This window comes from Carcharhinus amblyrhynchos, chromosome 13 (assembly GCF_965287045.1).
Source record: "Carcharhinus amblyrhynchos chromosome 13, sCarAmb.v2.hapA, whole genome shotgun sequence".
Taxonomy (NCBI): Eukaryota; Metazoa; Chordata; class Chondrichthyes; order Carcharhiniformes; family Carcharhinidae; genus Carcharhinus; species Carcharhinus amblyrhynchos.
Genome location: NC_137336.1, coordinates 11342172 through 11486350, shown reverse-complemented (window position 1 = coordinate 11486350; position 144179 = coordinate 11342172). Strand labels below are relative to the sequence as shown.

Genomic DNA, 144179 nt, shown 5'->3' with positions numbered 1-144179 from the left:
AAATTTATATTTCATTCAAATTTCACCATTTGTCATGGTGGGATTCAAACCTGAGTGCCCAAACCATTACTCTGGGTCTCTGAAATACTAATCCAATGACAATACCACTATGCCACTGCCTCCCCAGTGGGCCATTCAAGAAGGTGGCTTACCACCATCTCCTCAGGGCAACTGCGGATTTACAATAAATGTTAGCTTGCCAGTGACACCCACGTCCTGAGAGCCATATTTTAAAAAAAATAGATTCTATCCCTTTGGGAAAAAGTCCATAACTGATATTTCAATTTGCATAGAACAGCAGCTGTGCCAGCTCTGACACCATTGCTCTACTCTTACCTCTGGTTCACAAGTGGGCTCAAACTCAACTCCAGACAATGCATAACTTTAGCTGATACCTGTGGTACTTGAGGGGGCACTGCACTGTGGACATGCTGCTTTTTCTGGATGAGTCATTAAGCTGAGACCCAGATTATACTCCCAGATAGATGTAACAAAAATCCTGCTGCTACAATTCTGAAGAAATGCAGGGGCATTCTCCCCAGCCCACCAGACTAGTATTTATCCTTCAACCATGCAACTATGAAAAATCGATTAGCTGGGTATTATTACATTGCTGTTTGTGGGAGCTTGCTGTGCCTAAATTTGATTGCTGTGTTTCCTATGTTTCAGCAATTGATATGTTTCAAAAATATTTCTTTGGCTGCAAAATGCCGTGGGACAGTTGAGGTGGTGAAAGATATTACAGAAGTCCGTGTAGAGAGGCTTTTCTCCCTGTTTGTCCCCTCTTGCATACTATCCTACCCACTAGAGGTTCCTAATTGTCCTGGATTGACCTGATTAATCTCCAGGAGAACAATCGGAAGGACTTCTTTCATTTTCTTTCCAAAGAGAATCAGAGAATCCGGTGTGGTGAAGCACTGCAGTTCTGGTTAACTCCACCAGAGCATGCAAGAGGTCTGTGCATGTCAGGTCTGCGTAAGCTCCTCGTCACGTGACCATGTTTGGAGGTGCTTCGAATTGAAACATTCCATCAGGGTGGGTGGACAATTTGACAAACAGTTTCCCTAGATTGTGGCTAAATTTCCTCCCCCCTCCCCTCTCTCATTACATCCAGGCTCAGAAAGGTCAGAGTCTGAGGCCAGGCAGAGTGTGATTTGCTAGCTGACCCTCTTTGTGCCTCTTTGACAGTTTGTCTGGTGGGGAATCCCCATCTGTAGTCAGAGGATCAGTGATTCCAGCACCAAGTGCAATGTGCAGAGGGAGCAAAGCGAGAGGCAGCCTCAGTCATAAGCTCTCCCTGCCTGGGTTTTGGGTTGGCGACGAATGCTGAGATTGTGTTGGAGATCAGTCCAGGCCTTTGTGATTATTTCTGATCATCTTCCCGTCATTGTCTGTCCGGAACGGGAGATTCAGACCTGAAAATCCACAGGGAGCAGAATTCATTCAATGTAATATCACAGCCATAGTCACACATTCACATGTTACACAGTCATGGTCACACATTCACATGTTACACAGTCATGAGAACATAAGAACATAAGAAATAGGAGCAGGAGTCGGCCAACTAGCCCTTCGAGCCTGCCCCGCCATTCAATAAGATCATGGCTGATCTGTCGTGGCTCAGTTCCACATTCCCGCCCTCTCCCCATAACCCTTAATCCCCTCGCTTATCAAAAACCCATCAACCTGCGTCTTAAAAATATTTAGTGAGGTAGCCTCCACCACTTCAACGGGCAGAGAATTCCAGAGATTCACCACCCTTTGAGTGAAGAAGTTCCTCCTCAACTCTGTTCTAAACCGCCCCCCCTTTATCTTGAGGCTGTGCCCTCTAGTCCTACTATCCTTTCTGAGCGGGAAGAGTCTCTCCACCTCTATCCTATCCATCCCATTCATCATCTTATACGTCTCAATGAGATCTCCCCTCATTCTTCTAAACTCTAACGAGTACAAGCCTAATCTATTCAGCCTCTCCTCATAGCTCAACCCCCTCAACTCCGGCATCAGCCTAGTAAACCTCCTCTGCACTCCCTCCAAGGCCAAAATATCCTTGCGTAAGTACGGCGCCCAAAACTGCACACAGTACTCCAGCTGCGGCCTCACCAATGCCCTATACAGCCGCAGCAAGACCTCCCTACTTTTATATTCAATCCCCCTCGCGATGAAGGCCAGCATCCCATTCGCCTTCCTGACCACCTGCTGCATCTGCAAGCTGGGTTTTTGCGACTCATGCACAAGGACCCCGAGGTCCCTCTGCACCGTCACATGCTGCAGTTTTTCTCCACGTAAGTAATAATCCTTCCTACCATTATTCCTACCAAAGTGGACCACCTCGCACTTGCCAACATTAAATTCCATTTGCCATTTCCTGGCCCATTTGCCCAGCCTATCTAGATCCTTCTGTAGACTCTCCCCACCCTCCGCACAATTTGCCTTTCCACCAATTTTGGTGTCATCAGCAAATTTCGACACCCTACACTCGGTTCCCTCCTCCAGATCATCTATATAAATGGTAAATAGCTGAGGCCCCAGCACCGACCCCTGGGGCACTCCACTAGTCACCATCCGCCAATCCGAATAGCACCCATTGACCTCCACTCTCTGCCTCCTACTTGACAACCAGTCCTCTATCCACGCTAACACCCTACCCCCAACTCCATGCCCCCTGACCTTCTGCAATAACCTCTTGTGAGGTACCTTGTCAAACGCCTTCTGAAAATCAAGAAAGACCACATCCACCGGCTCTCCTCTATCCACCGCCCTAGACACATCCTCATAGAACTCCAGTAAATTTGTCAGATACGACTTCCCTTTAACGAAACCGTGCTGCGTCTGCTCTATCAAGCAGTTCCCCTCAAGATGACTCGCCATTTCCTCCTTGATGACGGATTCTAACATTTTACCTACAACAGATGTTAAACTAACCGGCCTATAATTCCCCGCCTTTTGCCTGGCACCCTTCTTAAACAACGGCATAACATTAGCCGTTTTCCAATCTTCCGGCACTTCCCCGGAATCCAGCGGTCACACATTCACATGTTACACAGCCACAGTCACACTTTCACACACTTGTTGCATAGCCAAGGTCTCAGACACAATGGTGTGATATTTGTGTACATTCTAGTTCCTGAATGGAACATCATTACAGAGTGAACAATGGACTATTGTAAAGTTGTTACCACATCGCGCCCGTCTACATGTCGCACATTTACTCAACTGTACAATGGCAGCATACATGGTCATAACAGCTCAACTTAGAACAGGAGGAGGGGAGACTGCAGAAATAGACAGGGTTTGAGGGAGAAAGAGACAAAGCAAGAAAGTGAGAGTGAAAGACAGAGAGAAGAGGGGCACGGAGAGATAAAGAACATGAGAGAAGCAAAGTGAGAATGAGAGAGGTTAACAGCTAGATTCAGCAAGGGTCACAGAGTGAGCAACAAGCAGTGTGAATGTGATTATTGGATTCCAATAATTCAAATTGATTATGAATTATCTTGATATTTTTGTAAACCGACCTGTGAAATGCAGACTCCAGAATCATTGCTGAGTGAGATCAGATTCCTAGAATATACAAAATAAAAAAAATGAATCTGCTCTCTCCTGGTGCCCACAAAGCCTGTGTCAGACATGAAGCCTTTCTCTGATTTTATTCAGCAGGGCGACCGTGAAGTGATGTCCCCAGTAGGACAGAACAGCTTGTAAGCATGGAGAGGGAAGTGGGGGCAAGGAGGGAGTAGGGTTGGAGAGGGTGGGTGTGGGAAAGTGAAGAGTGAGGATTGAGGAAGGGGGAGTAAGGGAGGAGACTGAGGATTGGAAGATTTCGGGTGGGGAAATGAGGAAGTGGCGAGAGATATGAGGGTTGACAGAGGGGAGTAAGACTGGGTTAGACCTCAGTTCATGACACACGGAATCACACACCTGTTTCGTTCCCTCACTCGCTGTGGTTTCACTGAGAGCCGTGGGTTTCTCATGCTCTACCTCTGTCTGTGTCGTGGCTGCCTGAGATTGGGGAGACATTTCAATCATGGGGATGCTGCTCACTTCCTGTGCCCATCGACCTTTCTCAACATGAGTAACCCGAAACCTACAACCACAAATAATACATTGGACTTAAATGTATGGAGTTGATCAGGGTACAAAGCAGCTCGAATCCCAGCTCAGTGAGAGACCAGCCCCCAATCCCAGCTCAGTGAGAGACCAGCCCCCAATCACAGCTCAGTGAGAGACCAGCCCCGAATCCCAGCTCAGTGAGAGACCAGCCCCCAATCCCAGCTCAGTGAGAGACCAGCCCCGAATCCCAGCTCAGTGAGAGACCAGCCCCCAATCCCAGCTCAGTGAGAGACCAGCCCCGAATCCCAGCTCAGTGAGAGACCAGCCCTGAATCCCAGCTCAATGAGAGCCCAAACCCGAATCCCAGCTCAGTGAGAGACCAGCCCCGAATCCCAGCTCAGTGAGAGACCAGCCCCGAATCCCAGCTCAGTGAGTGACCAGCCCCGAATCCCAGCTCAGTGAGAGACCAGCCCCAAATCCCAGCTCAGTGAGAGACCAGCCCCCAATCCCAGCTCAGTGAGAGACCAGCCCCGAATCCCAGTTCAGTGAGAGACCAGCCCCGAATCCCAGCTCAGTGAGAGACCAGCCCCGAATCCCAGCTCAGTGAGAGACCAGCCCCGAATCCCAGCTCAGTGAGAGACCAGCCCCAAATCCCAGCTCAGTGAGAGACCAGCCCCCAATCCCAGCTCAGTGAGAGACCAGCCCCGAATCCCAGTTCAGTGAGAGACCAGCCCCGAATCCCAGCTCAGTGAGAGACCAGCCCCGAATCCCAGCTCAGTGAGAGACCAGCCCCCAATCCCAGCTCAGTGAGAGACCAGCCCCGAATCCCAGCACAGTGAGAGACCAGCCCCGAATCCCAGCTCAGTGAGAGACCAGCCCCCAATCCCAGCTCAGTGAGAGACCAGCCCCGAATCCCAGCTCAGTGAGAGACCAGCCCCCAATCCCAGCTCAATGAGAGCCCAAACCCGAATCCCAGCTCAGTGAGAGACCAGCCCCGAATCCCAGCTCAGTGAGAGACCAGCCCCGAATCCCAGCTCAGTGAGAGACCAGCCCCCAATCCCAGCTCAGTGAGAGACCAGCCCCGAATCCAAGCTCAGTGAGAGACCAGCCCTGAAACCCAGCTCAATGAGAGCCCAAACCCGAATCCCAGCTCAGTGAGAGACCAGCCCCGAATCCCAGCTCAGTGAGAGACCAGCCCCGAATCCCAGCTCAGTGAGTGACCAGCCCCGAATCCCAGTTCAGTGAGAGACCAGCCCCGAATCCCAGCTCAGTGAGAGACCAGTCCCCAATCCCAGCTCAGTGAGAGACCAGTCCCCAATCCCAGCTCAGTGAGAGACCAGCCCCAAATCCCAGCTCAGTGAGAGACCAGCCCCGAATCCCAGCTCAGTGAGAGACCAGCCCTGAATCCCAGCTCAGTGAGAGACCAGCCCTGAATCCCAGCTCAATGAGAGCCTAAACCCGAATCCCAGCTCAGTGAGAGACCAGCCCCGAATCCCAGCTCAGTGAGAGACCAGCCCCGAATCCCAGCTCAGTGAGTGACCAGCCCCGAATCCCAGCTCAGTGAGAGACCAGCCCCGAATCCCAGCTCAGTGAGAGACCAGCCCCGAATCCCAGCTCAGTGAGAGACCAGCCCCGAATCCCAGCTCAGTGAGAGACCAGCCCCAAATCCCAGCTCAGTGAGAGACCAGCCCCGAATCCCAGCTCAGTGAGAGACCAGCCCCGAATCCCAGCTCAGTGAGAGACCAGCCCCCAATCCCAGCTCAATGAGAGCCCAAACCCGAATCCCAGCTAAGTGAGAGACCAGCCCTGAATCCCAGCTCAATGAGAGCCCAAACCCGAATCCCAGCTCAGTGAGAGACCAGCCCCGAATCCCAGCTCAGTGAGAGACCAGCCCCGAATCCCAGCTCAGTGAGTGACCAGCCCCGAATCCCAGCTCAGAGAGAGACCAGCCCCGAATCCCAGCTCAGTGAGAGACCAGCCCCCAATCCCAGCTCAGTGAGAGACCAGCCCCGAATCCCAGCTCAGTGAGAGACCAGCCCCCAATCCCAGCTCAGTGAGAGACCAGCCCCGAATCCCAGCTCAGTGAGTGACCAGCCCCGAATCCCAGTTCAGTGAGAGACCAGCCCCGAATCCCAGCTCAGTGAGTGACCAGCCCCGAATCCCAGCTCAGTGAGAGACCAGCCCCAAATCCCAGCTCAGTGAGAGACCAGTCCCCAATCCCAGCTCAGTGAGAGACCAGCCCCGAATCCCAGCTCAGTGAGAGACCAGCCCCGAATCCCAGCTCAGTGAGAGACCAGCCCCCAATCCCAGCTCAGTGAGAGACCAGCCCTGAATCCCAGCTCAATGAGAGCCTAAACCCGAATCCCAGCTCAGTGAGAGACCAGCCCCCAATCCCAGCTCAGTGAGAGACCAGCCCCGAATCCCAGCTCAGTGAGTGACCAGCCCCGAATCCCAGCTCAGTGAGAGACCAGCCCCGAATCCCAGCTCAGTGAGAGACCAGCCCCGAATCCCAGCTCAGTGAGTGACCAGCCCCGAATCCCAGCTCAGTGAGAGACCAGCCCCGAATCCCAGTTCAGTGAGAGACCAGCCCCCAATCCCAGCTCAGTGAGAGACCAGCCCCGAATCCCAGCTCAGTGAGAGACCAGCCCCCAATCCCAGCTCAGTGAGAGACCAGCCCCCAATCCCAGCTCAATGAGAGCCCAAACCCGAATCCCAGCTCAGTGAGAGACCAGCCCTGAATCCCAGCTCAATGAGAGCCCAAACCCGAATCCCAGCTCAGTGAGAGACCAGCCCCGAATCCCAGCTCAGTGAGAGACCAGCCCCGAATCCCAGCTCAGTGAGTGACCAGCCCCGAATCCCAGCTCAGAGAGAGACCAGCCCCCAATCCCAGCTCAGTGAGAGACCAGCCCCCAATCCCAGCTCAGTGAGAGCCCAGCCCCGAATCCCAGCTCAGTGAGAGACCAGCCCCGAATCCCAGCTCAATGAGAGCCCAGCCCCGAATCCCAGCTCAGTGAGAGACCAGCCCCCAATCCCAGCTCAGTGAGAGACCAGCCCCGAATCCCAGCTCAGTGAGAGACCAGCCCCCAATCCCAGCTCAGTGAGAGACCAGCCCCGAATCCCAGCTCAGTGAGAGACCAGCCCCCAATCCCAGCTCAGTGAGTGACCAGCCCCGAATCCCAGCTCAGAGAGAGACCAACCCGAATCCCAGCTCAGCGAGAGACTAGCCCCGAATCCCAGCTCAGTGAGAGACCAGCCCTGAATCCCAGCTCAGCGAGAGACCAGCCCTGAATCCCAGCTCAGTGAGAGACCAGCCCTGAATCCCAGCTCAGTGAGAGACCAGCCCCGACTCCCAGCACACTGAGAGCCGAAACCCGAATCCCAGCTCAGTGAGAGACCAGCCCTGAATCCCAGCTCAGTGAGAGACCAGCCCTGAATCCCAGCTCAGTGAGAGACCAGCCCCGACTCCCAGCACACTGAGAGCCGAAACCCGAATCCCAGCTCAGTGAGAGCCCAGCCCCAAATCCCAGCTCAGTGAGAGACCAGCCCCCAATCCCAGCTCAATGAGAGCCCAAACCCGAATCCCAGCTCAGTGAGAGACCAGCCCCGAATCCCAGCTCAATGAGAGCCCAAACCCGAATCCCAGCTCAGTGAGAGACCAGCCCCGAATCCCAGCTCAGTGAGAGACCAGCCCCGAATCCCAGCTCAGTGAGTGACCAGCCCCGAATCCCAGCTCAGAGAGAGACCAGCCCCCAATCCCAGCTCAGTGAGAGCCCAGCCCCGAATCCCAGCTCAGTGAGAGACCAGCCCCGAATCCCAGCTCAGTGAGAGCCCAGCCCCGAATCCCAGCTCAGTGAGAGACCAGCCCCCAATCCCAGCTCAGTGAGAGACCAGCCCCGAATCCCAGCTCAGTGAGAGACCAGCCCCCAATCCCAGCTCAGTGAGAGACCAGCCCCGAATCCCAGCTCAGTGAGAGACCAGCCCCCAATCCCAGCTCAGTGAGTGACCAGCCCCGAATCCCAGCTCAGAGAGAGACCAACCCGAATCCCAGCTCAGCGAGAGACTAGCCCCGAATCCCAGCTCAGTGAGAGACCAGCCCTGAATCCCAGCTCAGCGAGAGACCAGCCCTGAATCCCAGCTCAGCGAGAGACCAGCCCTGAATCCCAGCTCAGTGAGAGACCAGCCCTGAATCCCAGCTCAGTGAGAGACCAGCCCCGACTCCCAGCACACTGAGAGCCGAAACCCGAATCCCAGCTCAGTGAGAGACCAGCCCTGAATCCCAGCTCAGTGAGAGACCAGCCCTGAATCCCAGCTCAGTGAGAGACCAGCCCCGACTCCCAGCACACTGAGAGCCGAAACCCGAATCCCAGCTCAGTGAGAGCCCAGCCCCAAATCCCAGCTCAGTGGGAGACCAGCCCCCAATCCCAGCTCAGTGAGAGACCAGCCCTGAATCCCAGCTCAGTGAGAGACCAGCCCTGAATCCTTCCTGCAGTATAAAATCTGTTGTTGGGGGGCTGGACCAAGAGTCTCTCTAGTGCTTTGAGAAGCTGTCTTGACTTCAGACTGTTCTGTGTCTCAAAAGCATTGGACTGCAGAATTCAACTAATGGCCTCGATCCCAGTATCAAGCAGGCATTAATCTGCACTGTGTTAAACCTATGAAAAAGGTTTTTTTTAGTTGTCTATGGGTTTGGTTTTAAATGGAACACATTAGAGGTATTCATTCAGGGCTATACATTAAAGTGGTTGTTTTGTTTCTTGTTTGTAATTGATAAACGTATTTCCTTATTTTGTTACTATACATGTTAACTATATTCTTAAATAAACTTTGCTTGATAAAAGCTCCCTACTGGGTCATTTGAATCACACCTGAAGAGATGCATCTCATACTTATCGTAGCCAAATTCAAGATGCAAAACTTACAATTCAGGCGGCCTTCATAAAACAGTTTGAAGTTTCTAACCTGACTCAGTAGTTAGGGGATTTTTTTATGCAGCAAGTTATTATCATCTGGAGTGCACCACCTCAAATATTGGTGTGAACAGATTCAATGATAACTCTGAATAGGGATTTGGATAAATACTTGATGTTTCGGAGAAATGTGTAGGGCTGTGGGAAGAGTATGGGAAGAATGCGACTAATTGGATAGCTCTTCTCAACGATTAGCACAGACATGATGGTCTGAATGGCTACCTTCTGCACTGCATCATTCTATGGAGTCAGTGAATCAAAATCAATTGATATTCAGGCTCCCACGAAATTAATCTGAACATCAACATTAGTTGTCTAACTGAAACAGGGTACAGTTTGAAAATGCTGTAGTCTCTTGTACCTGCCCACAGAGAAAACGGTGACCTCCACCCCTTGATCCCTGACCTTGGACTCTTTGTCTTGTCTGCACATCTGCAATGCAGCTCTCTTCCTTCCATGGTTGCAGTTCAGGCAGGCTGACCTGGCACTTCCTGCAACCATAGAGTGCACAGTGTGGTGGTGAGGATTCTGGGGAGGAGATTTTTGCACAGACTGTACTGGGAATAATGGACTGGAATTAAAAAAAAGGAACATACAGTTAGATACAGAGTAAAACTCCCTCTATACTGTCCCCCATCAAACACTCCCAGGATAGGTATAACACAGGGTTAGATATAGAGTAAAGCTCCCTCTACACTGTCCCCATCAAACACTCTCATGACAGGTGCAGCACGGAGTTAGATACAGAATAAAGCTCCTCTTACACTGTCCCCATCAAACACTCCTTGGAAAGGTAAGCACGGGGTTAGATACAGAGTAAAGCTCCCTCTACACTGTCCCCCATCAAACACTCTCATGACAGGTGCAGCAAAGAGTTAGATACAGAATAAAGCTCCTCTTACACTGTCCCCATCAAACACTCCTTGGAAAGGTAAGCTCGGGGTTAGATACAGAGTAAAACTCCCTCTACACTGTCCCCATCAAACACTCTCATGACAGGTGCAGCACAGAGTTAGATACAGAATAAAGCTCCTCTTACACTGTCCCCATCAAGCACTCCTTGGAAAGGTAAGCACGGGGTTAGATACAGAGTAAAGCTCCCTCTACACTGTCCCCCATCAAACACTCCCAGGACAGGTACAACACAGAGTTAGATACAGAGTAAAGCTCCTTCCACAGATTCCATGCAATCTAACAGCATGTATAGCATGGGTTAGAAACATAAGAAACATAAGAAATAGGAGCAGGAGTAGGCCATCTAGCCTTTCGAGCCTGCCCCGCCATTCAATAAGATCATGGCTGATCTGAAGTGGCTCAGTTCCACTTTCCCGCCTTCTCCCCATAACCCTTAATCCCCTTGCCTATCAAAAACCTATCTACCCACATCTTAAATATATTCAGCGAGGCAGCCTCCACCCCTTCAACGGGCAGAGAATTCCAGAGATTCACCACCCTTTGAGTGAAGAAGTTCCTCCTCAACTCCGTTCTAAACTGTCCCCCCCCCTTATCTAAAGGCTGTGCCCTCTAGTCCTACTGTCCTTTCTGAGCGGGAAGAGCCTCTCCACCTCTATCCTATCCATCCCATTCATCATCTTGTATGTCTCAATGAGATCTCCCCTCATCCTTCTAAACTCTAACGGGTACAAGCCTAGTTTATTCACTAGTTAGATACATGGTAAAGTTTCTTCTGTGCTGTTCTATCAAACAGTCCCAAGGCAAGTACAACATGGATTGGGTACAGAGTAATCTGGAAAATAGTTGCAATTCTTTCATTTTCCAATGCATGCTACTGACAATGAAGTACATTGAAAGCATAGTCACTGTTGTGATGCAGAACACACTGCAGGCAATTTGCACACAGCAAATTCCAACAAACAACTAAACGATTATGACCTGATAGACCGGTCAAGATTTTTTGGGTGGCGAGGTTTCCTTTTCTAAGGGACAAATATCAGGACATTGGAGATAAAGCCACAGTTGTTCTTTGCAACAGTGGTATATCATCATTTACATCCATCTGAGAGAGAAGAAGGGCCAGATTATAACAGCTCATCCAAAAGTCAGGTTGCTCATCTCTGTTTCATTGCTGACCCACCTGCAGTGCAATACTTCACCTACACTGTCCTAGCTCTGACAATACAGCATTCCCTCGATACCACCTCCCCAAGAGTGCAACACTCTGTCATTTCATTAATTCTGCTCCTGTTTTGTTGGACTGTACAGCAGAGGCATCTAAATTGTCTTCAGCATTCAAACATCTCCAGTGACCTAATCTTCATGGCGATTCTCCAGCATGAAGGCATATAGCATGAAATATCTAAGTGTAATAATTATTCATTCTGAATGCCCTAACTCACATGCACACACACGCACCAAAAATGACTAAAATAAAACAGGAGAATTCTGGCAAAAGTCAATGGTTCAAGGAAAAAGAATAGATTGTGAATTTCTTGAAATAGCATCCTGCTTTTATCCTGGTTATTGGTTTCTCAGCATTGGTCAGGGAAACAATCAATGGCTCATGCATTACTTTTCAGGTGGACTTTGAGGTAAACTTGCAGTCAGTTGATTTCAGAATGATGTTGAAGCAACCTTTGTACACTCCCTGATCTGGGCCAGGGTCTGGCGCTTCAGGAGCTGGGGTCTTCTTTGCCCCAGCAGTTGATTTTCCTCGGTCCCCACTGCCTCCCCAAGCTACAAACCACCATGTGACTCTTGGGTGAACAATCCACCAGGGTCAAGATGTTTCCATCACCTTTAAAACTACTTCATTACCTTTTCTTGTAGCATGCTGTCTTTTCCAGGAACAGCAGCAACCTGAATCCTTGAATTAATCTTTTAAGGGGCAGTGACTGTTAAAATACACAAACTCATCCAGAATGTTCCTAGTCCTTGAAGAGGAACCTTCTTATGCCCTCTGACCTACTTTGATTCCCAGTTCAGCAGAACCTCAGTTTAAAGTTCTTTTCCTGGTTTACAAATCTCTCCCTGGCCTCACCCTTCCCCATCTCTTTAACTTCCTCCAACCTTATGATCCTCAAGATATCTGTGCTCATTGAATCCTAGTCTGCTGAGCATCCTCAATTGTCACTGTGCCAACATTGGGTGCTTGTGTCTTCAGCTGCCTGGGCCCCAAGTTCAAGAATTCTTTCCCTTTCCCTCTCTACCTCTCTTTCCTTTGCTTTAAGATGTTCATAAAACTCACCTCCCTGGCCAGGTTTCAATTACCTATGCTAATTTATCTCCCTATTTCATTAATATTTTATTAATGTCTCCATTCAAGATGGCACTGGAGTGTGGCGACTTCTTGTGAACCATCCCTTGAATACCCCCTAATTCTACCTTTTACTCTCATTCATTTTACTCTCATACTCTGCTCTAAAATGACTGTTTCACTACATTCTGACCCTCTCTTTTCCTTCTCAATGAACGGTATGCTTTGTCACTGTATACTAATACATGTAACAAAAATAAATCAAATTCAAAGTTATTTTTATTTAATAATTGTTCCTCGAGATGGAACATTCCTCGAGATGTAAGTTTTTATACTGAGCACACTGAACATTTTCAGTGGCAGAGATAGTAATTATCAACAAAATTCTTGTGGAGGTAACTCACGTTAGGATCCTTCTTCCTTCTCACCTGTGTACTGGAGGTTTCACCTGTTCACGTTCCCTCAGCAGTTCTTTCAGTGCCTCCACGTTAGCTGGGCAACAGCACAAAGACAGAAGGTTTCATCGAGACAAATTACAAACATACAAACAATAATGGTCAGCGAGAGACCCTCTGGGTTAGGGATCTTGTCCCGCACAACTGCAACACCTTGTGTATCACACTAGACACTGCCCACCCTACCCAAAACCACATTCTCTCACAGATAGAATCACAGAAACCCGACTGTGCAGAAGGAGGCCATTCCGCCGATCAAGTCTGCACTGACAACAATCTCATCCAGGCCCTATCCCCATAAACCCACATATTGACCCCTCTAATCCCTCCAGCCTATGCATTCCAGGACACTAAAGGGCAATTTAGCATGGCCAATCAACCTAACCTGCACATCTTTGGAGTGAGGAAGGAAACTGGAGCATCTGGAGAAAACCCATGCAGACTCCACACAGACAGTGACCCAAGCTGGGAATTGAACCCGGATCCCTGGCACCAAGAGGAAGCAGTGCTAACCACTGTGCTACTGTGCCTCTTCCCCCGGTAGAGACTGAAAAAAGGAGGTAAAAGCCAAACCGATATTGGGGACTAAAATCTGGGAAATCTTTCTCTGACCCATTTGGACAAATGAAACTGGTCCAGAAGCTCACACCTGCTCTGAATTTCCAAAATAACATACCCTCTTGCAAGGGTTGATGCCAAAAACGGGTTGAGCTCCTGCATGAAGGAATTCAGCTAATAATCTGTGGAAGTTCAAACAGCATTGATCTGCAACTTGGGAGGATTCCAATTAACTTAACCCTGTTTTACAATCTCCACTGTAAACCCAATCACCTTGGCAGATCCCTGGTCTATGCTGATCTTAGCTGCAGGTATTGTCGGATGCAAGAGTTGTCGGTGTCTATGGATTGAGGAAGAAAGAATTTCAAAATCTATGCCTCCAACACCCAGAGGGGCAAAGGCAACAGGCACGTGGGAATGCTATCACCCCCACTGCCTCCCATTCAGGTCACACACACAGAATTGGCCAAATATCAGTTATTCCTTCACCTTCACTGAGTCACAGTTCTGGAACTCCCACCCTAACATCATTGAGAGGCATCATTAGCTGCCGCAGCTCAAGAAGGCGGTTCACCAACACCTTCTCAAAGGGCACTGGGAATGGGCAATAGATGCCGAACTTGTTAGCGACACCTACATTCCATGAAGTAATTTTAGAAACAATTCAATCATACTCTTGTTTGCAATCACTTTCACAAGTTAGATATCAATCAGGAACATCACTTGTTTCAGCCAACACAGGTCCATTCATCTCCTTCACAAAATCCAACTGTTCAGAAAGCTGGGTTTTTGCCTTAGATTTGTAAAATACCGATACCGAATTTATTGACCATCCGTGAGTTTGATACAATGGAAGGGCCTGCTCAGCATTTCAGAGGATAGGTAAGAATCAATCACACTGGTGTAGGACTGGAATCACTAAAAACCCAGAACTGACCATGATGGGAGATTTCCTTTGTTAAAGGACATTAAAACGAGATGTGTTTTTGTGACAATCTGACAGCTCATAGTCACTCTTACAGTGATAAGCTTTTGATCTTCCAACTGTTAAAAACCAAATTCAAATTCTCAAATTGCCTTGGTGGGAATTTAATTTCACATTCTCTGGGTTATTAGCCTAGAAACATAACTAATTTGTAGAAGCGAAAATGTCCCATTGACATGTTAAATTGTGTTCCTCTTTAGGCAGCAAGACAGAAGATTCCCCTAGTATCTAATCCATGCTATGTATGCATTGGGAGTGTTTGATGGGGGCAGTGTAGAGGGAGCTTTACTCTGTATCTAACCCTGTGCTGTACCTACACTGGGAGAGTTTGATGGAGACAGCGTAGAGGGAACTTTACTCTGTATCTAATCTTGTGCTGTAACTGTCCTGGGAGTGTTTGATGGGGACAGTGTAGAGGGAGCTTTACTCTGAATCTAACCCTGTGCTGTAACTATCCTGGGAGTGTTTGATAGGGACAGTGTAGAGGGAGCTTTACTTTGTATCTAACCCCATGCTGTACCTGTCCTAACAGTGCATGATAGAGACAATGTAGAGGGAGCTTTGCTCTGTATCTAACCCCGTGCTGTACCTGTCCCAGGGAATATTTGATGGGGACAGTGTAGAGGGAGCTTTACTCTGAATCTAACCCTGTGCTGTACCTGTCCTAGGAGTGCGTGATGGAGACAACGTAGAGGAAGCTTTACTCTATATCTAACCCCGTGCTATACCTGCATTGAGAGTGTTTGATGGGGATAGTGTAGAGGGAGCTTTATTTCTCCAAAACAGTCCTGCAGATGATTTCCCTGATGGAGTAATGTTTCGATGAGTGCAGGGAGATTTGTGTTCTATTGTTAATGTGAGGATGGGAATTAGGTCAGGGCATGGATTCCTCTCCCTCAAGGAGCTCACCTTCATTCTCAATAATGCACTGCACAATCTGTCCAACGGTGTCCTGGTTCGACTTGTTAGCTTCCTGAACATCTGAGAACAAAAGTGACCGTAGAATTAAGAATCTGACAGAAGAATCATTTTCATTTCTTGATCACAGTTCACCACCTCAGCATCTCCCAAATGCTTTATAGCCAATGAAGGGCTTTAAAGTGCAGTCAATGTTGTAATGCAACAAGCAATTTGCACATAAGGTTCCATAACGGATGTTGACTATGGGATTAATATTGACCAGGACATCAGTGATCTCTCCTGATCTTCTTCAAATAATGGCTAAGGGATTTTTAAATCTCTATCTCAGAAGACTGACTGGGCCTCAAGTTAACATCTCATTATAAAGACTGCACCTCTGACACTGCAGCACTCCTGCAGTCCTGCCCTTTCAATATCACAAGACTTCCTCAATACTATCTCTCCAACAGATCCATAGTCCTATCACTTCAACTGTGTAGCACTCCCTCAGTAGTAGCACTCTGACATTACAGTGCGCCTTTAACAGTGTCCTTTCTACAGTGCAGCATTCCCGTAATACTGGCCCTCCGACAGTACAATATTTCCTTAGTCCTGATCCTTCAACAGTACAGCATTCCTTTAACACCGTCCCTTCAACAGTCCAGTGCTCTGTCAGTGCTGGCCCTTCAACAGTACAGCGCTCCTTCAGTAATGCCTCTCTGTCAATGCAGCACTCCTTCAGTACAGACCCTCTGACAGTGCAGCACTCCCTCAGTACTGCCTCACTGACAGTGCAAAACTCCTGTAGTATTACCCTCTTAACAGTATAGCATTCCGTCAGTACTGCCCCTCTGGCAGTGTAAACTACCTCAGTATTACCCCATAGACAGTGCAGCACTGAGGGAGTGCTCCCTCAGTGCTATCCGTCTGACAGAGCAGCACTCCCTCAGTACTGCCCCTCTGACAGTGCAATACTCCCTCAGCACTGACCCTCTGACAGTGCAGCACTCCCTCAGCACTGACCCTCTGACAGTGCAGCACTCCCTCAGTACTGACCCTCTGACAGTGCAGCACTCTCTCAGTACTGACCCTCTGACAATGCAGCACTCGCTCAGACCTAGAACCAGGAGTTCCAACCTAAATTATGAGCTTGTATCTGCAGATTGAACCTTGGAACAATGCCCTTCTAACCCAGAAACTAGTGGGCTACCCACTGAACTATGATCAATGGGTAAAAATGACACTGTGGTTTGTGCACCAATTGGTAGTGACATGTATCCAAGACAGTAGTGCACCATTCTTTGTCAGGACGTTAATGTCAGCCCATATCCATGCACCAAAAGTTACGGGAGGACAGATTCTAAGCTTGCAAGTGCTGAAGATAAGTTTGCAAATTTCACCCCTGCACCCACAGAAACCCTATCCGATCAACAACATAACACTAACCCCAGAACCCATGGCACTCTTATTGCAACATGTCTAGCAAGCGATAATTAATGTGCTAACCAAATCCCACAGAGAAACTTGTGACATGCTAACACAACAATTTTCAATTTGTATTTTAGTATGAGAAAATAACTGTGCTGAAGTCAGGAATCACAGGTTCCAATAACACTTTTGCTGATATTAATTAGTAAATTATACCATCGGTTCGCCACTCATGAATCAAAATTTTCAGGAAAGGGAAGGTGAAAACTAAATTGACTGCCCTACTAAATTGTACTGACCGTCTGGTGCACTAGAGGCCTCTTGTTCTGCGTCCATCTCCCGTGATGTCCTGCAATGATAGCCCTTCTCCTTCAAGATGTGGCAGAGCAAAACTCCCATTAATCCCATCAGAATGAACACCAGAACCAGCAGAAAGATGGTATAGAGGTTCTGAGGGCGAGGTGTTGCCCCTTCAACTACTCCGTGATTCTCCATCTTCTACGCTTGCCTAGCAAAACAACAGTACATCTTTTAACAGCAGTTTCTTGGTTTACTTTCAAGTGCATTGAGTAAATTCCGAGTCTCTTTTTGAATTGTGGCTCATTGCATCTTTATATCACAATGGATACCAGCTGATCCTGACAAGATAGTGTTGCACATTGGTCATGGTGCCAATGATGTGGAGATACTTTGTAGAAACTTGATGTCTGTGTCAATATGCCACTGTTAGTGGCTTGTGCTATCAAATAAACCTGCTGGACTTCTTACCATGGTGCCAAGCACATTGACTGACATTCTCCTATAAAGGCTTACACACATACACACACATATTCTTTCTCAAACTTTCTCAAATACACACACCTAATCACACACACACTCTCAAATACACACACACTCTCTCAAGTACACACTCACCTAAACACTCACACATGCTCCCTCTCAAATACATACATCTAAACATACACTCTTTCAAATACAGACACTCTCTCTGACAAATACACACATACGCTCACCGAAACATACACACACACATTCTCTTAAATATGCATACACTTAAACACACACACATATACACTCCCTCTGTCACATACACATTCACTTAGACACACAAATGCTCTTTCTCAAGCACACAAGCATCCACCTGCACACACTCACAACATCATCCAAGGAAGTTATGTCACAGATGTCACTGTTCAATAAATTAGTTTGGCAGATAAATTAACCAAATGAAATATTGATCCCAAACTTGAGGCAATTGCATGAAACCAGGTCATGGAAGCAGGAATTGAAATTACAGGAATGGGAGTATTTCTGAAGAGGACGGGCCATTCTGCCTATCAAGCCTGCTCTGCCATTCAATATTATTGTGGCTTATCTGTACCTCAACTTCATTTGGAGCAGCCAGTTAGACCAGGTAACTAAGAGCGAGGTGCAGGTGATTGCTAATAACATGTGTTCACTTCCTGTGCTGGCTGAAGTAGTTCTTGGGGCCCTGTTTCCTAGCCTTGCCTCAGTGTTACCATGTATAAGCCATGTTTAGCAACTCTCAGTGGACTGCAACAAAGGACAACAAAGTAACCTGAGAAATTACTTCCAGCTTGGAACAACGAGGAGTCTACACCACTGCTTCATTTATCTGCTTTCGTTCTATGTGTTTCCGTACTCTTATCCATAAAAAAATCAACCTGAGTATTGAAAGTTTCGACTGATTCCCAGCCTGAATAGAGTTTCTGGGGAGTTCCAGAGCTTCTTGACATCATCCCTCCACAGCCTAGCTCTAGTTTTGAGTTTAAACCCTTTTGCTTTGGACTCCAACATCAGAGGAAATCGCTTCTCTTTACTTTACAGTACTCCAGCTGTGGCCTCACCAAAGTTCTATACAACCCCAACATGACTTCCTTGCATTTATAATCTGTGCCTCAATTTATGAAGGTAAGTGTCCCATATGCCTTTTTCACCACCTTACTAACAAGTCCTTCTGCTTTCAGAGATCTGTGGACAAATACGCCAAGGTCCCTTTGTCACACAGAACTTCCTAGTGTCCTACCATTCATTGAGTATTTTCTTGTCAAATTACTCCTTCCAAAGTGTATCACCTCACATTTTTCAGTGTTAAATTCCATCTGCCAATTATCTGCCCATTTGACCATTCCGACTGTATCTTCTTGTAGCTCAAGACACTCTGCCTCACTGTTCACAGATCAATCTTTGTATCATCTGCAAACTTATTAATCCTACCCCCCACATAGTCATCTATCATTTATATAAATGACGAATAATAGGGGGGTCCAATTTAGATCCCTGTGGTTTGCCATTAGTCACTGGCTTCCAGCCACCAAAGCAGCCTTCTGTCATCACCCTGTCTCTTACAATTGAGACAATTTTGAATCCACTTTATCAAATTACCCTGTATCGTATGACTTTAAAAGTTAACCTGTTTAAGCCCCATTATCAATCTGTCTACTGCATCCTCTCCAAGGCCAATATATCCTCATTGAGGTGTGGTACCCAGAACTGAATGCAGATGAAAAGATGCATGTTAGTTTACCATTTCCTTAAATTTTGCTGTCTTAGTTTTCATTCACTGTAGCTCATTAGAATACTCCAGTACGGTGCTGAGGGAGTGCTGCACTTTTCTGGAATTCCAGCTGCAGACTACTCAGGGCGCCATTGCACAGCACCCCAATCTCAGATTGCACTCAGAGATCACCAGCCACCACCATCCCCCACCCACCCCATCATTGGCGGCAGTGTAACCCTCCCCCCCCTTCGCTATGGCAACACAGGTCGCCAACATTGGGACCCTCACGATAACTCCGCCCATCACAACCCCCTTTGTGGTCCACCCATTCCACAACCTCCCACTTTGCTGATCGCCCCCCCCCCCCCCAACTGCATGCACCCCCCCTTTGACAATCACCCCGCCCCTTACCTCCTTTCATACCCCATCCCCGCTCAGGCCCCACCCACCCCTTAGCATTGCCTCCTGTATAGTTTGCCAGGTTGTCCCGTGGGCAGCGTCAGCTGGTGGTGCCTGATGTACACTACTTGGCCATGCCCTCCCCCCTCCCCAGGTTGGTGGGGGGCGGGACCTTCAATGGCCTCCAATCTCCCTAGTGTGCCCATCACATCTGGTCCCTGTTAGATGGGGACCAGCACTGATTCCTGCAGCAAGAGCTCTCTCCAACGAGCGAGGAAGATTCCAGGAGGCTGGAAATGGCTGTGCCTATCCCGCTAATACCATTGAAATGAAGACATGCATATTTAAATTGGCTTTGTCCTCTTTTTGGGCGCAAAGTCAATTGTGCCAACAGAACAGGGCTGGGAACATGGCTTTCTGTGCGAGACTGCTTTGCACCCGCCGCAAAGGCCTTGCACGCTATCTTCCCAGCCTGCTGCACTGATCGATTGCCGTATCGCATCGGAAAGATTACACCCATTATCTTTTGGGTGAAATGTTTCAAAACCTGAGGCCAGTCCCCCTCAAATGGATGCAAAAGATCCCACAAACCTAACTAGAAAGCATGGCAAGGAAGTTGAGTCCAGTATGCAGAGTCATATTTATCCTAAACTTAACAGACTTTTGGGTCATTGTCTCATCGCTGTGTGTGCAAATTGGCTACTGTATTTCCTACATTATAACAACAACTACAAACACTAGTGCCCTTTAGGGAAGGAAATCTGCCATTCATAACTGGTCTGGCCTACATGTGACCCCAATTCCAGGCAATTCATAAATATTCTCCAGCAAGCCACTCAGTTCAAGGGTCAGTTAGGGATGTGCAATAAATACAGGCCCAGCCAGTGATGCCCACATCTCAAAGAATCTCCACAGTAGAGAAAGAGGCCATTCAGCCCATTGAGTCTGTGAAAGAGCATCCCACCAAGCCCTCCCATCCACCAATCCCTGTAACCCTATGCACTTACCATGGCAAATCCAATTAACCTACCATCTTTGGACACTAAGGGGCAACTTAGCATGGTCAATCCACGAGAGAATTAAAAAATATCAACTGCATTTCAAAAGTATTTCATCAGCGGCAAAGCACTTTGAGATGTCACATTGCAGTGAAAGATGCTATAGAAATTTAGACACTGTTTTTCTGTGTGAGTGAGTAGAGGTCACCGTTCAAGATCATGAAGGCATTTCACGAAACTGATCCAGACAGTCTTCCCTTTGTGGGGATAAGTTCCACTCGTTGCTGTGTCTGACCTGGGAGCACTCATCACTGACATTCAAGGATCGGGATTGTGAAACCGATTCCCCTCCGACACTCGCATCTCTCACCTCACCGAGAAGATTTCAAAATTACAGCCAATTTAAATGTACATCAGTAAGGACAGTGACTCCACCTCGTGCCAATACAACAAAAAAATCCCGCAGGAGATCTCTGTGACTCATTTAAAGAAAGAGAACAGCAGTACAAAGGTACCTTTTAAATAACACCTATACACAAACTGCTCACTGCAACATCAGTGACAATGGAATTCAGCATCTGTTCCAGCAACCAGATCATAAAATACCTCCTTACGTAACACCAACCTTGACTGGATCTGGACGGCTGAATCCTTTTGTGTTTAACCTGCTTCCTCACGTTGACGTCAAGTGTCATTCATCCTGGAATCCTAAGAATGTAAATCTGCTTACCCTGTCAATTCCTCCTACAAACCCCACATATTAAAATCCCAAACTTGGTGTCACTTACTCACTGCATCTTAATTAATTACTCACTGCATCTTATCTGTCACTGGAATGAGTTAACTTGCAGTGAGTAGCCTTGTCCACTGCGTCTGCATCATCCCAGCTATTATGAGCCTGAGCAGCACTTATTGAAGGACGCTGGCTGTCCTCTGCAACAATCAGGCGACAGAAAGATACATAAAGAGACTATAAGACATTGCAAATACCTGCGTACCTCTCTAGCCTCCTCACCCCTCCCTCTCTGTCTCCTCCTCCTCCTTTCCATCAGCATTCTGTTTCACCACGATTCCAGCTCTTTGCTTTTAGCTTTCAACATTTGTTTACTGGGTCTGCTCTATCGGGGACTTGCCATTCACTTGCCTGCTGCAGTATAGCTGTGACCTTCAACTTGCTAACTCTCCTGCTGCAGGGGAGGCAATGGTTTAGTGTTATTGTCACTGAACTAGTAATCCAGAGATCCAGGGTAAAGCTCTGAGGGGCCTCGGGTTTGTAATCCTTCCAAAGCAGCTGCTGAACTTTGAATTCAATAAAAATCTGGAATTAATAACCATGTTAATTGTCATGAGAAAAATATATCAGGTTCATTGAGGCCCTTTAGGGAAGAAAATCTGCCATCCTTACCCATTCTAGCCTAAGTGTGACTCCAGATCCCCAGCATTGGAGTTGACTCTTAAATGCCCTCTGAAATATCCTAGCAAGCTACTCAGATCAAGGGTAATTGGCGGCACAGTGGTTAGCACCACTGTCTCACAGCACCAGGGACCTGGGTTAGATTCCCAGCTTGGGTCACTGTCCGTGTAGAGTTTGTACGTTCTCCCTGTGTCTGCATGGGTTTCCTCCAGGTGCTCCGGTTTCCTCCCACAGTTTGAAAGGCGTGCTCGTTAGGCGCATTGACTCGAACAGGTGCTGAAGCGTGGCAACTAGGGGAGTTCCACAATAACTTCGTTGCAGTATTAATGTAAGCCTTACTTGTGACTAATAAATAAACTTTACTAACTTTAGTTAGAGTTGGGCAGGAAATGACAGTCCCAGCGATGCCTACATCCCATGCATGATTTTTAAAAAATGTATATACGTATATGCATATATAGCTGGGACCTGTCACTCACTCTCGCCTGTTGCAGGAGGGCTGCAACTTATTACTCACTCACACGCTGTCCCATCTATTCCTGGATGCTGAGTTCTATTGCACATGAGCATGCAGAGGTGCTCAGGGATACGTGGCACATGTTTTAGGCCAGCAATGTTCATGTCAGTCCACTGTACCCTGAAAGGTAAGGATTGCAAATTATGTGATGCCCGAAACACAGAGGCCTTGATGTTGGACTCAAGACCTCCTCATAAGTGAAAGCCAACCCACCATCAAAAAATGCCCAAAGCTCTACAACAGGCCAATGACTAGCCTCCTGAGATCCTACATAATGCTCCAAAATCTCTGCATTCCTTCCCTTCTGGCCTCTTGCACATTCCAGATTTTAATTGCCCTGCCTTCAGCTTGAGATCCTAAGCTCTGGAATTCCCTCTATAATCCTATCTGCCTCCCTATCACTTTGTCCTCCACTATGATGTCTGTCCCTCACACCTGATGCAATCTTTAATTAGATCATGGTTGATCTACATCTTAATTCTATCAGTTGTGATTCCATAACGTTTTATGCCTTTCCTTATCTATCAATCTCAGTTTTCAAATCTTCAATTTTCTTAGCCTCAATAGTTATTAGGGAGGACAGTTCCTTCAGCTACCCTTTGTGTTAAGAAGCACTTCATCCCTGAGTGGCCGAGCTCTAACTTTAGGGTCATATACCCTTATTCAGGACTTAACCCTCACAAGAGGAAGTAATTGCTCTCTATCTATCCTGTGGCCTGATTGTTCTATCTGATCTCACTTTGGGCACTCCAATCGGATTTGGTGCCATTGGCATCCTTGGGGCGGGGTTTGGGGGGGGTGGTGGGCAATGTGTTTCTGAGTTCTTACCTAAACGTTTTACTGAGCATCTCATGGAAGAATAAAATCACAAATGCTGCAGGCCTCTAAAGGCAACGCTCACCTAAGTATATTGGCACTCAACAAGCAGAGGTGACTTTACTGGCGTGGACACATTGACAGATGGAAGGTGGTCGCATACCTAAAGACAAAGTAGCTGTAGAAAGTCTCACAACACCTGGTTAAAGTCCAACAGGTTTATCTGGTAGCAAAAGCCACTAGCTTTTGGAGCGCTGCTTCTTCATCAGGTAAGTGGGAGTTTTGTTCACAAACAGAGCATATGAAGACACAATCTCAATTTACAAAATAATGGTTGGAATGCGAGTCTTTCCAGGAAATCAAGTCTTAAAGGTACAGACAATGTGAGTGGAAAGGGCATTCAGCACAGGTTAAACCGATGTGTATTTCTCCAGACAGGACAGTTAGTGAGATCTTGCAAGCTCAGGCAAGTCATGGGGGTTACAGATAGTGTGACATGTACCCAAGATCCCGGTTGAGGCCATCCTCATGTGTGCGGAACTTGGTTATCAGTCTCTGCTCAGCGACTCTGTGTTGTTGTGTGTCGTGAAGGCCGTCTTGGAGAACATTTACCTGAAGATCAGAGGCCGAATGCCCGTGACCGCTGAAGTGTTCCCCAACAGAAAGAGAACAATCTTGCCTGGTGGTTGTCATCAATGACATGTTGAAGGTTCCAGAGAAGATGTTGTAGCTTCTCTGGTCCGGGGAAGTACTGGATGACGAAGGGTACTCTGTCCATCGTGTCCCGTGTTTGTTTCTGAGGAGGTCGGTGCGGTTCTTCGGTGTGGCGCATCGGAACTGTCAATCGATGAGTCGAGCGCCATATCCTGTTCTTCTGAGGGCACCTTTCAGTGTCTGGAGGTGTCTGTTGCGATCCTCCTCATCTGAGCAGATCCTGTGTACACAGAGGGCTTGTCTGTGGGGGGTGGCTTCTTTAACGTGTTTAGGGTGGAAGCTGGAGAAGTGGAGCATTAACGTATTTAGGGTGGAAGCTGGAGAAGTGGAGCATTAACGTTTAGGGTGGAAGCTGGAGAAGTGGAGCATTAACGTGTTAGGGTGGAAGCTGGAGAAGTGGAGTCCAACGCCAGCGTCTCCACATCAAGGCAGCCAGGTGACCAGCAGGATGCCCAGAGCTCTGTTTCAAGGCTGCCTGCAAATGTGACAAATGTGAAATGTTAATCAACTAAATGTCAATTCTCATACCTTGGAGACACTGGCTGATGAGAGAGGAGATTTGTCAAGTCACTTAGGGGCCAGCACACATCACTGTGACAATCAATGGCCACAGGGCCTTGGCCTTAAACCGAATATGATAAACCAGGACAACACTTGATAACAATTCCATACGCGGCACTTTTGGCAGGACCTGCCTTTACAGATTGGTCTCTTCTACCATCAGCTTCAGTCAGTGTACCCCATGAAACTAATCAATCCCTAGTGGGTTTGGTTGGTGGACGCTACCTCGCTAAATATTTTTAAGACGCGGGTTGATGGGTTTTTGATAAGCGAGGGGATTAAGGGTTATGGGGAGAGGGCGGGAAAGTGGAACTGAGCCACGACAGATCAGCCATGATCTTATTGAATGGCGGGGCAGGCTTGAAGGGCCACATGGCCTACTCCTGCTCCTATTTCTTATGTTCTTAGGAATGTCCATACTCAGGTGGAAGAATGTTAGTGACATCCCTTGAGCTTGGTCACAGTGGGCAGGATTCTCATTATCCAGGGCAACAACTGATCCCTCACTTCAACAGTGACCCTCACGTTGGTCTGGGGACCCTCATTTTGACCCCTGACCGCCATGCTGCCCTTTGACATGACGCCCTGTCCCTAGTTTCGGCCCTGCGCCTCATCCTGACCCTTGAGGCCCTTCCCCTTGGTCTTCGCTCCTGGTTGAGTGACAGGCCCCTCCGTTGCCATGGGAGATGCCGCGCGGTCACTAGGGAAACCGAACGTCACGGGCGGGGCGGGGCCGGGCAGAGACGGACGCGACGTCATTGCGCGGGCGGTGACGCGATGATGTTGTGCCTGGTGACGCATCGCGCGGGCGATGGCGTGACGACGCAACGGCGCAGTGCGCGAGTGGTGACGCGATGACGTTATGCGCGGTGACGTAGTGCGCGGGCGGGAGTAGCTGCTGGGCCGGCGCGCCATGTCCCGGAAGGTCTCTTACTTTTATGACCCAGATGTGGGCAACTTTCACTATGGTGAGTGAGTGTGGATGGGACACTGAGGGCGAGAGGCTGGGGCAGGTAGAGACTAGGTCAGGGAGCTGGGTAAATGAGGGCGGTTTGGCTGTGGAGGGACGTTGGGGTGACCCAGAGGGGAGATAGCTGGGAGGCTGGTTATTACAGAGCAGGGGCAGCATGGGGTCAGGTTGGGGAGAGGTGGAACAGCGGAGGGGACATTAGGGGCACACAGGCTGGGGGGGAGAGAAGGAGGGGGCCATGAGTGTACATAGTGCACATCAATGCTGGGGGAGAGGTGGTGTTGAGGAGGGGCCATTGGAACTTAGGAGTTTATTTATTAGTCACATATTGGCTTACGTTAACACCGCAATGAAGTTACTGTGAAAATCCCCTCGTCACCACACTCCGGCCTGTTCGGGTACACTGAGGGAGAATTTAGGATGGCCGGCCCACCTAACCAGCGTGCCTTTCGGACTGTGGGAGGAAATCGGAGCACCCGGAGGAAACCCACGCAGACACGGGGAGAATGTGCAGACTCCACACAGTGACCGAGCTGGGAATCAAAGCCAAGTCCTTGGGGCTGCGAGGCAGCAATGCTAACCACTGTGCCACCCAGAGTCCAGGGTGAGTGGGGTGGAGTATATAAATATATATGTAAATGAGAAAGCATCTTTGGGGGGCATGGTGCAGAATTGGAGATACATGAGATAGTGGTTATTGGACATACAGGAACTGGGAGATAGTGGGAATTGGTTACCTAGCAGTTGTATTACCGATAATTAAGAGACCTATGCTCGTCATCCAGAGGCGAGAGTTCAGATCCCAGCACCGCAGCTCGTGGAATTTAAATTTACTTATAAAATGATAGAGTAAAATTAAATTATATAAATAAGTCTGGAATAAGACATGAATGGTGACTGAACATTGGTGGAAAGTTGCAGAAACCCATTTGTGGTTCAGTTATGTTATTTTGTGAAGGAAATCTGCCATCCTTACTCAGCCTGGTTATATGTGACTCCAGACCTGTAACACTATGGTCACTTCAGCAAGGGTCTAGTGTTGCGTTCTATTGTTAGTGGTATGTGACTATACGCTCCAACATAAGCCAGACATCCACACTGTCAGTGCAAATACTTTAAATTGCCTTCCTTTGCCATAAAGTATTCCACCACCGCCAGTGCCCCAAAAATTGTACTCGCTCTTAACTTTCAAGACACGTTACCTGTATTGACATGACAAATCAAGATACGGAACCATTGTCAAATGGATGGTCCTTCATGACCAGCACCCTGACAGTTCTAAACAATTTCAGTCTTTCCAAATCAGAAAGGATGAACTGAGTGCTGTTGTGGGAAGCCAGGATGGTTGTTCTTGCTCGGTCAACGCTATTACGAGAATTGTACTGTGTGCATCCTAGTATGACGAAAATGGTAGCTTGGTGTTAAATGTGGCATGGGTTTGATAAAGCCATTGAAAACCTCATTACATACTGCAACCAGTATCAAGTACAGCCAAGTACGTCACCCTTAGCTGTTCTGCACGGTGGGAATAGCCAGGTCAGCATGTGTGTGACTCCTGTGGTTTTTGCGGGTCCCTTCATGAGAAGCGTGTTTCTTCCCATTATTGATACTCACTCTAAATGGATGGACATATATGAGATGAAGACTGTGGCTTCCCTAGCCGCAACTGATAAACTTAAGCAGACTTTTGCCACACAGTGCTGCTGGTCTTTGACAATGGGACATGAGCGAGGAATTTCAAAGCTTCATGCAAACCATTGAGTTTCAGCATTTAGCAGGTGCTTCATCAGTCAAGGTAGTTCCATCCTGAACAACAGCGGGAAGGTTTTCAGTTTGCAAAGGTGCGTTCGTGCGGATAACCTCTACCAGCTGACCTCAAGTGAGTTCACTTGCAAGATCATCCAGGTGTTTAAAGTGGTTATAAAAAAAGACCTCTGCGTCTTTGCAACTTCAACTGACCCATTCTTCACTAACATACAGAGCAACTCTTCATGTCACTTCAGGAGTTACCCCCTGCTGTATTGCTCATTGCAAGATGTCTTTGGACCAAACTTGATTTAATATTTCCAAACTCGGCAGGGAGGGTGGAGGCAAATCAAAATGCGCAGAAAAGGTTTCATTGTTCCACCCAGAGAATTTTTCAGGTAAACAGCTTAGTTTAAGAAATTTCAACGCTGATCTGAATTGGGTCCCTGGGATAGCTGCGGCCAAGACAGATCCAGTATCATACGTAGTTGATGTTCCAGGGAAGAGAATGAAGAAGCTTGTAGGACCCCCCGAGGTGAAGAGAACCAAGCTCAGTAGCAAGTGAGCGGCCTGTCCCTGCTATTACTGTTGGTATGGCTCCAGGGATTGCAAGTGGAACCAAATGCAACAACTCTGAGGAGGGATCGAGGAACATTCTAGCGGGAACTAGCGGTTATCTGTACCACAGCACCTTTGCAAACTGAAAACCTTCCCGCTGTTGTTCAAGACAAAACTACCTTGACTGATGAAGCATCTGCTGAAGTGCTCCCAAAGAATTAGAAAGCCTCCAGACCTTATTACATTTTCCCCTCTTGCTGTATATTCTAACCAGTTTTGTTGTAAAATATTAAGGACTTAAAGGGGGAGGGCCGAGTTATGGGGGCCACATGACTCGGGGCAATCACGGTGAGGCTTACAGGCTTTCTGGTGGTTGGAGTTTGGGAGTCGAGTTTGACGGATTCTTATCTCTGTCTTATATATCGTTATTTCCCCCCAAATAAATCTGTTTACCTGTCTGGTTGGCCATCAATTCTTCAAAGCTATTACCACAAGTTATCAAGTGTGGCAGCCAATTTGCAAACAGCAAGATCCCACAAACAACGATGAGTTAATGGATAAATAATCTGTTTTAATAATGTTGGCCAAGCCTTAAACTTCACTGCAGGATACCAAGGAGAGCACCCTGATTATCTCCGAGACAGTGACCGTCAGAACCTTTAAATCCACCTGAGAACGGGGTGTTTAACATCTCATCTGAAGGAGGTACCTCCAACAGTGCAGCAGCCCCTCAGTACTGCAGTGGAATGAGTGTCAGTCTGGATATTTCAGTCTCTGAAGTGGAAATGAAGCATACAGCCCTCTGACTTTCCATAGTGGGTGAAGGGAGATTGAGGAACTGCAAGTACATTCAGGAGGATGAGTGAGTTAAAGGGCTGAGGAGACAGGGACTGGTATTACATGGGAATTAGCTTGTACTCTCTCCCTGTCGTGTGTTAATGTCGGCGCTGCCGGTTTCACAGATACACCGACTTGAAACCCTAAATCTCTCTGCTGTTCTGTGGTAGCCTTTTGAGTTCAGAAATTGTGGGTTCAAGTCCCACTCCAGACACTTGAAGATAAAGTTGAAGTCAACATTTCAGTGCAATACTGAGTGAGTACCTCACTATCGGGTGAGGGGTTAAACCAGTGTCTCATCTGACCCCTCAGGTGGATGCGATTGGGGTGGCACAGTGGTTAGCATTGCTGCCTCACAGTGCCAGGGACCCGGATTCGATTCCCAGCTTGGTCACTGTCTGCGTGGATTTTGCACATCCTCCCCGTGCCTGAGTGGATTTCCTCCGGGCGCTCCATTTTCTTCCTACAGTCCAAAGACTTGTTGATTCAGCGTTTTGGCCGTGCTAAATTCTCCCTCAAAGAGGCGCTGGAGTGTGGCAGCTAGGGGATTTTCACAGTAACTTCATTGCAGTGTTAATGTAAGCCTACTTGTGACTAATAAATAAACTAAAATATTTCTGTTGCACTAGTTGAAGAAGGACAAGGAAGTTCTCCCGGTTAATGATTTTCCTTCAACTGAGGCAGATCACTTTTGCTGTTTGTGGGCGCTTGCTATACACAAATTGGCAGCCACAAGTTGTGTACGTTACAACAGTGGCTACATTTCAAAGATGACCGTAAAGCTCTTTGGGATGTGCTGAGTTGTACATTTTTGCCATGCTTTTCCAACTGTTCTGTTTTTAGCCTATCTGCTATTGATTTTTGCCAAGTGATTTTTTTTAAGGGACCGTGATGATAAATCAGAATGTGAGATGATGTCAAATGAATTGGCGGAGTGGGGTAAGATTGTTCTCACTCACTGTTCCCTAAACCCCTGCTCCACCTGAGTATTCCCAGATGCTCTGCGGCGTCACTATGGCTATGTGTGGAAGCTGTCTCTATAACCCACACATTTACACTCCTTTTTTAATGGTGTCTGTGGTGCATTTGACAACATACCATCCAGTCTCACTCGCTGTTGTTTACCTTCATCTTCATGTAGGTGCTGGACATCCCATGAAACCACATCGCCTGTCTCTCACTCACAGTTTGGTTCTACATTATGGACTATACAAGAAAATGATGGTATGTGTAGCAATTTCATTGAATTGCATCAAATCTACAGCTATGAGCAGGCCATTCTTTATGTTCTCCACAATCCCCTCTCATGTGTTCTGCAATACCCAGGCTTAGGCAGCACTTCCCAAACTGTGGGTCATGCCCCCTTTTGCTTTTACAGAAACAGTGGGAGGGGTCGCAAGCTTCCCCCCCCCACCACTCCCCCTTACCCTTATTGGCACCATGGCACAGGCATTCAGCCCTGAATGGCCCTGCCCACCCCATAATCTCTAAGCTCTGGATTCCCTCTGTAAACCGCCATGTGAATAGATGCTCCTTAAAACCTACCTCTTTGAAAAAACGTTTGGTATCTGTTCTAATCCATCCTTGTAAGAAGTCTGACAACACCAGGTTTAAGTCCAACTGATTTATTTGATAGTAAACTCACAAGCTTTTGAGGTTTACCTCTTCGTCAGGTGAATGGAGAGTTCTGGCCTCAGACGGAGCATACAACAGCACAGACAGTTTACAGATTACTGATTAGAATGCGAATCTTTCCACCTAACCTGCTATTCAAGTCTTAAAGTGGTTAACAATGTGAGTGGAAAGAGCACTGAGCACAGATGTGTATTGTCTCCAGACAGTACAGTAAGTGAGGTTTTGCAAACCCAGGCAAGTCATGGGGGTTACAGATAGTGTGACATGAGCCCAAGAGCCCTGTTGAGACCGTCCTCATGTGTGCGGAACTTGGCTGTCAGTCTCTGCTCAGCGACTCTGCGCTGTCGTGTGTTGTGAAGGCCGCCTTGGAGAATGCTTACCCAAAGGTCAGAGGCCGCATCCCCATGACCACTGAAGTGTTCGCCAACAGGAAGGGAACAATCTTGCCTGGTGATTGTCGAGCGATGTTCATTCATCTGTTGTCGTAGCGTCTGCATGGTCTCCCAATGTACCATGCTTCGGGACATCCTTTCTTGCAATGTATTAGGTAGACAACGTTGACTGAGTTGCAAGAGTATGTACCGTGTACCTGGTGGATGGTATTCTCACGTGTGACGATGTCATCCATGTCGATGATCCGGCATGTCTTGCAGAGGTTGCTGTGGCAGGGTTGTGTGGTATTGTGGTCACTGTTCTCCTGAAGGCTGGGTAGTTTGCTGCGAATGATGGTCTGTTTGAGGTTGTGCGGTTGTCTGATTGTCTGAAGGCAAGAAGTGGGGGTGTGGGGATGGTCACACCCCCACTTCTTGCCTACACGACAGCGCAGAGTTGCTGAGCAGAGACTGATAACCAAGTTCCACACACATGAGGACGGTCTCAACAGGGATCTTGGGTTCATGTCACACTATCTGTAACTGTAAAAGAATTTGTAGCCAAAACTTGTATTAGAATGTGTGTAAAAGAACTGTACGAAACTTGTATTAGAATGTGTGTAAAAGAACTGTAGCCGAAACTTGTATTAGAATGTTTCTCTTATTGTAAAAGAATTGTAGCTGAAACTTGTATTAGAATGTTTTTCTTGAAGTAGATTTAGGATGGGTGATGGGATAAGACTAGTATAGTTAATCAGCTCAATGTGTGTGACTTAATGTAATTAAGTATAACTGATATAATCAATGCATGCGATCCAATGAAGATAGTATAGTAATCACTCATTTGTGAATGTAAATAGTAGCCACTTGGGAGAACAATGGACACTGCCCAGTTGTCCAACTTGATCTGTGACAGTAGCAAAAGAGAGAATAAAGTCAGCATGTTTTTCTTTACTATTCGGCTTGAGCTAGTTAAACTATGATTGGTAGGTAAGCAGAATGGTCTAGACAAGGGAAAAGGTTTAACCACCATGGTTTCAAAAAGCAAAGAGAGGTAACAATGAATGACCAATCTCAAGCAAGATAGATAAAGGGTCGACCCAGAAACAATGGTGGCTAAACAAGATTGAATTTTGAAAGAAAGATAAGAGTCTTGAGATATGGGACTGTAAGGTGTATAAAAAGACTGTAAGCAGAATAGTTCAGTGGAATGTTCCGGACATTCCGGCTTTATTCTCTTGTGCTGGAAAATAAAGTCTACTGCTTGGAGGATTACAACTCAGACTCTCTGTTTCAATCGGGTTAAATAAGTTGTCGCCTTGGGGAACCACGACATAACCCCCATGACTTGCCCAGACACTGAGGCTCATCAGGGGGAGAGAGGGTGCCACTGTCAATGGGGTGCAAGTGACATCCACCCCCCCTAGACTGGCTAACTCTAAGGGTCAGGGACAAGAGGGGGCTGCTGGGAAGAGGAAGGGGGGTGAGGAGCGGAGGCCTCAGCCTCTTAATCTGCAAAACAGGTTTGAGGTTCTTGCTGCCAGACTGGAAGAGGACGAGGCAGGTGAGGTTGGTGAGCAAATTGCACACGGTACAGTAATGCAGCAGGACATAGGCAAAAAGAAGGGAAAAAGGAACGCAGTAGTAATTGGGGACAGTGGGGTGAAGGGTATTGACACTGTCCTTTGTCACAATGACAAAGTGCACAGAAGGGTGTGTTGTCTGCCTGGTGCTCGGGTCCGGGATGTCGCAGCTGGGCTGCAGAGGAACCTGGAGTGGGAGGGTGAGAATCCGGTCGTTGTGGTACATGTGGGTGCCAACGACGTAGGCAAAGTGCGGACTGAGGATCTGGGGAGGGAGTATGAGAAGCTGGGAATGGAACTAAAAAGTAGAACTGACAAGGTGGTCATCTCTGGGCTACTGCCTGAACAGTGTGCAGACGGGCGTAGGGTTGACAGGATTAAGGAAGTGAATGGGTGGCTCAGAGATTGGTGTGGGAGGAATGGGTTTGAATTTATGGGGCATTGGCACCAGTATTGGGGTAGGTGGGACCTGTTCGGGCGGGATGGGGTTGGTCTGAACCGTGCTGGGACCAGAGTGCTGGCGAATTGAGTAAAGAGGACTGTAGACAGGGCTTTAAACTAATTGGGGGGGGGAGGGTGCGAGGGTAGGTGACCTTACGAGGTCTAAAGTTAAGGAGAGGGTACAGGTAAGGGAAGAGGCCGAGGATGTCCCAATAATAGAGGGAGTAGGGGGCGTGAGTACGGTTGGTGGAGTTACGGCAAATAGGGTCCAGGTGAAGGCAGGGATGAAAGCGCCGTATCTGAATGCACGAAGCATTCGGAATAAAGTGGATGAGCTGGTGGCGCAGATCAACACAAATGGATATGATCTGGTGGCCATTACAGAGACGTGGCTGCAAGGTGACAGGGACTGGGAGCTGAATGTCCAAGGGTATCAAGTATTTAGGAAGGATAGGCAGGAGGAAAGAGTGGGGGGCGTAGCTCTGCTGATTAAGGATAGCATCAAAGTGGTAGCAAAGGATGATATTGGAGCCGAGGAGCAGAACGTGGAATCGTTGTGGGTGGAGATTAGGAACAGCAAAGGGAGGAAGACGCTGGTGGGTGTCGTCTATAGGCCCCCAAATAATGATCTGGAGGTGGGGTGGGCTGTTAACGCGCAAATAAGTGCGGCGTGCAGGAATGGGACGGCCGTAGTTATGGGGGATTTCAATCTGCGTATTGATTGGTCGACCCATGTTGGACACGGTGGGCTCGAGGAGGAGTTCTTGGAATGCTGCCGGGATAATTTCCTTGAACAGTGTGTGTTGGAGCCGACGAGGGAGCGAGCTATCTTGGATCTGGTGCTATGTAATGAGGCGGGTAGAATTAGGGACCTTGCGGTGAAAGATCCTCTTGGAGAGAGTGATCATTGTATGGTGGAGTTTCTGGTGCAGGTGGAGGAGGAGAAAGTGGGTTCCCGGACACGCGTCCTTTGTTTGAATAGAGGGGAGTACGGTAGGATGAGAGAAGAATTGGCGAATGTGGACTGGGGGAGTGCATTGGAGGGAGGGTCTGCTGAGGAGCAGTGGAGGATCTTTAAGGAGATCTTTCTTGGTGCTCAGCAGAAATTTATTCCGATGGTCAAAAAGGACTGTCGGAGGAGAGGTAATAAGCCGTGGATAACGAAGGAGGTGAAGGAAAGTGTTAAATTAAAAGCGGAGGAATTTAGAGTAGCTAAGAGTAGTGGGCGAGAAGAGGATTGGGAGAGGTTTAAATGTCAACAAAGATTGACAAAGAAGTTGATAAAGGAGGGTAGGAGAAACTATGAAGCTGGGCTAGCGCTTAATATAAAAAAGGATAGCAAGAGTTTTTATAAATATATAAAAAGGAAGAGGCTGGCTAGGGTGAACGTTGGTCCTTTAGAGGATGAGAAAGGGGACCTAGTGGTAGGGGATGGGGATATGGCTAAGGTATTGAATAACTTTTTTGTTTCTGTCTTCACGGAGGAGGACGTGAATAATTTGCCGGGTGTTAGCGATGGAAAGGTGGTAGGACTGGAGGGTCTTAATGACATTACTGTTACTGGAGAGGCGGTGCTCGACAGACTGGAGGGGCTGATTGTGGACAAGTCCCCAGGACCGGATGGAATGCATCCGAGGGTTCTGAAAGAAATGGCGGAGGTTATAGTGGATGCATTGGTGGTTATTTTCCAGACGTCGCTGGATTCCGGGGAAGTGCCGGAAGATTGGAAAACGGCTAATGTTACGCCGTTGTTTAAGAAGGGTGCCAGGCAAAAGGCAGGGAATTATAGGCCGGTTAGTTTAACGTCTGTGGTAGGTAAAATGTTAGAATCCGTCATTAAGGAGGAAATTGCGAGGCATCTTGAAGGCAATTGCTTGATAGAGCAGACGCAGCACGGTTTCATTAAAGGGAAGTCATGTCTGACAAATTTACTGGAGTTCTATGAGGATGTGTCTAGGGCGGTGGATAGAGGAGAGCCGGTGGATGTGGTCTTTCTGGATTTTCAGAAGGCGTTTGACAAAGTACCTCATAAGAGGTTATTGCAGAAGGTCAGGGGACTTGGAGTTGGGGGTAGGGTGTTAGCGTGGATAGAGGATTGGTTGTCAAATAGGAGGCAGAGAGTGGGGGTCAACGGGTGTTATTCGGATTGGCGGATGGTGACTAGTGGAGTGCCCCAGGGGTCGGTGCTGGGGCCTCAGCTTTTCACCATTTATATAGATGATCTGGAGGAGGGAACCGAGTGTAGGGTGTCGAAATTTGCGGATGACACCAAGATTGGGGGAACGGCAAATTGTGCGGAGGGTGTGGAGAGTCTGCAGAAGGTTCTAGATAGGCTGGGCGAATGGGCCAGGAAATGGCAAATGGAATTTAATGTTGGCAAGTGTGAGGTGGTCCACTTTGGTAGGAAGAATGGTAGGAAGGACTATTACTTATGGGGCGAAAAACTGCAGCAGGCGACGGTGCAGAGGGACCTCGGGGTCCTTGTGGATGAGTCGCAAAAACCCAGCTTGCAGGTGCAGCAGGTGGTCAGGAAGGCGAATGGGATGCTGGCCTTCATAGCGAAGGGGATTGAATATAAAAGTAGGGAGGTCTTGCTGCAGCTGTATAGGGCATTGGTGAGGCCACAGCTGGAGTACTGTGTGCAGTTTTGGGCGCCGCACCTGCGCAAAGATATTTTGGCCTTGGAGGGAGTGCAGAGGAGGTTTACTAGGCTGATACCGGAGTTGAGGGGGTTGAACTATGAGGAGAGGCTGAATAAACTAGGCTTGTACTCATTGGAGTTTAGAAGAATGAGGGGAGATCTCATTGAGACGTATAAGATGATGAATGGGATGGATAGGATAGAGGTGGAGAGACTCTTCCCACTGAAAAAAGACAGTAGGACTAGGGGGCACAGCCTCAAGATAAAGGGGGGGCGTTTTAAAACGGAGTTGAGGAGGAACTTCTTCACTCAAAGGGTGGTGAATCTCTGGAATTCTCTACCCATTGAAGTGGTGGAGGCTGCCTCGCTAAATATTTTCAAGAAGCGGGTTGATGGGTTTTTGATAAGAGAGGGGATTAAGGGTTATGGGGAGAGGGCGGGAAAGTGGAACTGAGCCACGACAGATCAGCCATGATCTTATTGAATGGCGGGGCAGGCTCGAAGGGCCAGATGGCCTACTCCTGCTCCTATTTCTTATGTTCTTATGTTTGCAAAACCTCACTTACTGTACTGTCTGGAGACAATACACATATCTTTAACCTGTGCTCAGTGCTCCTTCCACTCACATTGTCGGCCACTTTAAGACTTGAATAGCAGGTTAGGTGTAAAGATTTGCATTCTAATCAGTAATCTGTAAACTGTCTGTGCTTTATATGCTCTGTCTGAGGCCAGAACTCTCCATCCACCTGACGGAGGGCAACCTGGAAAGCTTGTGAGTTTACTATCAAATAAATCAGTTGGACTTAAACCTGGTGTTGTCAGACTTCTTACTGTGTTTACCCCAGTCCGACGCTGGCATCTCCACATCATCTCTAATCCATCCTTCTCAGACTCTGTATCCAATAGTGTCTGATTACACTCCTGTGGAATGCTTTAGATAATTTACTATGTTGAAGGTGCAGTGTAGAAATACAAGTTGTTGTAATTGGTTGATTATGTAGGACTGATGAGAAGCTTTTTGTATACCAAATTATTATGGGTACAATTTTGTCCTTTAAAAAGCATTTGAGTAACATGAGTAAAGACAGTAACATGAGTAAGATGTGTATAGAGGGATATGGACAATTGGGACAAGCTCAGTGGTTAAAAAATAAAGGGCAGCATGGACAAGTCAGGTCAGAGGGCCTGTTTCCAAGCTGTGAACCTCTTATGATTCTATTTAACCCTTTCCTCCCCTCATGGGGATGAGTGACGACAAAGCTGAGTGTGATGATTGTTTTGTTTCCTAAAGGTATTCAAACCATACCAGGCCTCTCAGCACGACATGTGCCGGTTCCACTCTGAGGATTACATTGATTTCCTGCAGAGGGTGAGCCCAAACAACATGCAGGGTTTCACCAAGAGCCTGAACACCTTCAACGTGGGCGATGATTGGTAAGTGAAAACCAATTTGGAATAGTTAGACGTGGCAAATAATAACTCTGTCAGGCCGCAAGTCTTGTTGTTTGCTTCAGGTTGTCATTTTAATGTTGAGTGCAGTTCCCACTGCTTACACCATCCCTGTTCATCTTAGCGCTATATCATAAGAACATAAGAAATAGGAGCAGGAGTAGGCCATCTAGCCCTTCGAGCCTGCCCCGCCATTCAATAAGATCATGGCTGATCTGTTGTGGCTCAGTTCCACTTTCCCGCCCTCTCCCCATAACCCTTAATTCCCCCTCTTATCAAGAACCCATCAACCCGCTTCTTAAAAATATTTAGCGAGGCAGCCTCCACCACTTCAACGGGCAGAGAATTCCAGAGATTCACCACCCTTTGAGTGAAGAAGTTCCTCCTCAACTCCGTTCTAAACCGCCTCCCCTTTATCTTGAGGCTGTGCCCCCTAGTCCTACTGTCTTTTTTGAGCGGGAAGAGTCTCTCCACCTCTATCCTATCCATCCCATTCATCATCTTATACGCCTCAATGAGATCTCCCCTCATTCTTCTAAACTCTAACGAGTACAAGCCTAGTTTATTCAGCCTCTCCTCATAGCTCAATCCCCTCAACTCCGGTATCAGCCTAGTAAACCTCCTCTGCACTCCCTCCAGGGCCAAAATATCCTTGCGCAGGTGCGGCGCCCAAAACTGCACACAGTACTCCAGCTGCGGCCTCACCAATGCCCTATACAGCTGCAGCAAGACCTCCCTACTTTTATATTCAACCCCCCTCGCTATGAAGCAGGAAAATGGTGCTGACTGCTGGACAGTGCCATAGGTGTCAATTACAGAGGTCCACTTAAACCTCAATAAGGGCAGTCCAAGGAGCTGCTCAAGTTGCTGTTCCTCACTCTTGTCGCTCTGTGGCACTGGTTCAACGTCCTCCAATCATCCGTTTATTAAATATTCATTTCTACAAAACATTGTAGCAGCACAGTGGTTAGCACTGCTGCCTCTCAGTTCCAGGAACCCGGGTTCGATTCCTGGCTTGGGTCACTGTCTGTGCGGAGCCTACACATTCTCCCCATGTCTGTGTGGGTTTCCTCCGAGTGCTCCAGTTTCCTCCCACAGTCCAAACAACATGCTGATTAGGTACATTGGCCGTGCTAAATTGCCCATTAGTGTCCCAGGAGGTTAAGGGGATTAGGAGGGTAAATACGTGGGGTTACAGGGATGGGGCCTGGGTGTGATGATCCGTCAGAGATTCGGTGAGGACTCAGTGGGCTGTTTTCTGTGCTGTAGGGGTTCTATGATCCCCAAACGTGGCAGTGCAGAAACTGTATAAATTATTAGGAAGGCAACGGGAATGTTGGCGTTTATTGAAATCGGAGTGGAATATAAACGTAGGGCAGTCTTGCTACAACTGTACTGAGCATTGGTGAGACCACACCTAAAGTATGGGGCACTGTTATGGTCTCCTTACTGAAGGAGGGAAATACTTGCATTGGAAGGCGTTCAGCCAAGGCTCACTAGGCAGATTATTGGGATTAAGGGGTTATTTTGTGAGAAAAGGTAGAGCAGGTAAAGTGTATACTTATTTGAGTTTAGAAGAATGCTAGATGATCTTTAGAAACACTAAAGATTCTGAGGAGGCCTGAGAAGATGTTCATAGAATCCCTACAAGTGCTGTAGGAGGCCATTTGGCCCAACAAGTCTGTACTGACCACAATTCCTCCCAGGCCCTATTCCTGCAACCCCACGCATTTACCCTAGCTATTTCCTCAGACACTAAGGGGCAATTTAGCATGGCCAATCAGTCTAACCTGCACATCATTGGAGTGTGGGAGGAAACCAGATGTCCCGAGGCATGGTACATTGAAGAGACTATGCAAACGCTATGACAATGGATGAATGAACACCGCTTGACAATCACCAGGCAGGAGTGTTCTCTTCCTGTTGGAGAACACTTCAGTAGTCACGGGCATTCAGTCTCTGATCTTTGGGTAAGCGTTCTCCAAGGCAGCCTTCACGACAGTGCAGAATCGCTGAGAGAAACTGATAGCCAAATTCCGCACACATGAGGATGGCCTCAACCGGGATCTTGTGTTCATGTCACATTATCTGTAACCCCCACGACTTGCTTGGGGTTGCAAAATCTCACTAACTGTCCTGATCGGAGACAATACACATCTCTTTAACCTGTGTTTAACCCACTCTCCACTCACATTGTCTGCACCTATAAAGACTTGATTATTTGTAAAGACTTGCATTCCAACAATTATCTTGTAAATTGAGTTTGTGTTTATATATGCCCTGTTTGTGAACACAACTCCCACTCACCTGATGAAGAGGCAGTGCTACAAAAGCTTGTGCTACCAAATAAACCTGTTGGATTTAACCTGGTGCTGTGAGACTTCTTACTGTAGAAGCTGAAACTCAAGACAGGCAGCTCAATTTCTATAACTGCCATCTTTACTGTAAAATAATGAGAGGCTTAGATCAGCTAGATAGTCAACATTTCCTAAAGGTAGGGGAGAACATAGGTTTAAGGTGAGAAGGGAGAGATACAATAAGGTCCAGATGTTCAAATTTTTCATACAGAGTGGTGAGTGTCTGAAACAAGCTGCCAGAGGTAGGAGTAAAGGCAGGTACAATTTTGTCTTCTAAAAAACGTTTAGACAGTTACATGGGTAAGATAGGTACAGAGGGATATGGGCCAAACGTGAGCAATTGGGACTAGCTTAGTGGATTAAAAAAAAGGGACGGCATGGACAAGTTGGGCCGAAGGGCCCGTTTCTATGCTGTAAACCTCTATGACTCAAGTTTTCATTGAAGATAGAACTTGGCTGCTCAGATCTGAATGAAAGTTGTTTTGTATTTGCAGCCCTGTGTTTCCAGGATTGTTCGAGTTCTGCTCACGGTACACAGGCGCCTCTCTGCAAGGAGCAACGCAATTAAACAACAAGGTAATCACAAGTTATGCATCAGTCTGAAAACACATTTGTGTATATTCAACTGTGTAACTTGAGAGTCATCTGTGAGTCACTGTTGTGGATGTTCCTGTAGCTCGTTCTGGGCACTGCAGTTATCGGCTTTTGGTTTGGTTACTTATCCCTACTGATTTTGGATTGTCCATCATCGCTCCTTTTGTAGCCTCTCTGTGTCTCAACCATCTCCCTCGTTCTCATTCCAGCCTGACGTCCTTTTTGCCCGCTTGCACTCTCTTGCGCTCTCTTTCTCCTGCCTGGCTGCTCTCTTGTTGTTGCCAAAGTGGTATTAATTGCAGCCTGCTGACGAATGGCACTCTCTTTTAAGGTTTGTGATATTGCTATTAATTGGGCCGGAGGACTTCATCACGCCAAGAAATTTGAGGTAAGATATTATACAATGAAACATCTGGTTAAGCCCCAGCATTCCTGAACTTGATCTAAATTCTTCCCTCTTGGTCATTTTTCTTCCCGCAGGCATCGGGATTCTGTTATGTGAATGATATTGTCATTGGAATCCTGGAGCTTCTGAAGTAAGATATTTTCAGTGTTGTGTTTCCAGCAATGCAGGGGATAGAGTGTCACAGTTTCTCACTCTACCTAAATTTTACAAGAAGAGAACAATTCTAATTACCAGTGCTCTGATTCGCTGCATTTCCTACGTTGCAATACATTTGCAAAGTGCTTCATTGGTGAAATGCTGTGGGACGTTCTAGAACATAGAACATAGAACACTACAGCACAAACAGGCCCTTCGGCCCACGAGTTGCGCCGATCACATCAACTCCTATCTATAACCCCCAATCCCATAAAACCCCATATATTCATCCAGAAGTCTTTTAAAAGACCCCAGTTCTGAATCAACGAAAGGAAGTGTACGTGTGCAAGTTTTCCTTTATGATGCTTTGCAGAATTGGGAGAACTTGTGCAAATCGGAGTTACAGAAACTACTTATATTTTATGTTTCACTTGCCCTCATTCAGTTCCACTTGGGTATCCTTGTGCCATTTTTCTCAGATTGAGTTTGCAGTGACATTTTTGGTCTCAGTGACGTAGGGCAGGCCCAAAGGTGGGTGACATGAGGGATCACCCAGGATATTGTGGTCAGGAGTGAGTGAGTGGCAGCTGGAAGCATGATCTGCTCCCCAAAGATCGGCTGTTCAGGGGTGATATCAGTCAGCACAGAGAGTAGTGGAAACCTGGATCTCTCTTTCCCCCAAAAAGCTGTTGAGGATAAATAGAAAACTTAAAAATTGTGAAATTGAGTATTTTTGAGAGACAGGGTGTTAAGAGTTAAGGAATCCAGCTGAGTAGTTGAAAGTAAGACACATTAGCAACTATCTACTTGAATGGTGGAATAGTCATGAGGGGCTGAATGGCCTCCTGTTCCTACTAACCCAAATCTACCTAGATTGAAGCTTCCCATTCAGCACGTGCTTGTGTGGCAAATGAGTTCCACTGGAGCCTGTTAAAGATCTCTGGTGCCATTTGGAGAAGAGCAGGGAGTTCTCCCCAGATGCCCGGTGCCCAGTGTTCCTGCTTCAGCTAATGATGAGTGTACTTAACTCATCATTCGCCTCACCACCATGTTCCTTTTAAGCTGTGATTCAAAGTCATCCACTTCTGACTGAATATAATTATTAGTCTCCTACCAGCTGCAGTAAAGGATTCTTTTTGTGGCTTGAAATCTGTGTTTTGTGGTTTCTTTTGGATCTTGAACTTTATAGACAAGCGACGATTTCTGAACTCGAGTAACCGTTTGTTGCCTGTAGGTATCATCCGCGTGTGCTGTACATTGATATTGATATTCATCATGGTGATGGGGTGCAGGAAGCCTTTTACCTCACGGACCGAGTCATGACTGTGTCCTTCCATAAATATGGGAACTACTTTTTCCCAGGAACAGGTGAGACTTTGGGGCCGATGATCAGGGCAAAAATTGAATTCAGTAAAATGACTTTTTCTTTTCCACTGAAGTACAAGTTCTTCACACCAGCAATTCCCTCGGGAAAGTGGATTGAAGCCATCCGTACAAACCAGTGGCCGTAGCAGAAATTGAATGTAGGTAGCCAGGAGAACCTCACTATGGCCAGATTCGATAAATCTCTGGTAAATTGTGGCAGTCTCTCTGTTGTCAGCTTGGTTCAGTAGAACTCTGCCCTCCACACTCGGAGTGGGTTCATGACCTGGTCAATATTGTGAGTGCATAGATTGACCTTCCCAGTGCAGGGGCTGAGGGAGTGCTGCACTATCAGAGGGTCAGTACTGAGGGAGTGCTGCACTGTCAGAGGGTCAGTACTGAGGGAGTGCTGCACAGTCAGACGGTCAGTACTGAGGGAGTGCTGCACAGTCAGACGGTCAGTACTGAGGGAGTGCTGCACAGTCAGACGGTCAGTACTGAGGGAGTGCTGCACAGTCAGACGGTCAGTACTGAGGGAGTGCTGCACAGTCAGACGGTCAGTACTGAGGGAGTGCTGCACAGTCAGACGGTCAGTACTGAGGGAGTGCTGCACAGTCAGACGGTCAGTACTGAGGGAGTGCTGCACAGTCAGACGGTCAGTACTGAGGGAGTGCTGCACAGTCAGACGGTCAGTACTGAGGGAGTGCTGCACAGTCAGACGGTCAGTACTGAGGGAGTGCTGCACAGTCAGACGGTCAGTACTGAGGGAGTGCTGCACAGTCAGACGGTCAGTACTGAGGGAGTGCTGCACAGTCAGACGGTCAGTACTGAGGGAGTGCTGCACAGTCAGACGGTCAGTACTGAGGGAGTGCTGCACAGTCAGACGGTCAGTACTGAGGGAGTGCTGCACAGTCAGACGGTCAGTACTGAGGGAGTGCTGCACAGTCAGACGGTCAGTACTGAGGGAGTGCTGCACAGTCAGACGGTCAGTACTGAGGGAGTGCTGCACAGTCAGACGGTCAGTACTGAGGGAGTGCTGCACAGTCAGACGGTCAGTACTGAGGGAGTGCTGCACAGTCAGACGGTCAGTACTGAGGGAGTGCTGCACAGTCAGACGGTCAGTACTGAGGGAGTGCTGCACAGTCAGACGGTCAGTACTGAGGGAGTGCTGCACTGAGAAGAACAATACTGAGGAACTGCTGCACTGTCAGAATGGCAGTGTTGAGGGAATGCTGCACTGTCAGAATGGCAGTGTTGAGGAAATGCTGCACTGTCAGAGGGGCAGTGCTGAGGGACTGCTGCACTGTCAGAGGGGCAGTGCTGAGGGAATGCTGCACTGTCAGAATGGCAGTGCTGAGGGAATGCTGCACTGTCAGAATGGCAGTGCTGAGGGACTGCTGCACTGTCAGAATGGCAGTGCTGAGGGACTGCTGCACTGTCAGAGGGGCAGTGCTGAGGGACTGCTGCACTGTCAGAATGGCAGTGCTGAGGGAGTGCTGCACTGTTGGCGATGCAGTACTGCCAGGATACTACCCTTTGTATGAGATGTCCAAGGTCCTATTAGCCTGCCCAGGTGGCTGTTAGCCAGTATCCTAGTCACTCAGAGCATGCAGGAAGCTCTCCTGGTGTCCAGGCCAATATTCCTCAATTGCCCAACCAGACAACTCCACTGAAAACAGCCACTCACTCACCTCAGTGCTGGAAACTTAGCGTAAAAACCAAAATGTTAAAAATACGCAGCAGATCAGTCAGTACTTGTGGAGAGAGAGCCTAGTTGTGGCATTTCTTATGAAGATGGCCCGTGATTCCTTGAGTTATGGACCAAGATGTGATCTCATTGTGGTGTTAAAAATAATTAAAGGAGTTGATGAGGTCAATGAACAGAAACATTCCCTTTGATGGGGAGAGACCAGAACAGGCTCGAGGGGCTGAATGACTGCCTCCTGATCCAGTGTCTCCCTGCTTCCGTAGGTGATTTCCTTTCAGGTGATTATTGTTTAAAAATGTGGCAGTTTTTTTATATAAAGGATGGCTGTTCTGTGTAGCTTTGGTGGATTGTGAAGGGTGATGTGTTTGAAATTTGTTTTGTAGGTGATATGTATGAAGTTGGAGCGGAGAGTGGGCGGTACTATTGTCTGAATGTTCCACTCCGGGATGGAATCGATGACCAAAGTAAGGGAAGAGCTTTCAATCTCTCCAATAAATCATTCCCACAATTATCCATTAATCTTTTCACTCTGTGAATCACCCTGAGACCCTGTGTCCAATACATCCTTTTAAATCATTCTCAGCATGTGGCCAGGGTTTATCACCCATTCGTATTTTTCCTGAGATGGCAGTGGGACTTATGGAACCATTGGTACAGTTGAGGGGATTTCTACTTCAGAGGGCAGTTAATAGTCAAAGACTTCATTGTGGGACTTAATAGACCCACACATAGCGTAATGACATTGGGGCGATTATTTGACAATCTGACAGCTTCACGATCCCTCAGCGTCACCAGCATTTTAGTTCAATTTGAAACCAAAAGAGAAAACGCTGGAAAATCTCAGCAGGCCTGGCAGCATCTGTAAGGAGAGAAAAGAGCTGACATTTCGAGTCCAGATGACCCATTGTAACACACGATCTTGCTCCCATGCCCGCGTTTTAGTTCAATTTGTTTTTCAAGCTAAATTCATACACTCAGGCGGTCGCAGTGAACATGTGCTGTCTGGATTTTTAGCTCAGGTCCCTGGATTACAGTCCCAATATCATCCACTATGCTGCCTTCATTGATTCAGTCGTGCTGTTGAAGGTGGAATAGGATGCCAACAATAAAATGATGACAAGAGGTGTGGGTGTGCAGTATGATGTGGTCAGCCCTTGCACCAGTTTGGTCCAGGCAATGGCTTCAATTTTTGACTGACTAAAGAGGGAAGGTAAACCTGGACAAAGCTTTCGGATAGAATTGGGCCACAGAGCAGGAGGACGCTGACTCAAGAGTGTAAGGGGCAAGTCGGGTGCTTGTTCAATCCTTCCACCACCACTGACGCTCAGTAGCAGCAGTATGTACTATCTACAAGATGCATTGCAGCAATTCATCAAAGATCCTTAGGCAGCACCTTCCAAACCCGTGACCACTTCAATCTAGAAGGACAAGGGCAGCAGATACATGGGAACACCACTACCTGCAAGCTCCGCTCCAAGCCACTTACCATCCTGATTTGGAGATATATCGCCGTTCCTTCGCAGTCGCTGGGGCAAAATTCTGGAACTCCCTCCCTAATGGCATTGTGGCTCAGCCCACAGCACGCAGACTGCAGTGATTCAAGAAGGCAGCTCACCACCACCTTCTCAAGGGCAACTAGGGATGGGCAATAAATGCTGGCCAGCCAGCGATGCCCATGTCCCACAAACTAATAAAAAAATTTGGGTGAAAATACGGGACATGTTGATAGTATATGGGACTTACTTTAAAATCAGGAAAAATGAACACGGAATTTAGCATAAAAGCAGAAAATGGTGGAAACAGTCAGCAGGTTGGGAAGCATATCCCGGCATTGCAGCTGGATTCAATTTAAATCCAATTAATCTGGAACATAAAACCTATTCTCAGTAATGCTGACCATGAAAAACTATAATCAGTTGATACAAAAATCTATCTGATTCACTAATATCCTCTCAGGAAGAAAATCTGCCGTCCTTGCACGGAGGCACAGTGGTCAGCTCTACTGCCTCTCAGCGCCAGGGACCCGGGTTGGATTCCCGGCTTGGGTCACCATCTGTGCGGGTCTGCATGTTCTCCACGTGTCTGCATGGGTTTCCTCTGGGTGCTCCGGTTTGCTCCCACAGTCTGAAAGACGTGCTGAACAGACGCTAGAGTATGGCAACTAGGGTACTTTCACAGTAATTTCATTGCAATGTTGATATGAATTTGCTTGTGACACTAATGAACAAACTTTAAAACTTTAGACTTACCCTGTGTGGCCTGTATGCAACTCAGACCCACAGGAATGTGATTGACTTAACCGTCCTCTGAAATGGCCCATTGAAACTCAGTTTTGTAGGCAAATAGGGATGGGCAACAAATGCTGGCCTTGTCAACAATTGCCCACAACCTGTGAATGATAAAGGAAAAAAGTGAAACTGCTGATTAAGTTTATACCACTCTTCTAAATGTGGATTGTTCCCTCTGCAGAATTTATCAACTAATTAAATGACTGTCAGTATATGTATCAGTTACATATTAGAATATCTTTTGCTTGGGTGCCAAATTCACCATTCTAAGTCTTCGTCCAATGGTCATTGTCTAAATTGGCTCACTTCCTCACCTAACAGACAAACGCTCAAGGTTACGATCACTGCATTGGAATAAAAAAAAACAATGCTGGTCTCGCATGATCAGACTTCAGGATACTCTGATTAACCCTATCTTTACAGCATGTGTTCGAATGTGCTTGTTTTAATGGCAGGACAATGGAGAATGATCTAATATTGCAACTTCAGGGATGTGTTTTTCTTTTGGGTTTCAGGTTACAGACTCCTGTTCCAGCCAGTTATCAAACAGGTAGTGGATTTCTACCAGCCAACGTGTATAGTGTTGCAAGTAAGCTTACTTTTTAATTATTTTCAATAGGTCCGTCATATGAGGGGAGACTAAATCGGTTAGGGTTATATTCACTGGAGTTTAGAAGAGTGAGAGGGGATCGCATGGTAACTTATTAAATTCTAACAGGGTTAGACAGGGTAGATTGAGAAAGAATGTTCCCAATGGTGGGGGAGTCCAGAACTAGGGGCCATAGTTTGAGGATAAGGGGTAAACCTTTTAGAACTGAGGTGAGGAGAAATTTATTCTCGCAGAGGGTGGTGAATGTGTGGAATTCACTATCACAGAATGTAGTTACGGCCAAAATGTTGTCTGACTTCAAGAAGTTAACTATAGCTCTTGCGGCTCAAGGGATATGGGAGAAGGGAGAATTAGGAGATTGAACTTGATCATTCATGATCAAAATGAATAGCGGAGCAGGCTCGAAGGGCCGAACGGCCTACCCCTTCTAGTTTCTATGTTTCCGACTGTTTTGCTGCTCCTCCATCCTCTCCCACCAGCTTTCTCGGAGGTGCATTTGTCAGTTGGACAGAAAAGATAGGGGTAGTCTTGCGGCACTGTTAGTCAAGCTGCTGTTCCACTCATTCGTAGAGGCTAATGCGATAATGGTGGAGATATTGTTAAGATTGTAAGAACAGAACAACCTAGATAGACAAATTCTTGAAGATGGCAACCAATACCCTGTGCTTTATTAAATAGAGGCAGTGTTGAAAAGCCAAGACCATTATTCTAAATCTTTGTACAGCACTGGCTGGGCCTAAGGCCAGTGTATTGTGTCCAGTGTTCCTATTCTGTAAACCACACCATAGCAGGGCATGAAGGCCTTGGGAAGGTTGTAGAGGAGATTTGCTGCAGACAGCGTCAGCAATGAGGGACCTGCATTATGTTTGACCTGATTTATTATTGTCACGTATTGGTATACAGTGAAAAGCATTGTTTCTTGAGGTTAATTGTGGAGGAGGTGTTGTTGCCTGTCATTACTGATTTCAGTCTGTGGGTTAGGAAGTGTAGGATCCAGTCGCAGAGGGAGGAGCCGAGCCCCAGGCCACAGAGTTTGGGGATGAGTTTTGTGGGAATAATGATGTTGAAGGCTGAGCTGTAGTCAATAAATGGGAGTTTGACATAGTTGTCCTTGTTGTCAGGTGTTCCAGGGTTGAGTGCAGGGCCAGGGAGATGGCATCTGCTGTGGACCTATTGCGATGGCAGGTGAACTATAGTGGATCCAGGCAATCTGGGAGGCCAAAATTGATTCGTTCCATGACTAATCTTTCAAAGCACTTCATAATGATTGGATGTCAGAGCCACCAGGTGATAGTCAATAAGGCACACTGCCTGGCTTTTCTTTGGGCGATGGTCGTCTTCTTGAAGCAGATAGGGGCGTCAGACTGGTGTAAAGAGAAGTTAAAGATTTCTGTGAATACCGCTGCCAGCTGGTGTCTTGTTTGACAATGCCTCTGTGAAGTGCCTACTATTGACACGTTAAAACTTGTAAATAAATTTGTCCTTGCTATGTACGTGACTTGTTTCTAACATTGCTTGTTTATCTTTCCAGTGTGGTGCGGACTCTCTCGGCTGCGATCGCCTCGGTTGCTTCAACCTCAGCATAAAAGGACATGGGTAATGTAAAACTTTCCTGCATAGTGCCTGGCCTGAGATGGCAGCTTTTATACCGATAATTAATGAGTTTGGATCTGCCTCTATTGGTAGAGGTGTTCCTCGGCTTATATCTGAATCTGTTGTAGACGAATTGTTGGAAATTGATTATTATCTTTAGACAACAGCTTCCTTAAGCATGAACTAGGCTGGTAAAAGGCAAACTCGGTGAACCACTAGTTAGCAGTGGTTAGATAAAGGTGCATTTTACTAAATGGTGCTTTCCTGGATGTTGCAGTATTTTGACTGCAATGCATTCTGCCTGAGCTGCAGAATCCTAGCTCACTAAACCTGTAAAACAATCTGAAGGGCAAAGGATGCACATTGAAGGAAGATTTACATCTCTGTTGTGTATTTCCATGACATCCAGGCATCCCAAAGCAGTTTCCAGCTTTCTAAAGTGTCCTCACTACTGAAATGTAGGAAAGGTGGCAGCCAGTGTGTGCACAGCAAGATCCCACAAGCAGCAGTCTGATAAAATAACCAGACGATCTGTTCTAGTGATGCTGGTTGAAGATTAAATTTTTCTCTCAGTGTGGCACGGCTACTTTTGTTTGGAATAACGTGGGATCTCTTACATCTCCAAGAGAGGGCAGAGGGAACCTTAGTTTGACGTTTTACAATGGAGATGAGAAATTCTTCCTCTGATGGTCATGGCTTTCTGGAACTTTCTTCCGCAAAAGGCCGTGGAAGCAGAATCTTTGAATATTTTCAAGGCAGAGCCATGTGGATTCCTGATTAACAAGGGGGTGGATGGCAGAGCAGGGCCAGGGAGCAAAGTGGGCCGTTCCTGCTCCGAAATCAGATGTTTGTAGTTTTATCTGAAAGGTGATACCTCTGACATTGCAGCCTTTCCACTGGGCTCATCAGCCTCGGTGTTGTACTCGAGAATCCCTATTTTGATTGAGGAACGAGTGCCAACCGCTGTGCCAAGGAGGACCTTAGGTTTGATGCAAATTGCCCCCCATCCCCCCCCCGGCATATCTTTCAACAGTTTCAGAGCTGAACCGTCACACACTCAGCCATCTGCTGAGTGCCAGGCTTACAGTTTCCCATATCCAAAAGCCAGCCCGGCTCTTTAGATGTAAATTCTTCTGCTTAAGAGCTGATGTTTTACAAATAAGATTGCCAATGTGGGAAACAGGTTGCAATTAGTGTATTAACTGACTTTCATCTAATTTCAGATTCATAACCTGTTGTGGAGTTGTCCTGTGAATTAATCTTTTTTCCAGCAACCTTTACCTCAAAATATTTGAAAATAACATTTAGATACTGGGCTGGGAATAGCCTGAAAATTTTAACGAGGAGTTGGTTAGATGTTTGTTGGGTAAGGCTAGTGGGCTAGTGAGGGGGCAGATGGTGTTTCTGAAATTTTTACTCCGTTCTTAAAGTTACAAAGTCAATGCACAGAGTGGACCGGGCAAACCCGATTCCATCTCCCTACTTGCACCAAAAACCAATTTCAAATTTCCAATGAATCCAATTTGTGGTCCCCACGAGAGACCAGATCCAAGCTGACAAGATAAGGCATCGCACCCCATCTTGGACTTGATCAGATCGATGCTTGATCTTAGCCAAAAGGCTGAGAAGCAATGGGCGGATGGTGTTAAGATGCAGATTAGCCAAAATCTAAATGGATGGCAGAACACACTTAAGGGGATTTAATTTTTTTTGTGTGTTATGTGCATTGTTGGCTAGACCAGTATTTCTATCATTCATTCCTAATTGCTCTTGAGAAGATGCTGGTGAGTCGCCCTCTTGAACCACTGTAGTCCATGTGATGTAGGTGCACCCACAGTGCAGTTAGGGAGGGAGTTCTAGGATTTTGACCCAGCAACAGTGATATATTCTCAAATCAGGATAGTGTGTGGCTTGGAGGGTGTTGTGTATTTGGAGATATGACACTAGGAAGGACTGGATTAAAAATGAATGGATCTTTATTTGTCATGTAAGACCACTTCCATGATTGCTGCTTCTCTCCCTGTTTCCTGCTGTACATCTTGCGGTATCACTTCTGTTAGCACACATTACTACAGCAGGGCTGCACGATGACCTAACAGGGACAAATACGTAACAGAGCGGAACTTGCTGGTGATGCTGTTCCATGCTTCTGCTGCCCTTCCGCTTCTAGGTGGTAGAGGTCATAAGTTGGAAAGAGACTGTTGAAGGACTCATGTTGAGTTGCTACAGTGCGTCTTGTATATGGTGCATGCGGCAGCCACTATGCATGGTGGTGGCGGGAGTGGATGTTGAAGGTGGTGCTTGGTGTGCCATTCAGATGGACTGTTTTGTCCTGGCTGGTACTGAGCTTCTTGAATGTTGTTGGATTTGGCATTCATACAGGCAAGTTCACGGCATTCTATCACTTCTTGACTTGTGCCTTGTAGATGGTGGATAGGCTTTGGAGACTCAGGAAGTGGTACTCTCCGCAGAATTCCCAGACTCTGACCTCTTGTAGGAACAGTATTCACTTGGCTGGTCCAGTTCAATTTCTGGTCAATGGTAACTCCCAGGGTGTTGATAATAGGGAATTCAACGATGGTAATGCCATTGAATGTCATGGGGAAATAGATACTCTGCCATTGAAGCTGGTCATTGCCTGGCTCTTGTGTGACCTGTATGTCACTTGCCACTTATCCCAAGCCTGAATATTGTCAAGGTCTTGTTGCATATGGGTGTGGACTGCGTCAATGCACAGTGCATCTTCCAAACAATATTCAATATGGAGCAATATTGATTCATCAACGACAGGCATGTGGTCGGTGATAACCAGCAGGAGGTTACCTTGCGATTGGTTTTTCTGATACAGTGGCACTTGCCCAGAGTCGATGTTGAGAACCTCCAGCACAGCCCCGTCCCAGCTGTATCGCACTGTGCTGCCCCTGTGGTGGGGCAGGGCATAGCCAGCGATGGCGATGTCTGGGACGTGATCTGTAGATTTGATTCCGTGAGTATGTCTGTGTCAGGATGTTGCTCAACTAGTCTGAGAGACAGCTCTCCCAATTTTGGATACAAGCCCCCTGATGTCAGTAAGGGGGATTTTGCAGGGCTGGGTTTGCCGTTGTAATTTCCAGTGCTGAGGTTGGTGCTGCTTGATCCATTTAGTTTTGATCCTTTTTATGGATGTTAGATACAACTAAGAGGCTTGCTAAACCATTTCAGGCAGGAATCAAGAGTCAACCACATTGTGTGGGTCTGGAGTCATATGTAGGCCAGACCAGGTAAGGGTGGCAGATTTCCATCTCTGGAGGATCTAGTGAACCAGACGGCTTTCTACAACAACAACAATGATCTGCTAAATGGCTTCTCCCTGTTTGTGTGAACTTAAGGGTGAATGGCAGGTGACTGATCTTAAGTTTGTGCAATCTGAATGTGATTTTGTTTTTTGCAGGGACTGTGTCGAGTTTGTGAAAAGCTTCAACATTCCTCTGCTGGTGATGGGAGGAGGGGGATACACTGTCCGAAATGTTGCTCGTTGCTGGTGAGTGTGTGGCATTGGGGGATCTCATAGAAACATAGAAAATGGAGGTAGGTCATTTGGCCCTTTTCAGTCTGCTCCATCAGAAGCAGCAGGTGACCATTGGTGGGATGTGGTGTTCTCCCAGTGATCTGCAATGGCATGGGGGGAGCCTTAGTTTTTTCCACTTGGCTGATGGAATAGAGAGGTTTATGCCTTAAGTTTGTGGATGGCACTTAACAGTTAGGGGAGCAGAATTTTGCGAAGGCACCTTAATGAATTAATGGGCAAAACTGTATCAGATGAAATTCAAATGGGGAAGAGTAAGGGCATAAAAAAAAAGATCAGAGTGTTTTCTAAATTGTGAGTCGCTGCGAACCGGAGGAGCAGAAAGATTTAGAGGTCCCAGTAGAGACATTTACTGAAAGTTAGTGCACAGGTACAAAAATAAGTTTATAAAACCACTAGAGTAAAAATTTAAAGTAGAAGTAAAGTTTATTTATTAGTTACAAGCTGACTTACAGTAAAACTGCAATAAAGTTACTGTGAAAATCCCCTAGTCGCCACACTTCAGTGCCTGTTCGGGTCAGTGCACCTAACCAGCACGTCATTCTGGGAGGAAATCGGAGCACCTGGAGGAAACCTGCGCGGAAATGGGGAGAATGTGCAAACTTCACACAGTGACCCAAGCCGGGAATCAAACCCAGGTCCCTAGCGCTGTGGGGCAGCAGTGCTAACCACTATGCCACCGTGCAACCCCGAGACTCGGCTATTCCCTCAAGAGTGATGGAGTATAAAGGATCAAAACTTCTGTTCCAGTTGTATAAAGCTCTGATAAGATTCTGTCTAGAAGAACGACATTCAGTTCTGGGCACCAGACCTCAGGAAGCATGCGTTACCCTTAAAGAGGGCTCAAAGGGTTAAGTTGCAAAGACAGGTTGGATATTCAGGGCTGATGTCAGGAAGCAGTTCTTCACACAGCTAATGTCACTCTGGTGCTCTCTCCCCTCACGTGCTGTAGAGGGTTTGGGATCAGTTGAAAATTTCAAAACTCAGGTTAGGAGAATTTAACAAAAGCAAAATGCTGCAGATGCTGGAAATCTGAAATCAGAATGGAAAATGCTGAAAGTAACTTAACAGTCTGGTGGCATTTGTGGGGGGAGGGAAAACAAGAGTTAGTATTTCAGATCTGGTGGCACAGTGGTTAGCATTGCTGCCTCACAGTGCCAGGGACCGGGGTTCAATTCTGGCCTCGGGTCACTGTCTGTGTGGAGTTTGCACATTCTCCCTGTGTCTGCATGGGTTTCCTCTGGGTGCTCCGGTTTCCTCCCACAGTCCAAAGATGTGCATGTTAGATACACTGGTCATGCTAAATTCCCCCTCAGTGTGAGAGGGATTAGCAGGGTAAATACGTGGGGTTACAGGGATAGGGCCTGGGTGGGATTGTTGTTGGTGCAGACTCGATGGGCCGAATAGCTGCCTCCTGCACTGTAGGGATTCTATGGTTCTAAACCTTTCATACCAGGTTTCTACTTTTGACTTGACACATTTGGTTACGGTGCTAGAAGACAATCCAGTCTTTTGTCTGAAGTCTAAGCCACAGTCTGGAGTTGATGCGTTCAGGGAAGGGTGCAAGAAATAGAATTTGTGCATTTGGACGGGCACAGGGGTGAGCTGATTAGAATCTAATTTTACTGTTTCAACATCTCTCTCAGGACTTTTGAGACCTCGTTACTTGTTGATGAAGAGATAAGTGATGAGCTCCCTTATAATGGTGAGTGAATTTCAAACAGTATCTGTGGCTCTTAGTGCATTTAGAGGGGCTGTATTGTTTCTTGTGTGCAATTAGAATTAGCGGGTTATTGGATTAGACTTTGCGTCCCATAAGTTGTGAACAGAATCCCACCGTGGCAAATTATGAATTTGTAACCTGCAACAAAATCTGAGCACAAATGCTACTGGATTGTCGTAAACAAAAGCTAACAGAGTCAGCCGTGACCGCCCCCCCCCCCCCCCCCCCCCCCCACCCCCTAGGGCAATGAGTGACTACCTGTCACCTGAACTGAGTCCACTGGGGAGTGTCCCTTCTACCTGGACTGACGGTATTCTCTGGAGTTTGAAAGAATGAGAGGTAATCTTATTGAAACTTCCAAGATCCTGAAAGGGCTTGACAGGATAGACACTGAGAGGTTGCTCCCCCAGGCTGGGGAATCTAGAATACTGGAAGTAGTCTCAAGATAAAGTTTAAAGTTTTTTTTACTGTCTCAAGTAGGTTTCCATTAACACTGCAATGAAGTTACTGTGAAAACCCCCGAATCATCATACTCCAGTGCCTATTCGGGTACACTGAGGGAGAATTTAGCATGACCAATGCATCTAACCTGCATGTTTTTGGGGAAAAAACTGGAACATTCAGAGGAAACCCGCGCAGACACGTGGAGAACGTGCAGACTGCACACAGACAGTGTCCCAAGCAGGAATTGAACCTGGCGCCGTGAGGCAGCAGTGCTTGCCACTGTGGCACCATACCACCAATTATGTAGGACTGCGATGAAGAGAGGTTTCTTCTCCCAAAGGGTTATGAACCTTTAGATTTCTGTACCCGCTGAGGGTTTTGGACACAGCATCATTGCATATTTTTGAGGCTTGAGAGCGACAGATTTTTTTTGGTCTCAGGATCGAGGTATGTGGGGAGTGAGCGGGAAAGTGAAATTTGAAGCCAGACATCAAACATTGAATAGCTGATGGCACATTGGCAAAGGGCCCTGTGGGTCACTCCTCCTGTTTCTTGTGTTCTCATGACTGGAGTCATATCTTACCTGGTTGTCTCTTCAGTCTCCTCTGAAGCCATCTGCCGCTGCAGCAATCCACAGGCAGAATCATCATTTTCTTAGAGCAGCGAGGGATGGAGAGTAGCTACAGCTTCACTGCTGAGGCCCACTTCCCCAGAACTGAATTAATAAACTAGATGTAGTCATGCCCAACCTTCTATAAAATGTGTTGGAGCCGACGAGGGAACGAGCTATCTTGGATCTGGTGCTATGTAATGAGGCAGGTAGAATTAGGGACCTTGCGGTGAAGGATCCTCTTGGAGAGAGTGATCATTGTATGGTGGAGTTTCTGGTGCAAATGGAGGAGGAGAAAGTGGGTTCCCGGACGCGCGTCCTTTGTTTGAATAGAGGGGAGTACGGTGGGATGAGAGAAGAATTGGCGAATGTTGACTGGGGGAGCGCGTTGGAGGGAGGGTCTGCTGAGGAGCAGTGGAGGATCTTTAAGGAGATCTTTCTTGGTGCTCAGCAGAAATTTATTCCGATGGTCAAAAAGGACCGTAGGAGGAGAGGTAATAAGCCGTGGATAACGAAGGAGGTGAAGGAAAGTGTTAAATTAAAAGCGGAGGAATTTAGAGTAGCTAAGAGTAGTGGGCGAGAAGAGGATTGGGAGAGGTTTAAATGTCAACAAAGATTGACAAAGAAGTTGATAAAGGAGGGTAGGAGAAACTATGAAGCTGAGCTAGCGCTTAATATAAAAAAGGATAGCAAGAGTTTTTATAAATATATAAAAAGGAAGAGGCTGGCTAGGGTGAATGTTGGTCCTTTAGAGGATGAGAAAGAGGACCTAGTGGTAGGGGATGGGGATATGGCTAAGGTATTGAATAACTTTTTTGTTTCTGTCTTCACGGAGGAGTACGTGAATAATTTGCCGGGTGTTAGCGATGGAAAGGTGGTAGGACTGGAGGGTCTTAATGACATTACTGTTACTAGAGAGGCGGTGCTCGACAGACTGGAGGGGCTGATTGTGGACAAGTCCCCAGGACCGGATGGAATGCATCCGAGGGTTCTGAAAGAAATGGCGGAGGTGATAGTGGATGCATTGGTGGTTATTTTCCAGACGTCGCTGGATTCCAGGGAAGTGCCGGAAGATTGGAAAATGGCTAATGTTACGCCGTTGTTTAAGAAGGGTGCCAGGCAAAAGGCGGGGAATTATAGGCCAGTTAGTTTAACGTCTGTGGTAGGTAAAATGTTAGAATCCGTCATTAAGGAGGAAATTGCGAGGCATCTTGAAGGCAATTGCTTGATAGAGCAGACGCAGCACGGTTTCGTTAAAGGGAAGTCGCGTCTGACAAATTTACTGGAGTTCTATGAGGATGTGGGCGGTGGATAGAGGAGAGCCGGTGGATGTGGTCTTTCTGGATTTTCAGAAGGCGTTTGACAAAGTACCTCACAAGAGGTTATTGCAGAAAGTCGGGGGACATGGAGTTGGGGGTAGGGTGTTAGCGTGGATAGAGGATTGGTTGTCAAATAGGAGGCAGAGAGTGGGGGTCAACGGGTGCTATTCGGATTGGCGGATGGTGACTAGTGGAGTGCCCCAGGGGTCGGTGCTGGGGCCTCAGCTTTTTACCATTTATATAGATGATCTGGAGGAGGGAACCGAGTGTAGGGTGTCGAAATTTGCTGATGACGCCAAGATTGGGGGAACGGCAAATTGTGCGGAGGGTGTGGAGAGTCTGCAGAAGGATCTAGATAGGCTGGGCGAATGGGCCAGGAAATGGCAAATGGAATTTAATGTTAGCAAGTGTGAGGTGGTCCACTTTGGTAGGAATAATGGTAGGAAGGACTATTACTTACATGGCGAAAAACTGCAGCAGGCGACAGTGCAGAGGGACCTCGGGGTCCTTGTGCATGAGTCGCAAAAACCCAGCTTGCAGGTGCAGCAAGTGGTCAGGAAGGCGAATGGGATGCTGGCCTTCATAGCGAGGGGGATTGAATATAAAAGCAGGGAGGTCTTGCTGCAGCTGTATAGGGCATTGGTGAGGCCACAGCTGGAGTACTGTGTGCAGTTTTGGGCGCCGCACCTGCGCAAAGATATTTTGGCCTTGGAGGGAGTGCAGAGGAGGTTTACTAGGCTGATACTGGAGTTGAGGGGGTTGAGCTATGAGGAGAGACTGAATAAACTGGGCTTGTACTCGTTAGAGTTTAGAAGAATGAGGGGAGATCTCATTGAGACGTATAAGATGATGAATGGGATGGATAGGATAGAGGTGGAGAGACTCTTCCCGCTCAAAAAAGACAGTAGGACTAGGGGGCACAGCCTCAAGATAAAGGGGGGGTTTAGAACGGAGTTGAGGAGGAACTTCTTCACTCAAAGGGTGGTGAATCTCTGGAATTCTCTGCCCGTTGAAGTGGTGGAGGCTGCCTCGCTAAATATTTTTAAGACGCGGGTTGATGGGTTTTTGATAAGAGAGGGGATTAAGGGTTATGGGGAGAGGGCGGGAAAGTGGAACTGAGCCACGACAGATCAGCCATGATCTTATTGAATGGCGGGGCAGGCTCGAAGGGCTAGATGGCCGACTCCTGCTCCTATTTCTTATGTTCTTATGTTATGTATGTTTAGTGAATCCTGTCAGAGAGAGACTGGTTCTATTCATTTTTAACCTGTTGCTGTTTTATTTCCCCAGTTTGACCAAGTGGTTTTTGTCATTTAGAGAATGGTGAAATTCTCTGTTTTACCCCTGAATTCTCAGCTATAACTCACTTTGATGTCCCTGTTGAACCAGGAAAGTGGTTCAGCAGTGCGAGCGCCCATTTGACACTTAGTACAGTGGCTGAAAGCTTTGAGTTGGTGCCAACCCAGTCCTTTGTAGAGGAGCCATGAATCTGTTCACTGCTCCCATTATTGGAACTCTGTGCAAAGCTGACGTGATTTTAGCTTACAACATGAAGCCAGATGAGCGATTATAACTGCACTGTGCTCCCTCCATGCTGACCAGCATTAACCCAAAAATACCCTTGTTTCTCTCAGAATACTTTGAATACTTTGCCCCAGACTTCACGCTTCACCCGGATGTCAGCACCAGGATCGAAAACCAAAACACCAGGCAGGTGAGTCGTGGACTCTTGTGAACATAAACACCACCTTCTGTTTCTATTCTTTTCATCCCTAACAATTGGGACTCGGGGCTTTTAACTGATGAATATTGTGATGGCTGAGCTGTGAGGGTGACACATTGCAGCACCCATTGTTAGCTTCCAATGTTTGTATAGCATGGGGTTGGATCAGAGTAAAGCTCCCTCTACACTGTCCCCATCAAACACTCCCAGGACAGGCACAGCATGGAGTTAGATACAGAGTAAAGCTCCCTGTACACTGTCCCTATCAAACACCTCAGGCAAGTGGCCGAGAAAGCTCCTCAGTTTATATCAAACCAGCTGCCAGCAGATCAGAGCAGCAACCTGCCATCACTTCTCGGAATGAAACGGGATGGGCACTAAGTGCTGGTTCTGTCAGTAACACCAACATCCTGAGAATGAAACAAAATAGTTCAGCGCCACCGTTATTAACCGTGTACCACAGATTTGCAGAACGACATTGCGGAACAATTGTTGGAAGCAGAATCCAAAGTCAAATTTTAGATAGAACAATCGTTCAGCAAAAATGTAAAAAGGGGCCTGGAGAAGAGTTAGAGAAACAGGACTGAAGGGAACACTTTTCCCAAGAGAGGTTGGGGAGATAGTGTTGAGGTGTCTCAGTGAACAGACACAGATACTGCACCAGGTCAGAATGAAGGGATGGACACCATACCACAATGGAGTGGGTGGAGTGTGGGCGCAGTGCCGCTGGGGGTGAGGGTGTTCGCACGACAATGAGAATCAGTAATCTAATGAGGTTTCCCCAATTCTTGTTTTAGTACTTAGATCAGATCAGGCAAACGATTTTTGAGAACCTGAAAATGTTGAACCATGCTCCCAGTGTCCAGATCCACGATGTCCCTTCAGATTTGCTGAGCTATGAGCGGACAGACGAACCTGACCCTGAGGAGCGTGGGTCAGAGGACAACTACAGCAGGTACGTGGCGCAGCGACACGAGTTCAGCACATTAGCAAACCCGAGGTGTAATGTGTATTGTTCAATGTGGAGAAGGGTTCATGAACCAGGATCCTCAGTTAAAAAGGTCAGGAACTGGCGACAATGAAGAGTATTAGGGGAGAACTGTTTTCTCCCAAATAATCAGTTAATGGGCAAGCAAGCTTAACACACAATAGAATTCTAAGAGAGTAGGAGGAGGTGATTGGTCCTATTGTGCTTGTAGCAGCTGTTTGGTAGAACTGTCCAATTAGACTTGCTGTCCTTTGTCAGATAAGTTTTCTCCTTCCAGTATTTATCCAATTGTCTTTTGGAAATTGTTATTAAATCTGCTTCCACTTCCTTTTTGGGGAGCACTTTCTAAACAATATAAACTATTATGTTCCGTTCATGTTGTAATTTGTGTTTGTGTAAATGGTATTTCGATGATACAGTAATTGTAAGAACGTTCGATGTTGGAGTGAAGGAGATGATAATGATTTCTGTCCCTCAATCAATCCTCCAGGCCAGAAGCCGGGAATGAATTTTACGACGGTGACCATGACAATGACAAGGAGAGTGATGTGGAAATCTGAGGAAGTGACTGGCCATCGTACGTCACAGCCAACAGTCAGAACTGATGAATATAGCACCGCACTGGTGATCAGAGCTACCGTAAGCCACACAGACTGGTGTCAGGTCTCCAGAGCTGCGCAGGGGGCCAGAGGACAAAGAGCTGCCTCTTTCCCACCCCACCACCAGGCGAAGCAGAGTGTGGCTCTGTGGGCCAGGATCAGAATCTGTCCACAAAACCCAAGAAGCAAACCCTCAGCTCCTGTATCGATTCCTCGTTGTTTTATTTGGGTTGGAGTCAAAATTAAGACTTGATTATCTGAACGAGTTTCCGTTGCTGTACCCAGGGTTGAGAGCTGTGTTGTTGGACAGTTAGCGGCCATGGGTGGCATGCGGGCAGCAAGTTGTTCCCTGTGGCACCCAGCTGCATCTTTATAGTGCCTCTTAAAGGTAATGAAACAGCAATTCAGAGGCTGTACTAGACCCCAAAACCTCGGAGAGATGAGCACAATGAGTATAGAAGTTCAGAGGATGATTAGCCACTGATGGATATACTGACCTGACTACCAATAACTTGAGGAATTCCAGTAGCATGTGAGTGGGTGGGTCTGTACAGTGTGGCTCCTCCAAGCTATAATGTCAGTATGATTGGACCTTACAGTACAATACAGAAATCAATAGTTTTTATTCATCACTCCCTGCTGGTTCCATCACTCCCAAGTCCCTCGTGTGGGCTAGGGGTAAGTTCTGGGATGTTATGTTCTTGCAGAACGTCAAACTATTAATGCTGTTACTTGCGTAGTTTGCCAAACCTCGTATCTTTTTTTATTTCCATCGTATGGAGTCTGTTCTTGTATGACAGGATAGCGAGAATATCGTTAATCGTACAACCGCGTGAATCCTTTCTGCTCCCTTCTGTCTCCTGATGTTTTTTGTTGTTGTTACAGTTCCGCACACACTTGCTGCCCCCTTATACCTCACCCAAATTGCCACATCGAAGTTTGTGTTTCTTTATACTTTACAGTTTGCAATGTCTGTGTAACAATTTACTCACCTGAGCAAGATGTGGGGAGGGCTGGCAGGTGTGGGAGATGCTTAGAAGATCATTGGGTTTAACAGTAAACAGAAACATAGGTTTAAAAGGTCTGCAAATGTTCAATTTTGAGAAAAAAGAGTTTGTGTTTTCTGGAAATGCTATAAGTGGAGATAAAATGAAAAAAAAATGTTCATAGTAAAACATACTTCACAGGAGCATTACCAAACAGAATATGGCACCGATAAACCTCGTGATAAAATTTGACGAGGGTAAACCTGAAAGGAAACAGCTGGTCGTGGCTTTCAATCACCCCGACACTATTTATATGCATTGATTGTGTTTAAGGCCGTCAGTTGACATGATCGGAATTGTTGATTGCTCCTCGCAAGAAAGACACCAGCTGTTTGTATCTGAAAGGGAAATTCAGCGTGAGTGGTGGATCTGGTACTCTACAAACTCTGATCAACCTAATATCTTTCCACAGTGAGAACATTGGCAGCCCACGCCAGCGCATTGATGTCAATGTTTAACCCTTGTACATAAAGTTGCTTTTGTCTTTTCAGAAAACAAATGTACCTTTTTCATATTAAAATGGTTTGTATACATTTGTGTTGTGTGTAATGGTTTGAGCTCTGTTTACCTGAAATGTTTTTAAAATTTGGGTATGAAAATTAACAGGGAAGGAGAGATCTGTTGATACATCTGTAATCAATTTAACGTCCCTTTGGACTGTTTGTCCAATCATTTGAAGATGATTGCGTATTTGTAGCAGTTAGGATTTCTGTTAAAATGTAAGTGAGAATTAATACATGCAATATTTGAGTAGTAGTTGATAGGGAACAATTGAACAGTGCGTTGACTTCACTGATCCATGAATGGAGGATATGACCCCACTGTCACTGAAACTTCAGCTCAATTCTCTACAGTAAGAAAAGTCCCAAGTACCTACAGTAAAGTTATTTATTAGTCACAAGTAGGCTTGCATTAACACTGCAATGAAGTTACTGTGAAAATCCCCTAGTTGCCTCAGTCCGGCGCCTGTTTGTGTACACTGAGGGAGAATTTAGCATAGCCAATACACCTAACCAGTACGTGTCTCGGACTGTGGGATGAAACCAGAGCACGTGGAGGAAACTCAAGCAGATGTGGAGACAATGTGCAAACTCTACGCAAACAGTGACACTGTGTCACCTCAAAACAAAGCTGCAGCAACATTCATCCAACCGTGTACCTTCCATACGCCCCACAGCCGTGCTACCCAATCAAGGGGTAATAAATCCTGGTGTCATCAGCAACATCCATATTCCCCTTGTGAAGAAAAGCGGGCCAAATGTGCTTCTTACAACCCAACCTTTGTTTTTAACCTTTCCACAAAAAATTAATTGCTTACCAATGACCATTCCAGCTGTAAAATCCAATTTAAAAAAATGTTTTGTGGGATGTGGGTGTCACTGGCTAGATTAACGTTTATAGTCTATCTCTGATTGCCCTTGAGAATTTAAAGAGAATTATTAACTTCCCTGTCCCTCTTCATGTAATGTCCTTGGTATCCAAGGGTTGTGAACCATGGCTCTCCACAGATATCTGTGCCAAGATGATTCTCTGGGACATGGGGGGAGAGGCAGGGCCTCAGGAACTCCCTAAACCAGTTTAAGGACTGACCCCGTGCTGTCTGTATTATGTAGCACCATGCTCTGAACAATTGAGCTAACGGCAGCTGGCGTTCAATTCTAATTCAATTCTAGCAAACGTTATATTAAACAGCAATCCAGTGAGGCTTTAAACCGGAAGAGAATATAAGGGGATTGAGCAAATCACAAAAAGTTCTGTGTATTTACATGGTAAGAGATTTGAGAAAGAAATCTGCTTCAAGTTTCAATCTTTTTTTTCCCTCCTAGTAATAACAATTAGCTTTTGCAATCACAAGGATACTTGTGATTTACATTATCCTGCACCTGCCAAAATTCAGTTCCTTTTTCACTTGAGGCAAAAATCTTAAGAGTCATTTAACTCTTCCAATCTATAGAGCCAGTAAATATCTTCTTCAGTCTACATTCTCTCACATTCTTGCGTGGATCGGAATTTGCTGTGGCCATAAATCAAAAGGAGAGTGGAAATAAAAACTGAAAAGAAATGCTGGATATGTGAGCATAGCCTGGAGCAATGTTTACTTTAACTTAGTTTGTCTTTCCACCCTCTCTGCTCAAACATAGTTGAATTAATTTCTATGCTCTTCTAGGAAAGGCTCGAGCTGCTGGTTCTTCACCAGAACTGGAGACCGGAAGGTCGGTGGCGACAAAAAGGATTTCAACAGTGCCTTTCACAGTCTCAAGAGACCCCAAAGTGGTCTACAGGTAACTTGGCAATTTGTACGTAGTAAGTTCCCTCAGCCAGCAGTGAAATAAATGGCCATCTGTTTTAGTGATGTGGATTGAGATTTTTATTGACCAGGACACTAGAGAGGGCTTCTCTGCTCCTTTTCAAAGAAAAGCCATGAAATTTATTTCTAACATCCAGCAGAGAAGGTTACGTCTCATCCAAAAGATGGCACCTTGGGCAGTGCAGCACTCCCCGAGTACAAACTGGTGCTGAATGTGCAGCATTTCCTTGTGACTGCATTTGGAATGTCACTCTGGATTATGGGGCTGAAGTGTCTGGAGTGGGAATGGGACCTTCAGATTCAGAGGCATGATTATTACTAACTGAACCGTTTATTGTGACTCGAGTGTACACCCTAAACACAGATTTTGTTTCTTACTGAGATACAGGCTCATCATGCCTATGTTAGCTGTTCGGAGGAACTGTTCAATTCATCACACTTTTTCCATAGTCCACAAATCTCTCACCTTCAACTGTTAATCCAATTCCCTCTGGAAAGTTACTATGGAATCTGCTTTCCAGCACTCTTTCAGACAGCACATTCCAGATCCCTGCAACTTGCTGAGTTGAAAAAAAATGCTCATCTGCCTTCTAAGTCTTTTTGTCACGTATTCCTGTTACTGAGCCTCTTGCCACTGAAAATGTCAGCATACTTTAATCTCCCATCTTGGTTTGGTACCTTACTGTGGTCAAAGCAAGTCACACTGCTCCTGTTTAACTATTGTGCAGTATTTGGAATATTCTAATGAAAATGGATACTTCGATGAGACTATTACTGAAATGTGCGCATCAATGATACTGCCCCTCACATTATCCTCTAGTAGCAACCTACTTCAACAGCAGGTAGATTGTCAGCCATGTTGGTAGAGACACATACCGACCCAGACAGAATAAGGACAGAAAGTTTCCTTCCCTAAAGGATATTAGTGAACTAGTTGTGTTTTTAATGACAATTCATGGTCAACATCATTGACAGCAGGATTTTCAAAACTGAATTCAAATTTTCAAGCTGCCTGTGATGGGATTTGAACAGAAAAATGCTGGAAAATCTCAGCAGATCTGATAGCATCTGTGAAGAGAGAATAGAGCCAACGTTTTGAGTTTGGATGATCCTTCATCATAGATACTCTGACTTGAAATGTCGGCTTCATTCTCTCACCACAGATGCTGTCAAACCTGCTAAGATTTTCCAGCATTTTTCTGTTTTTGTTTCAGATTCCAACATCTGCAGTATTTTGCTTTTATGGGTTTTTGAACCCTTGTACTCTGGATTATTAGTCCAGAGACACTGACTCAAAATGTTGGCTCCATTCTCTCTCCGCAGATGCTGTCAGACCTGCTGAGATATTCCAACATTTTTCTGTTTTTGTCTGATTCCAGCATCTACATATTTTGTGTTTATGGGCTTTTGAACCCCTGTTCTCTGGATTACTTGTCTAGAACCCCAAGTGCTCCAGTTTCTTCCCACAGCCCAAAAGATGTGCAGCTTGGATGGAATGGCCATGCTGAACTGCCACTTAATGTCCAAATATGTGCAGGTCAGGGGAATTAGCCAGAGTAAATGTGTGGAATTGCAGGGATGGGTTCTGGATAAGATGCTCTATCGGGGAGTCGGTGCAGACTCGATGGGCTGAATGGCCTCCTGCACAGTAGGGATTCTATTATTTGGAAATTTTCCCTCTGTGAAGCCTCCCTGCTGTAAGGATTCCAAATAAACCTGTTGGCCTTTAAGCTGATGTTATGAGACTCCTTACAGTTATGTGAGGAGAGCAGTTCCAGTTCGTGTGTGTGTCTTTGGTGACTCTAACTTTAACCCAGCCCCAGCCTCACAACCCAAGGCCCCGCCCCGGATTACGGCAGTGTCGTGAATGTGAAAGCCCCCTATGCCGGGGCTGTCGCGATTAGGAGCGGGCCTGTTTTACGGCAGCTCGGGGGGAACCCGGTTGAGATGTCGCTGCCTCCGCCGGCCGCGGAACGCGAGGCCGAGGCTTGCGGCCTGTGCCCGGGGAGCGGGCCCGGGGCCGCCGCCCGCTACACCTGCCCCCGCTGCAATGTGCCCTTCTGCTCGCTGCCCTGCTACCGCAGCGGCCGGCACCGGGGCTGCGCCGAGGCCTTCTACCGGGACGCGGTGCTGGGCGAGCTGCGGGCCGAGGCCCGGGCCCCCTCGGGGCGGCGGCAGCTGTGGGAGAGCCTGGGGCGGCTGCGGGTCTCCGAGCCCCCGGAGCCGGGCCTGGATCCCCCGGAGCTGGAGGAGCCGGGCTGCCCGCTCTGGGAGGCTCTGACCCAGCAGCAGCGCCGCGACTTCCAGCGGCTCCTGGAGAGCGGCGAGGCCGCGGGCTGGATTGAGGAGTGGCGGCCGTGGTGGGAGCGCGGGCCCACCGGCCCGGTCCAGGAGCTGGAGCCCGGGGTGAGAACGAGTGCCGCCTGCGGCTGGCAGAGTAAACTGCAGCTGCCTATTGAACTGGGAGGGGGTGGGATGTGGGCGCTGGGGAGTGAGGGGTTTGGGGCGAGGTTTCAGTGATGGGGTGGATGGGGGTGGGGTTTGGGTGCTGGACTGGATGGAGTGTGGAGCTGGGTTGATATCTAGAGGAGGTGGGATGTTGGAATAGGTTCAGGAAAAATATAACCCTCTGACAGTGAGGCACTCCCTCAGTACTGACCCTCTGACAGTGCGGCACTCCCTCAGTACTGACCCTCTGACAGTGCGGCACTCCCTCAGTACTGACCCTCTGACAGTGCGGCACTCCCTCAGTACTGACCCTCTGACAGTGCGGCACTCCCTCAGTACTGACCCTCTGACAGTGCGGCACTCCCTCAGTACTGACCCTCTGACAGTGCGGCACTCCCTCAGTACTGACCCTCTGACAGTGCGGCACTCCCTCAGTACTGACCCTCTGACAGTGCGGCACTCCCTCAGTACTGACCCTCTGACAGTGCGGCACTCCCTCAGTACTGACTCTCTGACAGTGCGGCACTCCCTCAGTACTGACACTCTGACAGTGCGGCACTCCCTCAGTACTGACCCTCTGACAGTGAGGCACTCCCTCAGTACTGACCCTCTGACAGTGCGGCACTCCCTCAGTACTGACCCTCTGACAGTGCGGCACTCCCTCAGTACTGACCCTCTGACAGTGCGGCACTTCCTCAGTACTGACCCTCTGACAGTGCGGCACTCCCTCAGGACTGACCCTCTGACAGTGCGGCACTCCCTCAGTACTGACCCTCTGGCAGTGCGGCACTCCCTCAGCACTGACCTTCTGACAGTGCGGCACTCCCTCAGCACTGACCTTCTGACAGTGCGGCACTCTCTCAGTACTGATCCTCCGACAGTGCGGCACTCCCTCAGTACTGACCCTCTGACAGTGAGAGCTGAGATTTTGTCTTTGCGACAAATTCGCTCTCTTACCTGCACAACAAACCAGAAGTTCCCAGACAGTTGCCCAGTGTTTACTGGACCCATGCATTGAAATGAATAGGCTGCAGACAGTAAAGAGGGAATATTGTGAGACTTTAGGCATGGCTTTATTACTCGGGGGTAAGAGTGCTTATACCAAGCCACACTGCTAGGAATCAATGATAGTTCTTTATGTAAAGTAACTGGATTTATTTTCTGCAAAGGGGCTGAAGGGAGATGAACCGAGTGAGAGGACAACTGAAGCGCAGCCTGTGGTGGACGTTGAGGGAACTGAGAGGCCGAATGGATCAGAAGCGGACAGATTGAATGGAGAGGCAGAAAGAGTGAGAGTCTGGGACCACAATGACTCTATTCCTGTGATCTGCAGGAACATTGCCCCATTGCTAAGTTTGTGCTCAAAGCCCTCTCCCTTGATCCAGTACAGTGTGGTGAACGTTCTCTACGCCTATGCATTCTCCATGAAGCTCATAAATGGTGACTTATCAGGGGAAATGAGGGAAGAGTTTATTGAAGCTACACTGACAATCTCCGAAGTGCTGAGAAGCAGCCGTGTTTTCACGTCCACTGCTGAAGCTTTGCAGGCTGGGGTTGGTGCTGTGCGGGACAGCCCCTACTCCTCCAACCCCTTTGAGGCAGTGAATACAATCAAGGATGTACGTGTCCTCCTATCTGGGGGGAATGGGCCACCAAGTGGTCATTACACCCTAGCTGCAATCTCCCAGCTCAGTCGCACCCTGGGAAAAGCCAAGCGTTCCAGACACAAGGAGGATCCCGATCGTTACCGGGCTCGGAAGAAATGCGCTTTCCTCCTGTCCTGGGTGAAGGATCATGAGGAATCGTTGATGTTTTTGTCCCTGGAAGTGCAGCGGGAATACGAGGACACCTTCAATAACTTAGTACAAGTGGAAGAAGCCAAATCAAACCTGGAAAAGGCCTGGGGAGGAAATCGACCCCCCGGGAAGAAGGTGTTAATTGAAGAGCTAACTCCCTGACTTTATTAATCACCACTGTTCCCCATTTAATAAACATTCATAATCAAACTGCTCACTGGGATTATTCTAAGAGAATTGGAGCCAAGTATGAGCAAACTGTCAGGTGGTGCAGGCAGTCACTTAAAGCAATTGAATTTCTGTAGCACCTTTCACAACTTTAGGATGTCCCAAAGTGCTTCACAGTCCATTAAGTACTTTTTGAAGTGTAGTCAAATGTTTCATGGACTGTGGCAGCCAAGTTGTGCAGAGCAAGCTCCCACAAATAGTAGTGTGATAATGGTTCAGGGATAACTATTTTCTGTTCCAAGTAACTGTTGTGCAATCCTTTACCTCCAAAGGAGAGAGCAGATGGTCTTTGGGCCTCATCTGAGAGACAGCATTTTTGACAGTGCAGCACTCCTTCACCCGTGTGCTCACAGTGCCAGCCTAGATTGCTGAAGTCGGAGTGGAACATGAACCTGTGACTTTCTAGGTCAGAGGTGACAGTCTACTTAGTGAGTCACGGCTGACAGCAAAGCATGTTTTCAGTTTACTCACTATCTGTGTAATGACCATGTGTTTTCCAAAGATCTCCCCTCGTGAATTGTTACAGCAATTTATTATTGCTGAAGCATTTTGGAACATTTTTAAGAGATGTAGGAGTTAATGACCTTGGTTGCTCTTTCTCTGATCTCTTTCATTTGTTTTAATAGTGAAGTAGTTTGTAATTATAATTCTAACTGTTCTTAGGATTAAATAAATTAATCAAGTCAATGGTGATCTCTAATTAGAGTCGTAGAGGTTTACAGCATGAAACAGGCCCTTCAGCCCAACTTGTCCCTGCTGCCCTTTTTTTTAAACCCCTAAACTAATCCCAATTGCCCGCATTTGGCCTATATTCCTCTATACCCAACTTATCTATGTAACTATCTAAATGCTTTTTAAAAGACAACATTGTACCTGCCTCTACTACTACCTCTGGTAGCTTGTTCCAGACACTCACCACCCTCTGTGTGAAAAAATTGCCCCCCTGGACACTTTTGTATGTTTCCCCTCTCACTTTAAACCTATGCCCTCTAGTTTGAGACTCCCCTACCTTTGGGAAAAGATATTGACTATCTAGCTGACCTATGCTCCTCATGATTTTATAGTCCTTTATAAGGTCACCCCTCAGCCTTCTACACTCAAGAGAAAGAAGTCCCAGTCTTTCCAGCCTCTCCCTATAACGCAAAGCATCACATCCCGGTAACATACTCATAAATTTTTACTGCACTCTTTCTAGTTTAATAATATCCTTTCTATAATAGGGTGACCAGAACTGGACACAGTATTCCAAGTGTGGCCTTACTAATGTCTTGTACAACTTCAACAAGACATCCCAACTCCTGTATTCAATGTTCTGTAACTGACGCTAGATTTATCACTGGATTATTTTGGTGCACTGGGCAGATTTGATGGCCCGTTATCTTTACCTGTCTGTCAATGTTCTCTGTTCATAAATAGTGAAGAGATTTATTTTTACACACACAGCAGTTGTTTTTCTATCTGCACACAGGTTGACTCTTAACTGCCCTGTGAAATGGCGTTGCTATGCTATAAATTTTCTTACGTTCCTATCAATAGAAAGACAGACAGTATATGCTGGCCTTGCCAGCGATACCTGCATCTCATGAATGAATTTTTAAAAAAAATGTTCCCAAATGCAATGGCCCTTTGTGTGAAGAAGTGGATCCGTACAGTATTTGTGAATGAATGTTTTGGGGAAAGGGTGAGAGTTGATGCAATAATAATAGCTCAGGCTGTGAATGGCAGAGCCCAGGAATCCTCGTGTGGAAATTAAGTTGTAATTCCAGCTATGGCCAAGTACTTAATTCACTTTGTTCTGCAACGTTAAAGAAATCCACTTCAAATAAAACACCACGGAGTTGCTGGAACTTGTGAAACTATAGTTAAAAGCAGTTTAAAAATTGCAGATGCTGGTAGGGAAAATTAATTTACAACAATTGTGGAAATTAAGTTATGACAAACAACTCTGTCAAGCAATGGAAAATATTTTTAGCAAAGAAGGTGTTCAGTGAGGCCTGCGCTTGCGTACTCAGGATAAGAGACTAATCTAACCTTGCATTTCACGCTAGGACACATAATGAAAACAAAGACAAGTTACCATGACAAATACCAAAAAACAAGACATTGACATATAAAGATGGTTTTCTGTTGGATAAAAAAGGGCAAAAAGCTGTGCTACAATTGGTGGACTATGTATGCAAATACAGGAGTAGAAAGTTGCTTGTTTCTAATTTGCTGTAATTAACTATAACTGCTAAATATCTGAATTGACACAACACCAAAGTGAAATTCACTCCACTGTATCTGTTTTGGCAGGTTAATAAAAAAACTTAAAAGATTTGAGTACTCAGTGTGCATTATTTGAGTTAATCCTCAACACTTGAGCGATGCTTAGCAAGTTTTTTCTGGGTGGCTGCAGGTATTAACGGCTTAGTTTAGTGTTTGGATTGTGATATCACTACTACTTTTATGAGAAGCGTTCTATTAAATGTGATGGTGGTGCCATGACGGTCCAAACTCTTCCGATATGTGCTGTGAGTCTGATTCCACATCGCGGGCACTGCCAAACAATTGAGAGATGGGCTGCTTCTCTGGAGTTTCTGGGAGGTTGTGGTGGTTGCATTTCTGATTGTAGTTACTGACCATGGTTTCTGCCTGGTTAGCAATCGGACAACTGTCTTGCTGGATGGTTTTTGGAAGCAGGAAATGCAGCATTCGATTTTTCTGTGTTTGGTTATGTGAGTCTGTTCATCAGGCCCTCCCAACTTGTCAATGCCGCCCAGTTTTTACCACTCAGCTAATCCCAATTGCTTGCATATCCCTCTATACCAATCTTACCCTTGTAACGGTTTAAGCTTTTTAAAAGACAAAATTGTACCCGCCTCTACTATGGCTTCTGGCAGCTCATTCCAGACACTCACCACCCTCTGTGAAAACAATTGTCCCTCTGGACCCTTTTGTATTTCTCTATTCTCACCTTAAACCTTTGCCCTCTAGTTTTAGACTCCCCTATCTTTGAGAAAAGGTGTTGACTATCTGGATGATCTGTGCCCCTCATTATTTTATAGACCGTTATAAGATCACCCCTCAGCCTTCTACGCTCCAGAGGAAGAAGTCTCAGTCTATCCAGCCTCTCCTTATAACTCAAACAACATCAAAGACATACCAAAGCTTGAAAGGTGTCTTGTTCTGCTTTCCCATTTAAAGTGCAGTATTGAGTTTGAAATTAAAATCTTTATCAGGCCAAGCTATCTAAATATAATTAATTGGACAACATTACCACTTTTATTTCAACTGAAGGAAACTGGATGAAAACCCAAGCTTATCCAGCAGAACATGGGCTCAGTTGACAATGTTAGAAGTGAAACCTCTTCGAATCAAGATGGATTGGTGGAGAGGGATGATAGTTTTAACATCCCTTGCTCAGCAGGAAAAACCACGTGAGTGGCTGAAATGAAGCTGTCCCATTTGCCAGTCCAAAATTTCCAATTTTAACACCCTGTGTGAAAAAACTGTCCCTCTGGACCTTTTTGAATCTTTTGTAACATACCATGAAAGAGCAGGGCAATGTGATCAAAATTCCTACAGAAGCAACACTATCAAGAACAGGTTAGTAGGTTATTTATCTCATTTCCATTTGCAGGATCCTATTGTGCATAAAAAAACTGATTTATGTTTGTCTATATAGCATTAGTGACTATACATCAAAGTAATTCATTATATGTAAAATAATTTAGGGCATTGTCTGACATGACAAGGTCTATAAAATGCAAGTCATTACTCTAGTGATTATTTAATTACATTCCATTTGTGCAGATTGTGCGGAAAGGCCTCATTTTGTGCTATAAAACTATGATTATTATTTTTGGGTATTTTCTTCAGAAAACTGTTGCAGGATGAATTTGAGTTTATTTGTTGTGAGCTCATAAGCTCCTTCAAGACACAACTTCATGCTGCTTAAATGAAGTGTCGGACTCATCAAGTTCTTGGAATTCCCGGCGTTGTTTTAAATTTAGCATCCTAATTTTGTGGCAATTTTATCTTTGGCCAGTGCTAAGTAGACTCATGCTCGCTTCTTGTGTATGAGAGTTCCTCTTCATTCCAGCAGTGGGCAGTGTAGAACCCCAAAGGCAAGTCGTTAAGCTAAACAACTGGTTCTCTCCAAGACTGCGACAAAGAAGCTTGATGGGGAAAGGTAGAGGCTGCTGCACTTGGATTTCAGAAAGGGCTTTGATGCAATTCTTCTGCTGAGGCAGGGACTGAAAGAAAAATGAAACAGTGGAAACATATTACAACTAACAGAGCAATTGCATTTATATAGTGCACATAAGATAGCAAAACCACAAGATGTAATGAGTGGTGCGCCACAGGGCTCAGTGCAAGACCTCAATTGTTTACAATTTATATAAATAACTTGGATGAAGGAATAGTTGCCAAATTTTTAGGATTAAAGTTTTAAAGTTTATTAGTCATAAGTAGGCTTACATTAACGCTGTAATGAAGTTGCTGTCAAAATCCCCTAGTCACCACACTCCGGCACCTGTTAGGGTGCATTGAGGGAGAATTTTAGCATAGCCAACTCACCTAACCAGCATGTCTTTCATACTATGGGAAGAAACCGGAGCACCCGGACGGAAATCCACGCAGACACGGTGAGAACTTGCAGACTCCGCACAGACAGTGACTCAAGCCAGGAATCGAACCCAGGCCCCTGGCACTGTGAGGCAGCAGTGCTAATCATTGTGCAACCCATGCTGCCCTCAAAGCTAGGATACAAAACCAAGCAGAAAAGTAAATTGTGAAATGGACATAAGGAGGCTGCAAAAATATATATAAATAAATTGAGTGGTCAAAGATCTGGCAAATGCAATATAACGTGGGCAAATGTGAAATTGTCCATTTTGGCAGGAAGTATAAAAGACAAGCCCATTATCTAAATAGTGAGAGATTACAGAGCTCAGGTGTTCAGAGGGATCTGGATGTCCTGGTGTATGAATCACAAAAGGCTAGTGTACAGGTACAGAAAGTAATTAGGAAAGTTAATAGAATGTAATCATTTATTGTGAGGGGATTACAAAAGTAGGGAGTTTATGCTTTAGCTACACAGAGCATTTGTGAGACCACAGCTGGACTATTGTGTACAGAAATGATGTAAATGCATTGGAAGCAATTTAGAGAAAGTTTACTTGACTAATAGCTGGAATGGATGGGTTGTCTTATGAGGAAAGGTTGGACAGACTATGCTTGTATCCAAGAAAAGAGAAGTTTTTTTATTAGCCACAAGTAGGCTTACATTAACACTGCAATGAAGTTACTGTGAAAATCCCTTAGTCGCTACATTCTGGCACCTGTTCAGGTACACCAAGGGAGAATATTAGCATTGCCAATGCACCTAACTAGCACATCGTTCAGACCGTGGGAGAAAATTGAGGCAGCTGGAGGAAACCCATAGAGACATGGTGAGAACGTGCATTCTCCATGCAGACAGTGACCCAAGCCAGGAATTGAACCTATGTCTCTGGTGCAATGAGGCAGCAATGCTAACCACTGTGCCACCCCATGCCAGTGCCATTTTGTGACATTGGTTTTGTGGCTACTATTACCAACTCTAGTTTGTAATTCCAGATTTAGTAATTGAATTTTTGAATTCCACCAGCTGGCTTGTGCCTCTTCCTAATAGCTAATTTATATATAGATATAGCTAATCCACAGACCACAATCGGCAAGGGTAGGCATCAACATCTCCTCCATGATCATCCTCAACATCAGTGCCCCTCAAGGCTGTGTTCTCAGCCCCCCACTATACTCCTTATGCACCTATGACTGTGTGGTCAAATTCCCCTCCAACTCGATTTTCAAGTTTGCTGATGACACACCTTAGTGGGTTGGATCTCAAACAATGACAAGACAGAGTACAAGAATGAGATAGAGAATCTGATGAAATAGTACAGCAATAATAATCTCTTCTTCAATGTCAACAAAACGCAAGAGATAGTCATCTGCTTCAGGAAGCATAGTGGGGAACATACCCCAGTCTACATCAATAGGGACGAAGAAGAAATGGCCGAGAACGTCAAGCTTTTAGGTGATCAAGTTTTTAGATCACCAACAACCTGTCCTGGTCCAACACTATAGTTAAGAAAGCCCATTAACACTTCTACTTTCTCAGAAGACAAAGGAAATTTGGCATATCCGCTTTGACTCTCACCAATTTTCACAGATGCACCGTGGAAAGCATTCTTTCTGGATGTATCATAGTTTGGTATGGCTCCTGCTCTGCCCAAGACCACAAGAAACTATAAAAGGTAATGAATGAAGCCCAGTAGTTGGAACAATGCTTGAATCCGTCATCAAAGAAGAAATAGGGAGGCACCTAGAAAAGAACGGTTTGATAGAGCAGACGCAGCACAGATTCGTTAAGGGGAAGTCGTGTTTGACGAATTTATTGGATTTCTATGAGGATGTGACTAGTGTGGTAGACAGAGGGGAACCGGTGGATGTGGTGTTTCTCGATTTTCAAAAGGCGTTTGATAAGGTGCCGCACAAAAGATTACTTCAGAAGGTTAGGGGGCATGGAGTTGGGGGTAAGGTGTTAGCATGGATAGAGGATTGGTTGTCTAATAGGAGGCAGGGAGTTGGTATCAATGGGTGCTATTCTGATTGGCGGTTGGTAACTAGTGGAGCGCCGCAGGGATCGGTGCTGGGGCCTCAGCTATTTACCATTTATATAGATGATCTGGAGGAGGGGGCTGAGTGTAGGGTGACGAAATTTGCTGATGACACAAAGATGAGTGGAAAAGCAAATTGTGCGGAGGGTGTGAAAAGTCTGCAGAGGGATCTGGATAGGCTGAGCGAGTGGGCGAGGACCTGGCAGATGGAGTACAATGTTAGCAAGTGTGAGGTTATCCACTTTGGCAGAAATAATAGTAGGAGAGATTACTATTTAAAGGGCAAAAAGCTGCAGCATGCTATGGTGCAGAGGGACCTGGGGGTCCTTGTGCATGAGTCGCAAAAACCCAGTCTGCAGGTGCAGCAGGTGATCAAGAAGGCGAATGGGATGCAGGCCTTTATAGTGAGGGGGATTGAATATAAAAGTAGGGAGGTCTTGCTGCAACTGTACAGGGCACTGGTGAGGCCGCAGCTGGAGTACTGTGTGCAGCTTTGGTCGCCGCACTTGCGCAAGGATACTTTGGCCTTGGAGGGAGTGCAGAGGAGGTCCACTAGGCTGATACCGGAGATGAGGGGGTTAGACTATGACGAGAGACTAAATAGACTGGGTCTGTACTCGTTGGAGTTTAGAAGGATGAGGGGGGATCTTATAGAGACATATGAGATAATGAAAGGGATGGATAGGGTAGAGGTAGAGAGATTCTTCCCGCTCAGAAAGGACAGCAGGACTAGAGGGCACAGCCTCAAGATAAGGGGGGGGGCAGTTAGAACGGAGTTGAAGAGGAACTTCTTCATTCAAAGGGTGGTGAATCTCTGGAATTCTCTGCCCGTTGATGTGGTGGAGGCTACCTCGCTAAATATATTTAAGACACGGGTAGATAGGTTTTTGACAGACAAGGGAATTAAGGGTTATGGGGAGAAAGCGGGAAAGTGGAACTGAGCCAGTTCAGATCAGCCATGATCTTATTGAATGGCGGGGCAGGCTCGAAGGGCTAGATGGCCTACTCCTGCTCCTATTTCTTATGTTCTTATGTTCAGTCCATCACCCAAACCAGCCTCCCATCCATTAACTCTGTCCACTGTTCCTGATGCCTCGGAAAAGCAGCCAACATAATCAAGGATCCCATGCACCCCGGACATTCTCTCTTCCACCTTCTTCCATTGGGAAAAAGTCTGAGAACAAAAAACCTACTGATTCAAGAGTAGCTTCTTCCCTGCTGCCATCAGACTTTTGAATGGACTTACCTTGCATTAAATTGATCTTTCTCTAAACACTAGCTATGACTGTAACACTACATTCTGCACACTCACCTTTCCTTCTTTATGAAAGGTATGCCTTATCTATAAAGTGTGCAAGAAACCATATTTTTCACTGTGTACTACTAATACACGTGACAATACTAAATCAAATCAAAACCGAAATAAAACTTGCTTACGTTTGATTTCTGTGTTTGCCTACCGACAGTGCTGTTACAGAGGGAATTCCATGATGTTGACCCAGCGGCAGTGAAGGAACAGCATTATATTTCCAAGTCAGAGTGGCTTGGAGGGGAACCTCTAAGTGGTGGTGTTCCCAGGTATCTGCTGCTCTTATCCTTGTAGATGGCTAATGGTGGCAGGTTTGGAGAAAACTGTCTAAGGAACTTTGGCGAATTGCAGAGCATCTTGTAGATGGTCCACACTACTGCCACTGTGTGTCGGTGGTGGAGGGAGCGAGTGTTTGTGAATGGGGTGCTTCATCCTGGATGATCTGGTGTCAAGTTTCTTGAAAGGTGGTGGAGCTGAACTCATCCAGGCAATCGATAATTTCAAAAGGAAATTGGATAGGCCCTTATAGGAAATAAATAAGCAGAGCTGTAGGGATAGAGTGGGTAAATATCAAACTGACTAGATTACTCCACAGAGTCAGCATGGAGTCCCTAGTCCAGATGGACTGTTTCTGTGCTATAATGCTCTATAACTCTAATCCAAATTAACCATTCCAGTTTTACAGGATAGGAAAATTGGAGTATCATCCTTTATTGATTGATGACACTCCCACTCCCCATTTCCAGTAATCATTCACAGTGCGACTGACTCCTATCGCATCAGATGCCCTGTTATTCTGATCAATGGGCCAAATGGCCTCCTTCTACACTGTAGGGTTTCTATGATTCAAAAGTACATGCTAAACTCTGCTGCCTATGTCCCTACTTGAACCAAATCTGGTTCATCCATCACTCCTCATACCCACTGACCTACAGGGGTTCCTGGTACAGCGTCCTCCAGATACCATGCCCCCAGCAAACATTGATGACCATGGACTTCCATTGGGTTGGTCTGTGATTAATCTTGGCAAAGTACTGCAGTGGTTTGTCATTGCCTTCTTCCATACGTCTGACCAGGAAACCCGAACACTCCTACTGCCTGAAATAAGGCATATTGAAAGGATTTGCCGACTGATAATGAATACAGTATTCTGTAAACTGAGTGTGTGTCTTTATATACCCTGTTTGTGATCAGAACTCCCCACTCACCTGACGAAGGGGCAGTGCTCCGAAAGCTAGTGGTGTTTGTTAGCAAATAAACCTGTTGGACTTTAACCTGGTGTTGTGATATTTCTTACTGTGGGATTTGAACCCAGAGCTTCTGGCTTAGACGTAACTACACTAACCCCCTGCACCACAAAACCTCTTTTCAGGTTAAGCAACACCTTAAATTTAAAGTTCTCCTCCTTATTTTCAAATTTCCCCATTTTGTCATCACTCCCTCCTTCTCCAACTCCACAACCCTTATCCAATTGTGGCCTCTTGAGCATCCCTGATGATCCCTAAAGACCACTGAACCCTCAGTTCCCTCCCTCCTCTCCATATCTGTTACTTCCTTTAGGACTTTCCTTCAAAACTATCTCTTTGTTGCTTAAATATTCTCAAACATGCCCAGATATTCCCTTCTGTGGCTGGGTGTCAGATTGTGTTGGATAATGGCTCTGTGAAAGACAAGTTGCTGTCATATCCTTCTTTAGAACATAGAACATTACAGCACAGTTCAGACCCTTCGGCCCTCAATGTTGTGCCGAGCTACGTCCGAACCCAAGATCAAGCTATCCCACTCCCTATCATTCTGGTGTGTTCCATGTGCCTATCCAATATCCGCATAAAAGTTCCTAAAGTGTCCGACTCCACTATCACAGCAGGCAGTGCATTCCATAGAAGCATAGAACCCTACAGTGCAGAAAGAGGCCCTTCGGCCCATCGAGTCTGCAGCGAACACAATCCCACCCAGTCCCTACCCCCATATCCCTACATATTATACCCACTAATCCCTCTAACCTACGCATCCCTCGACACTAAGGGACAATTCCTTAGCACGGCCAATCAACCTAACCCGCACATCTTTGGACTTCCACACCCCAACCACTCTCTGAGTAAAGAGTCTACCTCGGGCATCCCTCCTATATCTCCCACCATGAACCTCATAATCATGCCCCCTGAGTAACAGCTACATCTACCCGAGGAAACAGCCTCTAAACCTCCACCCTACCTATCCCCTTCATCATCTTATAAAGTCCTATTAATTCTTTAAATGGTTTTCAGGTCTGTCATCATCCCTTTAGCTGTCGTCAGTAGTCAAGTTATTTTCGTTTATCTGAAAGATAGAGGATGTTCTCAAACGTCAAAAAGCAGAAGTCAGACTGCAGTTTGTGCTGAGTTTTAAAGAATCAGTTGTGATTTTCATATGGGAGCCGACTCCTGATCAGATTGGACCCAGTGACTGGGCGGACAATGTATCTGTACCTGATCCTCCTCACGCTGCCTGTTTCCTGTGTGGCAGGTAATGTAATGTTAGAGTGATGTGTTTCCATGACTCCGTGTGTCTGTCTGTGTGTGTGTGTCTGTGTGTGTGTGTCTGCCTACGCGTGTGTGTGAGGGAGACAGCTCACTCTCTGCACTGACTTGGAGAAGCTGGGGTTGTTCCTTGGCGCAGGGAAAGTTAAGGGGAGATTTTTAACCGAGGTTTTCCCAAAGCAGGAGGGAGCTTTGGAGGAGTGAAAAAGGACTGAGACAGGATTTTCCAGCCTCCTCTCCCGCACCCCCTTCCACCTGCACCGCATCTTCCGGCGGTTCATCAGTGATCGCCAACAAGGTCGTCCCCAGTCCCCTTGAAGCTTACAGGGTGGGGGACGTGAGGTGGGGGGAATCACCATCAACAGGACTGGAAGATTCCACCAGCGGGAAGGGCTGGAAAATCCTGCCCTAAGTGTGTACACGAATGTAAGATCAATGAGGATTTAAAGGGGATTGAGATCATTTGTAAGGCGACACGAGGAAATGATGTTTTTATGGCTGGCATGGTGGCACAGCGGTTAGCACTGCTGCCTCGCAGAACCTGGGAGCCAGGTTCGATTCCGGTCTTGGGTCACTGTCTGTGTGGAGTCTGCACATTCTCCCCGTGTCTGCGTGGGTTTCCCCTGGGTGCTTCGGTTTCCTCCCACACTCCAAAGATGTGGAGGCTAGGAGGGATTAGCCATGGTAAATTGCCCCAAAATGTGTATGTTAGGGGCATTTTGGTGTAAATACATGGGGTTACTGGGTAAGATGCTCTATCAGAAAGTGTGGGTGCAGACTCAATGAGCCGATAACCTGCTTCTGCATTGTAGGACTTGTATGATTCTATACGCAGGGGAAGTGTTGTGAACTGGAAGCAGATTCAATCATTACTTTCCAAAGGGAATTGGACAAATACTTGAAAATGGAATATTTATAAGGAAGTGAGGATGGAGGAGGGGACAGGTTCATACTACTAAAGGCACAATTGACCAATAACCTCCAATTGTGATTTTGATTTGATTTATTATTGACACATGTATTGGTATACAGTGAAAAGTATTGTTTCTTGCACTATACAGATAAAGCATACTGTACATAGAGAAGGAAAGGGGAGAGTGCAGAATGTAGTGTTACGGTCAAAGCTAAGGTGTAGAGAAAGATCAACTTAGTGCAAGTTGGATCCATTCGAAAGTCTGATGGCAGCAGGGAAGAAGCTGGTTGATACGTGACCTCAGACTATTGTATCTTTTTCCCGACAGAAGAAGGTGGAAGAGAGTTATCATCCTATGATGCTAGTATGGCGCTAGTATCATCCTATCATTCTCTCTCTGCAATTCTGCTGGTATAAACAGCTCATTATGGCTTAGAACCTAATCATTTCCCCATCTCCCAGATCTAATAATCACTTCAGGGTTTAACCTGTGCTACGCTTGGATCAGACATTCAGAATCAGCCTCTTGACTCTTTACTCCCATTCCTCCCCCCACCTCCATACCTCCATCATAGAATGCATCGCACAGCAAGGTAACTCCATGGAATCTTACTGCCCTTAGCCCAGACTGTCTCTCTCTTTATCCTACACTTTGCCCTTTCCATTCAGCCCTTCATCCTCTTTCTGAAACAGTTACCCTCCGTGTAAGGAAGTTTCCCCTCAATCCCCAGCATTTTTCAGTGACTATCTTGTGTTTATGCCTCCTCGACAACGTTCCCTCCACAAGTGGAAACATATTTCCCATGCCCCCCCACCATCAAAGCCTTTTGTAATTTTAAAGGCCACTGTCAGGTCCCCCTCAGCATTCTCTCTCCTAGAGAACTGTGCCCAGTCTTTCCTGATAATTATACCCCTTATTCTGGCATCGTCCAATACCACAATATCCTTGGTTTAATGTTGTGTCATATTGCTATTTATTGCATTGAGCTAGTGATGGAAGTCCCAATTTTCAAGGCTTTCTTTGTATTTCTATTCTCAGTATACATACAGAACAGGAGGAGACCATTCAGCCCCTCCAGCTTCTTCTACCATTGAGTGAAATCATGGCTGATCCACCTCGGTCCTGTTTCTCATTAAACCATTGGTTGGCTTGGTTTTAATTACTCGGGAGAGTCCCAGTGATTGTGTACTGTACCCGCTCTGAAATCTCAACATCTTTCCTATAGTATGGAGCCCAATTTCTGCCCCTCCCCACCCCACCACCAACCCTCTCTCCCACAACAAGACTTATTCATCCCACACTCTCACCAACAGATCCACACATACACTCTCCCAACAAACATCACAGGGGAGAGATTAGAAGCAGAGACACTGGCTAATTTTCCCCTTTCACTTGTTTGGAGACACTCAGAGTAGAGCCATCACTGAGGGATGGAATATCAATAATAGCAACATTATAAGAGGTTTTGATTGAGTCAAGACAGGAAAAATCAAGGATTACAGAAGGAAAATGTGTAGATGAAGTTAAGGCACAGATCAGCTGTGATCTAATGGAACCATAGAACTGGCTTGAGGGGCTGAATGGCCTCCTGCTCTGGCATTCCCAGTTGAGATGTTCTAAATTATGAGAGCTTTTATAGAACTGACGAGGCGACGCTGTTTCCACTGGCGGAAGAGATGGTAACCGTGACTGATGGACATTTAGAAAATAGACAGAGGAAAATGAGAAGAGTCTTTTTAAATCAGTGCATTATGAATGAAATGTTCAGCCTGTAAATGTCATGGAAGAAGATTCAGCAGTAACTTTGCAAAACGAATCAAATTTTAAAAATATTTACTTGTATAAATATGTGGAAAATATACATGGAGACTAGAAGCAGGAGTTGGCCATTTGGCCCTTTGAGCTTGTTCTGCCATTCATTTTGATCATAGCTGATCATCGAATTCAATATCCCGATTTCCCCCATGCCGCCACATTCCTTCATCCCTTTAGCCCCAAGACTTATATCTAATTTCTTCTTGAAACCAGACAACGTTTTGACCTCAACTACTTTCTGTGGGAGTGAATTCCACACATTCACCACCCTCTGGGTGAAGAAATTTCTCCTCACCTCAGTTCTAAAAGGTTTACCCCTTATCCTCAAACTAGTTCTCACCATTAGGAACATTCTTTCTAAATCTACTCTGTCTAACCCTGTTAGAATTTTATAAGTTTCAATGAGATCTTCTAAACTCCAGTGAATATAATCCTAACCGACTTCGTCTCTCCTCATATGACAGACCAGCCATCCCAGGAATCAGCCTGGTAAACCTTTGCTGTACTCCCTGTATAGCAAGGACATCCTTTCTCAGACAAGGACTACAAAATTTCACACAATATTCCAGATGTGACCTCACTATCACCCTATACAATTGCAGCAAAACATCTCTATCTCTATACTCAAATCCTCTCACTATGAAGGCCAACATACCATTTGCCTTCTTTACTGCCTGCTGTACCCAAGGCGCTTACTTTCAGTTACTGATGCACGAGGATTCCAAGGTCTTGCTGTGTACCCACCTCTCTCAATTTACACCCATTCAAATAATAATCTGAATTCCTATTATTGCTGCCAAAATGGATAACCTCACATTTATCCACATTATACTGCATCTGCTATGCATATGCCCACACTCAGCCTGTCCAACTCACGCTGAAGCATCTCTGCATCCGTCTCACAGCTCACCCCCAACCCCCCATACAACTTTGTATCATCTGCAAATTTGGAGATAATACATTTAGTTCCCTTTTCCAAAACTTATGTATATATATAACGTCAACAGGGTGTCCTAGCACAGATCCCTACAGAACCTCACTAGTCACTGCCTGCCAATCAGAAAAAGACCCACTTATGCCAACTCTTTGCTTCCTGTCCGCTAACCAGCTCTCTATCCATCTCAATACACTACCCGCAATCCCATGAGTTTTAAATTGGGACAGAATTTGCTATGTGAGACCTTGTTGAATGCCTTCTGAGAGTCTAAATAAACCACATCTACCAGTTCTCCTTGGCCAATGCCAGCAGTTACAGACTCAAAGAACCCCAGTAGATTTGCTAAACATGATTTCCCTTTTGCAAATCCATGCTGACTTTGTCTGATTATACCACTACTTTCCAAATGCTATGCTATGAAATCCTTGATAATGGACCCTAGCAACTTCCCTATTATTGACATTAGACTCATTGGTCTATAGTTCTCTGTTTTCTATCTCCTACTGAATAGCAGGCTTACACCCTGCAACCTGCAAGAACCATTCCAGAGTCCAAAAAATTTTAGAAAATGACCACTATTACCAGGGCCACTTCCTAAGTACTCTGAGATGAAGACCCTGGAGATTTATCCAGCTACAATCCCATCAACTTCTCCAAAACCATTTCTCTACTAATGCTGATTTCCTTCAGCTGCTCACTAAAATTTGCGTTTCTTAGAACTTCAGGTAGATTATTTATGTCTTTCTTTCTGAAAACAGATACACAAAGTTAGTTCCTCAGCTGTTGCTTGGTTCCCCATTAGGAATTCCTCTGTTTCTGACTGCAAGGAGCCTACATTCATTTTTGTCAATCTTTTTTGCTTTACATACCTACAGAAATTTTTACAGTCAGTTTTTATGCTTCCTGCTAGCTTACTTTCATTATTTTCCCCTTCTTAATCAATCCCTTTGTTTGTCTTTGCTAAATTTTAAACCATTCCCATTCCTCATGCCTATTGCTTTCTCATGCCAATTTGTATGTTTCTTCTTTGAATCTGATGCTATCTCTAATTTCCACTGTAGGCCATGGAAGGCCACAGTTCTCTTACCACTCCTGCGCCAAATAGGAATAAACAGCTTGGAGTTCACCTGTTCATTCGTTGAATGCCTGCCAATGCCTGTCCATTGTCCTTCCTTTCATTAATGTTTCCCAGTCTATCATCGCTATCTCATGCGTCATAACATCATCGTTGCTTTTATTGAGAATTAAGACCCTGGTCTCAGAATCAGCTACCTCACTACCCACTTTGATTAAGAATTCTATCAAATAACATGGGTGTTGATTCAAGTCCAATGTTTGTGTCTATCTCAAATTCTGTTTGAGAAGTTGGTGGTGAACAACTTTCTTGAATCATGTGGTGTAGGGACACCCAGAGTGCGATTAGGAAGAGAGTTCCAGGATTTTGACCCAGCAACAGTGAAGGAACAGCGATATAGTTCCAGTTAGAAGTCTCACAACACCAGGTTAAAGTCCAACAGGTTTTTTTTTGGAACCACGAGCTTTTGAACGCTGGTCCGCCATCACTTGATGAAGGAGCAGCACTCCGAAAGCTTGTGATTCTAAATAAACCTGTTGGACTTTAACGTGGTGTTGTGAGACTTCTTATTGTGCCCACCCCAGTCCAACACCAGGATCTCCACTTCTCGATATAGTTCCAAGCTAGGACAATGTGTGGCTTGGAGGAATCATGCAGGTGGTGGTGTTCCCATGTGTCTGTTGCCCTTGCCCTTCTAGATGGTGAAGGTTGTAGGTTTGGAAGGTGTTATTGAAGCGCTTTCGGTGCATCTTGTAGATGGTACACACGGCTGACATTGTACGTCAGTGGTGAAGGTGATGAATAGTGTGCCAATAAGTTGTTTTCTCCTGAATTTGTCTCAAATTTCTTAGCATTCATCCAGGCAAATTGCAATTATTCTAACTTGTGTCTCAAAGGTGATGGAAGGATGTTGGGGAGTCACAAAGTGAACTACTTACCAAGGAATTCCCAGTCTCTGATCCACTCTTACATTTATATAACTGAACATGATTAGTTTCTGCTAAACTGTAATTCCCAGGATGTTGAAAACATGAAATTCAGCGATGTTGATGCAATTGAATATCATGAGAAGATTGCTCAATTCTCTCTTTTTGCCCACGAACCTTCCTTGGCACGAGTGCAGTGTGGTGGCACAGTGGCGCAATGGTTGGCACTGCTGCCTCACAATGATAGAGACCCGGGTTTGATTCCCGCCTTGTATGGAGTTTGCGTGTTCTCCCCATGTCTGCGTGGGTTTCCTCCGGGGGTTCCAGTTTACTCTCACACCCCAAAATGTGCAGGCTAAGTAATTAGTAAATTGCCCCTTTGTGTCCCATGATATCTGGGTAATGGGAATTAGTGGGGTGAATGTGTGAGGATAGAGCCTGGCTTGGATGCTCTATCCGAGAGTTGGTGCAGACTTGACAGCCTGCATGGCCTCCTTCTGCACTATAGGGTTACTATGTCACTTAATCAGTTCACACCTGAATGTTGTCCAGGACTTGCTGCATTAGTACATGGCCTGCTATAGTATCTGAGAATTTAATAAAAATTGCAGCTCTTATCGGGAATAAAAACAGAAAGTGCTAGAAAAGCATTTGGAGTTCAATATGACTCTTCCTTGGAAATAAGCTGATGCTAACTTTTTTATTACACAGAACTAACATCTCAGTTGAAGGATGGTACCTCCAACAGTGTAGCACTCCCTCACTACTGCATTGCAATGTGCCTCCTCCCACAGTGCAGTTCTCCCTCAGTGTGTCACTTCAACAATGCAACACTCCCCTCCTCTGTATTGCCCCCTGTGCAACAGTGCAGCACTCCCTCAGTACTGACCCTCTGATAGTTCAGCACTCCCTCAGTACTGACTCTCTGACAGTGCAGCACTCCCTCAGTACTGACCCTCTGACAGTGCAGCACTCCCTCAGTACTGACCCTCTGACAGTGCAGCACTCCCTCAGTACTGACCCTCTGACAGTGCAGCACTCCCACAGTACTGCCTCTCTGACAGTGCAGCACTCCCTCCAAACTGACCCTCTGACAGTGCAGCACTCCCTCAGTACTGACCCTCTGACAGTGCAGCACTCCCTCAGTACTGACCCTCTGACAGTGCAGCACTCCCTCAGTACTGACCCTCTGACAGTGCAGCACTCCCTCAGTACTGACCCTCTGACAGTGCAGCACTCTCTCAGTACTGACCCTCTGACAGTGCAGCACTCCCTCAGTACTGACCCTCTGACAGTGCAGCACTCCCTCAGTACTGACCCTCTGACAGTGCAGCACTCCCTCAGTACTGACCCTCTGACAGTGCAGCACTCCCACAGTACTGCCTCTCTGACAGTGCAGCACTCCCTCCAAACTGACCCTCTGACAGTGCAGCACTCCCTCAGTACTGACCCTCTGACAGTGCAGCACTCCCTCCAAACTGACCCTCTGACAGTGCAGCACTCCCTCAGTACTGACCCTCTGACAGTGCAGCACTCCCTCAGTACTGACCCTCTGACAGTGCAGCACTCCCTCCAAACTGACCCTCTGACAGTGCAGCACTCCCTTAGTACTGTCCCTCTGACAGTGCAGCACTCCCTCATTACTGACCCTCTGACAGTGCAGCACTCCCTCAGTACTGTCCCTCTGACAGTGCAGCACTCCCTCAGTACTGTCCCTCTGACAGTGCAGCACTCCCTCAGTACTGTCCCTCTGACAGTGCAGCACTCCCGCAGTACTGTCCCTCTGATAGTGCAGCACTCCCTCAGTACTGTCCCTCTGACAGTGCAGCACTCCCTCAGTACTGATCCTCTGACAGTGCAGCACTCCCTCAGCACTGACCCTTAACAGTGCAGCACTCCCTCAGTACTGACCCTCTGACAGTGCAGCACTCCCTCCAAACTGACCCTCTGACAGTGCAGCACTCCCTCAGTACTGACCCTCTGACAGTGCAGCACTCCCTCAGTACTGACCCTCTGATAGTGCAACACTCCCTCAGTACTGACCCTCTGACAGTGCAGCACTCCCTCAGTACTGACCCTCTGATAGTGCAGCACTCCCTCAGTACTGACCCTCTGACGGAGCAGCACTCGCTCAGTACCAACCCTCTGACAGTGCAGCACTCCCTCAGTACTGACCCTCTGACAGTGCAGCACTCGCTCAGTACTGACCCTCTGACAGTGCAGCACTCGCTCAGTACCAACCCTCTGACAGTGCAGCACTCACTCAGTACTGACCCTCTGACAGTGCAGCACTCCCTCAATACTGACCCTCTGACAGTGCAGCACTCCCTCAGTACTGACCCTCTGACAGTGCAGCACTCCCTCAGTACTGACCCTCTGACAGTACAGCACTCCCTTAGTACTGACCCTCTGACAGTGCAGCACTCCCTCAATACTGACCCTCTGACAGTGCAGCACTCCCACAGTACTGACCCTCTGACAGTGAAGCACTCCCTCAGTACTGACCCTTTCAACAATGAAGTGCTGACTCAGTGCTGGCCCCCTTCAACAATGCAGCACTCCCTCCCTTGGTACGGGCACTCTTTACACTACAATGCTGCCTCCAGTAGTATCGCACTTTGGCCCCAAGTTTGGTACGGTACTTAATAGTGAAGAAGAAGATCGTAAGTTACAAGAAGGTATAGATAGGTTGTGGTCAAATGGGCAGAGCAGTGGCAGATGGGATTTAGCCCTGATCAGTGCAGGGTGATGCGCTTTAAATAAAGCAACAAGACAAAAGAGTATTTAATGAATGGCAGTATACTGAAAAGCTCAGTGGAATGGATGAATCTTGAGATACTTATTCACAAATCCCTGAAGGCAGCAGAGTTAAGAAGGCATACAGGACCCTTGCACTGTCAGAGGGACAGTACTGAGGGAGTGCTGCACTGTCAGAGGGTCAGTATTGAGGGAGTGCTGCACTGTCAGAGGGTCAGCACTGAGGGAGTGCCGCACTGTCAGAGAGGCAGTACTGTGGGAGTGCTGCACTGTTAGAGGGTCAGTACTGAGGGAGTGCTGCACTGTCAGAGGGTCAGTACTGAGGGAGTGCTGCACTGTCAGAGGGTCAGTACTGAGGGAGTGCCGCACTGTCAGAGGGTCAGTACTGAGGGAGTGCTGCACTGTCAGAGGGTCAGTACTGAGGGAGTGCTGCACTGTCAGAGGGTCAGTACTGAGGGAGTGCCGCACTGTCAGAGGGTCAGTGCTGAGGGAGTGCCGCACTGTCAGAGGGTTAGTACTGAAGGAGTGCCGCACTGTCAGAGGGTCAGCACTGAGGGAGTGCCGCACTGTCAGAGGGTCAGTACTGAGGGAGTGCTGCACTGTCAGAGGGTCAGTACTGAGGGAGTGCTGCACTGTAGTGGTATAGAGTATAAGAGCAAGGGGGTAATGTTGGAGTGGTCCAGAGCATTGGTTAGGACACAGCTGGAATACTGTGTGCCACTATGGCCCCCTCACTATAGGAAGGATGCGCTCGCACTAGAGAGGGGATAGAGGAGAGTCACCAAGATATTGCCTGGAATGGAGCATTTGAGCTGTAAAGAGAGATTGGATAGGCCTTGGACTGTTTTCTTTAGAACAGAGAAGGCTGAAGGAGGACATGATTGAGGTTTATAAGATTACAAGCGGTTTGGACAGAGTGAATAGGAAGCAGCTATCCCCCTTATTCGAGTGGTCAATCACAAGGGTGTATAGTGTCAGGGTGAGGGTCAGGAGATTCAGAGGCGATTTGAGAAAAAAAATCACTCAGAAGGTGTTGGGAATTTGGAATGCACTGCCTGGGAATGTACTGGAGACTGGAAACGTTACATCCATTAAAAAATATTTGGCTGAGTACTTGAGATGTCATGACCTTCAAGGACAAGTGCAGGAAAATGGGATTAGCATGACTTTAGTGGTAATTATTGTCAGTGTAGACTCGATGGGCCGAAGAGCCTCTTCTGTGCTCTAGGACTCTATAACTTCTCCCTTCTGTGATGAGGTGACTCAGATTGCACATTTTCTTTGCGTCTTGTTTCCTCTGTTTCAGATGTTACTGATGAACAGGAAGGATCAAACCATGCAAATTCACCTGATTCATTCTCAGCGCAGCCCATTATAATACCAATCACCTCTTTGTCTCTCCCTTTCTGTGAAACCAGACCCCCTTTCCCTAAGTCATCGTTAGAAAGAATACTGGCATTTCCTCAACTGTGGTCTTGAACGCTCTGAGTCAATAATTGCTAATAATTACGATGCCACAGGGAAAGGCACAAAGTGTTATTTTTATTCACTCAAGGGATGTATGTATCATTAGATGGCCAGCATTTATTGCCCACTCATTGTTGCCTGAGGGCAGTTGGGAGTCAACCACATTGCTGTGGTTCGTGAGTCATACTCGGCCAGACCGGATAAGGACAACAGATTTCCTTCCCTAAAGGATATTCGTGAACCAGATGGGTTTTTCCGACAATTGACAATGATTTCATGGTCATCAGTCGAATCATAGAATCCCTCCAATCCTGAAAGAGGTCACTCGGCCCAGCGATTGGCACAGTGGTTAGCACTGCTGCCTCACAGAGCCAGGGACCCGGGTTCGATTCCTGGCCTCGGGTGACTGTCTGTGTGAAGTTTGCACGTTCTTCCTGTGTCTGCGGGGGTTTCCTCTGGTTTCCTCCCACAGTCTGAAAGATGTGCTGGTTAGGTGCGTTGACCCGAATAGGCACCGGAGTGTGGTGACCAGGGGAATTTCACAGTAATTTCATTGCGGTGTTAATGCAAACTTTACTTGCCACTAATAAATAAACTTTAAAAAGAGTCAGCACTGACAGCAATCCTACCCAGGCTCTATCCCCATAAACCCACATAGTTACCCACGATTCTACTGATGATCATGGAGCCATTGTCAATTGTAAGAAAAACCCATCTTGTTCACAAATGTCCTTTAGGGAAGGAAATCTGCCGCCCTTATCTGGTCTGGTCCACCTGTGACTCCAGATCCACAGGAATGTGGTTGACACTCAACTGCCCTCAGGCAACAATGAGTGGGCAATAAATGCTGGCTAAGGGGCAATTGAGCATTGCCAATGCACCTAACCAGCACATCTCTGGACTGTGGGAAGAAACTGCAGCAAACCCACACAGACATGCGGAGAGTGACCAGACTCCGCACAAACAGTGACCCAAGCCAGGAAATTGCATCCTAATCCCTGGCACTGTGAGGCGGCAGTGCTAACCAGTGCATCATGACCCCTTCCATTACCTGCAAAATAAACCCTTTCTCTTAATTCCAAACATATTTTATAGAAATCAAATTCCACCGTCTGCTGTCATAGAATTTGAACCTGGGTCCCCAGAACATTAGCTGAGTTTCTTGGATTACTAGTCTAGCGATAATACCACTCGGCCGTCACCTCCCTGAAGCCAGAGGGATTGGAAGTTGAACATTTTCTTGTTCTGATTGGGCCCACGGCCTTATATAATCATTTCCTCAGCACTAACTCTCTCCACATCGCGTGAGTGGACTGGTAACCTTGTTTACTAATTGCTAGCATATTGTAGACTTTTTCAGTTGTCTCAGAGTTAGACAAAAATGGAAGTGAGAATCAGAGGTTGTTGTTTATATTTACCCAGTTACAGCTTTCACTTTCTGATCAGATTGAGTTTTAAAATTAAAACGAGTTGGAAAATCTTATTTTACAGTGCAGGAAAAGATGTGTGATTATAATTAGTAATCACTTATCTCATTTCTATCTTACTGCCATATTTTTCTAATGGTGCTTCCGGTACCCTCGCAAGACCACAAGACCATAAGACATAGGATCAGAATTAGGCCACTCAGCTCATCGAGTCTGCTTCACCATTCAATCACGGCTGATATTTTTCTCATCCCCATTTTCCTGCCTTTTCCCCACAACCACTGATCCCCTTTTCAATCAAGAACCTATCTATCTTTGACTTAAAGACACTGGCCTCCACAGCCTTCTGCAGCAAGGAATTCCACAGATTCACCACCCTCTGGCTGAAGAAATTCCTCATCTCTGTTTTAAAGGATTGTCCATTTAGCCTGGGGTTGTTCTCTCTGGTTCTAGTTTTTCCTACTATTGGAAACATCCTCTCCATGTCCACTGTATCCAGGCCTCGCTGTATCCTGTAAGTTTCAATAAGATCCCCCCTCATCCTTCTAAACTCCAACGAGTACAGACCCAGAGTCCTCAACCGTTCCTCATATGACAAGCATCCTATTACATTGGGAAAGTTTATTTTACATCTTTGCGCTCAATATCTGCTCTTTGGGGAACAGTGGGAAAGCAGGCTGATAATCAACCCGCTGAACCATGTCGTATACACTCCTTCCACAGCCCAATGAGTCCTAGAGGGGGACTCGAACCTGGAACTTCTGGTTCAAAGGCAGGGGGTCTACCATCTGAGACACAAGACTTTCACAGAGCAAGTAAATGGTACTCAGGAGCAGGCAGATATTTTCAAAGTAACCTGGTGGCAGAGAAGAGAGAGAAACTTCCGAAAACCATACCAGAGTGTCAACTACTGGTGACAGCCTGCAGCTACCTTGTGACTGAGGACTGTTTACATACAGAAGGTTGCTTTGAGCTCCCTCACCATGGGCTTGAAGATGGGAAGCATGTTAATTTTGGTGGGTAGCTTGCCTGGCACCTGCCCACTGTCCCCCATAACTTTCCTGATTTTGTTCTCAAAGCATGAGTATGAAGCTGGTTGGAGTTGTGTCGGGCACAAAGGTCGATAGTTGTGGTGGTCGGAGGTCAATCATTTCAGTCATAGAATCATCGAGGGTTACAGCATGGCAACAGGCCCTTTGGCCCAACTTGACAATGCCACCTTTTTTGTTTAAAACCCCTAAGCTAATCCCAATTGCCCGCATTTGGCCCATATCCCTCAATACCCATTGTACCCATTGTAACTATCTAAACGCTTTTTAAAAGATAAAATTGTACCCGCCTCTACTATACCTCTGGCAGCTTGTTCCAGACACTCACCACTGTCTGTCTGAAAGAATTGCCCCTCTGGATACTTTTGTATCTCTCCCCTCTAGTTTTAGACTCCCCTACCTTTGGGAAAAGATATTGACTATCTACCTTGTCTCTGCCCCTCATTATTTTATAGACCTCTATAAGGTCACCCCTCAGCCTCCTACATTCCAGAGAAAACAATTCCCAGTCTATTTAGCTCATTCTTATAACTCAATGCATCAAGCCCTGATTGCATCCTTATAAATTTTTTCTGCACTCTTTCTAGTTTAATAATATCCTTTCTATAATAGGATGACCAGAATTGCACACAGTATTCCAAGTGTGGCCTTACCAATGTCTTGTACAACTTCAACAAGACGTCCCAACTCCTGTATTCAATGTTCTGACCGATGAAACCAAGCATGCTGAATACCGTCTTCACCACTCTGTCCACCTGCGACTCCACTTTCAAGGAGCTATGAACATGTACCCCTAGATCTCTTTGTTGTGTAACTCTCCCCAGCGCCTTACCATTAACTGAGTAAGTCCTGCCCTGGTTCAATCGACCAAAATGCATTGCCTCACATTTGTCTAAATTAAACTCCATCTGCCATTTATCAGCCCTCTGGCCCAATTGATCAAGATCTTGCTGCAATTGAAGATAACCTTCCTCATTGTCCACCATGCCACCAATCTTGGTGTAATCTGCAAACTTACTAACCGTGCCCCCTATATTCTCATTCAAATCATTAATATAAATGACAAATAACAGTGGGACCAGCGCTGATCCCTGATACACACCGCTGGTCACAGGCTTCCAGTTTGAAAAACAACTCTCTACAACCACTCGCTGGCTTCAAGAAGCCAATTTTATATCCATTTAGATACCTCACCATGGATCCCGTGAGATTTAACTTTATGCAACAACCTACCATGTGGTACCTTGTCAAAGGCCTTCCTAAAGTTCATGTAGACAACACCAACTGCACTGCCCTCATCTACATTCTTGGCTACCCCTTCAAAATACTCAATCAAATTTGTGAGACATGATTTCCACTCACAAAGCCAAGCTGTCTGTCCCTAATCAGTTCTTGCATCCCAGGACACCACTGCAGGAGTTCCTCAGGATGGTGTCCTAAGCCCAAACATCTTCAGCTGCTTCATCAATGACATTCCTTCCATCAGAAGGTCAGTGCAATAGGTCTTTGGGGGCAAGGTCCCTTCGCCAAAATGGTTTTATTTACAATTCCAACGGCAATACAAAGAATGCTATCAGTCAGCAGCTAACCTTCGGGAGTGCCAGAGGAACTGACACTCCCAGACGAATACAAGGAAAAGACTCCCCGATTGGCCCATCAATGGATTCCTTAATCAGGGAGTTCATATAACAATAGTCCAACCTCAGTGGCCTGATTGAAACCATTATAGTCGGAAGCGTGGATGTTTGCTGATGATTGCACAATGTTCAGCACTATTCACGCCCGAAGCAGTCCATGTCCAATGCAGCAAAACCTGGACAACATTCAGGCTTGCGCTGAAGAATGCCACACTATCAGATTGTTATGTTAACAGGTGAACACAAGCAGTAGGGGATAAAAACCTAGGTTGGGATTATACGGTCTCCCCCCCTCCGCCCACCGCCACCCTGGTGAGGTGTTTTGTGGCACAGGAGAAAATTTTGGCCCTAGTTACATAGAAGCGGAAATATGTACCAACCATTTAACAGCGGAATAGTAACTGAATAAACTGAAGCAACAACTAGAGCGCGTCCATTTCAAAAACCACTCAACTGAAATTTTCAGAAAATATTAGCTGGAAAGCTGACGTCATAGCGATTCAGTCATCACCTCAACATGGAAACAGGAAATCAGAACAGGAATTAGCATCGCGGGGGAAATTCATTCCTCTTGAATTGCAAAGAATTGGTTCTCTTGGCTGATTTAATACGTTTTTTTCCCATTAAGCCCAGAGGGGTAGACAGTGGCGTCATGGTATTGTCACTGGATTAACAATCCAGAGGCCCAGTCTCTAGCTCACTGGTTCAAATCCCACTACGGCAACTGGTGAAATTAAAATGAATTCAATAACTCTGGAAAATAAAGCTATGCTCTGTGATGGTGACCGTGAAGCAATTGTGAATTGTTACGAAATCCTATCCGGCTCACTAAGATCCCTTTAGGGAAGGAAATCTTCGACTCCAGACCCCAGCAATGTGGTTGATTCTTAACTGCCCTCTGAAATGTTCCAGCAGGCCTATCAGTTCAAGGGCAATTAGAGATGGGCAATAATGCTACCCTTGCCAATGATGACCACATCCCATGAAAAGAAGAAAAAATACTATTTTACTACGCTGAGGATTAAGTTTTTTAACATTTGTTTAGTAGTTTACAAGTACGTTTACATTAACACTGCAATGAAGTTACTGTGAAAATCCCCTAGTCGCCACACTCTGGCACCTGTTCGGGTCAATGCACCTAATCAGCATGTCTTTCGGACTATGGGCGTAAAACCCGAGCAGATGCGGGGAGAATGTGCAGCCTCTGCATGGTGACCCAAGCCAGGAATCGAACCCGGTTCCCTGGTGCTGTGATGCAACATTGCTAACCACCGTGCCACCATGCCACCCATTAAAGTTTATCTATTAGTTTACAAGTAGGCTTATATTAATACTGCAATGAAGTTACTGTGAAAATCTCCTAGTCGCCATGCTCTGGCGCCTGTTCGGGTACACTGAGGGAGAATTTAGTGTGGTCAAGGCACCTAACCTGCATGTCTTTCGGACTGTGGGAGGAAACCAGAGCACCCAGAGGAAACCCACGCAGACATGGGGAGAATGTGCAGCCTCCACACAGATAGTGACCCAAGCCCGGAATCGAACCCGGGGTCCCTGGAGCTGTGAGGGAGCGGGGCTAGCCACTGTCCCACCGTGCAGTCTCATCTGGGTCATGCATTTTTCCATCTGCATAGGGCCCATTATTATATATTACCGGTGAACTCAGCGTTTAATTTATCTAGTCTGGAATGTTCTGCCTGGAAGTGTGGTGGAGGAATGGCACTCAGTCGTGTCACTCATTTGCCGTTTAGATATCCGTTCTTTAACAACGTCCTGGATTTAATTATTCCTTAAGGTCTGATATTTGATATCAGCGTCTGATCCTTGAGCGATTATGAACGAGATGAAATGCAGAGCCTTGTAATTATCTGGGACTTGGTGAATGGCAAACAGGAGGGAAAGGACAAAAGAATTTATATTAAAGAATCGAGTATGATTTCAGCCAAATAAGTTTGGTCACATTTTCATTCAGACTCTTAACCAGTCACAGGAATGTAATGCTTTTGCAGGAATCTCCCAAAGATTCCATCTCCTCCCAGTTTAATCTCTCTAATGATTTTGAAGCATCTTCCCAGCTTATCTTGGTTCTGGCTCAGGACAGCAGCCTCTTGATTTTGGGTCAGTTCCCCCACCTCCCCCCCCACCCCCACCAACACCACCCCCACCCCCACTCCGCCCCCCCGTTCACTCAGTTTCTTATTTTTCTCAAAACCAAACCACTTCCAGGTCCTTACAAAATTCTGCTTAAGTTGCAAAGATAGATACCGAGAAGTTGCGCTGCCCATGGCACAGCTTCTCATCTTTAAGCTACTCAGGGGCCCCCAGACTGGAGCAGATGCGGTGATTACACAGCAGCCAGCGTGTGGGCCGAGGAAGAGTTATGTAATCCCAGAATCGCAGCGCAGAAGGAGAAGTGGGATTGAGAAATGAGAATTGAAATTGTGCAGTTTTTAAAGATGTGCCTTTCTGGTTCATGTTCGTCACAACATCAGCTTCTTCCTGGCTTTTCATTTGGATTGCAAGTCTTGCCGCACTTTCACACATCTCCAGTTCACTCGGGCACAATGAATTTCAGTTCCTACTCAGAGCTGATTCAATAGAAAATGGCATGGGCTTTGTGTTTATGTGTGTGCGTGTGTATGCATCTGTGTGTGTGTGTGTGTATATGTATATATGTATGTGTGTATGTATCTGTGTGTATGTATGTATGTATGTGTGTGTATATGTATATATGTATGTGTGTATGTATCTGTGTGTGTATGTGTGTATATGTATATATGTATGTGTATGTATCTGTGTGTATGCATGTATGTGTGTATGTGTGTATATGTATATATGTATGTGTGTATGTATCTGTGTGTGTATGTATGTGTGTGTATATGTATGTGTGTATGTTTCTGTGTGTGTATGTGTGTATATATGTATGTGTGTATGTATCTGTGTGTGTATGTATGTGTGTATATATGTATGTGTGTATGTATCTGTGTGTGTGTATGCCATAGAGTCATAGAGGTTTACAACATGGAAACAGGCTCTTTAGCTCAGCTTCTCCATGGTCTCTTTTTTTAAACCACTAAGCCAGTCCCAATTGCCCCTTTTGACCCATATCTCTCCATATACATCTTACCCATGTAACTGTCTAAATATTTTCTAATGTTCCTATAACAGGACAGAGGAGCTGAACAGCCTCCTCCTGTTTCTAATATTCCTATGATAGGTTTGATGGGTTGAATGACTTCTTTCTGTTCCTAGAACGGGGCTGTGGTCCAATTGCAAAAAGCTTCACACATTCTGTGTTTTATTGTCACAGTTCCCGGATTCTGAAGGGAAGTGTGAACAAAACAGCAACCGCTTCCAGTGGTGCTGCTGGTCTTGAGCAGGAATTATCTGCTGAACAGGGCCCCAGAAACAAACTGTTCATGAACCCATTTTACTATCAAATCACTGATTCAAACAGCAAATGCCGAGAAGTGGCAGAGGGAGTGGAACTGGGGACATTGCGACAGACCAAGGGAAATCTGGCAGATTTGCAGCTCTGAGTTCTGACCCAGTGCTACATTAATTGCAGTGATGAGTGGATAGGACAGCAACAGATGCAACTGTGATGCCCTTCACTGTGGAGCAATCTTGTACAAGCAGCTGTGGCGTAATGGTTGGCAAACTCACCTCTGACTCAGAGGGTGCGTTGGCACAATTGCAGGGTCAGTACTGAGGGAGTGCTGCACTGTCAAAGGAGCAGTGCTGAGGGAAAAGTTTATTTATTAGTCACAAGTAAGCTTACAATAACACTACAATGAAGTTACTGTCAAAATTCCCAAGTTGCCACACTCTGGTGCCTGTTTGGGTACACTGAGGGGGAACGTAGCAACGTACCTAACCGGCACCTCTTTGCGAGGAAACGGGAACACCTGGAAGAAAACCACGCAGACACGGGGAGAATGTGCAGACTCCTAACAGATAGTGACCCAAGCTGGGAATTGAACCTGGATCCTTGGCACTGTGAGGCTAACCACTATGCCGCTGTGCCACTCTGAACTGTGCTGAACTGAGGGAGTGCTGCACTGTCAGAGGGTCAGTACTGAGGGAGTGCTGCACTGTCAGAGGGTCAGTACTGAGGGAGTGCTGCACTGTCAAAGGGACAGTACTGAGGGAGTGCTGCACTGTCAGAGGGTCAGTACTGAGGGAGTGCTGCACTGTCAGAGGGTCAGTACTGAGGGAGTGCTGTACTGTCAGAGGGTCAGTACTGAGGGAGTGCTGCACTGTCAGAGGGTCAGTACTGAAGGAGTGTGGCACTGTCAGAGGGTCAGTACTGAGGGAGTGCTGCACCATCAGAGAGTCAGTACTGAAGGAGTGCTGTACTGTCAGAGGGTCAGTACTGAGGGAGTGCTGCACTGTCAGAGGGTCAGTACTGAGGGAGTGCTGCACTGTCAGAGGGTCAGTACTGAGGGAGTGCTGCACAGTCAGAAGGTCAGTACTGAGGGAGTGCTGCACTGTCAGAGGGGCAGTACTGAGGGAGTGCTGCACTGTCAGAGGGTCAACAGTGAGCGGGTGGTCCACTGTCAGTGGTGCCATCTTTCTGCTGAGTTATTAAATTGAGTTTTCAGCTGCCCTCCCAGTTGATGGGAAATATTCACTGGTGAACATTTCGAAGAAGAGCAAGGTTGTTCTGGGTGCCCTAGAAAATATTTGGCCCTCAGCACAGACTTTGAAGACACAAACTGTTCTGAATAAAGCATACATTTCAAAAAGAATTAGCTTGCCTTCACACACCAGGGTGAAGCCTGGGTCTGTATATTAGGTGAAACCTTAATGAACACCCCTCTTTGTCGACTGCTTCAAGATCCCACCAAAGCCCCCAGTTTGTTATAATCCTGTTTTGGGGTCTTTAATGGTTCAGAAAGAAATCCAAGGACTCAGTAATTAACTCAAAGAACTATACCCCAAGATTTCTTATTTTTAAATAAAACCAAATGTTATTATATATCAAACAAACTTAAACAAATTAAGCATCAATAACTTAATGCTATAAACTCAGTTCTACTTTTTACTCCTCCCCACCCGCCCCCGCCAAGAGCCTTACGGAACTTTTCATTCCCCTTTCCTGGCACTAATCCACAGTCCGCAGACATTCGGAATTTACTTTAACCCTCATTTGTATTCCAGGTGATTCCTCCAAAGTAAGATTATATTCTGTGGGGTGGGGGGGAGGGGGGGGGGTCCTTTCATTTCCTCTTTCGGTACAACTACCCTCCAACTTCTTGGGTCACTGTCTGTGTGGAGTCTACACGTTCTCCCCGTTTCTGGGTGGGTTTCCTCGGGGTGCTCTGGTTTCCTCCTGCAGTCCCAAAAAAACGTGCTGGTTATCGGCTGTGCTAAATCCTCCCTCAGTGTACCCGAACAGGCACCGGAGTGTGGCTACTAGGGGATTTTCACAGTAACATCATTGCACTGTTAATGTAAGCCTATTTGTGACAACAATAAATAAACTTAAATTAAACTTGTAGTTTTTCTGATTTATCCTTCTCTCCCATCTTGAATTGTAACATAACATTTTCCAGTCCTCTGCCATTACTCGAATGAGGGTTGAAAGATTGTGACCTCCGCTATTCCTACACTTGCTGCTTTTAACCTCCTAAAATACATTCCATTTAATTTAGGTGACTTACCAACTTTCAATAATCCTAATCTTTTTAGTACATCTCACTATGTGCATAACTTTCCTCTTTCATTTTAGTCTAATCTTCACATCACTGCCTTCCTTATTATTACTAGATTGATAAATCTTTGCTGTAAGAAATTTTGTGGGAAGCGTCTCTCTTTGCATCTGAACCAAAAGCTCTGGGTTTAAATTGCGATGGCGTGGAGGTGCCGGCATTGGACTGGGGTAAACACAGTAAAAAGTCTGACAACACCAGGTTTAAGCCCAACTGATTTATTTGATAGTAAACTCACAAGCTTTCGGGGTTTGTCCCTTCGTCAGGTGAATGGAGAGTTCTGGCCTCAGACAGAGCATATAAAGCACAGACAGTTTACAGATTACTGATTAGAATGCGAATCTTTACACCTAACCTGCTGTTCAAGTCCTAAAGTGGCTGACAATGTGAGTGGAAGGAGCACTGATCACAGGTTAAAGAGATGTGTATTGTCTCCAGACAGTACAGTAAGTGAGGTTTTGCAAACCCAGGCAAGTCACAGGGGTTACAGATAGTGCGACATGTACCCAAGATCCCTGTTGACACCGTACTCATGTGTTCCGCACACATGATGAGGAAATCCGTGGACAATCTTTAAATGGAACCCTGTTCATTTTCAGAGTTGCAGCTTCACCTTGACACACGGGAACAGATACGGTTGCAAGGCGAGCCCTTCTCCATCTCCTGCACTGGAATGAGTCAAAGTTTGGATCTATCTGTGAAATGGTCACATCCTCGAGGCCTTGTAAGTTGGTTAGGGATTTCACTTGTTTTCTTTCAGCATTTCTATTTTATTGGAAGTTTTTTTTTCCAGCCAATTCCACCCAATCCCCAGATAGATTGATTGCACTTTGTAATATTTCATAGAATCATACAGTGTAGAAGAGGCCCTTCAGCCCATCAAGGCCACACTGACACATTAGAAACACCTGAATTCCCATCTAATCCCATCTGCCAGCACTTGGCCCAGAGCCCTGAATGTTATGATGTGCCAAGTGCTCATCCCGATACTTTTTAAAGGATGTGAGGTATCCTGCCTCCATCAGCCTCCCAGGCAGCGCATTCCAGACCCCCACCACCCTCTGGGTAAAAAAAGTTTTTCTTCACATCCCCCCCTAAACCTCCTGCCCCTCACCATGAACCTATGTCCCCTCCTGACTGACCCTTCAACTAAGGAGAACAGCTGCTCCTTGTCAACACTGTCCGTGTCCCTTATCTTGTACACCTCGATCAGGTCGCCCCTCAGTCTTCTCTGCTCCAATAAAAACAACTCAAGCCTATCCAACCTCTCTTCGTAACTTCAATCTTCCATCCCAGGCAGCATCCCGGTGAATCTCTGCATCCCCTCCAGTACAATCACATCCTTCCCATAATGTGGTGACCAGGACTGCGCACGATACTCTAACTGTGGCCTCACCAAAGTTCTACACAACTCCAACATGACTTCCCTACTTTTGCAATCTATGCCTCAATTGATAAAGGCAGGTGTCCCACGTGCCTTTTTCATCATCCTACATGTTAGTACCTTCCACCTTCAGAGACCTGTGGACAAACATGACAAGATCCCTTTGATCCACAGAACTTCCCGGTGTCCTGCCATTTATTAAGTACTTTCTTGTCAAATTACTCCTTCAACGTGTATCACTTCACACTTTTCAGGGTTAAATTCCATCTGCCACTTAGCTGCTCATTTAACCATTCCATCTATATCTTCTTGCAGCCCAAGACACCCCGCCTCACTGTTAACCACCCATCTAATCTTTGTGTCGTTCACAAACTTACTAATCCTACTCCCCACATAGTCAACAATGTCATTTATATAAATTTGATTTGATTTATTATTGTCACTTATATTGGAATACAGTGAAAAGTATTGTTTCTTGTGCAATATACAGGCAAAACATACCGTTCATAGAGTACATAGGGAAGAAATTTAAAGTTTAAAAATTTAGTAAAGAAGAAATCCAAGAACTCAGTCATTAACTGAAAGACCTAAAGCCCAAGATTTCTTCTTTTTAAATTAAAAAAGTATAAAGTTTAAAGTTAAAGTTAATTTAACTTTAAAACTTTAAAGATTTACCGTTCACAGAGTACATAAGGGAGAATGAAAGCAGAGGGTGCAGAATGTATTGTTACAATCATAGCTAGCGTGTAGAAAAAGATCAACTTCATATATATATACATATATGAATAGGATGGGAATAGAGGGATATGGTTCCCGGAAGGGTAGGGGGTTTTAGTTCAGTCGGGCAGCATGGTCGGTGCAGGCTTGGAGGGCCGAAGGGCCTCTTCCTGTGCTGTAATTTTCTTCGTTCTTAGTTCTTAATATAAGGTAGGTCCATTCCAACACTGATGAGGGTGAACACTTAGACCCACCCCCACCCCCCTCCCATTCAACCGCCACTTCCCCAACACCCAATAGGGTGGCCCATTTAGGGGTTACCCCATCAGCAATGGTGGTCCAGCCATTGTTTTAGCTCAGATTATTTTGCTCTCGCCCGTATCTGCAATGGCAGCCTGCAACTCCTTCCATGCTGTGTGGTTTCCTATTACCCCTTCAGCCTCGAGAGCCCCCACGCCAGCGTCCTATACTGGAAGGTGAGCCCAACCTCTGATACCGATCGGCTGATTCAGATAAAATAGACGTCAGGTTATTGTTCCCAACACAGTTCAGCTTCGGGATCCACATGTGAAAGCGACAAGGTGGAAAATTCTGCCCCCCCCCCACCCCACTGGGGGATCCTGTTTGGAAGAGATGTTTCCCAGGTTCCACCGATCGGAAAACCACAATCAAGTCCCATCTTCCAATTGCTCCACCACATCCCTGCCTTCCCACCATCCCACCATCTCCTCACCCACCATCCACCCCATCTCTCCACCCACCATCACCCCATCCCCCCACCCACCATCCCCCCATCCACCCCCCCACCCACCATCACCACCATCCCCCATCCCCACACCCACCCCATCTCCCCACCCACCATCCCCCATCCCCACACCCACCCCATCCCCTCACCCACCATCCCCCATCCCCCCGCCCACCATCCCCTATCTCCCCACCCATCATCCCCTCATCCCTCCACCCACCATCCCCATTTCCCCACCCATCATCCCCTCATCCTCCCACCCATCATCTCCCCATCTCACCACCCACCATCCCCCCACCCGCAATCCCCCATCTCCCCACCCACCATCCCCCACCCTCCCACCCACCATCACCACCATCCCCCCATTTCCCCACCTACCATCTCCCCATTCCCCAGCCCACCATCCCCCCATCCCCCAACCCACCATCCTCCATCTCCCCACCCACCATCCTCCCATCTCCCCACCCACCATCCCCGCATCTACCATCCCCTCCATCCCCTCACCCACCATCCCCCGTCTCCCCACCCACTATCCCCCCATCTCCCCACCCACCATCCCCGCATCTACCATCCCCTCACCCACCATCCCCCATCCCCCCACCCACCATCCCCTATCTCCCCACCCACCATCCCCCATCCCTCCACCCACCATCCCCCATTTCCCCACCCATCATCCCCTCATCCTCCCACCCATCATCTCCCCAACCCACCACCCCCCCATCCCCCCACCCACAATCCCCCATCTCCCCACCTACCATTCCCCCATCCTCCCGCCCACCAACCCCACCCTCCCACCCACCATCACCACCATCCCCCCATTTCCCCACCTACCATCTCCCCATTCCCCAACCCACCATCCCCCCATCCCCCAACCCACCATCCCCCATCTCCCCACCTACCATCCTCCCATCTCCCCACCCACCATCCTCCCATCTCCCCACCCACCATCCCCGCATCTACCATCCCTTCCATCCCCTCACCCACCATCTCCCCATCTCCCCACCCACCATCACCCCATCTCCCCGCCCACCATCCCCCCATCTACCATCCCTTCCTTCCCCTCACCCACCATCCTCCCATCTCCCCACCCACCATCCTCCCATCTCCCCACCCACCGTCCTCCCATCTCAATGTATTGCTTTTGTTTTTGCTTTCCCTCCAGCCTCTTAATGTTTTTAAGGACCGGGACTATCGCGGCTTGTTCTCACTGCAGGCAACGCTGCAAATTGATGCTGTGGAACTGAATGATTCGGGAAACTTCACGTGTGTTGCGAAATCAGAGGGAAAGAAACGATCGGCCATGATATTGCTGCGTGTTGTTGGTAATGACCTTGGTCATGGAGGCTGGGTTGTGTGGGTGCGGCAGGGGAGGGGGGAGGAGAGGTCTCATCGTAATCTGCACACAGTCTGTCCCACTCCTCTCACTGTCATCTGACTCTTTTCCCCTATCACTCTCTTTGAAATGGTAACGTTGATAAGGGGCATCCATATCCTGGAGGGACTGGGATCTTTCTCCTTAGAGCAGAAGTGGCCAGGTGGAAATCCCAGAAGGGTTTCTCAGAATTAGGAAGGGGTTTCAGTGTCCATGCAAAACGGCAGCGAATGGGCGAAAGTCAGAAGACAAGAGGGTAATGGAAGAACCAAAGGGGTTGATAGGGGAGGTGATGGCGTACTGGTATTATTGCTAAACTATTAATCCAGAAATTCAACTAATGTTCTGGGGACCTGTGTTTGAATCCCACCACAGTAGATGGTGGAATTTGAATTCAATAAAAAAAACTTGGAATTAAGAATCTACCGATGACCATGAAACCATTGTCAATTGTTAGAAAGACCCTTACTAACGTCCTTTAGGGAAGGAAATCTGCCATCCTTACCTGGTCTGACCTACATGTGACTCCAGAACCACACCAGTGTGGTTGAATCTCAACTGCCCTTGGGCAATTAGGGATGGGCAATAAATGCTGGCCAGCCAGCAATGCCCATGTCCCACAAGTGAATAAAAATACAAAGAGATAGCTTCTGGCAGCGAGATATTAGGATTTTTTTTGACACTATGTGAAAGTATATGGGCTAATTCAGTAATATTTTTAAAAGGTAATTCGATAAATACTTGAAAATGAAACTTTGCAGGGCTTTGAGGAAATAACAGGGCAATGGGATGAACTGAAGAGTTCATTCAAAGGACTGTCAGTAACTCAATGGGCCAAATGGTTGGATTTAATGTTGGGTTTAGAATTGGGGTTCAGGTTTGGGTTAGTGTTGGGGTTAGGGTTGGTGTTAGGGTTAAGGTTAAATTTATTGTGGAAGTCAGGGTTGGGTTTAGTGTTGGTGTTAGTGTCAGTGTTGGAGTTAGGGTTTGGGTTAGATTTAATGTTGGAGTTAGGATTGTGTTAGTATTCGGATTAGGGTTAATGTTGGGGTTAGTTGTAGTTAGTGGTGGGGTTAGGGTTTGAGTTAGTGTTAGGTTTTTGGAGTGGGACAGAGAGAGGACATGTCCCCTTTTCTTCAGGCTCTGCCACTTTTCTTTTGGCTCACGACAAACCCTTGCTGTCCCTTGTGATGCCTTGCCCTTATATTTTGGCTTAGTGTCTTCTTGTCTCCTGGGCCATTCCATTTTTGATATTTTTTATCCCTGTTAGTTTTTTCTCGTGCAGGGTGGTAAATGGGGGCTACCCTCATGTGGGGGGTGGGAAGTGGGGGTTGTGGGATGGGGATAAGAGGGTTAGGGTTAGAGTTATGGTTTGTGTTCAGTTTAGGGTTTGAGTTAGTGTTGGGGATAGGATTGTGGTTAGTGTTCGAGTAAGGGTTAGGGTTGGAATTAGGGTTAAGGTTAAGGTTAGATTTAGTGTTGAGATTAGGGGTTGATGTTGGTGCTAGTGTTAGTGTTGGGTTTCGGATTTGGTTAGGGTTCAAGTTAGGGGTAGAGTTGGGGTTAAGGTTGTAGTTAGTGTCCCGGTTAAGATTTGGTTTGGGTTGTGGTTAGCGTTCGGGTAAGGACTGGGGTTGGTGTTAGGGTTAAGATTAGATTTAGCATTGTGGTTCATGTCAGTGCTGGGGTTTACTGTTAGTGTTCGGGTTAGGGTTATGGTTAGTTTAGAGGTTAAGATTAGGGTTAGGGTTAGGAACGTAGGAATGAGGAGCGAGAGTAGGCAATTCAGCCCTTTGAGTCCGCCACCATTCTATATGATCATGGCTGATCTCCATCTCATCCGAACTCCACTTCCCTGTCTTTTCTCCATAGCCTTTTATCCTGCTTTTGATCAAATATTTATCTGTCTCTTTCATGAATCCATTGATTGATTCTGCATTCATTGCCCTCTGGGGCAATGAGTTCCATAGATTCACAACCCTCTGTGAGAAATAGCTTCTCCTAATCTCTGTCTTGAACTTCCCTCCTCTTACTCTACAACTATGACCTCTTGACCTAGACTGTTCTGGAAGGGGGGAGCATTCAGTGAACATTTACTTTATCAATCCCATTGAGTATTTTATATACCTCAATCAAATCCCCCCTTATTCTTCTGTACTCCAGTGAGTACAAGCTCAAGGTACTCAACCGTTCCTCATATGACAGCCCCTTCAAACCTGGAATCAATCTAATGAAGCTCTTCTGAACTGCCTCCAGTGCCACCACATCCTTCCTCAATGAAGATGACCAAAACTGAACACAATACTCCAAGTGTGATCTCACCAATGCCTTATACAATTGTAACAACAATTCTCTACTTTTATACTCAGGACCCTTTGCAATAAATGCCAAGATTCTATTTGCCTTCCTTACAACATTCTGCATCTGCGTATCCATTTTCTGAGACCCATGCACCAGGACACCCAGATCCCTCTGCATAGATGCCTTTTGAATCTATTTTCCGTTTAAATAGTAATTTGCCTTTTTATTTACCAGCCAAAATAGCTAATCCCTGCATTTAGCCACATTAGTGAATCAAATCAAATGATTACAAAAGGCCAAGGACGGACATGTGGAGAGGAGAGCAGGATGGTGTGATAAAGTGGTCTGAGTCAAGAAGGTCGGGGTTTGTGTTCAGCAAACAGAAGACCTCATTGGAGCAGCGAATGCAATAGACCAGATTGAAGGAGGTGTATGTGAAACGCTGCTTCATCTGAAACGGGTGTTTAGAACCTGGAATGGTGAGCAGGGAGGAGGTAAAGGGGCAGGTGTGAGTATTGTGTTCAGTTTTGGTCAGCTTTGAGGAAGAACATAATGACACTGGAGGAGGTTCAGAAGAGATTCATTAGATTGATTCCAGGTTTGAAGAGGCTGTTGTATGGGCAGGGGAGGGGGTGAGGTGTTGGGTGTGACGGAGAGTGGACCAGGGTGTCCTGGAGAGAACGATCCCTGCTGAATGCTGATAGGGCGGGTGTGAGATGTGTTGAGTAGTGGCATCATGCTGGAGTTGGTGGAAATGGCAGAGGATGATCCCATGAATGCGAAGACTAGTGGGATAAAAAGTGAGGACAAGGGGGACCCTTTCCTGGTTCTGGGAGGGAGGGGAGTGGTGAGAACAATGGTTTAGAGGATGGGTTGGGCGCGGTTGAGAGCCCTGTCAACAATAGTGGGTGGAAAACCATGATTGCGGAAGAAGGAGGACAAACCAGCAGAGCTATTTTGGACAGCGACTTCATCAGAACAGAGGCAGCGAAGGCGAAGGAACTGAGAGAATGGGGTGGAGTCCTTACTGGATGTGGGGTGGGAAGAGTTGTAGTCAAGTTGGTTGTGGGAGCCAAGGGTCTTGTAATGGATACTAGTGGGCAGTCTATCGCCAGAAATGGAGACAGAGAGGTCAAGGAAGGGAAGAGAAGTGTCAGAGATGGATCATGTGATGGTGCCAGAGGGGTGGGATTGGAAGCAAAATTGATACATTTTTCCAGGTCCAGATGAAGTAGCACCAAAATAGTTGTCGATGTATTGACAACGGAATCGTGGGAGGGGCCACAAAAGGGAATGCTCCACATAGAATCCTACAGTGTAGAAGGAGGCCCTTCGGCCCATCGGGTCTGCACCAACCACAATTCCACCCAGACTCTATCCCCCATAACCCCATGCATTTACCCTAGCTAGTCCTCCTGACACTAGGGTCAATTCAGCATGGCCAATCCACCTAACCTGCACACCTTTAGACTGTGGAAGGAAACTGGAACACCTGGAGGAAACCCACGCAGATGCGGGGAGAACGTGCAAACTCCTCACATACGGCAATGCAAGCCGGGAATTGAACCTGGGTCCCTGGTGCTGTGAGGCAGCAGTGCTAACCACTGTGCCACCGTGGCGCCCCTAACCCGTAGCCCATAAAAAGACAGGACTCATGCAGATGCCACATCTTTTATTTGGAGGAAGTGAGACGTGTTAAAGGAGAAATTGTTGAATAAGAGAACCAGACGGAGGAGGGTGGTGCTGGATGGGCATTGTTCAGACCACTGTTCAAGGAAGAAGCAAAGGGCTTTGAGCCCATCCTGTGGGGAATGGCTGAACTGGTCCTCTCAATCCCCAATCCCTAATTCCATTCCCCAGTCACCGTCACATTGCCCACCTCTGACACTTCAATTCCCTTTCTTGACCTCTCTGTCTCCATTTCTGCTGATAAACTGTCCACTAGCATCCATTACAAGTCCACCAACTCCCAAATCTGCCTTGATTACAACTCTTCACATCCTCTAAGGATGATCGGACCGAACATTGAGTTCAACAACTTCAGAGCAGAAATTCTCTCCTTCACCTTCACCCCATTTCCATTTACTTTATTTCATTTTGTTTCAAGTCATTCATCCATTTTTTCATCCCTCCCTCTCTCAACTCCATTTTCCCACTTCTCCATTCCGGCTCTCTTTCTTGCCCCCTTCCTCCCCGTTCCTCAGACAATCCGTTAACAATCTGTATTTCCGTTCTGCCTTTCGTGCATTCTGATCGCTTAACGAACACTTTTAGCACCTCCTCAGCCTTCTGTATCCTCATTTCCATTCCCTTTGTCCCATTCCGCCCTGACCCTCCTGATCCTCATGGTATAAATCTCTGCTGATTCTCTTGGTTGTGATGCGGAGATGCCGGCGTTGGACTGGGGTAAACGCAGCAAGAAGTGTCGCAACGCCAGGTCTAAGTCCAACCAGTTTATTCGATAGTAATCCCACACACACCTGACAAAGGAACACCGTTTCTGAAAGCTTGTGGGATTACTATCAAATAAACTGGTTGGACTTAAACCTGGTGTTGTGAGACTTCTTACTGCGATTCTCTTTGTTCTCAGCTCTGACGAAGGGTCACCCAGACTTGAAACGTTGGCTCTATTCTCTTCCCACAGATGCTGTCGGACTTTGCTGAGATTTTCCAACATTTTCTGTTTTTGTTCCATATTCTACTCCTTCTTGTCTGTCCTTCCGGAGTACTGAATATTCTTGGACATTCGATTCCTGATTGTCTTGTAACCACGTTCCAGCAATCCCCGGCAGCTGTTTGCCACTATTTGTGCTGTCGTCAACTTTGTTTCGAATGCTGTGTGCATTTGGGTATAAGGTCTTGAAATAATTAGTGAGTAAATTTAAGAAGGAGTTAAACAGATTTTTAACTGGTTTGGGTAATGGGTTGAAGGGTTATGGGGAGAAGGCAGGAAAATGGGGATGAGGAACATATCAGCCATGATCGAAGGGCAGAGCGGACTCGATTGACATAATTCTACTCCTATATCTTATAACAAAGAACAACAACACAGCCCGGGTAACAGGCCCTTCGGCCCAACGAGCCCGCGCCACCATTTCAACATTGTGAGTCCCCTCTCCACCCATGACCCTTGTAACGCTTATGGCACTCCACATTGGAAACCAGATTGAGGGGAGACTAATTTAGGGACAATTTGTTACACCAATCAGCCTAAGAGCACATCTTTGGGGCGTGGGAGGAAACCGGAGCACCCGGAGAAAACCCACGCAAGCACGGGGAGAATGCACAAACTCCCACAGACACCGGCCCAAATCCATGTATCTGCACAGCAAACAGTGATAGTCACTGAGATGTCGTGTTGCCCAGCATCTGGTCCAGCTTAAGCGTACACTAACGATGTGAAGCACGAGGCTATTCTCGAAACATCCAAGAGCAGCCCTCGTACGAGCCATCGCGTGCATGCCCCTTGTTGGACAACAAGGCGGACCGAAACACCTGTGGATTAAAAGAGAAAAACATCAATAACATTTATAAACCTATGAACTTGTAAAATAATTCTACTGATTTGCTTTCCCTTCTCTCCGTCGTTACTTGTCGATCTCTGATAACATTGAGCCTTATCTCTAATACTTACTCCACATTTCAGTGTACGTTTTATCTTTTTATGTTGCCTCCTTTCTGCAACATTGTTTTTCGACTGACTGGTTCATCTGTTGACTTCCACCTCCTGCTGTCCTGCTGCTTTGGATCCCATACCCCTGCCTTAGTAGCTTAAATCCACCCGAACTGCACAACCAAATCTCCCCGCTAGGATCTCAGAACCCTTCCAGTTAAGAAGCAACCCGTCCTTTTTGTACAGGTCCCAATTGCCGTGGAAGAGATCCCAGTGCTCTAAGCATCCGAAGCTCTCCCTCCAGCACCAACTCTCAAGTCACTTCCTAAGCTGCACCTCCTTCATATTACTTGTCTCGCTACCACGTGGCACCGGGTGTATTGCTGGGGTCAGGGTTGGGGTTGGGGTCTTTATCACTCCACATGAGTCAGGTTCTTCATTCTCTGGAGTCGAGAGGTTTCATTATTCCTTATAGATTTTCACTATTGTGTTAACCTGGGAACAGACGTGGAACGGACCACATCCTGGGAAACACTCCCCAGATCGATTAGACCATCCCAATCCAGCAGCAAATTTGGTTCCCTCCTCATCTAATCTGAAGTTGCAAAACTGCATTTGGGATTTTCACCATTGCCTTTTGATTGTATCATGGAATTCGTGTCACTCTGTCCTTTTATAAGCTGCTGCTATCTCCATGTCAGAATGTGGACAAGATACGATACTGACAGCACTGTGGCCTCTTTTACTGAAGCCAGATACTTATGCTTGTTTCTTTTATTGAAAAGTGAATCCAAATTCTCAAACTGCTCTCTCTCTTTCCCTGGATTAATAATCCTTCGAGGGAACGAGACAACAGAATTCGGGATATTTGCCCCTTCACAATATACACGCTGGTTACATTTTGCCCAGCAACTGGAAAGCAGGGCTGTTGATTCCAGGAACTGACTCAAATCCTTGTTGTGTTAACAGAGACAGGTTACGTGCAAATCTCAACAGATCAGAACACCGTCCTGGAGGCGAACGTCGGGGACAACCTCGAACTCCAAGTGAAAATTGAGGCATATCCTAAACTCAGGCAGCATCAGTGGATCTATAAGGACAGGAACGATACCACTGATCACAAGTCGACATTCTCTGAAGGATATAATAGGTAATGTAGCAAAGAAGCAATGGCAAACAATGAAGGGACACATGGTCCCAATTGGTCACAGTCATGTAAGGAGTTCACATTGAAATGTGTTAAGCTGTTATAATCCTTCCATGGTCTCACCATTGTGATGTGCCTTTAAGAAATATATTTATATCACGTTCCTTGTCGGGTATATTGAGAATTCAAATCTCTTTTGCAGGGTGTCGATTAATCTAGGAAAACCTATAAATTAATAACTGGGAGGACAGGATAACATAGAAACATAGAAGATTGAATATAAAAGTAGGGAGGTCTCGCTGCAACTGTACAGGGCACTGGTGAGGCCGCAGCTGGAGTACTGTGTGCAGTTTTGGTCGCCGCACTTGCACAAGGATATTTTGGCCTTGGGGGGAGTGCAGAGGAGGTTCACTAGGCTGATACTGGAGTTGAGGGGGTTGAGCTATGAGGAGAGGCTGAATAGACTGGGCTTGTACTCTTTGGAGTTTAGAAGGATGAGGGGAGATCTCATTGAGACGTATAAGATGATGAAAGGGATGGATAGGATAGAGGTGGAGAGACTCTTCCCGCTCAGAAAGGACAGCAGGACTAGAGGGCACAGCCTCAAGATAAGAGGGGGGGACAGTTTAGAACAGAGTTGAGGAGGAACTTCTTCACTCAAAGGGTGGTGAATCTCTGGAATTCTCTGCCCATTGAAGTGGTGGAGGCTACCTCGCTAAATATATTTAAGACGCGGGTAGATAGGTTTTTGATAGGCAAGGGGATTAAGGGTTATGGGGAGAGGGCGGGAATGTGGAACTGAGCCACTTCAGATCAGCCATGATCTTATTGAATGGCGGGGCAGGCTTGAAGGGCTAGATGGCCTACTCCTGCTCCTATTTCTTATGTTCTTATGTTTAAGATAGAAGCAGGAGGCCATTTGGCCCTTTGAGCCTACTCCACCATTCATTAAAATCATGGCTGATCATCCAACTCAATAGCCTAGACCTGCTTTCTCCCCATAAGCTTTGACCCCATTCGCCCCAAGTGCTATATCAGCTGCCTTTTGAATGCATTCAATGTTTTGGCAACAGCTACTTCCCACGGTAGTGAATTCCACAGGCTCACCACTCTTTGGGTGAAGAAATGTCTCCTCATCTCCATCCTCAATGGTCTACCCCAAATCATCAGACTGTGGGCGCTGGTTCTGGACTCCCCCACCATCAGGGAACATCCTCCCTGCATCTACCCTGTCTACTTCTGTTAGAATTTTATAAGTCTCGATGAGATGTCTCCCACCACCACCCCCCCATTCATCTGAACTCCAGCAAAAACAATCCTAAACTAGTCAGTCTCTCCTCATACATCAGTCCCGCTATCCCCGGAATCAGCCCGGTAAAATTTCACTGCACTCCCTCGAGAGCAAGAACATCCTTCCTCAGAAAAAGATCATTTCTAGTTTTGTACGTGGAGTGTTTGTTTAAGCAGAGCGAACGCATTTGTGTTTACTTGGGTTCCGCCTGGGGTTTCAAAGTAGAGTTTTGGTTCGGTTGATTGGCGATGGGGGACAGAGCGTGGGGATCTCAGTGAAGAACATGGGCTGTTGCAGTCAAATTTACCTGAGAGCTGGAAGTGTTAACATCATGAAAGTGCTCTGCATAATTATCTGCTTGTAAATAAACTGTTACAGTTGGTGAGATATTAACTGATGGTCACCAATCTTTCCAATTAGTACAGGCAACAAGTCAACTCTTTCATGGTCACTTTTATTGGTGGATGGTTTATTGAATTCAGTTTCATCATTCCCTGCGGTTGCAGTTTGAGTGAGTTCAGAATGAGAATCAGAGCAGCACTATATTGGCGGGCTTTTGGGATTAGAACTACACAGTGCTCCTGGGCTAGAGGATAAACAGCAGCTCAGACTGCTTTGCCTGAACCAGTAGACAATACAACCATCAAATAGGTTGTAACATCCAAGAATTTAGGTGTTGCAGGATGTACTCACTGCAGGGAACCTTCGAGTTCATTATAACACCATCCCTACTGCAAATAAAATGCTCGTTCAGATAAATATATATGCCAGACATCAAAGCATTTATAACACTTCAAAACATGGTGGCTGTAATTGTGTAGTCAAAGAAAGAGATATCTTGTATACATCCCAGCAACTGTTAAAGCAGTCTCAGCGTAAAGGGAAATATCTCATCAAAGACACCTCACTGTTCAGCTTTGAACAAACCCTTGGGATCTTTAAGAGGCACAGGAATCTCTGGAACAGACAGGTGGATTTTTAGCTTAACATTTCATCCAAAAAATGGTTCCTTCGACTTGTAATGCGGAAATCATTTCATACAATTTCACTGACAGTGCAGCACTCCCTCAGTACTGACCCTCTGACAGTGCAGCACTCCCTCAGTACTGACCCTCTGACAGTGCAGCACTCCCTCAGTACTGATCCTCTGACAGTGCAGCACTCCCTCAGTACTGACCCTCTGACAGTGCAGCACTCCCTCAGTACTGACCCTCTGACAGTGCGGCACTCCCTCAGTACTGCCCCTCTGACAGTGCAGCACTCTCTCAGTACTGACCCTCTGACAGTGCAGCACTCCCTCAGTACTGACCCTCTGACAGGGCAGCACTCTCTCAGTACTGACCCTCTGACAGTGCAGCACTCCCTCAGTACTGACTCTCTGAGAGTGCAGCACTCCCTCAGTACTGACCCTCTGACAGTGCAGCACTCCCTCAACACTGACCCCCTGACAGTGCAGCACTCCCTCAGTACTGACCCTCTGACAGTGCAGCACTCCCTCAGTACTGATCCTCTGACAGTGCAGCACTCTCTCAGTACTGACCCTCTGACAGTGCAGCACTCCCTCAGTACTGACCCTCTGACAGTGCAGCACTCCCTCAGTACTGCCCCTCTGACAGTGCAGCACTCCCTCAGTACTGACCCTCTGACAGTGCAGCACTCCCTCAGTACTGCCCCTCTGACAGTGCAGCACTCCCTCAGTACTGACCCTCTGACAGTGCAGCACTCCCTCAGTACTGACTCTCTGACAGTGCGGCACTCCCTCAGTACTACCCCTCTGACAGTGCAGCACTCCCTCAGTACTGCCCCTCTGACAGTGCGGCACTCCCTCAGTACTGACCCTCTGACTGTGCAGCACTCCCTCAGTACTGCCCCTCTGACAGTGCGGCACTCCCTCAGTACTGACCCTCTGACTGTGCAGCACTCCCTCAGTACTGCCCCTCTGACAGTGCGGCACTCCCTCAGTACTGACCCTCTGACAGTGCAGCACTCCCTCAATACTGACCCCCTGACAGTGCAGCACTCCCTCAGTACTGACCCTCTGACAGTGCAGCACTCCCTCAGCACTGACCCTCTGACAGTGCTCCAAGGAACCAAATTGAAACTGAATCCACTTTATGGTCCCCGAGAGAGAGACAAACAATATCCAAGCTGAGACGGATCGCAGTGCATCTTGGTCTTAATCTGATGCTTGATCTTAGCAACAATGCTGAGTGATGGATTGAATCAGATAGAGTTCCCACCTTGTCGTGTAGTCTCTTTAAGGCAGTGCAGCAATAGAGGGTCACCTGACAGAGGGACCAGGAAACTGAAAGTGAACATTCACATCAGAGGGCGAAGGCTTCTGTCAGGCAGAATCTTCCGGAAGCCTGTCGTCTCAGTTCCTCTTTACACTGTCCTCAACCACCAAAGCCATGCAGGGTCCACCCTTGGCGCTTTAGCGCGTACACCACATCCATAGTGGACACCGTTTTGCGCTTGGCGTGTTCAGGTCACCGAGTCCCTGATCACGTTCTCCAAAAACACCTTCACCACCCCGCGGACCTCCTCGTAGATCAAGCAGGAGATCTGCGGCGAGCCAGACACCTGGTAACAGGTTTGGTAATGCCTTGAATATTGCCGCGTGGCACCTTGTGTTGCCGCTTGGCTCTGCCTTTACCAAGCCCTTTACCACCTTTCCCTCTACCTGACATAATCAGCATTAACAAGCCTGTAGAATTGGGTTCTCTCCGGTACCAAAGTTTCTCATCAATAAATGTCCTTGTTTCAAACAAAGTTTGAGGCGGGTGTTAATACTTCCAGAGCCAGCCACACACAATATATAACACGCCTTCATTATTCATCTATTCCTGCTGAAATGTGAACCAGGATAAGGGTTGTGACACTTCAGAACAGATGGAGCTGGAATTGAGAGGGAGGCAGAGGGAATGGGAAACAGGGAAGATTGCGAGCAGTGATTCTGTATTTTTATATTATGTTGCAGCTATGAGAGTTCCCTCTCGTTGGTGCGACTGAAGGAGACTGAGAGCGGCGAATATACATTCTTCGCATCCAATGGGAAAGCAAACTCATCGCTCACCTTCTATCTATTGATGAATCGTAAGTAACAGCTCACTTAGACCCCCTGACTCTGGCCGAGGCACTCCCTGTTAGGGGAGAGTAGAGTGTTCTTCACACTCCAGTGGACTGTCTCTGTGTGGGTTCTTCACCAGCCTCTCCCTCCACACTCAACCCCCTCCCTCTCCCTCCACCCTCGATCCTCTTCCTTTCCCTCCATCCTGAATCCCCTCAATGCCCACCTTCAGCCCCCTCCTCACCCTCCATCCCCTCCCTCCATCCTCCACCCCCTCCCTCTCCCTCCACCCTCTCCCTCCACCCACTCCCTCTCCCTCCACCCCCTTCCCCTCCCTCCACCCTGCCCTCTCCCTCCATCCTCCACCCCTCCCTCTCCCTCCACCCTCTCCCTACACCCCCTCTCCCTCTCTCCATCCCTCCCTCTCCCTCCACCCTCAACCTCCTCCGCGCTGGACAGGGGTCCATGTGACAAAGCAATTTCAATCATTAACTCTGGATGCCTCTGCCATTTTTGCCCTCACAGTTACTCTGGAAGTGTTCAAAGGAGGGAAAAAAGTACTTCTGACTTCAGAGTAACTATTTCAAACACCTGGACTGAATGCCACGTGGGACACCTACCACACTCCCAAACTCCCCCGGGAAATTACAGGCCAATGTCCCTTTAATTCTTCTTAATTTCTGCCCATGGATTTGAACCCATGGTCCCCAGAGACTTCCCTCTGCCGTTGGATCCTGAACTCCCTAACTCACAGGCCACAATCAGTAAGTAATCCTCCACGATCATCCACAACACCAGTGCCCCACAGAGCTGTGCTTTCAGCCCCCTACTGTACTCCTTTTACATCTAAGACCGTGTGGCCAAGTTCCCCTCCAATTTGATTTTCAAGTTTGCTGATGACACCACCATAGTGGGTCGGATCTCAGAAAATGACGAGACAGAGTATAGGAATGAGATGGAGAATCTGGTGAACTGGTGCAGCAACAATAATCTCTCCCTCAATGTCAACAAAATGAAGGAGATTGTCATTGAGGAAATATAAAGGAGAACATGCCCCCGTCTACATCAACAGGGACAAAGTAGAAAGGGTGGAGAGCTTCAAGGTTTTAGGTATCCAGCTCACCAACAACCTCTCCCGACCCCCGCATGCCAACACTATAGTTAAGAAGTGCCATCTATGTCTACACTTTCTTAGAAGACGAAGGAAATTTGACATGCCAGCTACGATTCTCACCAACATTTACAGATACACCATAGAAAGCATTCTTTCTGGTCATATCACAGCTTGGTATGGCTCTGCTCAAGACCGCAAGGAACTACAAAAGGTTATGAATGTAGCCCAATCCATCATGCAAACCAGCCTCGCATCCATTGACTCTGTCTACACTTCCCACTGCCTTGGCAAAGCAGCCAGCATAATTAAGGACCCCATGCGCCCCAGACATTCTCTCTTCTACCTTCTTCCATTGGGAAAAAGATACGAAAGTCTGAGATCACGCACCAACTGACTCAAGAACATCTTCTTCCCTGCTGCTGTCAGACTTCTGAATGGACCTACCTTGCATTAAGCTGATCTTTCTCTACACCCTAGCTGTGACTATAACACTACATTTTGCACTCTCGTTTCCTTCTCTACGGAGGGTATGCTTTGTCTGTATAGTACGCAAGAAACAATACTTTTCAATATATGTGACAATAATAAATCAGATCAAATCAAATCAGAATATTAGCCTGGGCTGTTGGATTTCCAGTCCTGTGACATTACCACAACACCACCCTCTCCCCAGGATGTGAAGCTCAAGATGAAGGAGTGATCTCTCTGCTTCAGATTCTCTGTGTTTTTTTTGTGTGTGAGTTTGCTCTTTCAGTTTAAGCCTCTCTCACTGCCTGGAGGTTTTTATTCAGTTTGTGTGAACATTTTTTTTCCTCTCTTCCCAGAAAAGCCAACAGTGACCATCAGGAGGGGTGATGTATTCCGCTGCCTTGCCAGTGGATTCCCTGCTCCGACTGTTCAGTGGTACCAGTGCTCAGCTCACAGAGACAGGTAGGTGGCAGATTCAAGTGGCCACTTAGTGCACTGACAATCATGGGATAGAACATAGAACCCTACAGTGCAGAAAGAGGCCCTTCGGCCCATCGAGTTTGCACCGACCACAATCCTACCCCCATATATTTTACCCGCTGATCTCTCTAACCTAAGCATCCTAGTACACTAAGGGGCAATTTTTTAGCATGGCCAATCAACCTAACCCACATGTCTTTGGACTGTGGGAGGAAACCGGAGCACCCGGAGGAAACCCACGCAGACACGGGGAGAATGTGCAAACTCCGCACAGACAGTGACCCCAGCCGGGAATTGAACCCAGGTCCCTGGAGCTGAGAAGCAGCAGTGCTAACCAGTGTGCCACCGTGCCGCCAAGGAAGAGTGGGGACCCAGGAATAGACCAATGTTGGGCATACAAGATTCTAAAAGACCAATACGGCTGAGGGTTTGAGCGCTCGCATTCCGTGGCAGGAGTGTGTCACCCACCCCATTTTGGTGGAGGCCCCGGCATCAGCTCCCAGGAGACGTGCCTTTTTAAAAATTCCTCCATGGGATATGGGCATCACTGGATGGGCCAGCATTCATTGCTCATTCCTAGTCGTTCCTTGAGAATCAGAGGAATCCGACAACGCAGAATGAGCCCATCTGGCCCATCGAGTTTGCACTGACCAGAATCCCACCCAGCCCCTCTCCCCGCAGCCCCGCATATTGACCCTGCTAATCCCCCTGACACTAAGGGGCAATTTAGCATGACCAGTCAACTGAACCTGCGCATCTTTGGAGTGTGGGAGGAAGTAGAAGTACTTGGAGGAAACCCATGCAGACACGGGGAGAATGTGCAAACTGCTCACAGACAGTGACCCCAGGCCGGACTTGAACCCGGGTCCTTAAAGCTGTGGGGCAGCAGTGCTAACCACTGTGTGACCCTAATTGTAGCGGCGAGCTGCCTTCTGGAATTGTTGCAATCCCTGTTAGGGATGGTGTTCCAGCATTTTGACCCCAACAACTGCGAAGGAATGGCGATATATTTCCGAGTCAGGATGGTGAGTGAGTTGGAGAGCCTGAAACAGTTGGTCAGACCGTCTCCACCTGCAAAGATCCAATGAGCTAAGGCCCGGACCATTGCTGCATTTCTGAAAACATAGTCTAGATGTGCGACCTAGATAAAAATGAAAGCAAAAAAAGAAAGGCTTGCATTTTTATAGCACCTTCTATGTCTCCAAGCATCGCAAAGTTCTACACTGCCAAGGAGGTAATTTTGAATTGCAGTTACTATTCTGTTGCTGTAAACATGGCAGTCACTTTGCAAGATCCCACAAACCAGGATGTGATTTGTTCAGATAAATGTTTTTCACAATGTTTCTTCAGAGATAAATATTTGCTCAGGAACTGAGAGGTTTTGTGCACCAAGATTTAGGAAAGATAAAGTGGCTTCTCTGAACGACAGAGGAAGTGCTGCACTGTCAGAGGGTCAGTACTGAGGGAGTGCTGCACTGTCAGAGGGTCAGTACTGAGGGAGTGCTGCACTGTCAGAGGGGCAGTACTGAGGGAGTGCTGCACTGTCAGAGGGTCAGTACTGAGATCCAGACCCTGTATTTACTCCTCGCCCCATGAGAATAAAACAAGTAACCTGGACGTCATCATATTTCTGTTTCTGGGATTTTACTGTGCGCCGATTGGCTGTCATTTTTCCAACATCACAGTATGATTACTACACTTTGGAAATACTTGAATCGCGTTAAAGTGCTGAAGTGTATCCTGACATTGTGAAAGAATCTGCAATATCATTTCAGTGCTGGTTTTGCAATATTTGTTCTAGACTATCTCTTTCCTGTAACCCATTCCTGTCACAGGACTGCTTTCTATAATTTGCTCCTGTAACAGGACTCCTTCCTGTAACTCGCACCTGTAACAGGACTCCTTCCTGTAACCCACTTCTGTAACAGGACTCCTTCCTGTAAACCGCTCCTTCCTGTAATTCGCACCTGTAACAGGTCTCCTTCCTGTAACCCGCCCCTGTAACAGGTCTCCTTCCTGTAACCCGCCCCTGTAACAGGTCTCCTTCCTGTAACCCGCCCCTGTAACAGGTCTCCTTCCTGTAACCCGCCCCTGTAACAGGACCCCTTCCTGTAATTCGCTCCTGTAACAGCACCCCTTCCTGTAATTCGCTCCTGTAACAGCACCCCTTCCTGTAATTCGCTCCTGTAACAGGACCCCTTCCTGTAACCCGCTCCTGTAACAGGACCCCTTCCTGTAACCCGCTCCTGTAACAGGACCCCTTCCTGTAACTGGACTGTTCCTTTTAACTCGCTCCTATAACCGGACTCTTTCCTGTAACCCGCTCAGGGTGTAACCTCAGGGTAGTTGCGTTATGTCCTGTGTTCACTGTGTGATTGTGTATTTTACTTGCCTCAATGTGTGTGATGACCAGTTTTGAAGTCTGTGACAGGTTTATTTACAGTGTTTTTAAAAAAATTTAAATCATGAAATGTCTGCACCCATGCTCGCAGCTCAGAGTCTACAGGTGGGATTTTCCAGCTGCGTTCGCTCCGAGGCCGATAAATCCCGTCTGAGGTTAATCCCCGTTCCGATTCCCATGGCAGGCAGGATGGGAAAACTCCACCCTAGATCTTCATGTTCACTTCAGCTCTGAGCCAACGGCCAGGCCTGACCAATCTAGCACAGAGAGCTCAGATCTCTTCCAGAGTTTCATAATCAAACTGGAACAATCGAACACTGCGCATTCCTGGCAGTTTCACCAAGTGACCCCCCCGCCCCACTCCTGACATTGCTCTGCCCCCAGACACTTTCCCCCATTACTCCCCACCACAGTCCATGACCTTCCTGTGGCCAGTCAGAAAGGAACCAGACTCCTCGAATGATCAAATGACCTAGTTGGGCGCATGAGCGGCGCAGGCTTGGACGGCTGACGGTCCTGTTCCTGTTCTGTATTGCTCTTTGTTCTTTGTTCTTTGTTCCTGGATTGGATAGAGGTCATGGGTAGAGGAGGGCACTCACAATGTTAAAATGGCGACGCGGGCTCGTTGGGCCGAAGGGCCTGTTTCCCATGCTATGTTGTTCTTTGTTCTTTGATGATTATTGACCGTCAACCAGCCTCCCCTCACCTTCTCGTCCACACACACCATCTCCAACATTTATACAACTCAGACATTAAAAAGGAAAAATAGAAAAAGGCCCACTTGTTTTTTTTTCAAATGTCCCTCATATTTCTTCCCCAGATTTTTGCTCCAAGTATTTCCCTGGAAATGAACCTTCAGTTCGTCAAGACTCCCGGGCAGTCCTGGAGGCTTAGCGACTCCTGTGGATGACAGATAATCCAATGTAAATATTGAGACTGTTTTTCCAACATAGGTGTGCGGAAAATGGAACCATCGACCTCGACTACCTGGTCCCCCAGACTAACCAGACCGTTGTTTCTGAGACTCTGTATGGACGGACGGAGGTGGAAAGTGTGATGTTGGCAGTGGAAGCGAAGCCCGGCTCCCGGCTGGAATGTTACGCTTCCAACAAAGCTGGGGAAAGTTCCGATGGCATCACAATCCCTGGTGAGTGTCTTTCTCCATGAGGCAGTATCAGGATATTGTTTCGAAGATCTGCTATGGTCAAAATGAGCGGTGGAGCAGGCTTGGAGGGCCGAATGGCCTTCTACTTTCTATGTTTCTATCCACTTTGAATCTAAGATAGATAATAACAAATGGAATTTAATGTTGGCAAGTGCGAGGTGGTCCACTTTGGTAGGAAGAATGGTAGGAAGGATTATTACTTACGTGGCGAAAAACTGCAGCAGGCGACGGTGCAGAGGGACCTCGGGGTCCTTGTGCATGAGTCGCAAAAACCCAGCCTGCAGGTGCAGCAGGTGGTCAGGAAGGCAAATGGGATGCTGGCCTTCATAGCGAGGGGGATTGAATATAAAAGTAGGGAGGTCTTGCTGCGGCTGTATAGGGCACTGGTGAGGCCGCAGCTGGAGTACTGTGTGCAGTTTTGGGCGCCGCACCTGCACAAAGATATTTTGGCCTTGGAGGGAGTGCAGAAGAGGTTTACTAGGCTGATACCGGAGTTGAGGGGGTTGAGCTATGAGGAGAGGCTGAATAAACTAGGCTTGTACTCGTTAGAGTTTAGAAGAATGAGGGGAGATCTCATTGAGACGTATAAGATGATGAATGGGATGGATAGGATAGAGGTGGAGAGACTCTTCCCGCTCAAAAAACACAGTAGGACTAGGGGGCACAGCCTCAAGATAAAGGGGGGGCGGTTTAGAACAGAGTTGAGGAGGAACTTCTTCACTCAAAGGGTGGTAAATCTCTGGAATTCTCTGCCCGTTGAAGTGGTGGAGGCTGCCTCGCTAAATATTTTTAAGACCCAGGTTGATGGGTTTTTGATAAGAGAGGGGGTTATGGGTTATGGGGAGAGGGCCGGAAAGTGGAACTGAGCCACGACAGATCAGCCATGATCTTATTGAATGGCGGGGCAGGCTCGAAGGGCTAGATGGCCTACTCCTGCTCCTATTTCTTATGTTCTTATGTTCTTATGTATGCTTTACAAGTGGTCATTTAAGGGACGCCTTCCCTGGCCTAGTGGTATTATGGCTAAACTATTATTCCAGAAACTCAGTTAATGTTCTGGAGACACAGGTTCGAATCCCGCCACAGCATTTAAATTCAATAAAAACTATCTGGAATTAAGAGTCTACTGCTGACCACGAAACTGTTATCGATTGTCGGAAAACCCATCTGCTTCACCAATGTCCGTTAGAGAAGAAAATCTGCTGTCCTTACCTGGTCTGGCCTACATATGACTCTGACCCACAGCAATGTGGTTAACTCTCAACTGCTCTCCAATGGCAACTGGAAGGGCAGGAATGCCCAAGTGCTACAAATGAATAAACAAAAGTACAGGATTTAGCATTGTTGAAAAAGATAAATACTGTCAAAGTTTTTCATCTTGCACTCATCAGGTCAGAAGCAAAGATGTCACATTTCAAAGAAAACAACAATTTATATTTCATGTGAAAAGGATTTTGATTGGTTGGCAAGTTGCCTCTGATTAGTCAAAGTTGAAAAACCTGGGCATGATTCTTTTGCCTTCAAGAGCTGACTTCCCATACAAACAGTATCCTTTCATCATGCAGTATAAATTGGTCCTCTCTCAGAAATTTGGTATTCTTGTATCTGTCCTAATGAGTGCCAAAAGAAAAGATTCAACAGCACGTCTCTTTCTTCAGCTATGCTTTCTAAATGGCGAAAAACTAGGAACTATAGATGAGCAGAGACACATAGAGATCCAGTTACACAACTTACTAAATACCTGTGGAGGGCCACAGAAGATAATTGAAGGGACTGTGGAACGTTGGCCATTATCTCTAGACGGCTGGAATATAATATGATGGAAGTTATGTTCCAGTCATACACAGCTCTGCATCCACCAATTATGTTCCTTTCTGGCCACCACCTTACAGGATGGATATATTGGCCTTGGAGGGTACAGAACAACTTCAGGAGAACTGAAGGAATTAAAAGAGTTAATTTTTTTGCATTTCATAGAATCCTACAGTGCAGAAGGAGGCTTTTCAGCCCATCAAGTCTGCACCGATACAATCCCACCCAGACCCTTTCCCCATAACCTCATTCATTCATTGGATGTTGGCCTCGCTGGCATTTATTGCCCTTCAGCTGAACGGCTTGCTAGGCCATTTCAGAGTGAACCACTTTGCTCTGGAGTCACGTGTCGGTCAGACCAGGTAAGGACTGCAGATTTCCTTCCCTAAAGGACATTAGTGAACCAGATGGGTTTTTACAACAATGGTCATCATTATCGAAGTCACCATCTGCCATGGTGGGATTCGAACCCGGGTCCCCGGATGATTATCCCGAATCTCTGGATTACTAGTCCACTGACAATACCACTGTGCCACCACTTCATCTTGGATTCCGTTGAATCTAGAAGGTTTAGGGGTGGTAATTGAGGTATTTAAGATGACCAAATGAGTTGACGTTTCTCTGTGCTTATGTCTGGGACCTTTTTCATAGAAGCAAAATAGTGCTAGTTCTGGAAATCTAAAACAAAATTAGAAAATGCTGGAAAAACACAGCACGTCTGGCAGCATCTGAGTTGAATAATACTTCCCTGCATTCTCCATGGCAAACTCAACTAAGCAGAAGCAGTTTGCTCACCAATCAGCAAGAGAGAGGTGGAGTTGGCATTTTAAGTCTGCCGGACTCAGAGCAGTTTCTCGTAAATCTCCTTTGCAGCCTTGCAAAGGCCTTCTCACTTCCCTAAAAGTAGGGCAGCACAGTGGCACTGCTGCCTCACAGCGCCAGGGACCTGGGTTCGATTCTGGCCTTGGGTCACTGTCTGTGTGGAGTCTGCACCTTCTCCCCATGTCTGTGTGGGTTTCCTCTGAGTGCTCCGGTTTCCTCCTACAGTGCGGGTTAGGTTGGTTGGCTGTACTAAATTGACCCTCGCGTGGGATTATGGAGTTAGGGCTTGGGTGAGATGTTGTCAGTTCAGACTCAATGGGACGAATGGCCTCCTTCTGTACTGTACGGATTCAATGAGAATGTGATGCTCAGAATGTGATACAATTACAACACTACAGCTGAGGTCTAACCATTATACTCTGGGGTTCTATTTCTCAGGTCAAATGTCCTGTTTTTACAGCTTTATGTTCTGTGGTTTTCTACAGGTCGTCCCATCACAAATGCCTTGTTCACTCCGCTGCTCTCTGGCTCAGTGGCCATAGCAATTCTACTGCTCTTTTTCCTCATAGTGCTGTTCTACAAATACAAACAGGTCAGACCCACAACTGTTTACTCTTCATTTCCGGTGGCGAAATGTCCTTGAGGTTATCTAACGCTCCCCTATCTTCTGATTCTAGAAACCAAGGTACGAGGTTCGTTGGAAGATTATCGAGGCAGTCAACGGGAATGACTATACTTTCATTGACCCCACGCAGCTCCCGTACAACAAAAAATGGGAGTTCCCCAGGGAGAAGCTCCGTTTGGGTAAGGACAAGATCTCCTCCAAGGGCTTTCCAGCAGCAATCATATGTTTTTGTTTTGGTTTTAACTTGTCCTGCCATCAAGCACCAAACTTGGAGCATTGGACATATGTCTCATACTTGTGCACAACTCCTGCTTCCAGCCTGATAGACCATAGAGTCATGGAGGTTTACAGCATGGAAACAGGTCCTTTGGCCCTTTTTTTTAAACCGTTAAGCTAGTCCCAGTTACCTGCAGTTGGCCCATATCCCTCTTACCCATGTAACTGTCTAAATGCTTTTTAAAAGGCAAAATTGTACCTGCCTCTAGTACTACCCTTGGCAGTTTGTTTCAGACACTTACCACCCCCTGAGTGAAAGAATTGCCCCTCTGGACCCTTTTGTACAAAGAACAAACAAAGAACAAAGAACAATACAGCATGGGAAACAGGCCCTTCGGCCCTCCAAGCCTGCACCGTTCATTGGTCTAGCTAGACCATTTGTCTGTATCCCTCCATTCCCAGTCTGTTCATGTGGCCATCCACATTTTTCCCTTCTCACCCTAAACCCATGCCCTTTAGTTTTGGTCTCCCCTACTTTTGCGAAAAGATATTAACTATCTAGCAGATCAATGCCCCTCATTATTTTATAGACCTCTATAAAATCACCGCCTCAGCCTTCTACACTGCAGAGAAAAAATGTCCCAGTCTATCCAGCCTCTCCTTATAACTCAAACCATTAAGTCCCGGTAGCATCCTAGTAAATCTTTTCTTCACACAGCATGGTGTACACTTATGGTCTCCACCTTGGATAGACCACACAGATCACTGTGTAACAGTTGTTGTCTCTTTATTACAAAAGAGATAAAAAGTACCAAAGAAAGTGCAAAAATGTTGCACAAGGTTGTTTCCAGAACTGAGAATTTATAGCTGCCAGGAATGATTGGACAGAACTGGAATTCTTTTTCCTAGAAACGGGCTGTTCAAAAAGAGATCTTTAAAATTGAGGAAGGATTTGATGAGGTCAACATTGAGAAGATAGAACATAGAACATTACAGCACAAACAGGCCCTTCGGCCCACAAGTTGCGCCGATCACATCTATACCTACTAAGCCATAGACCTATCTATAACCCCCAATCCCATTAGATCCCATATACTCATCCAGAAGTCTTTTAAAAGACCCCAGTGAGTTCGCCTCCACCACCACTGACAGCAGCCAATTCCATTCACTCACCACCCTCTGAGTGAAAAACTTACCCCTAACATCTCCTCTGTACTTGCTTCCTTGCACCTTAAATCTGTGTCCTCTCGTAGCGACCATTTCAGCCCTGGGAAATAGCCTCTGAGAATCCGCCCTACCTACTCCTCTCAACATCTTATAAACCTCTATCAGGTCGCCTCTCAACCTTCATCTCTCCAGGGAGAAGAGTCCCAGCTCCCTCAACCTATCTTCATAAGGCATGCCTCCCAATCCAGGCAACATCCTTGTAAATCTCCTCTGAACCCTTTCAATAGCTTCCACGTCCTTCCTATAGGGAGGCGACCAGAACTGCACACAGTACTCCAAGTGGGGTCTGACAAGGGCCTTATAAAGTTGCAGCATTATCTCCCGACTCCTAAACTCAACCCCTCGAGATGTTTACATTAATATGGAAAAGCAGAGCTGGGAGCATAGATGTTGTTGGGTGAGAGATGAAGAGGTTTGGTTGGGGCATATAGACCAGCAGGATCTGGTTGGGCCAAATGAACAGTTTCTGTGATGTAATTTTTGTAAAGGGTGTGGATCCAGTGGGGCCGGCTGCTCTCCTTCACCTGTCCATGTAGACAATGAGTGCTTTGTGAGGGGTGAGATAGTGAGCTGGTGATGTTAGAGTGAGAAGGACTAAAGGACTATGGCAGCTGACACGTGGGAACACCACCACGTGCAAGCTCCCCTCCAGGCCTTGCACCATACTGACTTGGAAATATATCACCGTTCCTTCACAATCGCTGGGTCAAACTCCCTCCCTAACCGCACTCTTGGTGTACCTACACCTCATGGAGTGCAGTGGTTCAGGAAGGCAGTTTGCCGCCACCTTCTCAAGGGGCAAATAGGGATGGCAATAAATTCTGGCTTAGTCAGTGATGCCCATATCCCGTGAACATGAATAAACAAAATGGCCTGAATCTCACGATAAGCAGAATTAGTCAGGAGGGTCAGAGAAACATAGAAACTAGAAGCAGGAGTGGGCCATTCAACCCTCTGAACCTGCTCCGCCATTCATTGTGATCATGGCTGATCATCAAGTTTAATATTCTGATCCTGCCTCCCCCCCATATCCCTTTAGCCCTCAGAGATATATCTAATATAGAAACATCCAGTCAATGCATATGGTCACCATCCATCCCTCTGCAATGTGAGACTGGGTGGAAGTCACTGAGGTCCGATTGCATTCGGTAACATCTAGCTCATTTGGGGGAACATAAGAACATAAGAACATAAGAAATAGGAGCAGGAGTAGGCCATCCAGCCCTTCGAGCCTGCCCCGCCATTCAATAAGATCATGGCTGATCTGTCGCTGCTCAGTTCCACATTCCCGCCCTCTCCCCATAACCCTTAATCCCCTCTCCTATCAAAAACCCATCAACCCGCGTCTTAAAAATATTTAGCGAGGCAGCCTCCACCACTTCAACGGAGATGAATCGAGGAGATGGCCTAGCGGTATTGTTGCTATTAATCCAGAAACTCAGCTACTGTTCTGGGGACCTGGTTTCAAATCCCACCACGGCGGATGGTTAAATTTAAATTCAAATTTTAAGAAAAATCTGAAACTAAGAATCTGCTGATGACCGTGTAACCATTGTCGATTGTCAGAAAAACCCATCTGGTTCACCTTAGGGAAGGAAATCTGCCGTCCTTACCAAGTCTGACCAACATGTGATTCCAGAGCCACAGCAACGTGGTTGACTCTCAACTGCCCCCCAAGGGCAACTAGTGATGGACACTAAATGCTGGCCCAGCCAGAGACACCCATGTCCCATGAATGAATAAAAAAAAACTGAGTGGAAGAGTTTTGAGTGAGTTAACATCCTGTCATCATTGTTAAGCTATTGGCTTCAATATTTGTAATGGAATCCACATTCCACCGTCTGCCATGGAGGGATCCAAACCCAGGTCTAGGGGTCTATGATAGAACATTGCGCTTGGTCATGTAGGTGTTTGGGGAGTGAGGGGGGGTTTGGGCTGGGCTTCCCTGTTCCATCTTAACTGCCCACCTCTCATTCCCACCACCTCACCCCCCCATCATCAGAGGGAAGCTAACAATTCCCATGACAACACCAACAACTTAGACGCAGCTCAGTAGAATGTTCCAAAGTGCTTCACAAGAATGTTATCAAACTGTAAGACAAGTAATCGAAGGCTTGGTCATACGGGTAGGTTTGGAGGAGTATCTTAGGCCAGGATTTTCTAGCCCCATCCTGGCAGGAACCAGCACCTCCCCCACAGCCACCCCCCCCCCCCCCCCCCACACCGCCTCCCCCACCTCCTTCAAGAGAGATTCTGGAGCTCAACCAAAAGTCCATTGACTTTCAGACGATCCCACGCTTTGAAGGAGGAGGGAGAGATGGAGAGGCAGAGAGGATTAGACAGGGAATTCCCGAGCTCAGGGTCCAGGCAGTATGATAATAAACACAAAAATACCGTGAATGCTGGAAATAAAAACGGAAAATGTTGGAAATACTCAGCATGTCTGGTAGCATCTGTGGAGAGAGAAACAGTTAGTGCCTCAAGTCCAATAGGACTCTTATTCTGGGAAGTTTCTGAATAAGAGGTATATTGGTCTTATCTCTGTTTCTCTCGCTGCCAGGCCTGCTGTGTTGTCCCAGTATTTTCTGCTCACAGTACTGAAGTACGTATCACCCTAAACCCTCTTGGTAGAATCCTGTGCCACTTGCAACCCTGAAACCAATGATCTGAAACCTTCTCTTCCCAGGCAAGATTCTTGGAGCTGGAGCGTTTGGAAAGGTCGTTGAGGCCACTGCATACGGACTGGGCAAAGAGGACTCAGCAACCAAGGTGGCCGTGAAGATGCTGAAACGTAAGAGTCAGTTCACCTCCATGGTGGGGTTGGAGTTGTGACCATCTCCCCACATCCGTCACTGGGAGGCATGATCCTCTCTGCAGTAATACTGATCTAGGGAATAAAATCCTTTTCTCATGCCTGAGAAAACCCTCCACCATCCCAACCCTGCAGAAAACTATTAACCTCACTGAGATACATAAGACATGGACAGTCTTTCCGATTGTATAGAATCAAAGAACCCCTACAGTATAGAAAGAGGCCATTTGGCCCATCGATCTGTACCAAACACAATCTCACCCAGGCCCTATTCCCCTCACCCCACATATTTACCCTCTGGTCTCCCTGACACTAAGGAGTAATCTAGCATGGCCAATCAACCTAACCCGCACATCTTTGCAATGTGAGGGAAACTGGAGCACCCAGAGGAAACCCACGCAGACACGGGGAGAATGTGCAAACTCCAAACCCGAGGCTGGAATTGAACCTGAGTCCCTGGCGCTGTGAGGTAGCAGTGCTAACCACTGTGCCACCATGATTGTGTTCAATTCCAGGGTCAGGACAAGAGGTTCTGGAGGTGAACAAAGTGGGGTGAGGTGGGTGGGTGGGGGAATGGTGTGCAAGGCCGGGGGAGTAGGGAAGGGGCGAGGGTGGGACACCGAAGATGGGGGAGAGGGCCGACCTTGTGAAGGAGGGCCATGAGGGGGGCCTCCAGTCCGAGACGTGAGCAGGCCAACCTGCCAGTTTGCGGTCAAACATTCCTGCAAACTGGAGCCTAAATTCCAGCCCATCTTGACAAGAGTCTGAACTACAAATCCCCCCACCCTGTGTTTTTTAATAAATCGACCACCTGAATGTGGCAATTTGCTGACACCCTTCCTCACTGTTGACTTTTAGCCAGTGCCCACTTGACTGAGAAAGAGGCCTTGATGTCGGAGCTGAAGATCTTGAGTCACCTCGGGCAGCACACACATGTTGTCAACCTTCTGGGAGCCTGTACACTCGGAGGTGAGAGTCAGAATATCGAAGGGCCTGCAGAGAGTGGGGAAGATGTTTCTACGAGTGAGAGAGACTAGGATCCGCAGAATAAAGGGACAACCCTTTAGAACCGAGACGAGGGGGAATTTCTTCAGCCAGAGGGTGGTGAATCTATGAAATCCATTGCCACAGAAGGCTGTGGCAATAAATACACATTGAGTGTATTTAAGACAGCGATAGATAGGTTCTTGATTGGTAAAGGGATCAAAGGTTACAGAGAAAAAGATGGAAAAATGCGGTTGAGAACCTTATCAACCACGATTGAATGGCAGGACAGACTTGATGGGCTGAATGGCCTATTTCTTTTCCTATATCTTATCATCTTATGAGCGTCTGTGTTTGTATGATTGAGGTTAGCGCATTGGCAAGAATTTGCACTTAGATAGCACCTGGAAACACAGTTTAAACAAAATGCCAGAGCTGCTATCAAACCAAATTGAACACCAATTAACAAAAGATTGTATTGATTATTAGGACTGGTGTCCATAACCATGATCTCGGAGGTAGGTTTTACAGGGCATCCTAAAGGAGGAAAGAGAGGGAGATGTGGAGAAATTTCGGGATGGAATTCCTGACCTCCAGGATTGGCAACTGAAGGCATACTCGATTGTGGTAAAGAGAGATAAACTGGAGATACGCAAGAGGCCAGAATTGGAGAAGCATCGAAATCTCCAGGCTGCTGGGCTGAAGGAGACTCCAGAGATGAGACAGGACAAGGCCATGCAGGGGTTTAAAAACAAGGATGAGAATTTTAAGATCAAAGCTTTGTGATCTGGTTGCCAATCCAGCTCAGGGATCGACCGGATTTGGTGAAAGTTATGTATTGTTGTCAAATGGCATTACAAGATGTAATACTACAAGAGTTTTAGTATTATAGGGAGCGAGATGGACTCCACACATAATTCTGATTCTCACTTTTATTTACCGTGATTTGCCTTTTAATTGTAGGCCCAGTTCTTGTCATCACGGAATACTGTTGCTATGGTGATTTATTGAACTTCCTGAAGAACAGGGTCCAGTACCTGCCCTGCGATGATGCCATGAATAATTACAAGAATGTGGCCCACGTCAAGGGGCCCCCAAGGTAGCGACTGTTTGACATCTTCAAGGGGAATTTTTCATCACATCCTATCTCTAAAGGCCATCTCATTATCCACAATGTTCTGTTTTGTACTCAATGTCCAACAATTTTAAATCTCTGTGATCCCCTTATCCATCTGAATCCTGACCTGCCCTGAACTTCCTAAACTCTTCCTCAGACAACTTGAAGAATGACATGAGTAAGTTCATGTCCGGGCCTCCTCTCTCTCTCTCTCTTCATCCTCTCCTTCCTTCTCAACTCTCCTCCTGTTCTCAGTGATACTGAGTTTAGTGCTCTTTAGAAACTCTTCCAGTTGCTCCTCTAATACCCTACACGTTCTCCCCCGAGGTCGCCAACTCTCCAGGATTACTCTGGAGTTTCCAGGAATCCGGGTTTGATATCCAGGGCTCTCCTATGAAAAAAATCCAGAGAAATATTCAATGAGGTATGTAGGTGGCACGGTGGCACCATGATTAGACCTGCTGCCTCGCAGTGTCAAGGACCCGGGTTTGATTCCTGGCCTTGGGTGACTGTCTGTGTGGAGGTTGTATGTTTTCCCCGTGTCTCCATGGGTTTCTTCCAGTCTCCTCCCACAGTCCAAAGATATACAGGTTAGGTTGATTGGCAATGCTAAATTGCCCCTTAGTGCCCAAAGATGTGTAGGTTATGGGTATTAGTGGGGGAAGTCAGTGCAGACTTGATGGGCTGAATGGCCTCCTTTTGCACTGTAGGGTTTCTATGATTCTGTGAAAGGAAAGTGGGGTGGGGGGGGATGGGGAAACGGTCTCTTTTGACTAAGAATCAAACATTATCCAAGTAGGTTGATTTTTGATTGGCTGCAGGAAGGCAGGACACCACAAGAGTGGATATGTCAGGTAACCAATCACGAAGGAGTGTGGCAGTGGGGCAGATGATACAGGAGGTCATGTGACAAATCCTCAGGAATATGTCCAATCAAAAAAAACTCTTCGTCCTTCGCTCTTTGCTCAAGCAAAGGCCCACCTTCCATTTCCCCTCAATCATCCTTATCCTTCTTTAGGTAGGTTAATAGCCACGAGGGACTCGAGGTCTATCTCCTTCCATTAGAGAGATTCAATTGATTAAATAGCTCGAGGCACTCTGCATCCAGCCTGGGCCAGGTCGAAATCTACTGTAACCCAAGTGAACATTGAACCTGCATTGTTACCATTACTCTGAACCACACTCTAATGATCTATCCAACCGAGTTAACCAGCCTCGTCCCTCTAGGCTGTTTGGAACCTATGCTTGATATCATCCCTCTGCTCTCACTTTCAACCCCACTGGAGCCCCTGTGCTAAACTGATGTCAAAGAGTCCTCTTGTCTTTCCCACAGTGACTGCTCGGAAGGTTACCTGCCCATGAGGCCTAGATTGTCCAGTATGAGCCCGATGATTTCTCAGACAGATTCCCAAACTCCGGAAGGTGAGCATGAAACTACTCAGATTAGTGCCAGTCTTTTTAACAGATGTTTTCCTAGGGCTGGGAATGATGCTGGCAAGGCTGGTATTCACTGCCCAATCCTATTTGCCCTGGGTTGATGGTGGTGAACCTCCTTCTAGACCTGTCTCAGGGATTTGACACAACTAAACCACTTGAGAGGGAGATTAACACCCAGCCATGCTGGGAGGCATGGATGGACTGGGATTGATTCAGGACTGGCTCCCTTTCTGAACATTGCCCCATTCCATTCTGGATTTGTCAGTTTAATGCCGATTCAGTTTCAATTTCCCACTGTGGCACCATTGACCACAACTTTTTCTAAATTCATTTCTGGGACATGGGCATCACTGGCTGGCCAGCATTTATTACCCATCCCTAATTAGCCTGAGAGGGCAGTTGGGAGTCAACCACGTTGCTGTGGCTCTGGAGTCACATGTAGGCCAGACCAGGTAAGGACGGTAGATTTCCCTCCCTAAAGGGGCATTAGTCAACCAGATGGGTTTCTCCGACAATTGACAATGGTTTCCTGATCATCAGTAGATTCTTAATCCCCGATATTTTTATCAAATTCAAATTCCACCATCTGCCGTGGCGGGATTCGAACCCCAGAACCTTAGCTGAGTTTTTGGATGAATAGTCTAGCCATAATAATGGTAACACCAGTAGGCCTCGCGTCCCCAACTAAATATAACAAATCTTACGTTTACATCACAAAGGGATTTTTAACATCATGGGATGTGGGTGTTAATGGGATATTTCCCATCCCTAACAACCCTTCAGTCAAAATGTTGGGAATTTTCAAAGAAAAATTGATTCCTCACCCCCCTCACTGACACCCCCACCGCCCTCCTATCTAACTAGTTCATGTTCTTCAAACAGAAGAAGACCCATTGCCATTGAACGTTGAAGACCTTCTGAGCTTCTCTTACCAAATTGCTACTGGGATGGATTTCCTGTCTTCCAAAAATGTGAGTAGAGATGTGCGTGGGTCTCGTGTGTTACTGAACCACTGCACGCAGGCACACGCGCATAGACAGACACACGCACACCCACTACCTCCAAGAACTTAGCCTCAATTCCCAGATCCGGAATACGTTAGCTGGTCATATCCAGGTGGTGCTACATTTAAGCTCAGTATCCCTGGGCCAGGGAAGGAGTAGGCAGTGTTGCTCAGGTTGTCCATTCCTGTTCCTACCCAACAATTCTATCTGGTCCGTTCATGTCTCTTCCCTCAGCATGCTGAGGCCATACTAGTTTGTTTTTGAGATGTGGGCATTGCTGACAAGGCCAGCATTTATTGTCCATCCCTCATTGCTCTTGGGAAGGTGCTGGTGAGCCACCATCTTGAACCACCCCATGTGGTGCAGGTGCACCCACAGTGCTGTTAGGGAGGGAGTTCCAGGATGTTCACCCAGCGACGGTGAAGGGACGGCGATATCTTTCCATGCCAGAGTGGTGAGCGGAACCTGAAGGTGGCGGTGTTTCCAGGTACCCTTGTCCTTCTAGATGGTAGCGGTCATGGGTCTAGAAGGTGCCACGATGAGGTGCATCTTGTAGGTAGTACACAGCACTGCTAAAGTGGTGACGATGGTGGAGGTAGTGAATACTGAAGATGGCGGATGGGGTGCTATTTGGTGAGCAGTTGGGCAGTCGGGGTTGAGGCATAGGCGGGGGAATGGGGGTCGGTGGGGTCGAAGGATGTGTATAGGGTCGTCAGCCTGAAATTGGGGGGGAGGGGAGGGGGGCGGGGTGCTCCCATTGAGTCTAATCTAACCCTTTGGTTTAATAATGGGGAAAGAAGTGACTGATTCTCTCACTGGGAGGTGGATTGACTTGTGGATCTGGTGGGATCGTGAAGCACCAATTGAGATTGTGGTATCGGGGTTACTGATATCGCTTTGAGAGGGATTGATGGTTTGTGGGATTTCATTGCAGTGCATCCACCGTGACTTGGCTGCACGGAATATTTTACTGACGGAAGGCCGGATCGCCAAGATCTGTGACTTTGGTTTGGCGAGAGACATCATGAATGACTCGAACTATATTGTCAAAGGCAATGTGAGTATATAAATCACAGAGGGGTTTCACAGCAACAGGATTAGTGTGTCACCCTGTGTGGCACTGAGTTACACGTCCTAAATATCCCAACTCCCAGCCCTGATTCTCTTTACTCATTCTCAGCGTCGCTGGCCAGGCCTGGCATTCATTGCCCATCCCTAATTGCCCTTGAGAAGTTGGTGATGAGCTGCCTTCTTGAACCCCAGTAGTCTGAGTGGTGTAGGTACACCCACAGCGTAGTCAGGGAGGGAGTACCAGGATTTTGACCCAGTGACAGTGAAGGAACGATGATATGTTTCCAAGTCAGAATGGTGAGTGACCTGGAGGGGGGCCCCTGGGTGGTCGTGTTTCTTATCATCAACTCACTTCCCTCTGGATGTACCAAGGGTACAGTGGCACAGCGGTTAGCACTGCTGCCTCACAGCGCCAGGGACTCAGGTTCAATTCCTGGCTTGGGTCACTGCCTGTGTGGAGTTTGCACAATCTCCGCGTGTCTATGTCAGTTTCCTCCAGGGGCTCCGGTTTCCTCCCACAGTCCAAAAGACACACTGGTTCGGTGTATTGACCATGCTAAAATCTCCCTCAGTGTACGCACCCAGAGTGTGGCAACTAGGGGATTTTCACAGTAACTTCATTACATGTGTTCATGTAAGCCTCCTTGTGACACTAATAAATAAACTTAAAGAAAATTGTCCATGGGAAAGTATAGTCAGGGTTGGTCTCATGTTAATGAGAGTGAGGCTACCCTTTACACAGATTTGATGGATACATCTGAAAAAAAAACAACAGCTGGAAGGAAAAAATATCGGCTGATATTTAGAGACGTATCACAGACGTTCATCTTTAAGATGATCATTTATTCCCCAGGGCTAGTTTACCCTGCTCTGAGGTTTTGGTCTTACAAGGAAGTAAGTGATATGCATGAATGAAGGAGCAGGCTAGATGGGCTGAATGGCCTACTCCTGCTCCTACATCTCAGGTTCTTATTTCCTGCTCTGATTATTATGAGCAGAATGTGCCTCTTGCTTCTTGGCTCAGTGTTTTGGGTTGACTTGCTATTCTGTTTCCAGGCCCGTCTCCCAGTGAAGTGGATGGCTCCAGAGAGTATCTTTGATTGTGTGTACACGGTGCAGAGTGACGTCTGGTCCTACGGGATCCTGCTCTGGGAGATTTTCTCACTCGGTAACCTAGCTACTCATTCCTTAATTCGCCAAAATACAATGCATGAACTCTCAAATTGAGATTTCCCTAAACTCCGGGACCCCCTGTAAATATTCACAAACTCCCCAGAAACATTCTGTAAATACTGACACACCCCCCAGGTTCCCTCAGTAAATACTGACATGCTCCCCATGGACCCCCTGTAAATACTGACACACTCCCCAGAGACATTCTGTAAATACTGACACACTCCCCAGAGACATTCTGTAAATACTGACACACTCCCCAAAGACATTCTGTAAATACTGACACACTCCCCAGGTTCCCCCTGTAAATACTGACACACTCCCCATGGACCCCCCTGTAAATACTGACACACTCCCCATGGATCCCCCCTCCCCTGTAAATACTGACACACTCCCCAGAGACATTCTGTAAATACTGACACACTCCCCAGAGACATTCTGTAAATACTGACACACTCCCCAGGTTCCCCCTGTAAATACTGACACACTCCCCATGGACCCCCCTGTAAATACTGACACACTCCCCATGGATCCCCCCTGTAAATACTGACACTCTCCCCATGGAGCCCCTGAAAATACTGACACACTCCCCAGAGACATTCTGTAAATACTGACACACTCCCCAGGTTCCCCCTGTAAATACTAACATGCTCCCCATGGAGCCCCTGTAAATACTGACACACTCCCCATGGAGCCCCTGTAAATACTGACACACTCCCCATGGAGCCCCTGTAAATACTGACACACTCCCCAGAGACATTCTGTAAATACTGACACGCTCCCCAGAGACATTCTGTAAATACTGACACACTCCCCAGAGACATTCTGTAAATACTGACAACATGCCCTGGGGAACCCCTTGTAAATACTGACACACTCCCCGGGATCCACTGTAAATACTAACTGTATATTTATTTTCACTGCAGGTTCGAGCCCTTACCCAGGAATACCTGTGGACACCAGGTTCTACAAACTGATAAGAAGTGGCTTCCAGATGGAAAGACCCAGTTCTGCAACCCCAGAATTGTAAGAAGCTCTCCTGAGCAGAGATAGGGAGAAAGAAATTGAGTTTTTATTTTTCTTACTTAGCGAGTCGTCACAGATTCAAACACACTGCCTGAAAGGGTGGAGGAAGCAGTTTCAGTGGTGGCTTCCAAAGAGGAGTTAGATAACCAATTGACAAGGAAATATATGCAGGGCTATATGGGGACAGAGCAGGAAAAGTGGAGTGGAAATTGGCTCTGCCAAAGAGTTGGAACAGTCATGATGGGTCAGAACTGAGATTGAATTAACGCATGATCAAACTGGATATTCAGACTAGTAAGAGAGATTAGTGTCGGTTTCCATAAAGTCCCATTGACTCACTGAAGTCCTTTAGAAAAGGAAGCATGTTGCCTTTAGTCAATAGACAGCTGGATATAGCACCTGGGGCGAATGGGATCAAAGATTATGGGGAGAAAGCAGGATTAGGCTTTTGAGTTGGATGATCATTTTGAATGGCGGAGCAGACTTGAAGGGCTAAATGGCCTCATCTTGCTCCCATCTTCAATGTTACCCAGTGTGGATCTATATGTGACTCCAGTCCCATACCAACATTGTTGGCTCTTAACTGCCCTCTGAATTGACCTGGTAAAACAATCAGTTATATAACAGTGAATCGCACTTATAGCAGTTTTATGGCGCCATTGACAGTGGGATCTGTCCACTCGGGACCATTTAACATTTCACCTGAAAAACGGCAACTCTGACAGTGCAGCACCCCCTCAGCGCTACACTGGTGAGTTCCCTGGAGTAGGGTAAAGTACAATGCCAATGCAGTGTCAGCAAGCTGGGGTCATGAATCTTTAGTATCGTGGATTTAGGTTGTGCCCTGAGGGTATAAGGGGACTTGGTGGGGGGGCGGGGGGGGTCAAGAACCTCAGAGTGTGAGACTTGGGCTCATGACCCTGGAGAGAGGGACAATTAACTCAGATTCACGCTGACCTTTGAACTCTGTTTCCAATAGGTATGACATCATGACAGGATGCTGGAGTCTTGAGCCGACAAATCGTCCAACCTTTAACCAGATTGTGAAGTTACTCAACAAGCAGAGAAGTGAATTCAGCGAGCAGGCGAGTGGGATTTAATTCTACTTTCACTCAGAGGCTGGGCAGAGAACTGATGGGAAAACGGATGGTCCCTGAAATCTGAGTAAATTCCCCACCGAAATCAGAATCAATTATAAAGCACTCACCCCGGTCCAGCCTGTGGTGGAAGAAACAAATGAGCAGGCTTTTGATTTGATTTATTATTGTCACATGTATTCGGGTACAGTGAAATGTATTGTTCTTTGCGCGCTATACAAATAAAGCATACCATTCATAGAGAAGGAAAGGAGAGAGTGCAGAATGCAGTGTTACATCCATAGCTAGGGTGTCGAGAAGGATTAATTCAATGTGAGGTAGGTCCATTCAAAAGTCTGACGGCAGCAAGGGAGAAACTGTTCTTGAGTCAATCGGCACTTGATCTCAGACTTTTGTATCTTTTTCCCGCCAGAAGAAGGTGGGAGAGAGAATGTCTGGGGTGCGTGGAGCCCTTGATTGTGCTGGCTGCTTTTCCGAGGCAGCGGGAAGTGTAGGTGGAGTCAATGGGTGGGAGGTAGTGGCTTTGGCAACTCCTGCAGGCTGTCACTGACTCAAGTGCCCAGTGTGCCAACAAGCCACACACCAAGTCCCGACTGACACCTTGAGGAAGTAGCAATAAGAACATAAGAACATAAGAAATAGGAGCAGGAGTAGGCCATCCAGCCCTTCGAGCCTGCCCCGCCATTCAATAAGATCATGGCTGATCTGTCGCTGCTCAGTTCCACTTTCCCGCCCTCTCCCCATAACCCTTAATCCCCTCTCCTATCAAAAACCCATCAACCCGCGTCTTAAAAATATTTAGCGAGGCAGCCTCCACCACTTCAACGGGCAGAGAATTCCAGAGATTCACCACCCTTTGAGTGAAGAAGTTCCTCCTCAACTCCGTTCTAAACCGCCCCCCTTTTATCTTGAGGCTGTGCCCCCTAGTCCTACTGTCTTTTTTGAGCGGGAAGAGTCTCTCCACCTCTATCCTATCCATCCCATTCATCATCTTATACGTCTCAATGAGATCTCCCCTCATTCTTCTAAACTCTAACGAGTACAAGCCCAGTTTATTCAGCCTCTCCTCATAGCTCAACCCCCTCAACTCCGGTATCAGCCTAGTAAACCTCCTCTGCACTCCCTCCAAGGCCAAAATATCTTTGTGCAGGTGCGGCGCCCAAAACTGCACACAGTACTCCAGCTGCGGCCTCACCAATGCCCTATACAGCTGCAGCAAGACCTCCCTACTTTTATATTCAATCCGACTTGTAGCCAGAAGTTTTGAGATGGAGCAGTTCTCACTTCTGCGGTGGGGACTATAATACAATCAGGCCATTGGGGTTGGCCTATTGGAATAGGAACTCCCTGGTTAAGGAGTTAATTGATGGGCCAATCGGGGACTCTTTTCGTTGTATTTATCCAAGAGTGTCAGTTCCTCTGGCACGTCCAAAGGTAGGCTGCTGACTGATAGCATTCTGTGTACTGGTCAGAACATTGTACAGTTCATTGGTCAGAACATTGAATAGAGGATTTGGGACGTCTTATTGAAGTTGTACAAGACATTGGTAAGGCCACACTTGGATTACTGTGTGCAGTCCTGGTCACCCTATTATAGAAAGGATATTACTAAACTAGAAAGAGTGCAGAAAAGCTTTAATAGGATGCTACCGGGACTTGCTGGTTTGAGTTATAAGGATAGACTGGGACTTTCTTCTCTGGAGTGTAGAAGACCTATGAAGGTCTATAAAATAATGAGGGGCATAGATCAGCTGGGTAGTCAATATTGTTTCCCAAAGGTAGGGAAGTCTAAAACTAGAGGGCTTAGGTTTAAGGTGAGGGGAGAGATACAAAAATGTCCGGAGGGACAGAGGGTGGTGAGAGTCTAGAACAAGCTGCCAGAGGTAGTAGTAGAGGCGGGTACAATTTTGTCTTTTGAAAAGCATTTAGACAGCTACATGGGTGAGATGGGTATAGAGGGATATGAGCTAAATGCGGGCAATTGTTTTTAAAAAAGGGCAGCATGGGCATGTTGGGGCGAAGGGCCTGTTTCCACACTGTAAACCTCTGACTCTACTGCTGTTGGAATTGTAAATAACGGGACTTTGGTGAAGGGACTTGAGCCTCCGTGGACTTATTTCAGGGACAGAGTAGGGAGTCCCTTTCACATTACTGCAGTGTGTTGGGATGTCTGAGAAGGTGAAAAGTGCTGGAGAAAGGCACGTTCTTGATTTCCCTCTGTCCTTCGGCTGCACTCCATCCTGATTCTGACGCTGTGTCTCTGTGCTGTCCAGGATTTCACCAACCTGCCTGCTGAACACAAGGTCCCAGAATCGCCCACCTGCCAGCCCCCAAATCAGAGCAACTTCGAGACAATTGACGAGACGATGTTATTGATCAATCCTTACAGCAAGATCTGAATGACCGAAAGCAGAAAAGCCTTCAACCTATGACTGTCTCTTACTCCTCACCCAGGGAGACCTTTTCGAGATTCTGTTGCCCAGGACTCAATCCTATTTGCCTTGAAGCTTTTGACATTACTCACAGAATGAATGATTGCGGATTTATTTTGCTAAGAGGGCAGGGATTTAATTGATGAATGATACACAGATTTGGAAAGGGGATCCAGACATATTTGGGGTGGCAGGAGGGGGGGCGGGGGGGAGATTTCTTTCTGTAGCAGGGGCAAGGGGTGGGGGGGGGGGCGTTGCTGGTTGGTGCTGTGGGCTAGCTCTTATGTATTGTATTCCTACAATAATGAACATTGTCAGAATTTATAACCTGCATTAGCGAATTGCAAGAGCCTGTGATCTAGGAGATTGTCACCAAATCCCAGGCTCACTTTATGCATCAACTTTTATATTGCATTAAAGAGGATTCCAAGTGAGAGGGTCGCTTTCTGAAAGTCAGGTGTGGCAGGTCTACATGTGGCACACACTCGCATTATAACCCTTTCACTAATGCAACTTACACAAGGCAGTGATTCCAACTGTCGTATTAACTTGAGTATAACCTGCATTTTTCAACGGTTTTGTTTTATAAAGCTCAACACAATCCTGATGCGATTTATACTTAGTTTTTTTTTTACAAACAGAGGGAAGCTCAAAGCTGGGATGGATTCCTGTCTGCTGTATTTAACTGCGATCGTTAAGGTGCTTGATTCGGAATACTAACACTGAGCAGTCTCTGTAACAGGGGAAAAGGTGTGGAGGGAAATTTAGATGCAGAGGTAGCAATGAATAAATCATTGAATGTAAAGAAATACAAGCCTCAGCTGTACAACTTGTGCTTGTAATGGAAACCTTTTCACTCCTGTATCAGTCTGCTGTGTTCGTGCTACCCAGCTCCTCCTTTCCCAAATCCAATATATTCTCCCTGATATGAAGTTCTCAGAAACCAGTGCATTTATTCTAGTCAAAATGTAGCAGCGCTTAAAGCTTGAAAGTAGCATTGCCAGGAAGATTGGTTTGCCGTTTTCATGTCTGTACAGGTCTTTAAGAACAACCTTTAAGAATATCACATTCAAACAGAAGGCAGTGCATTCAATTCCACCGAGACTCTCTCACCTCTCTGATTCAGTTGCTGCACTGTGGCTGATCCCAATAGGAGCTATTCAACCAAGTGCGAAGCACCCCAACAACTGATTTCAAATTGCTTCTTAAATAAATGGAATCATTCGGCACAACCGGAGTCCATTCAGCCAGTCAGGCCTGTGCTAGCCCGTTGAAACACCTACTCAATTAGTCTCATTCTCACTCTCCTTCTTCCCCACAACACTTGCACAAAATAAAGCCCAGAGTGGGAAATGAGAGGAGATTTTATGTGGCGAGTTGCGACGCATGGAGTGGTGGAAGCAAATTGGATGGGTAACTTCCCAATGGGAATTACAAAGATATTTGAAAAGGAAAACCATTGAGCAGGGAATGGGACTAATCGGCTAGCTCTTTCACTGAGCCGGAACAGGCGCGATGGGCTGAATGGCCTCCTTTGTGGTGCATGTAGCATCACTGCACAATTCTGATCACTAGCTAATCAGTCACGTTAATAGTGAGAAGTCTCACAACACTAGGTTAAAGTTCAATAGGTTTAATTTGGTAGCACGAGCTTTTGGAGCATTACCCCTTCATCAGTTGATGAAGGAGCAGTGCTCCGGAAGCTCATACTACCACAAACATGTTGGATTTTAACCTGGCGTTGTGAGACTTCTCACTGTGCCCACCCCAGTCCAATGCCAACATCTCCACATCACATTAATAGTGAAGAACGAAAAGCACAGAGGCCATTAATTTGAAATGAGTTCATTAATGTATAACTGAAGCATTAAACAATCTGCCTGTCAGCACTTTCCCAGCAGCATTACCAATTGGTTAAGTCAGTATTGAGATGAATGTCTATTTTGCCAAATGGTGGATTTGTCTGTAACTCACTGAACCAATGGTTTAATTATTATTCACCAAACTTGTGTTTATAACTCCAAAACTCTCTCTTTAGAGGAGTAAAAAGGAGGGTAATTTTTAAAAACTTGTTCAGGTGTACTGATCTTAGAAACAGTTTTGAACTCTTATCAATAATCACTGTAACTAAATTAACCAATATAACTAACTGGCACATATTACCACTGAATGTCATTTATACAATTTTTCTGATGCATTAAATTTTGTAACTAAGGGCTAACATCATTGCAATATTCATTTTTTAAAATTTAGAATAAATATTCATTAACTTTTCTTATTTATTGTTCTGATTCTTCTTTGGTCTCACATTCCCATTTCATTTGCCAATATCTATATTAGGTACGGATATAATTGGCGCAACTAGTGGGTCGAAGGGCCTGTTTGTGCTGTAGTGTTCTATGTTCTATCTACCTCAGCAACGAGGTCAGTGATGAGGGGGTACAGATTTAAACACCGGAATCTTATCATCGTTAACACCAGCGGGATTTCCCCATCCCGCTATAGTGAACGGAAATTTAGCCGGCCACCAAATTTTCCGATCTCGCGAGAGTGGTGTGAACAGCAAGTATTTTCGCACCCAAAGTGATTGGTAGAGGGTAGGATTAGAGGAGAGATGAGGAAAGATTTTGTCACTCAGAGGATGGTGGGGAGCCTGGAACTCAGTTCCTGAAAGGCTGGTAGAGGCAGAAATGCTCAACTCATTGAAAAGATGTCTGAAAGTGCTTCTGAAGTCCTCTAACCTGCAGGACTGTGGACAAAGGGGGCAATGACCTAGTGGTATTACCGCTAGACTATTAATCCAGAAACTCAGCTAATGTTCTGGGGACTCGGGTTCGAATCCCGTCACAGCAGATGGTGGAATTTGAATTCAGTTTAAAAAAATCCGGAATTAAGAATCTACTGATGACCATGAAACCACTGTTGGTCAGTGGGGTTAAGTGCTCCATATGGGAGATGCGAGAGACCCATGACGCTTCCAGCCTCTGGAACGACTATATCTGCAGGAAGTGCACCCAATTGCAGCTCCTTACGGACTGCACGGATCGGTTAGAGCAGCAGTTGGATGCACTTAGGAGCATGAAGGCGGTGGAAAGAGTCATAGATAGGAGCTTTAGAGATGTGGCCACAACCAAGGTGCATCCAGATAGATGGGTGACCACTAGAAGTGACAGGCAGTCAGCACAGGAATCTCCTGCGGTCATCCCCCTCTCTAACAAGTATACCGTTTGGATACTGTTGGGGGAGATGGGCTATTAGGGATCAGAACAGTGGCACCACAGCTGGCTCTGTTGTTAAGCAGGGAGGGACAAAGAGCACTAGAGAAATAGTTATAGGGGACTCTATAGTTAAGAGGTGCAGATAGGCGCTTCCGTGGACGTGAAAGAAACTCCAGGATGGTAATGTTGCCTCCCTGGTGCCAGGATCCAGGAGGTCTCTGAACAAACAGAAAGCATTCTGAACAGCCAGAGGTTACATATTGGTACTAATGATATAGATAGGAAGAGTGATGAGGTCCTGCAGCAGCAGGTTAAGAAAGTAAGTAGGAAGTTAAAAAGCAGGCCCTCGAGTGTTGTAATCTCAGGATTACTCCCTGTGCCATGTGCCAGTGAAGGTAGAAATAGGAAGATAGTGCAACTCAACACGTGGCTAAAGGGCTGGTGTAGGAGGGAGGGTTTCAGGTATCTGGACGATTGGGATCTCTTCTGGGGCAGGTGGGATCTGTAAAAGAAGGACGGGTTGCAACTAAACTGAAAGGGCATAAATATTCTGGCTGGGAGGTTTGCTAGTATCACGTGGGAGTTTGGCGTTGGGAACCAAAACAAAGGTGAATTAGCTGAAGGGGAACCAGAGAATAGGGCCAGTAAAACTCAAGAGAAGCAGCAGGCAGGGTGGGGTTACTAATCAAAGAGGGTCTGGTGGACTGAAGTGCGTTTGTTTCAATGCGAGAAGTGTAACAGCTAAGGCAGATGAACTTAGAGTTTGGATCAGTACTACGAACAATGATGTTATTGCCATTACACAGACTTGGTTAAGAGAAGGACATGATTGGCAGCTTTACATTCCAGAATACAGATGTTTCAGGCAGGATAGAGGGGGATGTAAAAGGGTTGGGGGAGTTACACTACTGGTTAAGGAGAATATCACAGCTGTACTGCAGGAGGACAGCTCAGAGGGCTCATACAGTGAGGTAATATGGATAGAGCTCAGGAATAGGAAGGGTGTAGTCACAATGTTGGGGGTTTACTATAGGCCACCCAACTGCCAGCAGGAGATAGAGGAACAGATATGCAGGCAGATTTTGGCAAGATGTAAAAGTAACAGGAGATTTTAACTTCCCCTATACTGACCGGGACTCACTTAGTGCCAGGATCGTGGATGGAGCAGAGTTTGTAAATAACACCCAGGAGGGCTTCTTGAAACAGTATGAAGATTGTCCAACTAGGAAAGGGGCCACACTGGACCGAGTATTGGGAAATGAGCCCAGCCAGATGGTCGATGTTTCAGTAGGGGAGCAGTTCAGGAACAGTGATCACAATTCAGTAAGCTTTAAGGTACTGATGGCTAAAGATAAACGTAGTCCTCAAGTTAATTGCTAAATTTGTGGAAGGCTAATTACAACAATATTAGGCAGGAACTGAAGAATGTAGATAGGGGGCAGATGATTGAGGGCATCAACATTTGGCGTGTGGGAGGCTTTCAAGTGTAAGTTGATAGGGATTCAGGACCGGCACATTCCTGTAAGGATGAAGGACAAGTATGGCAAGTTTTGGGAACATTGACTAGGCTCACAATATCTCTCGTTATCCAAAGAGAAAAAAGAAGCATTTGTCAAAGGTAGGAGGCTGGGAACACACAAAGCAAGTGTAGAATACAAGGAACGTAGAAAGAAATTTAAGCAAGGAGTAAGGAGGGCTAAAAGGGGTCACGGAAAAGCATTGGCCAGCAGGATTAAGGTAAATTCCAAGGCTTTATATACATATATAAAGAGCAAGAGGGTAGCCAAGGAGAGGGTTGGCCCACTCAAGGACAAGGGAGGGAATCTATGCGTGGAACCAGAGGAAATTGGCGAGGTATTAAATGAATACTTTGCGTCAAAGAGAAGGACTTAGTAGATGATGAGTCTGGGAAAGGATGTGTAAATAGTTTGAGCCGTGTTGAGATCAAAAAAGAGGAGGTTGTAATGTCTTGAGAAATATTAAGGAAGACAAGTCCCCAGGGCCTAATGGGATAAGCTCCAGAATACTGGGAGAGGCAAGAGAGGAAATTGCTGGGGCCTTGAGAGAAATCTTTGTATCCTCACTGCCTACAGGGGAGGTCCCAGAGAATTGGAGAATAGCCAATGTTGTTCCTTTGCTAAAGAAGGGTAGAAAGAATAATCCAGGTAATTATAGGCTGGTGAGCCTTACATCAGTGGTGGGGAAATTATTGGAGAGGATTCTTTGAGACAGGATTTATTCCCACTTGGAAACAAGTGGATGTGTTAGCGAGAGGCAACACGGTTTTGTGAAGGGGAGATCATGTATCATGAACTTGACTGAGTTTTTCGAGGAAGTGACGAAGATGATTGATGAAGGTAGGGCAGCGGATGTTGTCTACATGGACTTCAGTAAGGCCTTTGACAAGATCCCTCAGGGCAGACTGGTGCAGAAGGTGAAGTCACATGGGATCAGAGATGAGCTGGCAAGGTGGATAAAAAACTGGCTCGGTCAAAGAAGACAGAGGGTAGTAGTGGAAAGGTAAGTTTCTGAATGGAGGGCTGTGACAAATGGCATTCCTCAGGGATCAGTGCTGGGACCTTTGCTGTTTGTAAGATATTTAAATGATTTGGAGGAAAATGTAACTGATTTGATTAGTAAGTTTGCGGATGACACAAAGGCTGGCGGATTTGCGGATCTCGATGAGGACCATCAGAGGATACAGCAGGATATAGATCAGTTGAAGACTTGGGCAGAGAGATGGCAGATGGAGTTTAATCTGAACAAATGTGAGGTAATGCATTTTGGAAGATTTAATACAGACAGGAAATATACAGTAAAGGCAGAACCCTTAAGAATATTGATAGGCAGATGTACCTGGGTGTACAGGTACACAGGTCACTGAAAGTGGCAATGCAGGTGGAGAAGGTAGTCAAGAAGGCATATGGCATGCTTGCCTTCATCGGCCGGGGCACTGAGTTTAAAAATTGGCAAGTCATGTTGCAGCTTTATAGAACCTTAGTCAGGCCGCACTTGGAATATGGTGTTCAATTCTGGTTACCACACTACCAGAAGGATGTAGAGGCTTTGGAGAGGGTACAGGATGTTGCCTGGTATGGAGGGCATTAGCTATGAGGAGGGGTTGGGGAAATTTGGTTTGTTCTCACTGGAATGACGGAGGTTGAGGGGCGACCTGATAGAAGTCTACAAGATTATGACAGGCATGGACAGAGTGGATAGTCAGAAGCTTTTTCCCAGGGTGGAAGAGTCAATTACCAGGGGGCACAGATTTAAAGGAGGTGTACGAGGCAGATTTTTTACACAGAGGGTGGTGGTGCCTGGAACTCACTGCCAGGGGAGATCGTGGAAGTGGATACGGTAGTGACTTCTAAGGGACATCTTGACAAATACATGAATAGGATGGGAATAGAGGGATATGGTCCCTGCAAGAGTAGGGGGTTTCAGTTAAGTTGGGAAGCATGGTTGGTACAGGCTCGGAGGGCCGAAGGGCCCGTTCCTGTGCTGTAATTTTCTTTGTTCTTTGTTCATTGTTGGAAAAACCCATCTGGTTCACTAATGTCCTTTAGGGAAGGGAATCTGCCGTTCTTACCTGGTCTGACCTACATGTGACTCCAGAGCCACAGCAATGTGGTTGACTCTCAACTGCCCTTGGGTAACAGTAATTCCAGTATTCCTTTGAGAAGAAGGCAAATCTATCCTCATGCATTTACAGACAAGCATTCAATGTATTAAGGTGATGATCATAGAATCCCTACAACACAGGAGGCCATTCAGCCCATTGAGTCTGCACCAACAACAATTCCACCTAGCCCTTATCCACATACTTATCCCGCTAATCCCTCTAACCTATACATCCTGGGACACTAAGGGGAAATTTAGCATGACCAACGCACCTAACCCACACATCTTTGGACTATGGGAGGAAACCAGAGCACCCAGAGGAAACCCACGCAGACACAGGGAGAATGTGCAAACTCCACACAGACAGTGACCCAAGCCGGGAATCGAACTCAGGTCCCTGGAGCTGTGAGGCAGCAGTGCTAACTGCTGTGCCACCGTGCCACCCACAAATG

General features: G+C 46.7%; 3 protein-coding genes and 1 pseudogene across 3 annotated transcripts; 3 read left to right on the top strand and 1 right to left on the bottom strand.

The window, feature by feature from the left end:
- The first annotated feature begins 25365 nt into the window (after positions 1 to 25365).
- Positions 25366 to 60326, top strand: hdac3 (histone deacetylase 3). Its single transcript, XM_080201288.1, has 15 exons — positions 25366 to 25462; positions 29747 to 29829; positions 36568 to 36710; positions 39577 to 39658; positions 40008 to 40064; positions 40157 to 40212; positions 41452 to 41585; positions 43671 to 43751; positions 46091 to 46164; positions 47717 to 47781; positions 51209 to 51298; positions 52990 to 53048; positions 57074 to 57153; positions 57960 to 58117; positions 58641 to 60326. Exons 1-15 carry the CDS (start codon positions 25408 to 25410, stop codon positions 58708 to 58710), a joined length of 1287 nt encoding a protein of 428 aa, XP_080057414.1. The 5' UTR covers positions 25366 to 25407; the 3' UTR covers positions 58711 to 60326.
- Positions 49187 to 49411, bottom strand: LOC145352052 (U2 spliceosomal RNA; annotated as a pseudogene).
- Positions 60327 to 63998: 3672 nt separating the features above from the next.
- Positions 63999 to 68859, top strand: znhit2 (zinc finger, HIT-type containing 2). The gene is made up of 2 exons (XM_080201287.1): positions 63999 to 64509; positions 65721 to 68859. The coding sequence occupies exons 1-2, from the start codon at positions 64051 to 64053 to the stop codon at positions 66507 to 66509; spliced, it is 1248 nt and encodes a 415-aa protein (XP_080057413.1). The 5' UTR covers positions 63999 to 64050; the 3' UTR covers positions 66510 to 68859.
- An 8055-nt stretch (positions 68860 to 76914) lies between these two features.
- On the top strand, positions 76915 to 137073 carry LOC145351446 (macrophage colony-stimulating factor 1 receptor-like). The gene is made up of 19 exons (XM_080201038.1): positions 76915 to 77036; positions 97365 to 97489; positions 100774 to 100933; positions 107867 to 108047; positions 112316 to 112431; positions 114344 to 114449; positions 117822 to 118015; positions 121153 to 121259; positions 121345 to 121471; positions 125422 to 125526; positions 126406 to 126516; positions 127495 to 127630; positions 128982 to 129070; positions 129968 to 130056; positions 131024 to 131146; positions 132217 to 132328; positions 133260 to 133359; positions 134339 to 134444; positions 136730 to 137073. The coding sequence occupies exons 1-19, from the start codon at positions 76988 to 76990 to the stop codon at positions 136853 to 136855; spliced, it is 2262 nt and encodes a 753-aa protein (XP_080057164.1). The 5' UTR covers positions 76915 to 76987; the 3' UTR covers positions 136856 to 137073.
- The last annotated feature ends 7106 nt before the right edge of the window (positions 137074 to 144179 follow it).

Bases quoted from the DNA above. Each gene is read 5' to 3' on its own strand.
- LOC145351446 (XM_080201038.1), top strand. From the start codon at position 76,988: ATGTATCTGTACCTGATCCTCCTCACGCTGCCTGTTTCCTGTGTGGCA. The intron at 121,472-125,421 runs GTAAGGACAAGA...TTCTCTTCCCAG, and splicing joins CAGGGAGAAGCTCCGTTTGG to GCAAGATTCTTGGAGCTGGA. The intron at 132,329-133,259 runs GTAACCTAGCTA...TTTTCACTGCAG, and splicing joins CTGGGAGATTTTCTCACTCG to GTTCGAGCCCTTACCCAGGA.
- hdac3 (XM_080201288.1), top strand. From the start codon at position 25,408: ATGTCCCGGAAGGTCTCTTACTTTTATGACCCAGATGTGGGCAACTTT. The intron at 43,752-46,090 runs GTAAGGGAAGAG...TTTGGGTTTCAG, and splicing joins GGATGGAATCGATGACCAAA to GTTACAGACTCCTGTTCCAG. The intron at 58,118-58,640 runs GTACGTGGCGCA...TCAATCCTCCAG, and splicing joins TCAGAGGACAACTACAGCAG to GCCAGAAGCCGGGAATGAAT.
- znhit2 (XM_080201287.1), top strand. From the start codon at position 64,051: ATGTCGCTGCCTCCGCCGGCCGCGGAACGCGAGGCCGAGGCTTGCGGC. The intron at 64,510-65,720 runs GTGAGAACGAGT...TTTTCTGCAAAG, and splicing joins TCCAGGAGCTGGAGCCCGGG to GGGCTGAAGGGAGATGAACC.